Raw genomic sequence first — 103,559 nt, 5'->3', positions numbered from 1 at the left:
GAGTGACTAATTTAGTCTTAGTCAAGGCTGTGAGTGACTAAAGACTAATTTAGTCACTCATTTAGTCACTTTAGTCTGACTAATTACTAACCCTGCTTACTTAAAAATATAATTAGTTAGATAAAATTTATAAAACGGCTTTATTTATCCTATTTATCGTTTAAATAAAAAACTATAATTCCTACGCTTTATTTTTTAAATAAGTCCAATTTAATAAAGATAAAGTATAAATAATTCTAATATATTAAATAGGCTATTTATATTAATTAATCCTATAGGATTAAAAAGCTTCGTTTTTCCTTTTTAATTAATTTAAAAGCTACTTTTACTATTTAGCATTTTTATATTATAATTATACTTAAAATAGCTTTATTTATATATCCTTTTATTAATAAAGCAGTTTTTTTATTTTATAATAGCTATAATTTCTATTAATATTAAGGTATAAATTTCTTTTAAAAACTAATAAGCTTAATATATGTTTTAAATATTAATAATATTTAAGGTTACTTTAATTCAGGGTTGGTAATTTAGTTACTTAGTCTTAGTCTTAGTTATGAGTGATTAAATTAGTCTTAGTTTTAGTTATAGGTTTAAGTGACTAATTTAGTTAAAAATCACTAAAGTAAGTGATTAAATTAGTCTTAGTTAAGGCTATGAGTGACTAATTTAGTTTGACTAAAACTTTAGTCTAATTAAAGTGACTAAAGTGATTAATTTAATCTAACTAAGAGTTACTAAAAGGTTAATTTTAGTTTTTTAAAATATATATTTTATTGAATATTATATTATATTGTATATAATATAATATATTATTAATATTAAAATAATAAATATCATTTATAGTTTATTATTATATATATATATTTAATATAATACTTTTATTTATTAATATATATTATATTTTTAAAGTTATTAATTTTAAAAGTTCTAATAATATATTTAAAATAATTATATTACTTTACCTTTATATTTCCTTTATTTTAATATATATTATAATAACCTTTATATTATAATAATAATAAATATTTATAGTTTATTATTATATAAAAGCTATTATTATAATATATTTCTTTATTAATATATAATATATTTTTAAAGTTATTATTTTTAAAAGCTTTAATAATACATTTAAAATAAACATATTACTTTAATTTATTTTCTTTATATTTTAATATATATTATAATAACCTTTATATTAAAATAAAAATAAATATTTATAATTTAATATTATATAAAAACTATTATTATAATACCTTTATTTATTAATATATTTTATTCTTTTTAATTTATTTATATATTTATACTTTAAAGCTTTATTTTAAATTAAATAATAAAAAGAAAAATTAAATATTAAATAATTAAATACTTTAACCTTTAGTTTTTAATTTGATTAAAGATAAATTTAGTTTTAGTTATGACTAATTTAGTTATAACTAAATTAGTCTTAGTTACTTGAGTGAGTGACTAAATTAGTCTTAGTTACCTAAGTGAGTGACTAATTTAGTCTTAGTTACGGCTATAAGTGACTAAAGACTAATTTAGTTATTTATTTAATTACTTTAGTCTGACTAATTATTAACCCTGCTTTAATTTAATAATTACTTTAACCTTATCCTAGATTATAGTAATATTAAAAGTATTTATTTAAAACCCTAATAGGTAAATATATAAATATATAATAAAGGACTTTTTTAGGTTAAGGCTTAAATTAAAATTGTTAAATAGGTTAAAGATAATATTTAAATTCTATAGGTATTCTTTTATAATATTAAAAAATATTATAACATTATTAATATAAACTATAATATCTTTAATACAGGGTTGGTAATTAGTCACTCACAGCTGTGACTAAGACTAATTTAGTCACTCAAACTGGTGACTAAGACTAATTTAGTCTGACTAATTTAGTCATGACTAAGACTAAATTAGTCTTTAATCAGACTAAAGACTAAAGATTAAAATATTTAATTATTTAATATTTAATATTCCTTTTTATTATTTAATTTAAAATCGAAATTTAAAGTATAAATATATAATAATAAATAAATATATTATAAAAATAATTATTATATAAAAATAAACTATAAATATTTATTATTATTATAATATAAAGGTTATTATTATATATATTAAAATAAAAGGAAAATAATAATAAAGTAATATAATTATTCTAAATGTATTATTAAAACTTTTAAAATAAATAAATATAAAAAGGTAATAAATATTAATAAATAAAGGTATTATAATAATAGTTTTTATATAATAATAAACTATAAATATTTATTATTATTATAATATAAAGGTTATTATAATATATATTAAAATAAAGGGAATATAACGGTAAAGTAATATAATTATTTTAAATGTATTATTAAAGCTTTTAAAATTAATAACTTTAAAAATATAATATATTTTAATAAATAAAGGTATTATATTAATAGTTTTTATATAATAATAAATTATAAATACTTATTATTATTATAATATATATTAAAATAAAAGGAATATAAAGGTAAAGTAATATAATTATTTTTAATATATTATTAAAACTTTTAAAATTAATAATGTTAAAAATATATTATATAATAATAAATAAAAGTATTATAAAAATAGTTTTTATATAATAAAAAACTATAAATATTTATTATTATTTAATAATAAAGGTTATTATAATATATATTAAAATAAAGGGAAAATAAAGTAAAGTAATATAATTATTTTAAATCCTTATATTAAAACTTTTAAAATAAATAACTTAAAAAATGTATTATATAATTATAAATAAAGGTAATATAATAATAGTTTTTATATAATAATAAACTATAAATATTTATTATTATTAAAATATAAAGTTTAATATTAAATATATAAAAATAAAGGTATAATAATTTAATTTTTATAAAATATAATATAAGATTTAATAAAATATGTTTTTTGAAAAATTAGAATTAAACTTTTAGTCACTCTTAGTCAGACTAAATTAGTCACTTTAGTCACTTTAGTCAGACTAAAGTTTTAGTCAGACTAAATTAGTCACTCACAGCCTTAACTAAGACTAATTTAGTCACTCACTTTACTGATTTTTGACTAAATTAGTCACTCAAACCTGTGACTAAGACTAAGACTAATTTAGTCACTCATGACTAAGACTAAGACTAAGTGACTAAATTACCAACCCTGCTTTAATATAAGGGGTTAGTTTTCGGTTTATAAATCTTTATTTATATTTTAGCTTATTTTGGAAACCTATCAAAGCTATATTAAAAACTTTTAAACCTTTAAACGTTATAACTATTATTTTATTTTAATATAAAAGCTAAACTAATAATTAATAAAAGAAATTAATATAATTAACTATTATAATAAACGTTACCCCTTTTATTTTAACTATAATAGCTTCTAATAATAATAAAGGGTATATATTAAAAATAATAACTTTATTAAAAGCTTTTAAATTAATAAGAGCCCTTCCTTTTTGGACACTATTAATTAATCTTTAAATTATAAATATTAAGCATTTAAATAATATAAGCTATTATATCTATTCCATTTTTCCTTTATTATATATCTTATTAAAAGTATTATTAATAATTTTATAATCTTTAATATTTAAAATATAAAGTTTAACTATTAACGCTATTTAATTTTATTAACTATTAATAAGATCTATATATATTATTTTATCTTTATTTAATTTTATAATACCTTTTACTCTTTAAATTTTATATTTATTTAAAAGCCTTTATAAATGTTTAATATAAAATAGGGTTATATATATAAATATAAACATTATCCTTTATTTGGATATAAAGGATATCTTTAAAATATTAAATATTAAATAGGAATAGCTTCCATTCTTCTTTTTCTTTAAAATAGGCAGGGTTGGTAATTAGTCAGACTAAAGTGACTAAATGAGTGACTAAATTAGTCACTCACAGCCGTGACTAAGACTAATTTAGTCATTTAAACTGTTGACTAAGACTAATTTAGTCTGACTAATTTAGTCATAACTAAGACTAAATTAATCTTTAGTTAGACTAAAGACTAAAGATTAAAATATTTAATTATTTAATATTTAATTTTTTAATTTATTATTTAATTTAAAAGGGAAATTTGAAATATAAATATATAATAATAAATATTAACTATTATATATATATATAAATAAAGATGAAATAAAGGTAATAGAAAAGTAAAATAATATAATAATTAAATATTTATAATTTAATAAATATAAAACTTTAATATATATTAATAAATAAAGGTAATATAAAAATAACCTTTATATAATAAATATTAATAAATAAAAGTAATATATAAATAGCTTTTATATAATAAAAAACTATAAATAATTACTTTTATTATAATATATAGCTTATTATTATATATAAAGAAATAAAGGTAAAATAAAAGTATAATAATAAAATAAAGATTAATAAATAAAGGTAATATATAAATAGCTTTTATATAATTAAAAAATCTAAATAATTATTTTTATTATAATATAAAGTATATTATAATATATAAGGAAATAAAAGTAAAATAAAGGTATTATTTAAATTTTAAATTAAATAAATATAAAATACAATATATATAAATAAATAAAGGTATTATATTAATAATTTTTATATAATAATAAATTAAAGGTATTTACTATTATTATAATATAAAGGTTAATATTAAATATATAAAAATAAAGGTATAATAATTTAATTTTTATAAATGTATTATTGGAAAGTTTAAAATTAACATTTTTAAAAATGTAATATATATTAATAAATAAAAATGTTATATTAATACTTAATATATAATAATAAACTATAAATAATGATAAATATTTTAATATTTTAAATATATTATATTATATAAAATATAATATAATATTTAATAAAATATGTTTTTAAAAAACTAGAATTAAACTTTTAGTCACTCTTAGTCAGACTAAATTAATCACTTTAATCACTTTAATCAGACTAAAGTTTTAATCTAACTAAATTAGTCACTCACAGCCTTGACTAAGACTAATTTAATCACTCACTTTACTGATTTTTGACTAAATTAATCACTCAAACCTGTAACTAAGACTAAGACTAATTTAGTCACTCATAATTAAGACTATGACTACGTGACTAAATTACCAACCCTGAAAATAGGTAAGATTATATATAGCTATTTATATATTTTTAATTATAGTATTATTTAAGCTTAAAGCTGCCTATACTTCTTCTATAAGGTTAAATTTATACAATATATAAAAGTAAAAATTATTATTATCTAATATATTTATACTTATTATTGCTATAATAGCTATAAAGTTTACCTTAATATACATTATAATAAATAAGCTATTAGCTTTATAATTATAAATAATGCTTAATTTAATTTTATAGCAAATTTTAATTAATTTATTAATATTATTAATAAATAAAATAACTTTAATATTAATAAATAATAATATTATAACTATTAATCTATTTATATAAAGCTTAAAGATATAATTTTTATTAAATCCTTTTTAATTAATATTAAAAAGGTTTATATATTTTATAGGTATAAATATTATAATATATAGTAAAATAATTATTATAAATACTATTATTGCTTTATATTAAAATAGATTACTCTTTTAAATAACTTTTATAAGGATTATTATATTTTTATAGGATATAATTATAATATTATACTATATATAATTAATTTAAATATTATACTTATTTAAAAAGTTTATATTTAAAAGTATATTTAATTTTAAATTATTAAAAACTTATACTATTATTTTATATATACCTATTTTATTAACGCTATTAATTTATTTATAAAAGTATAAAGGTAGCTTAACTTATTTCTTTAATATAAAAAAACTAATAATATTACATAAGGATAATATTTAATCGAATAAAAATTCTATTATAAGGTTTATATATTTTACTTACGTTTTATTTATTATAACTATTAAATATCCTATATTAAAACAAACAATAATTTTTATTAAATTATCTTTAACTTAAACTTTTATAAAAAGATATATATAAAATATAAAACCATTTTTATTTATATTAAGTAAAGCTATAGATTTAATTAATATTATATTAAAAATATTATTAATTATAAAGGCTTCTTTTATAATAAAGCAGAATTAAAATAGGTTTATTTTATCTTTATTAAATAGTTTAACTATATATTTTAAAGGTATATATTTATTAATAATATAATATAAAAAGTATTTAGTTTTACTTTTTAATTAGGCGTTATAATAGTAATAATATAAAATAGTAAAGTTATTAATTATTAATAATATTATTAAAGCAGGGTTTAAAAAATAAAAAAATTACTTAATATTATTTTTAATATTTAATACTTTAATATAAAATTCTTTATTACCTTCCTTTTTAACTTCCTTTATTATAATATATCCTTATATAATAAGTTTATACTTTTTAAAGTTTAAATCTATTTAATTAATAGTTAAAAAAACTTTATCTTTAATTCCGGAATATTTATTATAATAAGGTCTAACCTAATAACGAAAAGTTTAATATTAAAAGCATTATATTTAACAGAAATATCTATAATTATTTTAATTACTTTAACTATTTTAACTATAATAGTTATATTTATAATATCCTTTATAATATTTTTTTTAGCTAACTTATATAGCTATATTATTAATATTGTAATTAATTATTATTAAATAAGCTTTAATAATTTATAAAATTATAGGAAATTATTTAAGTATTAAAGTTATTAACTATTTTTTATATTTAAAAAGTTTAGCTTAATATACTTTTTATTTATTTTTTAAATAAATTAAAAATATATTTAATAATATAATTATATTAAATTTAATATAAAATTTTTAAAAGTTAAAATATAATTAGTTTTAAATATAACCTTTAAATTAAGCCTTAATAATAAAGCTAAACTTATAATAATGTTTCATTATTTCTATTACTTAAATATAGATAAGGATATTAATTAATATTTTTTTAATATATAAGTTACCTATAGCTTCTTTAAAAGTATTTATAAAGTTATACTTAAACTTTTTTTTTAATCTTTTAAAAAATATAATTAAAATTAATACTTATTACTATTATAATAATATTATTTAATATTTTTATATATTAAATTTAAATATTTCCTTTAAATAATTAAAGAAGATTATTTTATAAAATAGTTCTTTTTTTTATATCTTAAATATATTATTAAACGGACATTATAAATAAATATATATTTTATTAATAAATATTATAAAAACGGGTTATATATTTATTAATGCTATAAATAAGGGGTAGGTTTAAATTACAATACCTTATTATTTAAATCTTTTATATAAAACTTATTATAATTACCATTTTAATAATTAAATTTAAAACTAATTTAATTATATTAATAATATCTTTTACTATTATTTTAACTATATTATTATTAAAGATTACTTTAATAGTTAAAGCTATTTTTATAACCTATTATATTATTATAAGATCTTTTAAGGTATTTCGTTTTATAAGGTTTACTATTTTATATATTTTTTTAAATAATAATTAAAAAGTTAAATTATAAATTTTAATATTAAAGTAATATATAAAAAATAAACGGGGAACTTATCGCTATATAAAGTAATAAAAATAGAATTTTATTTAATTTATAAAGTTTAATTAAATTAATTAACTTATTTATATTAATTGGAATTAGGAATAAAGTTATAAATCTAATAAATAATAGGTTTAAAATAATTAGAATAAATATCAATATATCCTTTAATTAATATAAATTAAAAATCTATATAATTAAATAATTAAGGTATTTAATATTTATTAATTATTAAATATATTTTCCTAATATTAGGTTAATAATATAAATATAGTTAATTATTTATTAATAAAAAGTAAGGATTTATTAAACGTTATTTTAATTAAGTGTTTATACCTATAATAATTAAGCATTTTTTTAAAAAAATAATATAATATAATAATATAAATAATAATCCTTAAAATAATATAGCAAAAAGGCTATAAAAAATAATTAATAATTTATAAAATAATATTTATAGGAAAATATTTTAAGGATAATAAAATAAGGAAAGGAAACTTAAAAATTTAAAGGATTTAGGAAAATATTTAAATTTACTATTATTAATTAAAAAAGGAAAGTATATTAAATAATATAATGCAATATATAATATAGATTATAATAATAGTAATTATTAACGTTTTAGGTATAGGTTTTCTAATAGGAACCTTTTTTAAGTTATTTGTTAAAAGGTAATATATAGTAAAGTAAATAAAATAAATTAAAATATTAAGATTAATAATACTATCCAATCGGTAATTAATTAAATTTCGTTACCATTTATTAGTTATCGTTTTAAATAATAATTATTTAATACAGTAAATTAATATAGCCTTAAGGATAGTTGGAATTAGAACCGGTTAAAGGCCAGGGGGCCAGTCGGAAAAGGGAAAGACAGGGGAGGGAATATATCGGAATAACCTTAAAAGTACATTAAAGTTAGAGGGAACTTAATCTTTACAATCTTTTAGATTAACAGATTAAAAACTAAAAGAATTTAAATTCTACCATTGGGTTAACATTTGTAAAATAATAATTAGGTTCGTTAGCTACTAAATAGTAAACCTTTAATATAATAGAAAACGTTAATATATTCCCTAAGTTTATTTATCAGGGTTGGTAATTAGTCAGACTAAAGTGATTAAATGAGTGAGTAAATTAGTCTTTAGTCACTCACAGCCTTGACTAAGACTAAATTAATCACTCACTCAGGTGACTAAGACTAATTTAGTCACTCAAACTGGTGACTAAGACTAAAGATTAAAATATTTAATTATTTAATATTTAATTTTTCTTTTTATTTTTTAATTAAAAATAAAACTTTAAAGTATAAATATATAATAATAAATATATATTATAAAGAATATTATTATATATATTAAAATAGAGGGAAAATAAATATAAAATAATATAATTATTATAAATGTATTATTAAAACTTTTAAAATAAATAAGTTTAAAAAGAAAATATATATTAATAAATAAATATAATAATAAACTATAAATATTAATTATTATTATAATATAAAGGTTATTAATATATAAATTAAAAAAAAGGAATATAAAGGTAAAGTAATAGAATTATTTTAAATATATTATTAAAACTTTTAAAATAAATTAATTTCAAAATATAATATATATTAATAAATAAAAGTTTTATATTATTATTTTTTATATAATAATAAATTATAAATATTTATTATTATTATAATATTAAGGTTATTATAATATATATTAAAATAAAGGAAATATAAAGCTAAAATAATAAAATTATTTTAAATATATTATTAAAACTTTTAAAATTAATAACTTTAAAAATATAATATATATTATTAAATAAAGGTATTATATTAATAATTTATATATAATAATAATTTATAAATAATACTTATTATTTTAATATTAATAATATATTATATTATATAAAATATATTTTTAAAAAATTACAATTAAACTTTTAATCACTCTTAGTTAGATTAAATTAGTCACTTTAATCACTTTAGTTAGACTAAAGTTTTAGTCAGACTAAATTAGTCATTTACAGCCTTGATTAAGACTAAATTAGTCACTCACTTAAGTGATTAAGATTAATTTAATTACTCACTTTCCTGATTTTTGATTAATTTAGTCACTTAAACCTGTGACTAAGACTAAGACTAATTTAGTCACTCATGACTAAGATTAAGACTAAGTGACTAAATTACCAACCCTGCTATTTATAGGAAGCCTTTCTATAAAAGGGTTTCTATAAAACATTATCCAATAAATAACATTTATTAAACGTTATTTAACTAATTAATATATATAGGTACTTAAGTACTTAATGTTCCTTTTAAAATATTATAAATAATAATAATATATTAAATAAATAATTTTAAGTTTTATTTATTAATTTAAAATATAAGCTATAGGTTGCTTTTTTTATAAAGGGTTTTTATTATTATTAATAAAGAAATAAGGGATTTTTTATATATATATATAAAGATTAAAAACGTGGTTAAGTTAATTAAATAGCTAAGTTTAATAAAAGATATATTATTTATTATAAAAGTTTTAATAATATATTTAAAATAATTATATTACTTTACCTTTATATTCCCTTTATTTTAATATATATTATAATAACCTTTATATTATAATAATAATATTTATTTATTAATATATAACATTATATTTTTTATTTAATAAATATAATTATTTAATATATTTTACCAATATATAATCATTATTAATATATAGTTACAATTTTAAAACTTTTTACCTTTTATATTTTAACTTTCATTTTCTTTGCCTATAATAATAAATAATGCGTTAAAAGAAACCAAGCTATAAACCGCTATACGCATTTTTAAATAAGACCCTTATCTTTAAATTATAATACTTATAAAGATATATTACATTCCTAATATTATATTACGCCGTTAAATTATTAAAATTATACCTAAACGTAAGTAATAGCCTATTACTTAAAAATTTACCGAAATTAAAAAAATATTAATTGTTAAATTTATTATTAATTTAAATATATAAACGTTTCTTTCCCGGATATATTATATTTAAAATATAACTAATTAATTATTAATTAAACATAAAAATATATTTATTAAACCAAATTAAGTTATATATTTTATATAATATATACCTATTATAAAAGTACATTTAAACTATTAAATTAATTATAGCTAAATCCTTTATAAAAATCCTAACGAATATAACGTTTATTTTAAATATATAAAAGTAACTATTAAATAAAAAAGTATTATAAAGGAGGATATTTATAATTTTAATAAAATAAGATTTATAATATATATAATTATAATTAATATAATTATAATAAGTATTAAAAGGCAAAATAAGCTTAAGTAAACTTAGTTTAATAATTAGAATTAATTTATAGCTATTTATTTAATTAATTTTTATAATTAAATAATATTACCTTTCCTTATTTTATAAAAAAAAACCTATTTAATATTTTAATATTATAATAATTCTATATTACTTAATTAATATATTACAGTTTTAAAAAATAATTAAATTAATAATAAACTTAATTTAAAATAGATTAAACATTTTAATAAATATATTAAACTATATTTAATTAATATAAAATACCTTTTTATCCTTAATAGTTATAAAAGCTATTATTTAAAAGTTTTTAAAAAATATTATTAAAAAAATAATATTTATATTATAATAATACTTACCTATTCCTTTTATAAATTTTAGCTTTTAAATATAGCATATTTTAACCCGTTAAAAAAGGCTTATAATATTAAAATTAACAATTTTATATATATAAGTATAATATATATTTTTAAAAAGAACTTTTTTTTAACATTTTTTAAAGTATATATAAAGTTAATAATACTTAAAAATATTATTAATAGATTTAAAGCTATTAATATTATACTTTTTAATTTTTAAGTTATAATTTTTAAACTAAAAGTTATTCCAATTACTTTTATACTATTACTGCCCCTTAAATTACCTTTAATTATTTAAACTTTAAAAACCCCTATTAATATTAAAAAAGCTATTTTATAATTTATTTACCTTAAAGATTAAATTAAAAAGTATTAAAATAGCTTTTTAATTAAAATTATTAATATTATAGCTTTTTTATTAAAAATTATATATTAAATAATTTATAAGTAAATATTATTGTTAAATAAAGTTATTAAATTTAAAAAAGCTAATAATATCCTTAATAAATATTAAAAAATTAAAAATAAATATTTTAAGGTTAAAGGAATACTTATTTAAGCTAAAGGAATACTTATTTAAGTTAAAGGAATAGAACTTTAAGTTATTAAAAAAGGTAATAGTATTATAGGTTAAAAAAATAGTAAAGGTAATAGTTATTAAATAAGGGTAACTAAATATATATGTTATTATAATATATATAGCAATACTAGTTATAATATATATATATATATATAATAAATATAGAAATATTTAATAAATTAAATTTTAATTAATTTAAATTGATTTAATTATATTATGGTTGTTTTTTTAAAATACAACCAAAATAGGTTTTAAAATTGTAACCATATACTAATAATAACTATATACTAATAAAACACGTTAAAATATTTTAAATAATTATAACTATTTTAAATAAAGAAATTAATAATTTTATTTTAAATTATATTAATAATAAATTACTTTAACTAACGCATCGCCTACTTAACCTGGCCACCCCCCTAGCCCATATAAATAACGTCGGTGCACTAATCACGTAATAATTTAATAACTCTATAAATATTAGTCGTATAAAATAATAAAATATACTATTAAATTTATAAAAAAAAGAGCTATTTAACAGTGCCCCTTACTAACTTTTACAACTTATATTTGTAGAGCTATTAAGCTATACGCTAAAATAAGCGCTAAATTAATCCTTACTTAACGCCCCTTTAACGTATTACTTAATATCTCGCTTAATAAATTTTATAAAAAATAGTAAAAAATACCTTTGGATTCCCCTTTAATTAAAGGATTTAACAGTATTAATTGTTAAATTATACAATTAATATTTATAAAGTTATTAAAGATTAAAATAATAAGGTTTTATATAAGTTATTAAAGTAGTTAGGTTAAGTAGGAAATGCGTCAATTTCTTTAGCTTTATATTAATAACTATATTAAAATGTTTATATAATTTATTTTATAACTATAAATAAAATAGTTATAAAATTATAAAAAGTATTATTAAATTCCTTTTTAAATTAATATTTTAAAAATAATAATTATAAATTTATAAATTTACTTTTTATAAAGTTATTTAAGTTTAAAATATTAAATTTTATATAGGAAAATAAAATAGTTAAGTTAAATAAAAAATATATTAATTAATTTTTCTTTATTTAAAATTAATTAATTAAAATTTTAAAGGTAATATTTTATTTATTAATTTAAAACCTTTTATTTAAAGAATAAATATTATATAAAAAATATTATAAATAAAAGTAACGCATCTCCCACTTAACCTGGCCACCCAATTGACCTAGCCACCCCCCTAGCCCTTACAAAAAACGTCGGTGCGCTAATCACGTGATAATTTAATAACTTTACGAATATTAGTCGTATAAAACAATAAAATATACCATTAGATTCGTAATGAAAAGAGCTATTTAATGGTACCCTTTACTAACTTTTACGACTTGTATTCGCGGAGTTATTAAGCTATACGGTAAAGTAAGCGCTAAATTAATCCTTGCTTAGCGCCCCTTTAGCGTATTGCTTAATATCTCGCTTAATAAATTTTATAAAAAATAGTAAAAAATATCGTTGGATTCCCCTTTGAATAACGGATTTAAAGGTACTAATTATCAAATCGTACGATTAATATTCGTAAAGTTATTAAAGATTGAAATAATAGGGTTTTATATAGGTTATTGGGGTGGCCATATCAATTGGGTGGCCAGGTCAAGTGGGAGATGCGTTATTTCCCATTTAACCTAACTATTTAATTAAGCTAACTACCCTATTAACCTATATAAAAAACATTAATATAATAATTATATAATAATTTAATAATTTTATAAATATTAAATAATTATATAAAATAATAAAATATATTATTAAATTTATAATGAAAAAAGCTATTTAATAATACCCTTTATTAACTTTTATAACTTATATTTATAAAGTTATTAAGCAATATATTAAAGTAAGCGTTAAAATAATCCTTACTTAATATTACTTTAACGTATTACTTAATATCTCGCTTAATAAATTTTATAAAAAATAGTAAAGAATACCGTTAAATTTCCCTTTAAATCTATTATTTAAAGGTACCAATTATTAAATTGTACGATTAATATTCGTAAAGTTATTATAGATTGAAATAATGGGGTTTTATATAAATTATTGGGGTGGCCAGGTTAATTGGGTAGCTAGGTCAAGTGGGAGATGCATTATAATTAAATAATATTATAAAATCTTTATTATATATTAATAAAATATTATATATATAGTTAAAGCTTTTTAAATTATTATTAATAATTAAAAAAATATATTAAAGTTAAAGGTAAGGTTATTATTAAAGGAAAAGGTATTAAATATATAAAAATAAATTAATTAAATAAATTAAAAAGTGCTTACTTAATTTAACATTTAACTATATATAAGGTTTTTAATTAATATATAAAGTAGAATTAGTTTAAGTATAGCTCCTTATTTTTAATAGGAATTGTATATAAACGGAAGTACCTCCGTTTCATTAAGTCGACCGGTCGTTTTCAAGTTAAAGACCCCAACCCTTCTACTGGAAGGCAGAAGGTTAGCGACAGAAGTGGAGTCCCAACGGGTAACCGTTCATTCTTACCTTTATCCATACAGACCTATATTCCAGCTTCATCCTTTCCTTCCTTCCTTCCTTAGCGTAGAATCTTCGTCCATAGTATCAATCAAGCTATGATGCCCTGAAACCGCGATCGTGATACGACCGAGGTCGCGAAAAGGAAGAAATCACCTGAGGCTATCAATATGATGTGCTGTACTACTCCATTCCGTTTGCTGTCTGGCGGCGGTTTCACCCTCGCTTGATTATAGAAACAGTACCAAACCTGGCGGCCTCTGACCGACCGCCGCCGATACGCCGCCTGCATCCTGAAGCTTGACGATTTCAGCCTTATGTCAATGTTGCCGTTGTGATGAATCAGTTTAGCTCTAGCTCTCTCGTCAGACCTCATCTCAGCAGTGCCCTCTACTAGAAGAAACGTGCCATAGAGTCAACCATCACCGTTCCCTCAACTCATATACCTCGAGCACGAGGACGCGCACGACCTCCTCAGTCTGTGGGCTCATCGGGGTTATGGCGATAGAGGATATAAACAAGCCCGGCTTACTAGTACGTGTCTATCGCGTAATGCGGTCAGCTCTACGCAGGTGCAATGGGGTGGGTGCCTATATACAACCTCATTATCCTACCTGAGCCGCATATGCTGAATTCTACTTTTAGTAGATTAGGTGGCAAAGTAAGCGGTGTCACTTAACGAAATTCATTCTTACTGCAGGTGTTGCCAAGATCCGAATTAGCGAGCAGGATCCGAGTAAGCGAAGATCCGAGCTAGCGAATATCCGTCTGGCGCTGTACAACTGTAAAGTATCATGCTAATATCTATAGTTCTTTTACCAAGCCCGTTCAACATACCAACTACTTGGGTATAATCAAGTTGGTTCTACCAATTATCGCTTTGATATTTGTCTCGCTCTTAAAAATGCCGTTCTGCTTTATTTGTCATGTCTCTCACTATAAACCCAGCTTTCCTCAGGTGAGCTGTTTTAAAAGTATGTCATGTCAAAGAGCTACTACTCAATGCTTTCTACAGACTCAGAGGCACGGACTTTCGTTCGTGTGTATAAGTAACGTATTCCCAATTTTCAATCAAGTAGTCGAGCTAAGTGTACGCTCATATACAGACCATCTAACAAAGCCGGGCGGGCCACCCTCATTTTGTCTGCATACTCAAGAAACCCATTCGTTTCACTCATTTGTACCTCCTTTCTAAAAACGAAGGCACTTAGACACATGCCTTCATACGGCCATTATAGCATCAGGTAACGATATAATGGCGACTTCAACATCCTTTGTGCCTGGCGATGGCCGGGGAGTTCAGTTTTCTAATAGCACCGGAATAGCAAAGAAATCCCAATCTATGAGAACTGAGGAAGCAAATATATTTTGGCGGCGACACTTTGAGGAACTGAATGCTTCCGAGTTTCCGGCTCGGCCGTCCCAACTTGCTGGATACCGTCTCGATACACAACTAAAGCATCGTGTTTCTTACTCAGCCCCAACGCAGCAGACGTGGTCCAGTACGACCATATGCCGGGGAGCCCTCGCAGTGGTCTCGGCTCGGTCGACACTTGCCTCGGAGGCACTCTTCGGTGTTGTCACTGAGCGAACTCAAATGGGTGAGGAACAAGTGCACTCACTCGATGGTCCAGCACGAACACTGACGCCCATGCGTGTCCTATGCGCGTCCCATCACTCCGTGTCGGACATCATGGGAGCGATAACTGCCTACGAGAATGCCGTAAATAATTTTGGACGGATAGGTCTGTGCGACGTTGGTCACGCGGGAGACAACGAGTCTGCCGCTTGGGGATTCCAGACCATTTTGCTGGTCACTGCTGATAGCGCGCCACATGCACCTAGTCATCGAACTGCTGATGAGATGGATAGATTTGCGCCCTTTAGCGACCGCGCTCTCCTACTTCATTGTCACATGTTGGATGATTCTGCGTTACTGACGGCGAATTATGATCAGAGGGTGATGGACGCTCTTCAGGTGGCCCGACTTCTGAGACAGCTGGGATGTTTGATCGAGCAATTCCAGAGTCACGTTGTCGATCCGCTGTTGGTGGGACAATTAGACTTTATGACACAAGAGGACAGAGCGGAGATCGCGCATTGGAACTTAGAAAGGCCTCGAACCAAAGACGGCTTCATTCACGAGATGATTGCAGCGAAAACGGCTGCTGTTCCAAGAAAAACCGCAGTATCCGCTTGGGACGGGGACTGGACTTACAATGAGCTAGAAATTGTGTCTTCACGTCTCGCCGCGCATCTCCAAAGCCACAATTTTATCCAGGGGCAGACGGTGGTGCCAATTTGCTTCGAAAAGTCGAAATGGGTCGTCGCTGGAATGCTCGCCGTGCTCAAAGCAGGACTGGCATTTACGCTTATCGACCCATCCATCCCCCGAGCTAGGATCGCACAAATATGTTCGCAGACTTCCGCCACATTTGCTCTCACCTCTGAATTCTACCGTGACACCATGGGCAGTGTTGTGGGCCATTGCATAGTGGTCAATGACGACGCTTGCCGGTCGTTTCCTTGCGATAAAGAGTGGGTTAAGCCCACGGTAAAGTCGCGAGACCTGGCCTACGTTCTCTTTACCTCCGGTAGCACTGGGGAACCGAAAGGGGCGATGATTGAACACCAGGGATTCGTGTCGCGCGCGCTCGAATGCGGCCGCGCGCTGGGTATTGACAGCAATACCCGGTCTCTTCAGTTTGCGTCGTATTCTTTCGGTTCGTTTATGGTGGAGATTGTGGTGACTCTGATTCACGGAGGCTGCGTCTGTATTCCTTCTGAGGACGATCGCATGAACAATGTTCCAGATTTCATCAGAAGATGGAATGTTAATTGGGCGCTGCTGACTCCTTCTTTCATCGGCACTATTGATCCCGGCAGTGTCCCGGGACTCCAGACCTTAGTGTCGGCTGGGGAGTTGATGTCAGCATCTCTCATTGACTCCTGGGCTCCACGAGTTAAGCTCTTGAATGCATACGGACTGAGCGAAATCTCAATCATTTGCAGTGCCACCCAGGTAATCTCGCTGTCTCAGGGGCCGAGCAATGTTTGCCGGGCAGTAGGCGCCCGCTTCTGGGTCGTCGATCCCAATGAGTTCAATCGGCTCGCTCCGATCGGCTGCATTGGCGAGTTGGTTGTTGAAAGCGCAGGTGTTGCGCGCGGATACATTGTCACTCCGCCGCAGGGCAGCTCTCGCTTTGTTTCAACGATTCCGGCTTGGTATCCTTCCCAGACACTCCCCGATGGCATCAAATTCTACAGAACCGGAGATCTCGTATGTTACAGATCTGATGGAAGCGTTCTATACCTTGGACGCGCAGATTCACAGGTCAAGATCCGGGGGCAGCGCGTGGAAACCGGCGAGGTAGAAACTCGTCTACGAGAACAATCATCTAACTACATACCCGTGGTCGAGGGTATTAAACGCTCGGGCGCGTTAGGCAACACGCACTTGATTGCCTTCCTAATAGAATCTTCAAGGGCCACTGAGGACATAGATGCACGCATCTTGGACACCAGTGGTGCCACAAGTATAAGCTCGAAGCTGCAGCAGGTTCTTCCCCAGCATTCAATTCCAGCCTACTATATTCTCGTTAGCCATCTTCCCCAAACTGTGACCGGGAAAACGGACAGACGAAAGCTTCGATCAATTGCCAATAAGCTTTTAGATGAATTAGTTGAGATCGTGACAAACCAGCAAGATGTGAGGTTTAGTTCGTCGGTTGCTAATAATGAAGCCCAAATTACGGAGCTTTGGTTTCGAAGCTTGGATCTCGATCCCAATTCTGATAGCGAAAACGCGAGCTTCTTTGAGCTGGGTGGAAATTCAATCGCAGCGATGAGAATGGTGAATATGGCGAGGCTAGCCGGCATAGCTCTAAGGGTGACTGATATATTCGAGAATCCTACGCTTACTGGTCTGATTGGTGCAATTTATCGAGACTCCTCTGCGCACAAGCCCATCCCGACAATTATTTACGAAGGTCCTGTTGAACAGTCATTTGCGCAGGGCCGTCTATGGTTCTTAGAACAGTTAAAATCTGAAGCGTCATCATACCTCATCCCGTACGCCGTCCGTATGCGTGGAACGCTACGTATCGACGCGCTTACTACAGCACTGCTAGGCCTGGAGCAAAGGCATGAAACCTTGCGGACGACGTTTGAGGAGCAGGATGGCACGGGCATGCAAGTTGTTCACGCGAGTTGCATGGAAAAGTTAAGAGTGATTGATGTCAAGAACGGCGGCTACCACCAATTGCTACGGCAAGAACAGACCACTCCATTCAATCTGGCTTCTGAGGCAGGTTGGAGGATACTATTAATACGTCTGGGAGAAGACGATCACATCTTATCTATCGTTATGCATCATATCATCTCTGACGGATGGTCTGTTAGCATCTTATGCCGGGAACTCGGGCAGTTCTACGCTGCTGCTCTCAGAGGCCATAACCCTCTTTCAGCTGTAAAGCCACTCCCAATCAACTACCGCGACTTTTCCGTATGGCAAAGGCAGGAGGAGCAAGTGTCCGAACATCAGCGTCAGCTTGAGTACTGGACCCATCAACTTATGGACAACTCTCCAGCCGAACTCCTCACTGACTTCCCCCGGCCGAACACACTGTCCGGCCAGGCAGGCTCCGTACCGGTCACTATAGAGGGCGAACTATACGAGACGCTCTTAAAATTCTGCCACGCACACAAGGCTACATCTTTCGCCGTGCTGCTGGCGGCCTTCCGTGCTGCTCATTATCGTCTCACCGGCGCCGAAGACGCTACCATCGGCGCACCTAATGCCAATCGTAACCGGCCGGAACTAGAGGATATGATTGGCTTCTTCGTCAATACCCAGTGCATGCGAATCAGTGTTGAAGATAACGATACATTCGAAAGCCTTGTGCGACAAGTTCGATCAACAGTCGCAGCTGCCTTGGAGCATCAGGATGTCCCTTTTGACCGTGTCGTATCAGCAGTTCTACCCGGCTCGAGAGACACGTCCCGAAACCCGCTGGTGCAACTCGTCTTTGCTCTGCATTCTCAACATGACCTGGGCAAGTTCGAGTTAGAGGCTCTTAAAGGAGAGCCCCTTGCTAATCCGGTAATGACTAGATTCGACGTAGAGTTCCACCTTTTCCAAGGTATCGGAAAGCTCAGCGGTCATATGACATTCGCGACAGATCTATTCAAAATTGAAAACATTCAAAATGTGATCAACGTCTTTAACATGGTCCTACGCCAAGGCCTTGGTCAGCGCCATTCCCCGATTGCGATTCTACCACTTACTGATGGGCTGGCTGGCCTCCGAAATATAAGCCATCCCGATATCACAACGACTGAATACTCTCGTGAGTCAAGCGTGGTCGACCTCTTCCGCGAACAAGTAGCTATTAATTCGCAAGCTCTGGCCGTCACGGACTCGTCCTCGCGACTCACATATGCTGAATTGGATCACCAATCTGACCTGCTCTCAAGCTGGCTGGGCCGACGGCATATGGCGGCTGAGACATTAGTCGGGGTGTTGGCACCACGGTCATGTCAAACTATTACTGCCTTACTCGGTATCCTGAAGGCAAACCTCGCGTATCTACCGCTTGACGTGAAAGCTCCTACCGCCCGCTTGGAATCGATCATATCTGCGTTACCAGGGCGCCATTTTCTCTTGCTCTGCTCTGATGAGATGACGTCTATGAAGATTCAGCTGCCTGGTGTGGAGGTAGTGCGAATCAGCTACATTCTGGAGCATCATGATATAAATGGTCTGAATGGCCAAGTATATACCCCTGCGAGCCCTTCGGCATCAAGTCTTGCCCATGTAATTTTCACATCCGGGTCGACTGGAAAGCCTAAGGGCGTCATGATCGAGCATCGCAACATTGTACGACTTGTGAAGGGTACTGTTGTACCCAGGCTCCAATTGGCGGCAAATATCGCCCATCTATCCAATATCGCCTTTGATGCCGCTACCTGGGAGATTTATACCCCGCTTCTTAACGGCGGGACTCTAGTCTGTATTGACTATATGACCGTTCTAGACAGCAAAGCCCTTGACGCTGTGTTTGCGAGAGAGCAAGTCCACGCGGCATTGCTTACACCTGCTTTGCTTAAACAGTGTCTGAGTGACAGCCCTACTATGCTGAGAAGGCTCGACGTCTTGATCAGTGGTGGCGATAGGCTCGATAGTCAGGATGCAATTGCGGCACAAGCACTCGTCGGGACGGGTTTATATAACGCATACGGCCCTACTGAGAATGGAGTCATCAGTACAATTTATAATGTTACGAAAAAGGACTCTTTTGTCAACGCAGTCCCAATTGGCCGGGCCATCAGCGGCTCTGGGGCCTATATCATGGATCTATGCCAGCAGCTTGTCCCTGTTGGTGTTATGGGAGAACTTGTTGTTACTGGGGACGGACTGGCTCGGGGATATACCGACACGTCATTCGATACAGAACGCTTCATTCAAGTGATGATCGATGGTCAACTCGTGAGGGCATATCGGACGGGTGACCGGGCGCGTTACCGGACGGGGGACGGTCAAATAGAGTTCTTTGGACGTATGGACCAGCAGATCAAGATTCGTGGCCACCGTGTCGAGCCAGCAGAGGTGGAGCGGGGCATGCTTGAACACGAATCAGTCCGCGATGCTGTCGTCGTCATACGGAACCAAGAGGGTCGGGGGCCAGAAATGGTGGGTTTTGTCTTGAACAAGCGAGACCCTTCGATCGAGCAGGATGAGGCCAGCAGTCATGGTGGCCGACTCGTATCACAGATCCGCGAGAGGTTGCAGGCCTCGCTACAACCCTACATGATCCCAGCTCATATCGTAGTGATTGACCAAATGCCTCTCAACGCCAACGGCAAAGCCGACCGAAAAGAGCTTACCCGGAGGGCCCAAGTAGCACTGGAGCCTGCGGCAGAATTGGCACCCGCACCTAGAGTTCCGCTCGACGAGACAGAAACTATGGTGTGTGAGGAGTTTTCAGATGTGTTAGGCTTTGATGTCGGCATCACCGACAATTTTTTCAAACTCGGTGGACACTCCCTCATGGCTACTAAACTCGCTATACGCATCGGGCGTCGGCTGAATGTTGGCGTGTCGGTAAAGGATATCTTCGATCACCCGGCTCCTGGCCAACTCGCAAACAAGCTGAAGCTTACTCGCTCCGAGGGCGACCATGTGGCTAACGGTCAACGAACGGCTAACAGCGCTTCATTCCAGCTCCTTGACCTTGAAGACCCGCAGTCGTTTGTACAGCGAGAAATACGTCCACAACTAGACCACTCCTGCGGCGAAATCTTAGATGTTTATCCTGCTACGCGGTTGCAAAAGCGATACCTCCATTATCCTTTAACAGGAAATCCCTGGCCCCTAGCGCCTTTCAGTATAGACTTCCCGCAGGAGTCGGACCTGGCCGGCCTCACCAGAGCCTGTAAATCGTTAGTCGAGTATTTCGACATTTTCAGGACTGTTTTCCTGCCCGTCGCAGGTGAGCTTTACCAGGTCGTCCTGAAGCATCTCGATGTGCCTGTTGAGATGATACAGACCTCAGAAAACATCGACGTCGCCACACATGCATTGCTCAAAAGGGCCTCACAGCATCCAGTCACTTTAGGGCAACCATTGCTCCGCATTGCCATTCTAAGGACACATGGGTCGCCATTACGCGTGATCCTTCGCATGAATCATGTCTGTTATGATGCCTTGAGTCTAGAGCACATCCTGCAAGCTCTTCACGCTCTGTACAACGGAAACGAACCCTTAGCGCCGCCCGCATTTCATCAGTACATGCAGCATGCGGCGGACAGTCGTGAAGATGGCTACGAGTTCTGGCGTTCCGTTTTACGGACTTCGTCGATGACCAAGATGGAAGATATCAGCGTCAGCGCTGGTCAAGAAATTCCAACTATTGGGACTTATCAGGCGTCGAAGACTATCCATATTCCTCGCCACGCAGGAGGGGGCAGTGGCATTACACAGGCAACGGTTTTCACTACCGCCTGCGCTTTCATGTTGTCGACGGAAACCGGATCGAGGGACATTCTTTTCGGCCGCCTTGTGTCTGGGCGGCAGGGCTTACCGGTGGCTTACCAAAACCTCGTCGGTCCATGCACGAATCAGATTCCCGTGCGTGTTCGGCTAGATGGAGCGGCCAACCTGAGAGAGCTACTCGCCCAAGTGCAAGACCAATACATCAACAGTATACCCTTTGAGACATTGGGATTCGACGAGATCAAGGAGCACTGCACAAATTGGCCAGATGAAGTAGATAACTACAGCTGTAATCTCGCATACCAGAGCTTTGACTCCCACCCACAAAGTCACATGGAAGGACAGGTGGTGCAGATGGGTGTGCTGCCGCAGCTCGAAAACCTGGTGGAACAAGGATTGATTCATGACGTGAATATCATAGGGGATGTCGACGTTGAAGGATCTTGCCTGCATATCACCATGTTTGTGAGCCGGCGAGTTTGCGATGAAGGAAAAAGGGCGACAAACATGCTCGAAGAGCTTTGCAACAGTATCCAAATATTAAACTCGGCGCTGCAAGATACGCACACCGCACGCTAGCTACTGGCCGGGGACTAGGGACTATCCTTTTCACCTGAAGCGCCTATCGAACTGCAGGACTACATACATACCTATTACATACATGTATGTAGGTATGTACGAGAATACCTAATGGATACTGTCCGAGGGCAATTGTCAGATTAGGCGAACCAATTAATTGAAAGTGTATCATAAGGTATATTGTTATTAAGCAGAGTCTGCTTGGCTACTAGGGCATTATTACTTTTATAATAATAATAATGGGCCTACACTTTACGTGGATGTAACTTCATAAGTATTCCAGTCTTGGTGTATTAAACCACGCACTCGCTACCGGCGGCAAAGCCGCTCCTAAACACATGCCCTCTCAAGGCTGTATATCACTACTATGCGTATCAATGCCAGCATCCCCTAAAAGGGAAATTGTTCAGCTAATGCTTCTTAGAACAAACACGGCTACGCTTATCCATCCGTTCCTAATTTTAATCCTACCACCTATAAAGTAGAGACATATATTAGGATATTGTAACTTGCTTGTATAATACATTATATTTATTTCATTATTTATTTTATCACTATTTAATTGTTAGTTAAATGATCATCATTTATATGAAATCACTGCTTTAGGTCATTTAAAAGAACAATAAGAAAGCCTTTTAACTTACTTATTATTCTCCAACGACTAAAACCTACTTCTCGAATTCCTGAATTAATTGCGTACTTGACTGCGCATTCAAGGCAGCTGTATATTTGCAGTACGTACGGCCCAGCTGTACCGATCTGCATGAGTTGTTCGAACTTGTTATCCTTGATAGTCATCAACATGGTAGAGTCAAAATCCTGTCTGATAACAGCGAAGGGGGAAACGACAAGGTCAACGCTCTCTAACACTTGGTAAGGTTTTCCTATGGGATGATGACATGCTCGAGGTACATGTACTATTGTCAGCAAATTGTGGACGGCCCTAGAGATGAGGGCTAGATATGTATGGGAGGCGTCCAAGGTAATTGAGGTATGAATGAATATGTCGTGTTCCGCGAGGAAGGCGTGCATAACTACATGATACCGACTCGGCGCATAGTGGGACTCGATGTAAGAGCCAGCTGCAAGGACGGAAAACTTGTCGTCACTGCGTTCCCGGACGTCACGGTCGTATGGCGCTGGCCACGCTGTTGGCTGATCACTGTCCCATTTGGGCACGCGCTCTGTTATGAGACCTCGCATGGTCCCATTCACACTCACGCGCCCAGGAGACAGCATCAAGATGCGTCCAGAATCGTCATAGCAGTCTTCTTGCAAGATGCAGGCATAAAAGATAGTGTAGGCACCTCCAGACAACCCAAGTATCTCGAATCGAGGAGTCAGCTGTAGAATGCTGTTCTCCTGGACCACGTCTGCGTCATCCCCACCCACGAGCTGCAATATATGCGACAAGAGCTGTCGGCTATTTATAGTTAGTATTTCGCCAATACAGCCCCGGCTCCAAGAGGTCGAGGCAGCCCCCCTGATAATATCAACTTGAACACGGATTTGGTCAGGCTCGTAGCGGCACTGCACAAGCGCTGCGATGCTCGAGGCGAAGCCGTGGATGAGAGCTCCGATGTGGCAGCAGGTGCATCTCCCGAGAGCAGCACCGAGCTTGTGGATGTGGCACATTTCTCGAAACTTCTTTGCGTCCGAGTACTCTAAGAATCTCAGCCCGTTCTGTTCGATTGCTGAGCCAGCCCATCCCTCCTGGTTCGGCTCTAGTCCTAACGTACGGGTGGGGGGCTGGATCTTGAACTGAGCGAATGTCTCCAAGACAATGTCATGTTTTTCAAACGGACCATTGATTTGATGAGTAGTTTCATAGGCTGAAGAGGACTTCATTCGCAAGGTCTTTAGAATCGCATGAGTCATGTGGCATATGGCTCTATGCACACCTGCAATCATATCTGGTGTGAGCTTTGGGTAGCGGCCCAACTCCGCTTCGAGGGCGTCTGACAGCGCGTAATCGATTGATAAGTGTTTAGTGGCATCGCCGGACGAGGGCGGGCTGATAATCTGAATGTGTGTGTCAGAACTACGCTGGATGGTCCCGCCGGTATATGTACTCGCGAGTTGGAGCACGACGTGACCACCATCTCCACCACTCGCCCAAAGAACATCTTCGTCATATATCAATTCAACTGACATGCCGAGTATATGGCTCGCGAAAGCGGCAAGCCAAGCTCCTCTTTGTTGCGCAACCATATATATGCTCTCCTTACGTTCCGAGGTGACGATCAGCTGCTTTATTGCACCCGCGAGAACGGGAGCATCTCCTATTGCTTGAAGGCCTTTCGGACTATGAGACCGTGAACGAATAGAGGCATGTTCGGCAGTAGTCGTGATATGTTGCAGCACTTTTGCAAATCCTATATCCGCCATAAAAGGACCAAGGTACGCAATCATGGGTTTCAGCACATCGACATTGGGTAGACGATCAGGCTCACACCCAGAGATAGCTAGCAGCTCCGACAGACAACGCGCAGCCTCGAAGTACGGCGTACCGACCGAGAGGGCGCCAATAAGGAGCAGCGCATTCGTGCCGGCCCGCGTTCGCGACATCTCAACTGCAACCTCGGAATGTCCCCAACCGATGTGCAAGGCTTTCGCAAGAAATCCATTGATGCCCTTACGTGACGCTAGGTGAGAATGAACAGTGCTTTCCAGTGCCCTTTTAACTTTGAACTGTTTCCCGAGCCATATCGAGGCTGCGACTGCATATATATCGACGCCACCATCGCTCAAGGCTTTCAATATCCTCCCTGTGATTAAGTGCGTTATGGAGGCGAGGTTCACTACATCCGCTTGTAAGGCGACGCTGTTGTTGTCAGGCATATTCGCGAGATATGAAGCTCCAGAGCCGCTTCAAGGCAAGATGTTTCACTTCGCCTCACGGTTGAGGGGTTGTTGAGCTGAAATGATGCGGGGGCTTGCTGCTCCAGCCACCGCCAAGGTCATGAGAGCTGCGATTGGATGGTGACTCCTATCTCTTTTCAGCTCGAACTACATTGCAAGTTAGGAAGCGCTAAGAATACGGGTACCCTAGATGCTTGCTTCCACCTCATAGCATTTGATGTGTTCGTGCTTTAGTAAATGAAGAGAAAACTATACTCACTTCCCAATACTGCCGTAGTATTACCCTGGATACAGAATCACAGGCCGCAGTTGGAGACCAAGAACTTGCTATATCAAGAAACTGTCTCTGGGTACAGGGTACAAACAGCCTGTATAGATGTCATCTATAGAGGTGCTTTAAGAGTGTTTCAGTACTATGTAGTTAAATTACGGCCATAGATACCTTTCTTCAACTAATTCAACTACCGAGCTGACAATACAAGGTTGCCAGAACCAATTATCTCATTCCCAGGTTCTGTGGCTCCAACTATATAGCTAATCAAGCAACAACACAGCACCATACCGCCCTTCGCAATTCAGTATACAACAGGTATAAGAACGAACACAATATACAATGCGCAAGGCTGGAAGTGTCTCTATAAACAGTTCTTTGCGCCGCGTCTCCGACACATGTATGTATGTTTGTGTTCGCAGATAACGCCGCAGCCAGCCAAGGAGATAACCACCACAACGAAAGATGAATGAGGGCGTCTAGCGTCTAGTTTTGCAATAAGTCTAACAGACCTTGTAACAAACTGGTTAGCTTGTCGAGGTTGGTTTTATCGTCATTCCCCGGTTTCTGATCTGCTCCGTTGCCAGCGCCATTGCCGGCGCCGTTGTCAGGGACGGTGCCGTTGCCCCGTTGATTTCCATTCCCGTTTCCAAATCGGCCACCACGGCCATTTCCGCGCCCATTACCGTTGCCCTTGCCATCACCAGCGCCATTCCCTTTGCCATCCCCGTTGCCGGTCGCAGGCTCGTCCGTTGCGCCTGGGCCAACTTGAATCGTCGTGGATGGCCCGAAGCTGTATGTGGGAATGGTCCCCGTTGCTGATGCAGTATTCGCCGCGGTGGTCGTTGTCGCATCCCCAGACTCCACCGCAGTACTAGTAGCGGTGGCAGTGGCAGTGGCACTACCAGCATCAGTACCAGTAGCTGTAGCAGTAGCAGTCACTGTTGCTTCTTGGGAGGTATTTGAGACGCCCGTAGAAGCCCCCCCGCCGCCTAGGTAGACAGTGCTGGAGGGGCCATAGCTGAATGTCGGAATTGTATTTGTGTTCTGCCTCTTCTCCAATCCGTGCTGCTGATGCTGAGGGATAGCACTCGCCGACACAGCTCCCGTGAAGACGGAGAGGGAGAAGAGAAGGATGGAAGCGAGCATGATTACGGATAACGGGTTTCACACGCTGTCGTCGTAAAGAGAATGTAGAATGAGGTGAGAAACTGGGTTGTCTAAGACACGGCAATTCGGCCAGCCGAGGAAGAAATGAATAAGAGGGCGAACGAAGAAGCAGACTAAGGATTCGAAGGAGCGGCTGAAGGTGAGCTGGGCACCTGGAAGATCGAAACACCTCGCTGGAAAGAATATATAGAGACAAGAAAGAAACGAAAGAAAGTTGCGTATGATCTACAGCTGCATGGTCATGCGTGGATGGGGCCTGGGTATACTTAAACATCTAGCTCAGAGGGCGCCAACCAGAAACGGAAGACATAGGGGCTGGACCGAATCTGGTAGCATATATCACGTCGTTCGCGAGTCTGGTCTCATTATGCTGTCGCGTTTTATCTAGCGCAGGGCCAAAATGGGCTGCATACGGTACTGCTACCTCCGTAGATACATGGTTACGAAACATGGTTACAAGAGAAGCGAGGCAGGCCAGCACTCGTGGACTCGTGGACTCGTGGAGAGCGAGGGCAAGACAGAGCAAGCCATGGCCGGGGAAGAAATACCATCCATAGCAAATGATATCGCGTATGTTTACAGGAGCGTACTCGGCCCCGTCGATCTCCAAGTGCGGTTGAGGGGGCGTTGTAGATGTGAAACTGGTCTTGTATCGGGAGCCTGGTAGAACCCCTGGCTAGACGCTTGGCGGACTGCACTTCTGGGTTTCGACTGGGGAGACGGCGCTTGGCGCTTCGCATGGGCCAGTAGTTAAGCCTTTCATCTTGGCCACGCAGTACTTAGATAGTAACTGACATACCTACCTACCTACTAGAGTACGGTACGTATACGTAGGTATATGTTCACGGACTCGGCTATGTGCCCCTTCCGAAGCGAAGCTGTGCAAACGACATACTGCCGTGTGTTACCAAAGAATGCATACAGTACGCAATATGTACGTGTATGATCGAAACCTGGCCTGGCCTGGCTTGACCTGGCATGGTGACAGTCGCCATACTGGGCCTAAACCAAGGCGCAGATACACATATGAGCAGTTGAATTGCGGCATCATGAATACTCGGCCCCAATTCACCATATTTGGCCGGTCGCTCTAACGTTTCACGTCTTGTTTGGAATGATGCTATATTGGATGAGTGATGGAAGACCAGCTAAGTAAGTAGCTGAAGAGTTCCCCACAATGCTATCCCGTCCATACAAGATTCCGCTCGATCATTATTGGGATCGCATACAGCAGGTAGTGTCTGTCAGCGTCTATCTCTAAACGCTAGTCGCCGTAAACCTACTCCTGTCTCGTAGTCTTTTTCCGAAATGAAAGAACACGTAAGGTAACGGCATGAGAGCCAACGTTATGAAAGCAAGCACGCTTGACGCCCACTGGTAGCCCGCCGCCTCATACAGCTGCCTCCCGAACAGAGGAAACGCAGCTAAAGAGCCATGTCAGCTATCATGCTCAATCACACGCGGGAAACGAGAAGAACTCTGGAGAGTTTTATACTAGTCCACTTACCCGCAAAAGTACAGCGAAGAAAACTGTTGGCCGCGAGAGCCGATGCGGCATACAACGGATACGTGCCCACTGTCATCGTAATTAGTCGTAAATTTGGTTGGATGAACCCCAAACGCCACGCCCGTATCAAGGTAACAACCTACCGAGAAAAGTGAAAATGCCGTTGAACACCAGGAGCGTTCCACAGCCAAAGATGCCAGACCCAATAATCGGCAAGATCCAATGTGATAACGAGGTCCACGCAAACCAGAAGAGCCCAATAGGCACGATCACGGCACCCAGAATAGAAGACGCCAGATGGAATTCAGGCTCAGGAACACCGTGGTTTTTACGCACAAGCCGACGATGGATGCTCCGCCAGATCGGGTTGGTCGCAGCACCTACTAGCATGCCCACGAAGATTCCCAGGAAACTGAGGCCAACCTGCCAGAGATTGAATCCATATGTATTGCCGAAAACCAACGGGAACGCCCCGAAGAAGAGGTAGATTACTCCTAACAAGACAGCCGAGAGCAATGATAGCAGGAGGCACATGGGCTCGAGCAATAGCAGCTGGAAGGGCCGCAGGAGTGAGAGGCCGACTGTGCGTGGAATCGACTTCGTAGATTTCTCCACTGTAACCGTCGCGAGCAATCAGTTAGCAATGATCTTTACCTGGAAGACTCGGAAACGCGAAGGAAGGAAAATATCAGGAGCTCCGGATTACATGAAGGCGCGTATTTACTTACTGGGTGCTTTCCACCTTTCATCTCCAGTCTCTTTCCTCATGAGACGAGCCTTCTCACGCAATTTAATCGGGTCTATCATCTTCATTAACATGCCTGCATTTGCGTACAAAATAACGATATTACTGACGATAAGTCTCTGGTGCACAAAAGACCATCAGCACCAGGAGGGCAGCGGCCCAGATGATGAGAACCTAGTAAAAATTTCACGTTAGTCCAAAAGCTTGGACATAGAGAAACGAGACTCGGCCAAATGTAGGTTACTTGAACTTACATAGTATGTCCACCGCCAGTTCGTGTAGTAGTTGACTATTATGTTCAGGTTAGTTACAGTGACTTGAAGATCTCTGGGAGTAGAATGATGATTTCTTACTGAATCCGCCTACTAGAGGTCCGAGACTTGGGCCTTGAACACAAAGATAGTTAGTTTCGCCGCGCTTCCAGATCCATACCACATTCAAGCCTTACCAATGAAGGGGCTAAGTGATATAATCGTCATTGGCCCCTGAATTTGATCCCTTCGAAATACATCGCTAACCGTGCCGCCGGCAACACTTAGGAATGCACTTCCAGTGAATCCGTCGATGAAGCGCGTCTACCGTCAGTCAGCTAATGAACATTACAGTACCGCTCACACGAGCATGTATAACTATAGTCTCATATAGAGACCACTCCCTCATTACATCACATCAAGGACACCCGAATAAGGTGGGAGACGTACCGTCACTATAGTAGCAGTGTTGTGCGCCACAGCAGACGGGATGAGCCAGATAACGAACATCGTCCACGACGCCAGATAAATCGGCCTCCGTCCGTAAAACTCGCTCAGGGGGCCTAAAAAAAGGGGCCCGAGGGCAACTGACAACGACTTTAGTCAGTGCAAAAGTCTTCAAAGTAACGTAGCATAACGAAATAGTTATAACTTACTGCCAAGAACAAATGTTGAAAGTCCCAAGGTAGCCACGATCTCGGATTGGTGGAACTCGGGATTCATCTGGGCATAGGTCGCCGTATATATCGAACTCGTAGCCGTTCTGAATCGAAATCAGCGCTTCAAGTTCTGCACGGGGGGATGAAAAAGGTTGAATGAAGACTCACACACAGAGGCTACCTAATCCTACTATGCAGACAAGCAACCACTTGCGAGCAATATTCACTAAGAGAGTGCGAATTAGAAAACGACATGTTGAAACGATATAGACTAGGAGCACCGTATGTTGTGACCTACTGCTACGCGGGCACAGGGGATCTTCATCACTATCGAATGAAACCTCGAAGGGATCCCCCTCATCATCCTTGTCTGAGATGTCTGCGCAGCCGTGACCGTTCTGGGAGCGAGTTGGGCCAAGCTCAATCGTTTCGTCCGAGTGAGATTCCACGTCCTCTCTACTAGCCGACATCGCCGCTTGATCACCCTCATGTTTGAGGTCTGATCTTGTGTCCTCCATATGCGTCATTGGCAGCTAGCATCCAGCTACCTCACGTCTGTAATTCGTGTGCTCAGGGTAGGAACGACCGAAGAGGTGTGAGGATGATATGGGCTCTTGTATCTTAGTTTCAAAAACTTGAAGTTGGAAGCAATAGCTATTAGTGTTGCGTTCAAAAAGCTACTCTCTATAGAATCTAGGAATGATTATTATACAAGCACGAAAAGACGCGGAGCGTTAGTAATTGTCGCCTCGGTTTCCGCATAGTTACAGCGAGCTATCACCGAATTAATCATAGTCCTTGCTCATACGTCCTAATTCCGACGACGGATTTGGGTTTCTAGGCGAGAGTTGGTTAGCCTAGTGTAGCATTATGACCAACACATCATACCCAACCTTTTTTTCTGGGCCACGGCAACTTATTAAGCGCAACCTTGAGCCCCTCAATTGACCCGATGCTTGACAGGGGTCCTTTCATGACAACTGGATCCATTAGCTAGTTCCAAACGACTTTTATCAGAAGGGTCTGACTGTAGCCGGAACTATTTCCTGAGCACATCGGTTTTGCCTCGCTTTGCCACAAGAAGGCGATGTCGACTACATCGCAAATTGAAAGCGCCGCTCGTACATACGACAAATGCGGAGACGCTCTTCTTAGTCTTTGACAGATTCGTTCATGGATAGCGCATAGAAATAGCGGGGAAGTTGATCCTGTTAGGTAGGGTTCTATCCTTCTGAACTTCTTAGAGCCAACAGATATGCATGGGTAGAACTTACAGTGTTGCATTGGGTGATCTCTAGTCTAGTTTCTCACAACTTCGATATCAATCATGAGCTCCGATATAATATTCATCGAGATAGTCGTAGAAGATATTAAAGTTGTTTTCGCTTCCTTGGTCTATGATGGCAAACCACTATCCGCATTGAATGTTAGTGAGGCCTCAATTCACCAACGCTAACAAGATTTCCGATATGAACGGTGGGAGTTAGGACAGGTGAATGGTGATAAGGATTTATGCTCGACAGTCGCCAACATCCTGTTGATATATCCTTATTGTTCCAGCGCAGAAACTTTGGACCAACTTACAATCTCTCTCCACCATCCTTGGAATTCTGGCTCGTCAAGTACTGAAATCCAGTATCGAACTATTAGATGAGGTGGATTCTGGCAGCCACCGCATCCTAGCGCACCTGGAACCAGTAGCTCGTGCTTATTATTAGCGGCGGTACGGAATGCCAGACGCATCTTGAATTGGGTCACCAAACAATGAAGGTTTTCCTTTGAAAACTGTTAAACCCGAATCATCTGTTACGAGATCGGGTTTATCGATTGCGACTATGCTAATGACGCTCACCACGGGTAATTGCCAAGGAGGCGTTGCAGGAACAAGAAGCTTGTGCCCGGTGCTCATTGAGGAGCGTATACAGACAACGTGCCGGGTGTAAAGCCAGTTATGTAATGACAAGGAGAGAGAGCTTCGATAACATATGACTTCCTCTTGGCTGAGAGGACCAACAGTATAGCCACTACCGGGTCTTTGATCGCTGGCAAAGCACAAAACAGCATCTCTCTGATTACAACTAACCGACAGCTCGGGTGGATAAGCGAGAGTTCGTCCCATCTCAATAGCAGCACCCAAGGTGTCCTGGTTCCGGACTTGTACGTTAGTGCCGCGGCGCCAGTCATCCTATGGCAGCGTGAACCCCGGGCAGGCCGATGGATCTAGCGGCGGCGTGCTGTTGTGATCTATCATTTCAGAGGCGCTCGGACGGAGATCAAGCAAATGGGATAGGTAGTATGATACGGAGCGCGTCTTGCGTCTCTAGGCGAACGTCAGCCAGCAAATCGTCGAGTAAGACGTATCAAGGCGATTAAGTAGATTGGGGTTCCCTTGTATATCAATAGTAGTAGTACATATAAGCTATGAGCGAGCTATGAGTTACTGAACAGAGTTGGAATTGTATCCAGCGTACGATGGCCCTGTCGATGGCCCTGTCGATGGCCCTGTCGATGGCCCTGTCGATGGCCCTGTCGATGGCCCTGTCGATGGCCCTGTCGATGGCCCTGTCGATGGCCCGTCGATGGGAGGTTAGGTACATATTATCTGTCTGGTTCAGCTGGAAGCAACTATCGGCATGCTGTGTAGGGGAAGGGGAAGGTACCACCAACCTAATTTTAGCAGCAACGACCTCATCTGCTGATTCTTCCCTACCTACCAAGGATCCTACCAAAGTATCCTACCAATTATCCTACCTAGGTACTAAGTATGTGTATACGAGGTAGTATGTATTCTTCATTCATTCATTCATTTCATTCACTGTTCAATTGATACTAAGTATGTAAGTACCTAATCTACATTCTGAAAGTATGAGGTAGTACCAGGACTGATCGGGGGCAGCTAAATAGGTACAATGCCTCACTGTAAAGCGCCAAGTGATTGGCCAATGGACCCAGCTCGCCAGGCTAGCTCACCACTCCGAAATCGCAACACCAGGCAAAATTCACACGGCGCAAAAGATGTTGAGTGACACATCCTCACATACCCCCATCGGCTCGTTCTGCTTGTAGGAATAGCGAGCAGCTCTAGCGAGGCATTGCACCGCTAAAACGAGTCGGGACTGTCGTGCTTCTTCCAGGATGCCACTATAGAACGAAACATCCACTACGCTAGTACCTGCACAACCATATACTCACTTTCACGTCGGTGGGTGACGTATCAACCTATACACGCCGTGGTGCCTCCAATTACGCGCCTACACACACGCGCCTATACGCCTCTGGTTGTCCATTCAAGAGTCGTTAGACACTCTAGGCATCATGGCACACGAGGTCAATGGCTCGTCCGGCCCCACCCGAGTGAGCATTCTCGGTAGCGACGACATTATCGTCGACCATGGCCTTTGGCGCACCTTCGTAACCGATGACCTTCTCGACAACCTCTCCTCCTCCACCTACGTTCTGATCACCGACTCGAATATCAACCCCCTCTATGTGCCGTCCTTCGAATCCCAGTTCCGCGACGCCGTCGCCCGGCGCAATGTCCAGTCCCGCCTGCTCACCTACACCATCCCGCCAGGCGAGACTTCCAAGGGCCGTGAGACCAAGGCCGAGATTGAGGACTGGATGCTTTCCCAGCAATGCACTCGCGATACCGTCATTATCGCCCTCGGTGGCGGTGTCATTGGCGACATGATCGGCTATGTCGCCGCTACCTTCATGCGCGGTGTGCGCTTCGTCCAAGTGCCCACAACCCTGTTGTCCATGGTCGACTCGTCCATCGGCGGCAAGACAGCCATCGATACACCCATGGGCAAGAATCTCATCGGCTCCTTCTGGCAACCCCGCCGCATCTACATTGACCTCGCCTTCCTCGAGTCTCTGCCCGTGCGCGAGTTCATCAACGGCATGGCCGAGGTCGTTAAGACGGCTGCCATATGGGATGAGCAAGAATTCGTTTTCCTAGAGGAAAATGCTGCTAATATCCTGGAATCCTTCCGAGCCCCCAGTACCCCCGACGACCCTGGCGCTCGTCTACGGCCTATCCGCTCTACTCTCAAACGCATCGTATTAGGCTCTGCTCGCGTTAAAGCTGAGGTTGTCTCTAAGGATGAGAAGGAGGGTGGCCTACGAAACTTGCTTAACTTCGGCCACTCCATCGGTCATGCCATTGAGGCCATCCTTACGCCACAAGTGCTTCACGGCGAGTGTGTGGCTATTGGTATGGTCAGGGAAGCTGAGCTGGCTCGTTTTCTCGGTGTTTTGAAGCCTGGTGCCGTTGCCCGCTTGACCAAATGCATCGCGAGCTTCGATTTGCCCACTTCGCTCCAAGACAAACGTATAGTTAAAATGACGGCGGGAAAACCCTGTCCCGTTGATGTCCTCCTGGATAAGATGGCCGTCGACAAGAAAAACGATGGAAGAAAAAAGAAAATTGTGCTTCTTTCTGCTATTGGCAAGACCTACGAGCCCAAAGCCAGCGTAGTTGAAGATAGTGCCATCCGCGTAGCGCTATCACCAGCTGTTCGTGTCACGCCTGGTATTCCCCGGGACCTGAACGTACAAGTAACGCCTCCTGGTTCCAAGAGTATCTCGAATCGTGCTCTCGTCATGGCTGCACTAGGAGAAGGTACTTGTCGAGTCAAAAACCTCCTCCATTCTGATGACACACAGTACATGCTGTCGGCCATTGCCCAATTAAACGGTGCCACGTACTCATGGGAGGATGCCGGAGAAGTTTTGGTTGTCACCGGAAAGGGTGGTAAGCTTCAGGCGAGCGGGGAGCCGCTCTATCTTGGAAATGCTGGTACAGCATCTCGATTTCTAACAAGTGTTGTGGCTCTCTGCAACCCCTCCAATACCAACTCAACTGTTTTAACCGGCAATGCGCGTATGAAGGTTAGACCTATCGGGCCTCTCGTAGATGCCCTCCGATCCAATGGTCTCAATGTCGAGTACTTGGAAAAGACTGGCAGTCTGCCTGTCCAGGTCGGCGCTTCTAGTGGTTTAGGTGGTGGTGTTATAGAGCTGGCTGCGACAATATCATCGCAGTATGTTTCGTCTTTGCTGATGTGTGCTCCTTACGCCAAAGAACCCGTGACGCTCCGCCTCGTTGGTGGGAAACCCATCTCTCAACTGTACATCGACATGACGATTGCCATGATGCAACAATTTGGCATTGCTGTGACCAAGTCCGAGAACGAACCGCATACATACCATATTCCGCAAGGTGTTTACAAAAACCCGGCTGAGTACGTTGTTGAAAGTGATGCTAGCTCAGCAACATACCCTCTAGCCATCGCTGCCATAACTGGAACTACGTGTACGGTCCCCAACATCGGCACCAGCTCTCTACAGGGTGATGCTCGTTTTGCAGTTGATGTTCTGCGGCCCATGGGATGCACCGTCGAGCAGACAGCCACCTCGACCACAGTAACTGGCCCTGCTCCGGGTTTACTGACGGGTATCGAGGTTGATATGGAGCCCATGACGGACGCCTTCCTCACAGCATCGGTGCTCGCTGCCGTGGCATCGGGCAAGACTACTATTACCGGCATTGCCAACCAGCGCGTCAAGGAATGCAACCGCATTGCTGCCATGAGAATACAGCTGGCAAAATTCGGCGTCCAATGTGAGGAGCTTGAAGATGGTATCATCGTCTCGGGGAGAAAGTATCAAGACTTGACTGAGCCCAAGGGAGGCATTTACTGTTACGATGATCACCGCGTTGCCATGAGCTTCAGTGTGCTATCTGTGCTGTCGCCACACCCTGTGGTTGTGCTTGAGCGTGAATGCACTGCCAAGACGTGGCCAGGTTGGTGGGACGTATTAGCGCAGTCATTCAAGGTAGAACTAGCTGGCGACGATACTGAGGCCCATGATACCAAAGCCTCCAAAGCCGATGATATAGGACCCTCCGTCTTTATCATCGGTATGCGTGGCGCAGGCAAGACTACTACGGGTGGTTGGATGGCAAAGATTCTAGGAAGACCGTTCATCGACCTTGACGGAGAGCTCGAGAGACGAGCCGGGATGACGATACCGCAAATGATCCGTGAGAGCGGACGAGGGTGGGAAGGCTTCCGGCAAGATGAAGTTGCGCTTCTAGCAGATGTCATGAAGAAGCAAGGCCGAGGGCACGTATTTTCGTGCGGTGGCGGTATTGTTGAAACTCCAGAGGCGAGGGAGTTGCTCATCTCTCATCATCGCAACGGTGGTATAGTCCTCCTCGTCCATCGTGATCTTGAACAGATGGTAGAATATCTCATGCGGGATAAAACTCGTCCGGCATACACGGAGGAGATTCGTGGCGTATACGAAAGGCGCAAACCATTTTTTCAGGCGTGTAGCAACTATGAGTACCATAGCCCCTATCTAGATCCATCCGGCGGTCTCCTTGAGCCACCCGCCGACTTGGTGCAATTTGCCTCGATCATCGGTGGGAAGAGTACTCACTTCGACGATGTCCAGAAGAAGAAGCCGTCCTTCTTCGTCTCGTTAACGATGCCTAATGTGTCTTCCGGGCTCGACATAATTCCAAGAGCTTGCGTTGGCTCTGATGCGGTTGAACTCCGTGTCGATCTACTCGATGATCTATCACTGGAATCGGTGGGCAACCAAATCTCACTTCTCCGCTCGGCAACAAAATTGCCCATCGTCTTCACTGTCAGATCTAAATCCCAGGGCGGCCGGTTCACTTATGATTCCGAGGAGGAGATACTTCCTCTGTACAGGACGGCTATGCGTATTGGCGTCGAGTACGTTGATCTGGAGATGGGTCTCTCTGATGCTACAATAAGGTCAATATTGGAGTTGCGCGGAGGGTCTACACGTGTTATTGCCTCCCATCACGATCCGGAGGGTAAGCTCTCCTGGAAGAATGGCGGCTGGCAAGCATGGTATAATAGAGCGCTCGAATACGGCGACGTAATCAAGCTCGTCGGCGTAGCAAAGAAGATGGACGACAACTTCGCCCTTGCCAACTTCAGGAACAGGATGTTCGCAGCACATGGGAAGCCCATCATCGCTCTCAACATGGGCACCGTGGGCCAACTGTCCCGCATACTGAACAGCTTCCTTACACCAGTTTCACATCCCGACCTCCCCTTTAAGGCAGCGCCTGGGCAGCTCTCAGCGGCCGAGATTCGCCGTGGTCTAACATTGGTCGGAGAACTAGAGAAGAAGAGATTCTACCTATTCGGTAAGCCAATCTCGTTATCACGGTCACCGGCCTTGCATAACGCTCTTTTCCAACAAGCGGGTTTGCCACATGAATACTCTCTCTTTGAGACCGATGTTGCAAACGATGTGCGGGATCTAATCCGGTCACCCGATTTTGGTGGCGCATCGGTCACGATACCACTCAAACTCGATATCATGCCTCTAGTAGATGAGATTTCGGATAGTGCCAAAACGATTGGCGCCGTCAACACCATTATACCGATACGGTCTGAAGAGGGCAACGTTCGCCTTGTTGGTGAAAATACCGACTGGACGGGCATGGCCTACTCCCTGCGTGCTGCCGGACTCATGTTGCCAGCTAACTCAGAAGACAAAACCTTTAGCGGTATGGTAGTAGGATCTGGTGGCACCACGCGAGCGGCTATTTACGCGCAACACTCGCTAGGCTTCAGCCCCATCTATCTCGTGGCGCGAAACAAGAGCACGGTTGAGGAGATCATCTCCTCGTTCCCGCAGGATTACAACCTCGTGCACGTAGAAGACGCCAGCCATGTCCGCCAACTGCCAAGCGTCATCATCAGCACAGTGCCGGCCGACCGACCCGTTGACACGTCAATGCGAGAGCTGTTGGTGTCAGTGTTGAGGCAACCACGGCAAACAGGGCGAAGTCGCATCTTCCTCGAGATGGCGTACAAGCCCCGACACACTCCGCTCATGGGACTTGCAGAGGATTCAGGCTGGATCACGATCCCAGGTCTCGAGGTGCTTACGTCTCAGGGATATTACCAGGTATGTGCTTATCTTTCTTTGAACCAGACTTTCAATCTTAAAACCTGTTTTACTGATAATTTGCTCTATAGTTCCAACTCTGGACAGGCATCACACCTCTCTTCTCAGATGCGCGAGCAGCAGTACTGGGCGAGTAAATACTCCTCTTCCCTCTCTCTCGGTACTCCCTTACCGGTATAAATCGATAATTCAACAATATCTAATTATGGCAACTTGGAATTACGCGTTGGAAGATCTAGAAAGGGAAAGAAAAAAGTTGAACAGGCCCCGTCGGAAGATAAAATAAATAAGTAAATAAAGAATCTAAAGAAACTTATCTATCATTTGTATGTTTGAAGTAGTCCATATTATGGTATGTGTCAACCCAAGTATTTCAAGCCCTTGACTATGTTCACCTTCCAAGTTGTATCTAATCGGCCAAGTGTTACAATAACGGACACTTATGAACGTGGCACTCGAAACATACGCATTTCGTGAAATCCTATATGCCGTCGCCTGGAAGCATCACGAGGACTATACTGAACCTGCCGTTCCATATTCCTGCTCGATCTCTCTATCCTTAGCCTTTGTATGTACGTATCCCAGGCCAATTCCTAGGTCCAGACTCTCTCACCTTACCCCCCACCGTAGATATGTAGATACGCACACCACGAAAGCGTACCTCGATTTGTACCAAACCCACACTGATTTATCTATGCACCGTACATCCATCTAGAGCCACTCTACGTACTCGCTCTTCCTACACAATCCAAGTTGACTTACCGGCCTTCCTCACCACATTACGTCCACGCCAAGACTACGTCATTCCATGGGATGCGCACACTGCGAGGGATCTACATCTCGTCGATATCACGAGGGCCTCTTACAGATACATGACTCTTCCATACATAAGTTATTCCTTACTTCGCGAGACTTCGTGGCCTTACCGGGTTAGTAAGATGATATCAGTTCGGCTTTTAAGTCGATTTCAATTGACACATATACCTAGTATTTGAACAAATGAAAACCGAACAATAAGACTATTTTGCAAAGGATTAGAAGTATCATGAATGAAAAAAACGCTAATTCTACACATTTGGGGATGGAGGGATGAGTAAGGTACTTACACTAGGCTAGGTATGACTGACACCCGGCGAGATGGGAGAGGCGGACAGGACAGGACAGGGTGGTATCAACGTCCCGTCCCACCGTGGCATCATACCACGCACATGACCTACCTACGTACTTACTTACCTTCCTACCTAATCGAATAGTTCACATACATCAATCCCAATCCCAGAAGCCAAACGTGTGCAATCTACATTTACTTGGTATGGTATAGTATAGTATAGTATAGTATATCAATAATGACTTAATTCACAGATCTAGTAGCTGCCCTAAGCAAGCAAGTAGATACTTCAAGTAACTAAATAAAGAAATAATTATCTCATTACCCCCGGAAAACCCCCTTCTGAAATCCCCACGGGAGCCTTTCTCCCTACTCCTTAGTCCCTTACGAAAAACGAAACATACTTGTATTAAAAATTTACACGACGTAATAGATCCAAGCCAATGATGCATACATGCCTGCATACCTACCCACCCACTCCATGTACCTGAGATACTTCCTTACTTCCTTACTTGTCCTAGCAATACAATACGGAGCCAATCGCTCAACATCCATTCATCTCCTGATTCGCCAATGCGCCGACCAGGAAAAAAAAAACAAAAAAAAACACGACATGACATTGCACCAAGAGTTAATCAAGGGAGATAGAATAGAGAAGAGATATTCAGCTAAATTCATGTAAATTTCGTATTTTTTATTTCTGACTGATTATGTCATATTGCATTCTTCTAATACTTCCACCTCCCACCTTCTCACCACATCCTTGCTCATCTAGCTAAGCTAAGATGGGCTCCCAAACAATCTTCCTCCCAACCAATCCAACAAAAATTCGTCTAAAGCGCAAAAAAGCCAATCGACTGTCGACTCGTTTCATGCCAAGTAATTTTATCGTACACCCATAAAGCAGTGAAATCCACAGCCCTTTTTTGATCTTGTTGCAATTGGGCCCTGCCCGTCTATGGTTGTTTGGTTGGGTATAGCCTTTTATCGTACAGAATTTTTCTTTCTTCACTCCGTTTGTCTTTCTCGCTTAAAAAAACAAAAGGATTAGATAAAAAAAGAAATTCGTCCCATCGTCTAATATTTTATATGGCATGTCGTAAAATTCGGATAAAAACGTTTCTGTCCAGGGATTGATGCGCCTCGTGATGATAATGTGTCAAACAAGAAAGTCAAAACAACACCGTTACATGGTCCCATCAGTGGAAATCTGGCGTGACAAGGTACAATTGGTAAGAAATACATGTAATGGTAAAATTACACTAAGATGGAGAAAGAAAATGTATGCCAATGCGAAAGAAGCGAAAGCGTCTATTCCCGAGTTGGGTTGGACACCAATACCACATCCACGAACAATGACGTAGACAATTAGATTAAAAAAGAAAAATAATAAGGAAACAAAAGGATATATGCAAGGAATCCTGATTTGCGAACGCCAAAATGGCATGATGCTGCAACGACACCCCTCCATCTCAGGGTAGATTGTCATGGAGGGACAAGAAGCGGGACATGGTTGCGACCAAGGGCGGCGCCATAGCAGTGACCAAGGCTCGTCTACTGAAAGACAATGGGAGATTAGCCAGCGAGAACTAGGGTGTTTCGCTGGCTTTCGCCCAGACGAAGGGGACCGAAGAGATCAAGAGGGTTCGGTTGTGACGAGACTGTGGGATGTCATGGACTCATGGACATACATCGTATGGCGTCAAGCTGGGCAGGCGAGGGAAGGGGGCATGCGCAGCATGACGTAGGTGGTGACTCGGGATGATGCACATGGGAGGGAGCGCCAACGTCATAGGCATGCCATCGATTGGCGGCTGGGCCAATGGGGAGGCCTGGCCGGGCGCAAAAACCGGAGAGCGAGCCTCGGCACTCGTCTGAGAGCGGCTTAGTGCTGTTCCTGGTTTTAGGGGTGCTGCGGGACCACGACGACGACAGCGACCCCTCGAGCCCCTCTCCAGAGCTCCCCTCCAAACAGACGCCAGACAGGGAACGCCCCCACAGGTCCCTGCATGAAGCTATCGATGCTGGACCCTGATTTTCCCATTGGGAATTCCCTCATCCAGTCGCTAGTCCGACTGTCCGTGCATCGCACGCCTTGGAATCTTCTACCACCATCGACGCAACACCACGAATGCCCGCCTGAGAATAGCAAGATGTGGAGTCGTCTTATACGGGCGTGGCATGGCGTGGCATGGCGTGGCGTAGTGAGGCCGCCGAAGCGCAACGTGATGTGACGACGATCGTAGTATCACAAGCCAACGCAGTGGTATCGCGACGGAGATCCCCGTTCGCGCGTAAAGCCGGTAGAATTGACACGTGGTGCACCAATGGATATCCCATCCCTCGGCAATCTACACCATCAATTGTCGTCGCCGGTGCTTACCCGGAGCTTCAACGTCCGGGTGACAAACGCGATAGTGCCTCGTAAGTGCATCTGCACGACTGAACAGCTTCTCTTCCGTGCAGATATCGCATCGCATTTTTTGTTTCTTTGCGTTATGTATCGTATCCTCGTGTCTTGTCAAATCGTAGGGCCTCGAAAAGATTGTATTGCAAGGCTTGCCCGTGCTCGGGTTGATTCTCTCGCACTTGTGAGGCCCTGCCTGGCTGTTGGTCACGCTGTTTGCCGCTTGTCCAATCATGCCCGGGTTTCGCAAGTGGTTTAGTGTGTTAGCTTGCCGATGCCCTTCTCGTTTGTGCTTTTGAAGAAGCGCTGGCGTTTCGAACCGGAGCGTGCAGCCATGGTAAGTGCAAGTATAAGTGCCGCCGTCTGCAGCTGTCCGATCCGGCCTCTGTACAGGGCCACTGGTGCTGCCACCATCTGTGTTGCTTGCCTCTGCTGAACTCATGCGTGAATATGTCGATGCAGATGGGGTCAGTGGTTGATGGCGTGGCTGTTGCTGAGGTACCTGATGCGTCTGTTGTCGAGCCATGAATGGATACTGATGTGGAAGCTGAATGTTAGACGGCATTGAGAAATCGAAGCTGTTTTGCACTGGCGTCGTAGACATTGACTGAAATGGTGACGCAGATTGCTGCTGTGATGGCGCCCTACTTATATCTCCGCTGCTAACGCTCTGTCCCATGCCGTACGTGCTGGTCTCCTGTGACGGGAAAAGTGGAAAGTTCGATTCTGCGCCTGGGTCGTTGAATTCCAAGACTGCATCTTTCGGAGAGATTGTAGCCGGCGTGCCTTGGTGCTGTTGCTGATCCTGCCCTTGCTGAGAGTGTCGCGCCATCTGCCGCTGCAGTTGTTTTGCGGCTTCTTCGGCTTGCTTCCTTTCTCGAATTTGCTGGGCTGAGTCCAAACGTACTCGATTAGGGCCCACTTTGGGAAACTCGTTCGCTGAGGAAGCATACGGTGAGCCTTGAGTGAATGGGGACTGACCGCCTGAGTCGTTCGAGACGGGAGACTGAGTTGCGAGGAAATGTTGGTTGTTCGCAGCCTGTATCCTCTGTGAAAACAAGTCGTTGGGCGGCGACATGACCATGTGAGTTTCCGGGGGTGGAGACGCTGAAGTGATGGTGAAGTTGGGGCTGTAGAGTTCGTCTCCATACACATCTGTCATCGTGCGATTCAGTTTGGGTGTGTTGATACCGTTGGCATAGGCTAAATGATCGAAAGGAAAATGTAAGCAATCATAGACGTAGTCTAAGTCTGAGTCGAGCGGGAATAGGACCGGAGAATCGGGATCCTCACCATTCTTGGGCCTCCTATGCTCGTCCTCGTGTTCATGAATGGGCGGTGTCGCGGGTGAGTCACCCCCTATCGAACTCGCCACCGACACAGGGCGGGATCTCGAGAGCAAACCAGATGCCGGCATATCAGAGCCGGGTGCCAAGCCCCCTTGCCTCTGCTGTTGTGCTCCAGTCAGGGCAGGCAGTCCGTCAGACGTGGTCATGTCCCCCATTACGTTATGGCCGTTCATCCCACCGCCACTGTGGCCATTATTGAATGGACCTATCGGGCCAGCGTAAAAGCTGTTGGGTATGGCCATGGGCTTTGTGAGACCGAAGGTGTAGTGGTTGTCTCCAGGACCAGTGATTTCGTGCAAGCCATCCCCAATGGTGTCGTTGACGGCGATCTGAGGATTCGCAGTATTGGCGTTAAACGGTGACGTGGGGGGGTTGGAGCCCACCGACGACAAAGAAGAGTCTCGCTGGTGGCCAAACTGCTGGGACTGTCTCGGTGTGTGCTGGCCTGGCAACATCCACGAGTTTGAGGACATGGAGTTTATACTCTGGTTGCTCGAGGTGGCGGGCCGGCCGTCGTGATAGCGCTGCGTGGCGGCGAAGGCGGCGGCGGCAGTCGGCAAGTTATCCAGAGTAGTGGAGAAAGCAGCTGGGTTCGGGTCGGCAAAAGGACCTTGTTGCTGTTGTCGTTGGAATTGTTGCGGTTGTTGTTGGTTGCCGAATCGTTGTAGATGATGAACTTGTTGTTGTTGTGGTTGTGGTTGTTGTTGGTGTCCTTGGTAGAATAGGTAATTATTATGCGCAAGCATCATAACAGGTGGTTAGATGATTACGAAGTTCGAGGTAGGGTGTAGATATTTGTCAGGGTCATGCGGGGGGGGAGGGAAGAGCAATGATGATGGGAGGTGGCGAACGAGTCTAGATATACTCAAGTAGTCCCAATCAGGGATGGTAGTAGTAGACTGGACGGCTATGCTGCTCCGTATCTGCTAGTACTGGTAGCAGTAGCTGGTAATAAAGAGTACTGGGTATATGGCTGTTGAGTAGTGTGTGTCTGTGTCTGTGTGTCACTACCTTGGGTAGGTGGGTGTGGATTGGATCGAGGTCTCTGCGAGGTGTATGTCAGAGGGAGCAACTTGACGTAGACGGCGGGTAGGGATCATATATGAAGTGACGCTACATGTACATGCGGGCTGCAGGCAGAGACGGTAGAGTGAGAGGTATACCCTGGCAAGGATGGGATCCCCACAGATACTTAAAGAGATATATATAGGTCTATCTCCCGAGTGGTGTGAGTGTAGCGAGAAGTGGGCCGATGGCTGTAAGATACTGGACGGCAGACGGAGAAGTGTGGAGGATGGATAACTTGGCCCTTTCTTTTAAAGCTGAGCGAGCGTTGGCTGGTCCCTCAATTTTGACCTACTTATCGAGAGCTGACTCTGCGAGGAACTCGACGAGGAATGATAAAGTAATTAGGTATGAAAAGACGCATGGACGGCCGCCGTTGTTGGTAATCAAGAACTTTGGGTGAAAGAAGCAATCCGGAGACAATGGAAAGGACCCAAGTCAGGTGAGAGTCATCTCGGGCTCGGGACGAGAGGCCCTACCTTTCTTTGATGCCCATACGTGACTACTGTAATCACCTCGTAACCAAAAGAAAGCATCGCTTGAGCCGCAGCACTGCTTTCATGATTGGGCAGCCGTGTACCTAGGTACCGGTACACTAGATACTGTAGGTACAGTAGATACATGGTGGTTGGCACGACGAACATTGAATGAAGGTTGGATGACAAACTGCTGTTGAACCTTGCTAAGGAGACTAAAGCCGATGACAGACGCAGAGACAGAGAGACAAACAGACAGACAGACAGACAGACAATAGGGCTGCGAAGAGAGGAGGAGGGGGGGGAGGGGTGTGGGAAGAAGAACCGATCTGCTGGGGTCTAGACGAGCTTCGAGAAGACTGGCTCGCTTTTTTGGGCGTCCAGAACCTGAGAACCTGAGAACCTGACGTGTGATGACGTAGCCTTGGCTCTCTTTTGGGATAAGTGCAACCGGGGTGTGTACTAGGTACCGCCAGATGTACGGGTCTTCCACTGTACGCTGAGTTGCGTGTACACCTAGGCCCTCTACTAAACCTACCGCGGACCAGCAGAGAGATACCTACATAGATACATATCCATCCATATATCTGGTAGTAGCTAGTGCTATGCCTATCTAGGTAAGAGCTCCAGGTACCTCGGCACACAGCACCAACACAGCACAAATCGAAGTATCTTCACGCAGGCAGTGCATCTATGCCAAGCAGGCTGGACTTATCGGCCACGGAGTCCTCGCTACGAATGCGAGACACTCCAGTCTGGGCACGGCGAGACCTTTTCTGACAACGCAATAACTCTCTCGGGCTCTCTCCTATTCCTATACTTACTGGACGGTTCTACACTCCTCTCTGGTGGTGGCTTTGGAAGGTACAGATTGCAGCCAAGGTGAGGGACCCTGCAGAACCTTGGTCGACATGGGTGCATACAGGTAATACTAGGTATATAAGTAGAGGTCAATCAAGTATATGCACTCCAGCCTATCAACTTGGGCGAAGCACGAAATAAAAATAATGTACATACATATGTAACCTTAGGATTATGAATCTAGAGGTAGAGGTACAGTAGAGTAGCAGCTTTAGATTCGTTTAGCGTTTAATTGCTCCTTTAACCTACAATCTTGCTTCCGCATCTGGGTGCATGCAACCATAACATTAATCTTACTTACTAAGGTTGGCCTTGGTGATTACCATATCTCTAACTGAACCACTTGTGAACGGTACCTAGTATACATTCAAAAACAAGCTGAAGGTTGACATGTAATTTGGAAAGGAAAGGATACTTCGGGCAGGACTCGGAAATGCTCGGCTTCGTAGCTACCACTATACATAGTACCTGATGTATGGCGGTAGCTTCGATGTTGGTCACACACCGGCTGGGGCACCGAGCCACGGCTTTGGCCATATCGCCGGTGTCCGACAGACGGCCTCAGGTGCATCGTACCGTGCTGAGCTACAAACTTACTTGTCAACATAGTAGGCCCTCCTTGGCAAGCCGCCTATCGTGCGCGATTGTGCGCGCTTGTGCGGAAAGGGAGAATGCGGGCCGCAATGGCATCGCATTTCTCCGGGCTTCTGGATCCATCGTGTCCGATCTCTGGCAATTAATCATAGATCATTGATCATTAATCATACAGCACTTCTCCGTTGTACTAACCCCAATATACCCAATTGGTTTAGATATTCACATAGGTATATGATAATATTGCATTGATTGATTGTGCCAATTGACTCAACAATTGACTCGGCGGGCTGACTATATTCCGCTACTTGACTGCCTCGCTACCGGCCTGACGCACGGCCACGTGCCAATGCCATCCATGCTGAAAGGGAAAAGGGAAAAACGGACGGAGTCAGCTTGTTTGGTCAGCTGCGTATGTCGCTACTCTGACCTGCTTCTTTATCGAGAAAGTTCAGCCGTTGGAGAATTGACTCGGATTACCTGAGTCTAGGCTTCCGTGGAAGAAACCAGAAATCAGCCGTTCATCTTAAAGCCGATGAAGCCCGACCAATATTCGTGAGTACCTACCTCATATTATTGATCAAACCACCCTCTTTCGTAGCAATAGTCATTATCCTCCTTCAGATCTGATTCTGAGGGTAGATCTAGTGGTGAGGTGGTATTGGTGGTGTTGGTCTACAGGTGTCGCACGGCCATCGGCTCATCCACTACATCACGATACTAACACGCCACTAAGACACCACTATAGTTTAGGTAGTCTGACTGACGTCCCTCGATGCGATGGGGAACCAACCCCACGCTACCTACCTATCGAGAGCACGTAGTACCTAGGTACTCTAGAGAAAGTAGGTATCTATCGAGATCGATCTTCACTTCTCCTCGGTGACTCGGCATGAGTGTTCAATTGACGAGCGGCACAGGGGCCGGCCAAAAGAGGTGTGTAAAGGAAAAAAGTAACGGCGAAGAGTGGGAAAAAATTTAATTGTCGCTTATCTAAGTTAACAGCGACGTTGCATCGAAGATTGCGTGCATCTTGCAGTGCAGCGGGATCCCCGATCGCCGTATCTAGACCTTCTAGCCGGGCTCTCGACCAAACAACGGCACCTTGGATATTATTAGCGCCCATAGTCTCGGGACGCCGAGTTTCGTGTGCCTCTTGGTCTCGGTCATGAATTTTTCAATTCCATGTATCCCTAGGTCAATCTCATCATTGTCCTCTTTTCTCTCCGATACATGTGTCGTCCGTACATCTATCTGTCTGTCTGTCTGCCTGCCTGCTGGCTGCACCCGAGCCCCAGCTTTTGGACAAGTATCCAGTAGTAGTAAATAAAACTCGCCTATTTCAACCGCCTTGATCCTAGCAAATTTGCATGGCACCTCGTGATCTGTGCTTGTGACTACAAAGCATTTCCTTGGCGGCTCTCGTGAGATGGTAGACACGACATTTAGTATAACAGCAGGGTATTGTCCCATCAATCAGTAGCACCTAGTTACACGAGGCGACAAAACAATTGACCAACGCTGACGCGAGCAGCAGTGGGTGAGAACGAACCATCAACCCGATATTGGGGGGGATTTCCCATACGAGCGGTCTGACCATGGGGAATGCATTGTCAATGGTAATTGAGTGCACATCATCTGTTCTAGTCCCATCTGTCTCACCTAGTGTGGTGGTGCATGGCACTTTCAGGTGCTGTAGGACTTGAATCTCGACTTTTTTTCATGAAATTCGGAGCCAGGTGCCGCGGGCGTGTAGGACTTAGGTGTAGGTAGAGTGCATAAGCAGAAAAAAGGAAGAGAGGGGGAAAAATTATCCAAACGCCGACGGAGTTGAGCTCCGGCCTTATCTCCAGCAAGAAGGAGAAAAGAACTCAACCTACTCTGACCTAGGTACCTATGCGTAGTTCCGGTCGGGGATTTTCCCGCATGCATGTGCGCTGTACATGTAAGCAGCTCTTTCGTCGGCCGGCCGGCATTTCCAGCAAAGACCGAACAGTCCGAACCCGCTGTTAAAAGATGACTCTGCTTGACCAATACTGACTGAGGCATTACTCACGCAACAACAATATAACCGAGTAATATACCTACATTGGGTACTAGTGATGGTGAATGAGACGATGGGTACAAGGACTCAAAGTACAGCACATACACTATAATTAAGGTTCATTGCCAGCTGGAAGCTGGAAAAAGATCCGCCAATGCTCGCCAGGCGGAGACATATGGTCCTCAGCTGATACACCTACAGGAAGTATTTACCACCATCAGCTATGCGCTACAATTTCACATGTGATACACGATACCTACTTATGGATGTAAGTAGCACGTGAGTACGGTGCATGCCGGATTGGAGTACGCAGCGCAGAGAGCTGTGCGAAGGGGCAGAGGAAGGGGTACAGGCCAGACCAAGTGCCACTACCGGTGCCTGCATGGGTTCTCGAGCCTAGACTTGCCGCTAGTTGTACACGAGCTGTCAGACGAGCCGCGTTCCCGCGGGCCCATGAGACCCGAGGATCTGGATCTCGCATCTAAAATTTTTCAGAAAAGCAAAAAGAGAAAAGAAAAACCGAACACTGTTGTGGAACTCGAAGGGCCGAGTACCTAGTGCACTGTAGGTAGGTATTGGCACTAGGTACTACCTACATAGTAAACCCTGTCGATGCCAATGCCGCTCGCTGCCGCGCGGTCGGTCAGACGCGGTGGTTGCCGCCCTCCAGCGCTTGTTTCTCTTGTCTCTCCTGTCTTTTGCCAAGATGTGGCTGTGCGCGAATTTTCCTTCCTCCGTACAGACTCCGTACTCCGTACAAGATGGCAGGTTACCCAATCCCTCCGCTGTCAAGCCATCTTTGAAACATGCAGTTTCAAAAGACTCGGCGCATCCCACTGGTCGGCCAGACCGGCTGTTGGTACTGACTAGTAGGTGGCTTCGGATTGCCCTTGTATGCAGTATCACTGTAGAATTGAGGTTTGTCCTTGTTTGTCTTTGTTTTTTCTTCGAGCTATTTCGAGACACTAGTGGAATTGTATGTTGTTGAAGACAGGACCACAACTGATACCGGCACGCTGGGTGTGGCGATAAAGACTTGTTGGGCCGAGGCACGATGTCAGGTAGAGGCCGCCCAAAGTTTAACGCGGATACCTAATAATGAGTCAACTGTGGTTAGTCATCACGAGGTCTCGTGACCCGTGCGTAGCCCTTTCTTACTTCATCTCTCAACTGTACATAGAATATTTCCCATCATGTGATTGAAAAATAAAGGGTAGCACTCGCGAATCCAATGGGCAAACGAGAAGTCAGAATTGATAGGTAGGCATTCGATCTAGGTTATCTCGTTAACCAGGTTGTCGTGCGTAGGGTAAGATGCGCAGCACTCCTCTAAGTAAGATCATTGGATATACACGCCCCTGTCATCCCGCGGTTCGTGCGCCCACCTACTTAGGGATCAAATCTTGCACCGAAACTAAACGAAAAGGCGATTCGCATTGAATGGAAAAGCATGGAAATACCATACGAATACGCATGCATGCTACTAGAGTTAGGTAGGTACACCAGAGTAGACGTTACATGGGCGCACAAATGCGCACAGCCACCACGATCTGTGCATTCAAGAGGGGTGTTGCGACAGCGACAGCGCCACGGATCGCTGATGCCCAATCAGCGCTGGCATCACCATGTACTAATCCAAGATTCGGTGGTGACGCCACCACGTGGAAGGGTAGTCTCCTGGGTTGTTCGCAGTACCGTCTCGTTGGTTACGGTTCTCACCCAGCCAGAGTCGACGTGAGATCGTTGCATACCTGTAGCCTAGCTGTGCCTAATAGCGGCCCGTCTCTCGTCGGGCTGAATCACGCCCCTACGGTATCCCCAGTTACCAGACCCTTGAGGTACATTACTACTAGGTATAAGTATGTATATGTAGTATACTCGCTACAGATTACCAGGACTAGCATATGACAATTGTGGCGCCCGGGCGGCGCGCCCGGCAGCCGAAAGGGACCACAGAACTGCAACGTCGATGCCGTTCAACCATGATATCTCCGAAACTTCCGATGCCGAAAACCACTGCCGGCATTGGCTCGCAGCAGGTTTAGACAACGCATTTTGTGACGTCGCGGCGTCGGCTCCCTCGCGCATGCGAACGCGACCTCTTGCATCCGCCTATACCCGCATTTGCTATGTCCGCATCACTGCCTACTTTGCCAAGCTGATTGTGGTGGCTAATTGATGTGTGGAAGGAATGTGAGGTGAAGAGAAGGGGAAGGAAGAAAAAGGAATAAAACCAGCTGCGCTGGTGACGACGTCTCGCTAGGAGAGTTGCATGGCAGACCCTTTCGACGAATGAATGCTCTGGCCTCACACGGACACCCCGAGACCGGGACTCTTGCTCGAACAACATCTAGTCTGAATGGATATGAACCCTGGTTGATCTGTCTATATCATACTAGCCATGGTCAGACGGTTAATGCTCGAGGTAAGCGATAGGTTGTCAATGTGTTTCGTTGAGCCAGCCACTTGTACCGTCGTCAATGATACCTTGCGTAAGGCTACGAATCATTTCGCTGCGCGGAGGTCCCCCTAGGGCGTCCTCGCTAGGCATCCCTATTTCTATACACGTTGCGTTTTTTGCTACACGCACAGGGCGTCGTGGATACTTTCTCCTGTCTCCCATTTGTCAGCAACTGGCTCATGGGACTATGTGTGACTAATGAACTACGCTGGTCAATTGCCGCCGTTCGCAAGAACAGACTGCGGGTTGTGATAAGCGTTGCAATCACGGCTTTTGCTCTACATAACCAGCTTATTGTGACAGGTCTCCTCTACAGTCTCGAGTGCGGCGTCTTGTGAGTATCCCTTGAGATTAACACCTAAGAGTTTCCTTTCTACACCACTACGCCGATATCTGAGTGCCATGCGAGTACACAGGGCGTTGCATTACCAGTAGTATAATATCACAGAAGTTCTCAAGGCCGTTTCAGTCTTTTTAATGGCGTACAGCCCTATAAACAGATAGGTGTATCTAACCTTGAGGATTTCTAAATGCTCACCGTATGAGCGGTCTTTGTAGATTGATAATCCGTAAGACTATTCACATGGCTGTAATTCGATGCTACCAGATTTGTCCGTCGTGACATACAAATATATTTCATTCCACCATGCTTCTCCCGCTCGGGGAACTCGCAAGTAGACCTGTGCTTCTTTTATTTCTGTGGCATAAATAATGAGCCTACGTCCCGCAGTTCGGGCCAGTCTTTCGCCTATGCTGCCACAGTAGCAGTGCGGTATAACGACGTGCTAATTATATAGTGCAATACCTCAATGTAATCGGCTCTCATGCCGTAAAGAAGAATTGCACAGAAATGTTACTTTCAATTTCTATTATGTGCTTTGAACCCGCTGGGAAGGAGATAATGCATGCAGGCAAGCATTAGGCGTTGCATCTAGTTGAATTACAGAACAAATTTCTCCTTTGTCAGAATAGACGAGATGAAGGAAAGGGTCAAGACTTTTCATTACTTCAGACCAATCTGACATTGTTGCACCAGTGAGCTGATCTTGACCTAAATGGTCGTCATGAACCAGAACCTCATTCATATCCTCAAAATCTGTAACATATGTGGAACATAATGTTGTGTGTCAAGTATTGATAAAGACCTCGCCCAAGAACTCCCGCATGGCGATAGAATATGATCCTTTCCATGGAAACCAACTTTTCCAACAATGTGCGAGTGCTCCAAGACTATCCTAACCTCGATGACACAACGTCGCAACGGCTATGCCCACAGATTCATAGTTGCTGTTTGGAGATCGCATTGCAACAAGGACGATAGCCTTCCGTATCTCATCCACTGCCCAAAATAATTCGAGCCCGTCTCCGTAACCTGTTCCACGCAAGAACGCTGTAAATGGTGTGTAGCCCAGCAGTGTGTATAAGGAATTGCATGTTTTCGGGTTCAATCAGCCCCTGGCAGGGCGGCAGAGCAGCAGAGCGGTAGAGTGTGTGATCCACCTGATCTGGATGATTTTTCTTCGAAGTATGACATGCTGGAACAGAGTTGACCTGGTGTGGAAGCAACACGGGCTCATGTCTTCCGGTAGTAAAGTGGAAGAGATCACCCGAATGTAAATTCAGAGGGTAATGTCCAGTGAGTGGTAGTGTCTACTGCAGGAAACACCAGAAGGCAGCAGAGCTTATTTGCAAGGAACAAGTTTGCGACCGTGGATCAGTAATCGTTGTGTACTCCAAATGCCGCAGAAAATGGACAGGAGTAGCGAAGAAAGCCAGTCAACCTTGGAAGGTTACAGTGATGGAGAAATCGCTCGTTAGGGCTACCACATCTTGCTTGTTCCCAGTGTCAGCAGGACTCCGCATACTATTATAGTTAAGCACTTACAGCACGATTACCGCCACGGCTCATTCCGTGATCAGAATTGCTAAAGAATTCGAAGTGATCGATCTGAGGCTTCTCTCAGAAACGGACCATGATAGGTCAGGTGGGACATTCGATGATTCATAATGGTAGTGTCGGAGCTATTCGAGGCGGCCAACTCAACGCCTCATCATACCACGCCGGCAAATTGTTTCTCGACTTGAGTGCTTCCGACGCAGGGATCATAATAGGCCAGGTGGAGTTATTAGTGCTCGGTCGTCCAATCCAAGCTCGATTATTTAGAGGAAGTAAAAGTCGTTACAGCATCGTTCTTTCCTCCATCTCCATCTTATGTCATACAACTATCACACGCTTGCGTCGTCTCTCTGTCTCCACCACGATTGATAAAGAGCTATAGAAGGCGTAACTACCCAAGGCCAAAGAAAGACGAAAAAGCATGCTCCTGGCTTAAGCCCCGATGTGAGAGAGTTGCCAGTGACGATAACTGTATAGAAGTAATTTACTAGTGAAAGTGGACTCTTCTCTACGCAACGAAGAAAAATGTCCTTCGGACGTTGCATCTGCATGCTCTCCTCGGGAGTCAATTTGTGGCTGCTGAAGGAAAGAATAAAGAGTAGAGCTATCGATGATTAGAATCTAGCAGAACAACTCAGGTAGAGGAAGAGAGAGACTCACTGAATATATCGTTATCTTCCTGATTTTGGGGAATACCTCCATTTATGTAGTATAACGTAGTACTTAGCACAAAGCTGAGCGTGCAAATGACTTGAGCCGTTTTTGGCGTCATAGGGAAAGAGTAGAAGGTAGTCATGGCGCATAGAAGAGCAATCGCCCTGAAGACCGGCGACTTGCTGAGGAAGGCGATGGGTAGACTCGCCGCCAGGCACATGACATGACGAATGAAAGACATGGTGTAGGAAAAGGTCGTGATACAGCTGATAATGGGGTGTATAGTACTGGGCATATTGGGCGTGTGTAGATGATCGGAGTTACGGCTCCTGGCTGTAAAGACCATATGGCCCATGTGTGTAGATTTAGGTAGGTAGTCAGTTAGACAGCCAGAAGGCCACATCGCCCTTCAAGGCTATTGAGGACCCTTCGGGCCACCCGCTTATATAGCCTTGCGACGAAGGTTAGGACTTGGAAGTCAAACTTTACTTCGTCACCATACGGAGGGTGCGGCCAAAAGTATTCATCATTGACTAGATTGCCTACCTACAGTGCAAGGATTTCAAGGCTTCGAGTCTGCCAGACGGCCATCGGCTCAAACTAAGTATCATACTAAGCTTACAGACCGTTAACAGGCCGCGACCAGCTTGTTACCAACTGTACTAAGCTGTCAAAAATCAACAGCTTTGGTTAGCTTACGGCTCAATCAGTGAAAGTGTCTTACTATTTACACACTGTTGCGTTGCCAAGGATGATGAATACTTTTGGCCGTAACTTCCGTACAATTAATGGTTATACATGAATGTATAACACTTACTACGCATTCATGAGTTTTTAATAGAGACGCTACCAGCTCACCAAAGAAAGAGACTTACTTTGAAACCCTTACCGTGAAGGATGGAAGATGTAAAAATTAAAAAATTAAAAAAAAATTAGGAAAAGGTACATACAACACCAGGGATTCGCTGGTCGTCACCGACCCAACTACTGATCTGGCGGTATCTGGCTTAGCTAAGGGGGAGCGGACGGGACCCCGCGTTCTCCAGATCCTATGGTCGTATGTGTTAACTCATCATCTTGTTTTAACATATATAGCTAACTTTTGATGCGATGTTCATGTGGGTACGTGCCTGAGAAACATGTCCTAGACACCATCAAACCACCAGCGCTCGATTCCGTGGCTCTCTTATACCCTGTCACGCGAATAAATTAGCGATTATTGGTTTTCCAACCGAATTAGGTCCAATTAGATACCCAGGTGGGTGAGACTTACTAGTAAGGTAGTTGTTGTGCTGACAAATATGGTCGCGTATATGTCTCGCCGTAGCTGTGATGGTTTATACGCATATGTGTGTGCGTATAGATTATTCTGCAAGTGTTCTTGGAGACTTTATCAGGCACTCTTGAATCCTAGGCGCAGCTTACAGGTTTCCTTACTACCAGAAATACATCAATGTGCGTGTTCAGATGAGCAAGGTGCCCCCCTCTTGGAGAGAATGGTGAGTTGTCTTTCTTAGTGTGTTAACATCTCAAAACGGCGTCATTCATCGAGCGCCCTCTAAGACGCACTGAAAATAACCTAGGTGCTTTGACAATCTACTATGTCTTTCTTACAGTCCTTGCCGATGCGCAGAGTAGCTCGGTGGCGTACAGCGGAGTTGGTGAATCATACCCCCGAGGTTGAGTCACTGCATATCTCACGAGGGTGTTCGACTATGTAGTAGACCTGACGCATTTAAACATTACATAGTTGTATCAACAAGAAGTTGGCAAGGTAGAAAATACTCCCACCTTAGTTCCAGATGTGACTATACTTGACTCTGTTTGTATCCATGTATATATATCACAAAAGGTGCCCGAGCCAGAACAGTGATCTTAGAGAGCCTTTTACTCAACAGTCACAACATGCCTGTTGCATACTCGTCATTACCAATGTGTACATGTCCACCCTGTGGCTCTCGGCTTCTTCGTGGCTCTTTCTCAGCGCAGTGTCACTAACTCAGTTGAGCTGTACCGTAATTACAGTATATACCAAAAAGCAAACCCTTGTATACAAACCACCGTGGAACTGTAATACATGTAGTATATACTATTCGAGTTAAGCCCCCCATCATCACAACGAGCTTCATACTCACCGCCTAACTCCTTCGCCTTCCTATCATGCTAGTTATAGTGATATTGGCCGGGCACATGGAGTTCGCGTAGATAAATGCCAATTCCACGCGATGCAATCATATTATCAACGCGTCCGTTTAGACTAGTCAGTTATGGACTGGCATCGTGGGCATTACGAAGTGTGCAATTTATGAAAGTGGTAGATGGGGTTCTATCTGTTGCCGGCTACATGTTGAAACTCACTTATTTATGTTAAACACCCCTGAGATTCAACACTGGTGCATTTGACTAAGTGAGATCAGAGTTATTAGGTATTGTGGAGCATGTGTATGTATATTCCGATGGATTTCAGTCCCGCCTAACCTTGGAGTTGGCGGGTTGCAGTGGTGATTATTTTTGTTGTGTAAGCCCACCCACCACCTAAAGACCCAGCCCCTCTACGAACCGGCTTTTCCCATACAAAATCATTAAAATTAGCTAATTATAATTAATTAAAGAAAATAGCTAGCTTAATCGGGTTAGTATTATAATTTTCTTTAATTTTTTTTATATTTATATAAAAAGTTTAAAAAGAAAATATTAACGTTATTATAGTTAATTTAATAGTTTAAGTTTAAAAATTATCCTTTAACATTTTTATATATAAAATGTATGGAAAAGTGTTAAGGGATAAATCATTAAATAATAAATTATATAAAATATATATATATATATTTTTAAAAGATATAAATAAAGAAAAATAACATATAATTTAATTTTTTAATTAAATATTTATATTTATTTTTTAATTTAATTATTAAGGAATTAATAAAAGTGGAGAATATTTTTATATATATAATATATATTTTTAACTATAATAAATTAAAGAAAATAGGTTTAAATATATAGTAATAAAAATAAATTACTTTAATATTTATTATATATAAAACTTTTAATAGCTTATTTTTATATATTTTATATAATTTATTATTTAATGATTTATCCCTTAACACTTTTCCATACATTTTATATATAAAAATGTTAAAGGATAATTTTTAAACTTAAACTATTAAATTAACTATAATAACGTTAATATTTTCTTTTTAAACTTTTTATATAAATATAAAAAAAATTAAAGAAAATTATAATACTAACCCGATTAAGCTAGCTATTTTCTTTAATTAATTATAATTAGCTAATTTTAATGATTTTGTATGGGAAAAGCCGGTTCGTAGAGGGGCTGGGTCTTTAGGTGGTGGGTGGGCTTAATTATCTTAAGCTGTCAACGAGTGCAACGCCCCGATTGCCGTCAGATCCTGATTTCAGTACAGAATTTTATCATCATGGTTTTCTACACGTCGTGATATAGCCTGTTTGGAATATGACTTGATGTATTGTGTATGTTGATAAATGGTATTTGGGACTCAGACTTGATTTTAATTCAATGAATATACCAATTTAAGGACCGACACCAGATCAACCACGACATCAGTGCACACCTAGCTAAAATAGAACCAAACAACGCAGAATATTATTCTTACTTAACATACGATGTGAAAATTCAATTGCCAATCCAAAAGAGCAAGTTATCGCCCGTCCTAATGGCAGAGCCTACCCTACAGTTCTCGGCCCCCACCGCCCGAGTTCCCACTTATCGGCAGACAACACTACCTAGCTTTAGTCATACGGATCAGAAACTCCACGCGTTCTATGCCGATTCGAAGATTTGCATTGCGGATCGGTGTACCAAGTTACGAAGAGTGCACATCTCTGATTCCATCGTATGACTCATGCGAATATGACAGACAGATGTCGAGACTTGGTGCCTAATTATGACTAAGTCTACATATCACGTATCTAGCATGAGCCTAGCTTGCCGCACGGCAAACGAGAACCAAGTACACAAGAGATACGAAAGGCAGAAGAAGTATTGGATAGCCCAGGCCTCAATGCACAATTCGTGTTCAATAGTGCTGACATTGAGGTACACTGAACGCGACATTCACATTCGTGATAAAGCGATGACCGCACACCAGACTTGCAACCCACGCGAAAATCTAGACGCGACAAGTTCAAAACACGACACAAGATAATCACGAGAAGGGGACTCATAGTTAAGTTGTTTCACAAATGTTCCTCGACGGATTCATTGATTATCCTCATCAAGGGGAATTCCGATAGTTTCCACCGTAGCCCTTATGGTACATGTAAACACCCCATTGTAAAAAGCAAGAACCCCAATTCCCAGATCGTCATGACTCAAAACCACCAGTGCGACGCATGCTCTGTGGCAAATGTACTATGTAGTGTGTATGCGCGTGTTGTGTTGCGAAGGAAGAAAAATGACATTTCGTAACAGACATGAACTCCCCAGGCCCCCCCGGCCATTCCCAACAACCAAAATAGAAAACGTGATCTCCGCTTAACCACCGAAACCGTACAGGGTGCGGCCTTGTCGCTTCAGGGCGTAGACGACGTCTAGTGATGTGACGGTCTTGCGCTTGGCGTGCTCGGTGTAGGTGACGGCGTCACGGATGACACCCTCGAGGAAGGACTTGAGGACACCACGGGTCTCTTCGTAGATCACTGTGACATCGTGTTAGGTATGCTTGTCGCGGGGTATTGCGAAGTAGATGAGATATTGGAGGAACTTACTGGCTGAGATACGCTTGACACCACCACGACGAGCGAGACGTCGGATAGCGGGCTTTGTGATACCCTGGATGTTGTCACGAAGAATCTTGCGGTGACGCTTGGCACCACCCTTTCCGAGGCCCTTGCCACCTTTGCCGCCTGTAGAGGGAAGACGCGTTAGCAACGGGTCGAGAGCATAGATGACGCGATTTGGAGGGAGGATGTAGCTACTTACGTCCAGTCATGTTGATAGAGGGTTAATGTAAAGAATGTAGTGGGGTGTAGTTGGTTGGAGATTGCACAAGGCAATGACGGATGAGGCTGAGTGTGGGTGGTGGTTGTTGATGGGATGGATGTATTGGTGGATGGAAATGGGATTCAAGAAAGACTGTGAAGAACGTGGGGAAGAGGAACGGGTTGTTAAATAGGAAACGAGTGGAGTGGGCAGCCGAAATCAGATCAGCCCGGACGAGACCGCGCCAGCAGCCAGTGCCAACCACAAAGAGGGAGGAGAGCTAACAGGTTAAACAACAGCCTTAGGAGGTATGTATGTACCTGACAGGGCTGGAATGGGTGACGAGGTACTTTGACAAAAGGGTGTCACACGCGAGAACGCGGGTGCGCGACATGTTGACGCTGTGGATCATACTTACTCACTGACTTACATGCGTGCCTTGGTGGGCCTCGCTAGGGGGACCGGGGGGTTTGGTGGTTGGGGGCTGGGGGGCTCGTCCGGCGGGAATTGGAATCCGAATCAGAGCAGCGATCAATTTCATCAATCAGCCCAAGAAATCAAAGGGCCAGCACAATTTGGGCCTTGCAGATTTCGGCAAAGTGGAGACGAGATAGGGCGGGAGGCAACGGAGGTACCTCCATCAAAGCTGGTAAACGCACCTACACTTCATGTACAATATCTACAATATCTATTTACTTACACTGGAGACTTGAGGAATGCAACACAACAACATTCTTCCAGTCAATCAATACAGATGTCTATCTATATATCTATCTTATCTACTACACATGCCGTTGCAATAGTATACAAGCTCCTGCAGTGCAGTATATGCCTAGGTATGTACACATCATCACGATAAGTACCTACATACTTAAGGTACCGTACTCTAAGTATCTCGGTACATGTATATCTGCAGCAGCAGCCCCCAGCAGCTGGGATCGGTAGCGCTATTCCATTCCGGGACAAACTGATCGCAACGTCGTCTTTCCGATCCAACCAATCATCAATTTGCATGCCTCTATTTCCCATCCCAAAATGGGGCTTGTCAAGAAACAGCACATGCATCCTTTCCATGCACACACTAGTGTCCAGCCTAAGTAAGGCTTATCTAAGTGGAATGAATCCTTGAGGTCATCGACGAGACCTCGCATCGCACTCAAGATGGCTGGCTGTCTGCCTGTCCTACAAACACCTGATGTCGATAACCTTAATTGATTATCAACCTTTTGGTCTGACACAACCCACTACTGCCGCTTGTAAGTCTAACCTAGAAAGGAACTATAGTTAATGTACTGTAGTGTATACCCATGAGTGCAGTCAGCCTCCTGCTACTGTAAGGTTATCCGCAATGGGCCAGGCCAGTCTTGATGGGGGTACATGCAATCAAATACCTAAACATGCTGCCTCATCATATTTGGACCTCATTAGCTAAGGTATCTATCTAGTATGTAAGCAGTCATCTTGATTTTGGACATATGGTAATGGCTAGAAATCAACGTCGAAAAAAAGAGAGAAATCTAGACATTCTTGATATTCGCCACTTATATTCACTACAGTAAGCCACCTATCCGGCCAATGAACACACTGGAACAGTTGGATTTCCAGAGTCTCTAGGTATCGGACAAGCACAGAGTCCCATAATACCTGTACTATGTATTCAGAGATTCTTTCCATTTAGCTTAGGAAATTAGTTTGTAATCGATGGCATGGGCTGGATCGTGTACCGATACTCTCCTCATGATCACGTGTCACTCCGTACTTTGGGCCTTGCGAGGGCTTGCGTTAGGTGACGCAGAGACGGCAGCCCACTTACCTTTCCACATCCGTCTAAGACCAAGGAATACAATGTACGCACGATGCTGGAATATCTGGCAGGAATTATTAAGATGGTTACACTACCCATCGATGAACTGTGGCAGAGACTGGCTAGAATAGGAATAGAAAGAAGGCTTCTGTCAAGGTCTGACAAAGTCTGATGATTGGGGTGGGGCTGGACTGGGCGGGCCCCACATGAGGCATTCCTGACGCACCTTGCCAGATGCAGCAGCCAATCAAAAATTAGCAGCGGTGTTGATGGTGAAAAACTGCCACCGAAAATCAAAGAACTCCAACGCGGGAAACCGCACCCCTGTCTGCCCCCGAAAAAAATCACAATAATCAACACAACACAGCAGAACTGGCAATTGCCCGCCCCACCCGCAACAACTACCTAAGCCCGAAACAGCACAGTGCCCCTGCACTCCCGCCACACTACACTACCTACCTACAGTACTGTAAGTACCTAAGTAGACACCTGGGCAGTCATTACCTTGTGAGCAGCTAAGCACTTGCCTACCCCGGTTGCAACAGCGCACACACACAATCAGCCAGCCTGAGACTCGCCCGCTCTCTTTCACTTATTTAAACCCGTCACCCCACCCGCCTCAACTCTTCCACTTACAACTCCCATCTCCATCCACTCATCCACACTGCTCTCTGCTGTTTTCCATCAACCAGCCACTACCACCATCATCAATCATCACATAATCCATCATACACAACAACCACATACATCACAATGGCTCGCACCAAGCAGACCGCCCGTAAGTCCACCGGTGGCAAGGCTCCCCGTAAGCAGCTCGCCTCCAAGGCTGCTCGCAAGTCGGCTCCCTCCACCGGAGGTGTCAAGAAGCCTCACCGCTACAAGCCTGGTACCGTCGCTCTCCGTGAGATTCGTCGTTACCAGAAGTCCACCGAGCTCCTGATCCGCAAGCTCCCCTTCCAGCGTCTGGTAAGTTGTTACACCTCATTGTCTTTCATTTCATATTCACTATACCTCGCTGTTGCCTGAGTGTCACGGGCTGCATCGTGCGATCGCTGAGATCGTCACATTACCGACCGTGGCGGGATACGCGACGCGTCTTCCCTCCACCCAACCCCGCGCCCAATCCTTAATCAACACGCGTGCTAACAATGATGAACAGGTTCGTGAGATCGCCCAAGACTTCAAGTCCGACCTCCGCTTCCAGTCCTCAGCCATCGGTGCTCTTCAGGAGTCCGTTGAGTCTTACCTCGTCTCTCTCTTCGAGGACACCAACCTGTGCGCCATCCACGCCAAGCGTGTCACCATCCAGTCGGTTAGTATTCCCATACACATTCATCTACCTTATCCTTTCAACACAGATGCACTAACAACCACTACAGAAGGACATCCAGCTCGCTCGTCGTCTCCGTGGTGAGCGTAACTAGAGCGCTTGACGCTTTCCTTCTAGCAACACATAGACTCGACAGAAAGTGGAGGATATGATACCTGTGATTGATGATACTTCTGGGATGGCATGACGATTCGGTTTTTACAAGGGCAAAGGGTAATCGTGGCGTTAGTGTTTGCATTGCTTTAAAGGCATGGGTTGTACATCAGTGATTAAGGCAGTAGGCCACAGAGCGCTGCGATACTGAACACATGAATCTGAACATGAAATGAACTAAACACATCGTCCTCATCATCTTGCCTTCGTGATAGGTTGTGACATTCGTCTACTGGTGCTCACAAGGAGTCAGCTGCCCTTGATCAGCACGGGTATTTCATTCCAAGTCCCTGTCGCGCTCGAGGCGGGCTTCTGCCTGGGATGTTGCCTGCCACTATCCCGGGGTGTGGTTGAGCAGTAATCTTGGCTCAACAGAGACTTTACCTAGTACTACACACCATGATAGCATCTTCTTGTCACTCTATCTTCACATGATATTCTACCGCTACATCCCCAAAGCGCACGCAAGACGATACCCTCGCCATACCTACTACCATGCTTCCAAGTCCTATGATACCATTCAGCAAATCACATATGTACTATACTCTCCGACTTTCCGAACTAAACACTGCTCTGGTTTTCTTCCAATAGCGAGGCCTCACTTACTACTCCTTTACTTACTTACTTACCTTCGCACGCGTCGTGCGCCGGGATTTATCGACCTTTTGAGGAGCCTGTGCTATTTATGTATACATCGAAGTGTGATTCAGGATATGAGATGACTGACGTGTTTCCGAGGATTTCGTATTTCGCTTGTGGAGTTTGCTTTGGGGGTATAGAAAGAGGGAACCGGTGGGAGAGGAATTGATGTAGTGGTTGATGCTAAGTAAATGTTAGTCTGCGATGTGTGTTGGCGTTTTAGGGTGTTACTTGTTTTATATTGAGATTGTGGTGAGGAGCGGAAGGGTGATCAAGAGAGATAATGGGAGAGAGGAAGAGAGAAATATAGGGGATGGGAAATGGAATGTCTTGTATTTTCTACTTCTCACTCACTCTCCTGCTTACTTACACATATTCACCTCTTTCGCCTCGTCTGGCTTATTTCTTACGACTCGATATATATACCATCCTTTTCTACGCTATGGTTTGTCTTTCTTTCATTATCTCCCCTCTTCTCTTACCTTTTCCGACTGGGAATTATTTCTATTCTTTAATTCTCTGGTTTTAGCTGTAGTCAGGCTGAAAAATAGATATACCGCATGCCACGTCGCGATTAGATTCATTACTTAGGTATGTATGTAGCTCGTCAGCTCCAGGAGATGAGAGCGCAGATATCAATGTACATTGCGGAGTAAGTAATCGAACTTTATCTCCTATATATAGAATACAATAAATATATTAATACCAATGCCAATACCGACTGACTAATGTTGGCTAGGCATATATATATCTTGTTTTCTTGATTTCCCTCAAAACTCTAAGCGTACTCATTGTATATACTCCGCCATGCCAAGCTTTACTCTACCTAGATAGAAAATGGACCTAGGTCCCTCATGTAGTAGGTAGTGTGTTCTTACGGCCAGAGCATATAACCCGTGCTAGGGGTACCCATACTTCTATCGTGGCTAAGTAGCCAACATGGGAAGGATACTTAAATAAGGAGTGGGTGTATGTATGACTCACAGCGAGCGTGTTGTTGCGAAATACGGTCGGGGTGAACAGCTGATGTTGAGGAAAGCTAGGTAGCAGGTGCCTGTGTACTTATCTAAGCCTCACACATAACTCAGAGATACTCTACCATCATACCATACAATGTCCTTATACACGCCCTTGTCTATTCCCTACTGAGTTCGCCTTGTGCCCATTTAGTTCTCTCAAGCATATACATTTCCATTCCCCTCTTGTTTGGGAGCTGTTGTTGTTGATGATGATGATAGTAGTATTGGATTCGGCGGGATCTAATGTAACCTAGGTATGTAGCCACTTCCTAGATTCGATATAATTGAATATAATAACGAATCGTGGTGTTCTAAGCTTCAACTTACCCTACCGCGCGCACACCTAATACCCATGTCCCAATGATCATTGACATGCTTACACTCTTTCACTATCTACACGCATCTCAATCGAGCAGCCGATGCCTCAGAAACGAGAAAGGTACCTCTCTGCCTCGAGAGATAGATCCTCAATATCCTGCCCTGCTCTATACTCCGTAATATTCCACTTGTCTGTCTCTGCATCCCTTCACCTCAGTTTAGTATCTCATACGCTGCCATCATACACTCACTCATCGCATCAACAGCAGTTACTTCCTTGCTTCCTTGCTCGCATGCTCTCATATCCTCATCCCTTTTGTTCCATAGCTCCTTGCGCAATGTACAACTAAACACAAGACAGGGCAAGACATGATGCATTTTCCTATATACGAAAGAACCGACAAAATCTCCGTAGCAGCTGTTCGGATAAAACCTACCTACCACACATCATGCATACGTTTTCAAGATCTAAACACTCATTTCGCTCATCATTGCTGCTAAGGACCTATTTCAAGTTCATTCAATTCAATAAATACATGGTCTCGCGGTGCTTAGACACACCCTTCTCGACAGAATTCGAAACGCGACTATTCATGAGATTATGTGTGCTATGCCGACGTATTTCACGTTTATCGATCAAGATAGTCTATATTAACACTATATTCACACAACAGTAGCGAGAGTACGAATCGATCAGGAGAAATTACATTGCATCTCGTGCCATCTCATAAAATCCGTAAGGATCACAAACCAAACAAATTAGATAGATAGGCTAGACAGGCCAATTTTACAATACTCGCACTGTCCTTTGATGAAATAGAACTTTATTTCCATGCGATTCTACACGGGATGGCGATTAACTCTCTCCTATGAAACAACACAATACAAAACAGTACAAAGACGCCATTACATGTTCCCACAGATACGTAATTCCGAAAACGCCTAATCATGGTAAACTTTCTTGTCGCGACGCGAAACCGTCATGATTAACCAACGTGGTTCTTCCCGTTCTTCACATGGAGCTTGGTCAAGACGTCGAACGCGCCCGTTCCAATCTTACCAAGCCGGCCCATGACGATACGACTGCTGGGTGTGGTGAGGTCGTCCCAGTCCCCGTCGAGGAGCGCGTCCTTGAGGAAGGACAAGGTCGTCTCGAAACTCATCTTCGTGAACGGACTGACATTGCCCTTGAGACCGTTACGGTTGAATGGAGTGAACGTGCCATTCCGTGTCATGTAGTCGCCGATGAGGTTCAGATGACGCTTGTCGACACTGATACCGTGACCACCGAATACACCTCCAAGCTCGAGGATGATACTCTGTCGCGCCGCTTCCACCCCGTAAACCCGCAGAACAGCTGCAATGTCGTTGGTCTTGATGTCGTTGGGGTTAATGAAGTCGCCGTATTTCTGCATCGCTTCCAGGTTCACACCATCAGTGTGTATAACCGCCCTCCGTACTTCTTCGCCAGTGTAAATGTCTTCTATCTTTTCATCTGGCACATAGACGCAGCTACGTATTCCCGGAATTTGCTGGATGAGGGATTTGCGGACTGCATCTTGGACAATACTGAGCATGAGAACCTTGGGTATATCAGCGTGGTATTCCAGCGTGAAGTCACACCACTCTCCTCGAGCCTCGTCACATTCGAATCGAGAGACGACGGGTGTCCTTTCTTTGACACGCTCCTCTCGGCTTCGGTTGACCTTCTTCGTTGTCTCCTCGTCCTCATCCCCTGAAGGAGGTGGGCTGCCGCCGAAACCTTCGTCTTCATGCTCCTCGTCTTCCTCTTCGGGCGACGCTTCACGCTCTAACCGCTTCTGGATCTCGTCGTCCTCGTCGTCATTCGCACCATATGAGACAGCTTGGGCGCGATTGGCACGCTGTTTATCATTGGTTGCATCGTCGTCTCCATCGTCGTCATCATCATCATCATCCTCGTCTCGCGGCCCAGCCCCAGGGGCTGCTGCGGCCATTTCCACAACGCCGGTGGTTACGCCAACCTCGGGTACTGCTGCGCTCTCCTTGTCCTGCTTAGCCTTGATTTCCTTTCTCACGAATTTCTCCAACATGGGCAACAGCTTCATTTCCACTGTCTTTAATACATCGGATGTGGTGATAGCGTACGTCTGAGTGTATTCCTTCGAGCTGAAGAATTTCAGACGGATATCGAACATTTTGGCCAACCGGTGACCGACGCCCCTACCGACTCGCTCTTTGACTGTTACTTCATCGAGGACATGGGCAACGGGTAGGACGCTGATAGCTTTCGCGAAGGTCTCGCCTTCCGCTTCAGACAGCTCTGGATGCAGCAATAACGTCATGGACGGTGTTGAGATATGATCACTAGCTGTCATTAAAATTTCTCTCAAACGAGGAATACCCAGCGTGACGTTCTTGGCAGAGTGGCCTGCCAAATGGAAGGTGTTCAGCGTCATTTGTGTGGATGGCTCACCAACCGACTGTCCTGCGACAATACCCACAGCTTCGCCTGGCTCTACAAGAGAGTTCAGATATTTCGAGTGGAAAATCTTCTCGGCATACTTGCGAGGCACCACAGCCTTCGAGACGGTCTTGTTACTTTTGTCACCCTTTTCCTTGATCAATCCATGCTCATTCTTCTTGATGTAGTCTGTGACCTTCTGATAAAACTTTTCTGAAGTGGCAAACGCATGCCTATTAGGGTTGAGCTCTGTCAGAATAGGATCAAGACTCTTCGGGTCATTCGCGGCGGACTGTTTGATGGCTTTCTTTTGGTATTTTTGGGCATAGTCCTTGGATTCATAAACATCCTGGTCCCATCCTCGCTCTGCAATTCCAAGGCGATTAACCTCTGAAGTTTGGTTGCGAAGTACGAACTCGAAATCAACAAGGTATTTCTGTTTCGTTATGTCCAAACCATCTTCACCGTACAAGAACTGTACCATGGAGCCATCTGAATCTCGTACTGATGTGTCATAGGATACCTTTAGACCTTCCATGCCTTTGATGAGACATCTCTGCAAATATCCTGATCGCGAAGTTTTGACGGCCGTATCGATAAGACCTTCACGCCCAGCCATGTGATGGAAATAATACTCTTGCGGTCTTATACCAGTCAAGAAACGGTTTACGATATATCCACCGGCTCGGATGTGAGTTTCGAATGGGCGGAAACAAGGGAGTGTCTTGCCGCTAACCATGATGGGTACTCTTCTTCCTTCTAGAGTCTGTTGCCCAAGGTTGCAAGAAATGAGATTTGCGTTGACGGGACTACCCTTGGCACCAGAAATTGTCATAGACTGCATGTGATTTTTGGGAAACTGCTTTACCAGGCCAGTGGGCAGACATGATTGGGTTACTTTGGAAGATAATTGCTGACATCCGGCGTTGACCATATGCTCCAAGTCTTCCTGCTTACTGCCATCACGGAAAACCTCCTCGAGGCGTTCAAGAAGAATTGGGGTTGTTCTATTGATATCAGAACGGTCCCCGAGACTTACGTGCTTAGCAGAAACCTCGAGACCAATGCTACCAGCATCTTGTAAAACTTCCTTTCTCTTTTTCTCTCCTTCGGGAGTGAGTAGCAAATCATCCATACCACAAGTGAAGGCACGCATGTTTAGGAACCTAGTTAGAAGTCGACCCATACAACTAAGCAGTCGAGCCGCTGATTCAGGTCCCCAAATCTCGTGTATCGAGTGAATGAAGCCACCCGCGCTCGGACCCAATTGAGACTTGTCGAGGATGCCAGTAATGAACTCGCCATCGTTGAAGAGCACGTCACCTTCTTCTTTGAATTTACCCCATGGGTCTTGCTTGATTGACGTCCTTCCGGTCATCCATAAATCTCCACACCCAGCGGGCTTGATGTTTTTAAGAATCGTCGTGATGACTTGTTTACCAGTCCAACGCTTAAATGGCTTGAATACAGCTGGAGGGACTAATTCAAGCCTCTCTGAGACGATATGGCCACTTTCGGGGCGCAGCGCGCTATAAATGAGCTCATTGTAGGCGCTTTTGTCAAAAAAAGTATCCTTGTTACACAGAGCCACCGAAACCGAAAGATGATCCTGGATCAAACCACGCAGGGGCTTTCCTGCTGTCGCTGAAAGATATTGATGATCTGTGTCTGCTATTTGCAATGCCTCAACTCGTGCAAGCTCATTCTGGGGGAAGTGCATGTTCATTTCATCGCCGTCGAAGTCCGCGTTGTATGTATTACAATTTGCGTAGTGCATGCGAATAGTCTTTTCGCCGGGCAGTACTCTCGCTCTGTGTCCCATGATAGAAGGCTTGTGAAGAGTAGGCTGACGGTTCATGAGCACCACATCTCCGTTACCCAGATGCCGGTGGACCTTCTTACCCCCTATGCGACTGTAATGATGACTGCTAGGAGCTAATAGCTGATTTGCCAATGCGACACGATCTTCAACCGATTTGTTCTTTAGATTAATGACCTGCCCGTTTTCATTTTCAATAGCAGCAGCGCCTGGCCACTTGTCAATACCGTTAATGACAGCCTGCTGCATTTCCCTGAAGTTGTGACTTGTTACAGGTTCAGGATACGTCAGTTTCTTGGCGAAAACTGGCGGCACACCAATTTCGCTCGTTTCGATGTTAGGGTCAGGGGAGATAACGCTTCGGGCTGCGAAGTTGACTCGCTTTCCCATCATGTTTTTTCTGAAAAGGCCTTCCTTTTTCTCGAGCTTTTGTTTGATGCCATCCTCATTCCTCATACCTGCTCTGCCACCAATGGGATTCCTATCCTTGTCGATCAAGGAATTGACGGCGTCTTGTAGTTTACAGCAGGCTTCGTACATTTCAGTCATCTCTCGCTTTCTAGCGGGGGCGGAGGCGTTGGAATCGGCTGCCTGGGAAATCTCTTTATGAACCAAAGCAATCTGCGCGCATGTATTGAGAATAAGTTTGTACAAGGAGTTTTGTTGGGCTTCGGCGATAGCACCATCCCCCTGTCTCGCCTCTGGACGGAACTTGTTTGGCGGTACGAGGATAGTTTGAAGGAAGAAATTGTCAGCTGGCAGCTTTTTGCCATTGGGCATGGAGTTATAGACCAATGCCAGTATCTCCTGCTCCTTTTCGAACAGGAGTTGTAACCGAGCATGTACTTCTGTTGAGCTGACATATCGAGCATTTGTTTTGCTATTGTCCTGCTTCTTTTTGGCTGTTTTCGTGCTCACATCGGTCATGACAACGTCGCCATTTTCGTCGAGTTCTTCTCCGGAGCCCTCTTCCTCATCCTCCTGGCTATCATGTTCTTCCCCTTCACTTGAAGGTAAGTCTACGTCGGCTATCCCCTCGTCGGAATCGTAGTCGGGTTTCCTCTTAGACGCATCTGCCTTGGCCCTTTGCCGTACAAGAATAGCATCCTTCCGTTTATGCCTTCCCTGTGCCATCTTGGCTAAGTCCTTGTTGCTTAGGGGCTTCTCGAAAATCTTGACGAAACGGTCTTTTCGGAAGCTAGGGGAGATGGCGTTGCAAGTGTGACAGGCTCTTCCCTTAGTCATGTCGCGCATGAAATCCTTCAACGCCTGCCTCCGAGCTTCAGATGCGCCCTCATGTTTTCCCTTTTTTATGTCGACAGCTGCTATCCGGCACTTCTTCAGTTCTTGCCTCGTGTAGGCCTCTCTCATGCGGACAACCTTGTCGATGACGGAGTTCTTTTCATCCGAAGACATATCTTCATCGTCCACTTCGATATCGGTCGTTTCTGAGCTAATATCATCAATGTGATTGGCCGCATCAATGAGACCAAACTGAAGCAGACGTAGTTTACAGACGACTAGGTTGAGATCGGCTCTTCGCATGCGAAACCGGAAGCAGTACTGGCATTGAGCGCGCAAGAGGCGGAGGATCTGATCCATGAAAACAGGATGGTATACAGGAATGGGAAGCTCGATATGACCAGGATGGCCTGGACAATTCGGCTGAGGAAGGTTGCATGTTGTGCATCTATTTGAAGCTCTTGATTAGCCTGGATTGATTGGAGCCACTTGGTGACAGGACGTACGTAGAGTCGCCCCATGATCCCAGAGCTGGATCGTATAAACCACCTGGTATGGGATTCAATAGACTATCAAATGTGGTTGGGTTTTCGATCTTCTTGACCGAGATAGCTCGGATCTCAGCAGGGGTCAGAAAATCGAAGTCGACGCTGTCGATAGCGGACGAGATGGGTTGCGAGATATTCATGATGCCAACTGAGTTAGCAATCCTCCAGCGAGGACTGCAATGAAAATGAAAGTGATCAGCTTGAACTATGACAGAACCAAAAAAGAGAGGAACGCGACTAGCAAGACTCCAAGTATATCGCCAGTGGATAGGTGGTGGGGGTCGCAATAGATGGATAGAAAATTGAAGCTCGACTTTTTGGCGGCGTAGAATGGCAGAATCGCAGCTTGCCGCGGCCAAGATAAGGCTAGATACATCTACCTGGTAGCCAAGTACCGTCTCTGTGATAAGGACCTGGATCCATTCCCGCGCCCACCTCCAACAGCCACTAACCATAGGTAGCCCAGCTCATGTATGTGCTAATGGTGCTAATGATGTACTTACCCGCAAAGTACCTCTTACCTACATGTTCTTCCAATTAACAATTAACTTGCCCTTCTGCATTCTTGACGTGATTGTTTGCAGCTGACACGAGATCAAACCTGTTATGCCGGCATTCTGAGATGGGACTACAGCTGTGTCCCGGAAATCTCTAAAGCTACATAAAGTCTTAGTACAACCTACGCGACCTCCCCTTCTATCACACTCTCGAGGTGGGTTTCCGGGGCGCGACCCAACCATCCAGCTAGCGACCGGCTCGTCTTCCATCCCTCAAATCATCTCTCCACCACCCACATCAACGAGCCTTTCGCTATGGAGCGACGCGGCTCACCGGGCCTCGGCCCTCGTAACGATGGCGCATCTCGAATTCAGAAACCCGAGACCGCGGTAGACAAAGCCGCCAAACTAGCAGCCCTCAAGGCACGTGTTTCAGCCGCCATAGGCTCTAGTAAGGCCAAGGGAGGTTTGAATGTTGGCCTTCACCCAGCTCTTGAGGATCTCGGCCAGTGGAAACCTGGCGGCAAGTCAGGCGATAGCGATTCGAAACCCTCCTTCAAGCCATCTTCCAACCAGACCAAGCAAAAGAAAGCTCTCGACCTATCCGGTCCCTCAGCCGAGGAGATCAAGAGCAATCCATACTACGACGCGAATCTCGGAGCCCCTACCGTGAAACCCCGGCAGTCCCGCCAACTCATCTTCAACCAGAAGGGGAAATACATCCAGCAGGCCAATGCCTTGCGTCGCCAGGCTGCTCTCGAGGCGCTGAAGAAGAAGATCGCAGCCCAGACTCGCAAGGCCGGCATAGACGAGGACATTGATGTCGAGAAGAACTTTGTAGTCGAAGCCCCTCCCGAAATCGAGTGGTGGGATGAGGGTCTTGTCGTTGGGGGCGATTATGATCATATCGATGACCCCGGCGCTGTGAAGATCGATACTGAGGACACCATCATCACGAGCTACATTCAACATCCCGTTGCCATAGAGCCGCCTCAGGACCAACATCTACCTGCACCAAAACCAATGTACCTGACCTCGCAGGAACAGGCCAAACTACGTCGCCAACGCCGTATGGCTGACCTGAAGGAAGAGCAGGCCAAGATACGACGTAAGTCTCCCCCAGCATTACCTTTTCTGCGCATTTATAGATACCTCCGCTACAAATTTGGTCGTGTACCTAGCCTTCGAGTATTCGCATATACTAACATGGTTTTCCGTAGTGGGATTGGTTCCCGCACCGCCGCCCAAGATTAAAAAGGGAAATCTTATGCGCGTTCTGGGAGAAGAGGCCGTGAAAGACCCTACGGCTGTGGAGGCCCGAGTCAACAAGGAAATCGCCGACCGACACACGAAGCACGTAGAGACTAACGAAGAACGAAAGCTCACGAAGGAGCAAAAACACGAGAAACTAGCGAGAAACCAGGAGAAGGATGTAGCCAAGGGCGTACATATGCTGGCATTCAAGGTGAACAGCCTGGCCAACGGCCAGCACCGGTTCAAGATCAGCAAGAACGCTGAGCAGCATAACCTCAAGGGCCTGGTCATCATGCACCCGAAGCAGAACCTGATCATTGTCGAGGGCGGCGAGCACAGCATCAGACAATACAAGAAGCTGATGCTCAACCGTATCGACTGGACGGAGAATGCGCCGCCTAGGGACAGGACCGCCCAGAATGACGGCACAAGGGACTGGCTGAGGGCTGAGGATGAGAAGGGAGAGTTGAAAGATTTAGCTCTCAACAAGTGCCAGCTGTTATTCGAGGGTGAGGTCAAGTCGCAAGCCTTCCACGCCTTTAAGTCGCGCGTGTGCGAGACGGATGCCGAGGCCCGGCAGGCTTTATCGAGGGCAAAGCTGGAGAGTTTCTGGAACATGGCTAAATCTACTACATAAGAATCAATAGCGCACAGTGACCAGACGTTACACGGGTCTGCTTATCTTCAGAATAAAACACTTTGTAAAGAAGAATAAATTAATCTGCTGTCTACGTATTCGATTACATGTTGACAGCATTCATCCAATCTTGACAGTAGAATCCCGTTCCCCTCTGATTGACCTATGGATTAGAAATCTAGCTATATGCACCCTTCATAAACACCCACAGGTAAGTTTTGCATTTTCTTCAAATTCCCCGATGCAGGCATAAGATACGATACCAAGAGCGGAGTTTAGGTTTACGAATTACCCAAACCGCGTTCAAGCACCATCAAGCTGCATCATTTCCTCATCGAGGTCGTCGTCGTCCATATCGTAGTCGTCATCGAACGCCTTCTGCGCCTGGGCCTTGCGCAGCGCCGCGATGACGGCGTCGTCGTCCCGGCTCTGCAGCTCCTTGATCCTCTCCTCGTCGACCTTCTGCTGATGGGCCTTCAGGTCCTGCAGACTCCACATGCTGATGCCCTCCTGGTCCTTGGCCTTGAAGGGCCGCGCCATGTCCCGCAGGAACCGCTGCGCCGTGATGATGGACATGTCCGTGCTCAGGTTGCTGTCGACGTCGTGCATGGCCTGGTTGATCCACTTGGGCAGCTGCGGGCGCTTCTTCTGGAACCGGCGGTCCGCTAGCACCATGATGCCGTAGTCGTCTTTGCCTCGGAGCACGCGACCTAGACACTGCGCCGCGTGGCGCATAGCGTCGAAGGAGAGGAAGTCGTTTTCGCGGATGCGGTATGTTTCCCGCAGGAATTCGAGGCGTGCCTTGAGGATGCGCGATTCCGTGTATTGGAACGGGACGCCGATGCACAACACCGTTCGCCCGTATTGATGGTCGAAATCGATTCCCTCGGAGACCTTGCCGCGGGCGACGCACAGCAAGACCGCGCCTCTCCCGTTGCAACACGCTGTGCGGTACGTTTCAAGGGCGAGAGAAGTTTCTTGCGCGTCGGGCGTTTCGACTAGGATGAGCTTGTACTTCCATACTTCATCTAGAATACCCATGCCCTGCCACATGCTGATAATGGATTCCATGTAAAGATAGGATGGGAAGAAGACCACCATGCCATCAGGCGTAATCCTGGCGAACTCCGTTAGGAGATTGCCATAGTTGCGGACCACACTCGGCTCATTTCGGACTTGAAAACTGGTGGAAACTGGCGCCTGGTCACTACCACGAGTGACGATCATCGGTAGAAACGATCGCCTTGCTAGCGTCATAGTATATGACTCCTGCACAACTGTCGGGAAGTCAAGCATCTTCGGGTACATTTCTAGGGGCGACATTGTCCCCGACGTGATGATGACGGAGCTGAATCTGTCAAATACAGGCTTGATAGCGATAGCGGCATCGAGACAAGTGAAATGAAGAACGGGATTAGGGACCTCAGCTGTATCTGATTCAAACGGCTCCAGAATGAGAACAAAGCCTTTCTCATAGGTAGCTACCAGTGTGGCAAATGTTGCGACTTCTTGAAGAGGTTGGTAGTCTTCGATGTTGGTAAGCTCTAATGTTCTTACCAGCGACGTTAACCTCTCGGCACAGAATCTCAGTGGCTTTTTCTCGATGAATGTATGTTCCTTCAAGTGAGACAGGAATGATGGCGGCGTCTCTGATATAACCTGCCGAACCTTCATGCGAGTCTTCAGGTATTCTATGAATCTTTTTAGGAAGGCCGTGAAATGTTCGGCCCTTCGAATGTTGCCAGGGACGGCCTCCTTGAGCAAGTCATCGGGCAAGGCTGGATTTGCCATGAATGAATCTTCCTGGCGAGCCTCATCAGCATCGCGAAGGCCTTCAACGAGCTTCTGATACTCGTTTTCGAGCTGCTCCCTGTCCGTCTCTTTCATCTCAGTGATTTTCTGTTCAAGATTAACGGCACCCCGGGTAGCCTTGCGTAGAGAATCCTCCGTTATATCAGTGCTTAAGGATTCGATGCACACATTGTCAATGTTATGGGCCTCATCGAACACGACGATACAATCTTTAGAGAATTCCTTGGAGACGCGCTCGGCTATCTTGGGGTCTAGAAGGTAATGGTAGGAGTAAATGATGACGTTACAATATTGCATCTAGTCATGTTTCAACGTGTCAACTGAGCATGTCGTGTAGGTGTGTCTAGGCCAAGCGAGAACTTACCATGCGCCTCGCAGTGAAGTAGGGACATTGCTTGTGCTGCTCTCCATACCTCAACAAGCCGTCGAAGGTCCAGACTCCGTTGGGGATGAGATTGTGTGGCTCGAGAAGGTCAAGGTTGTCGTGGTATATGCAGGTATCAACACTCTCGCCCTTATCCTTCTTTTCCTTAATAAAGCCGGCAGTCAAACTCCTGCAACGTGCATCGACGATAGCACCACTCTTTTCCCTCTTGACGGAAGGGTGCAGGCAGAGGTTCTTGCGGCTGGTCAGGCCAAGGCCGCGAAACTCTTCGACATGACCCAGCTCATCAGCGCGAAACTTCATGAGAGCTTTCAGCTCAGCCAGGGCCTTTTCAATCTCGGACATGGTACGGGAACAATATATGAGTTTTCGATGCTCGGGGTAATGCTGCTGGTAGGCGACGATGAGAGACAGCAGTGAAACGGTCTTGCCGGTGCCTGAGGGCATCTCCAGGACACAGTGGCCGCCGGCGTCGAGAGTCCTCTTGAGATCGCACATGTAGGCATATTGCTCGGGGTATATCCGAGGGTACGGAAAGAGCACCGGAAGGTCGTCTATGAAGAACTTCATCTTGTCACGGCTTTATCTTGGATGCTGTTACGTACAGAGTCTGCTCTACGCGCAGGGCTCCAGACGTGAAGCCCCGAGCTGCTAAGGTGATGATGACGAACGAGATTGATGAGAGCTCATCTGCTTCGTTAGGGTACAATAGATTGATAGGTAGACCAGCCCGCCAGCCCGTTGCGTTGGATGTGTATGATTATAGGTAGGTAGGTAGGTAGGTAGGTAGGTAGGTAGGTAGGTAGGTGATGATGATAGACTTAAGTATAGCACTTCTGCATTAATGCCGTCTCAAAAACGTTACCCATCAAGTTTGCATGCAAGAGGCTTGAGAGGATACCACGATCTGGTACAAGTTCTTAATCGCGATTATACTTGGCTACGTGTGTTAACCTTTTGATTTTTATGAAATGTTGGGCCTACAAGCAGCGAACGAACTGTATGGTGCACATTGTAAGTGATGCTGGAGAGGCACGCAGATTGATAGATATTTGATGTTGAATTGGCAGATGAGGTAAGAAAGAAAGCTACCTAAGGCCTCTAAAAGCACTATTGGCCCAGCTAAATGATGCCTAGAGCTAGGTACCTAGGTAGGAGGCAGAAGTGGCGGTGTCAGGGCGCTGTGCAGCACCAGCCACAGCTAGACCATTTGTACTACGAGTCTACGAAGTAGGTAGAACTTCCAATGAGATACCTACCGTAGATGTATCTCATCAGTCATCCAGACGCAGTAAATTTGATCGCTACCGCTTTTGACTTCATCTAAAAGGTTGCTGTCAAGTAGAGGGCATGGGCGTTCTCGCAATACCTCCCAGAACACAAGTCTACACTTGCAGCTATTGCTGCTGGACGGGTGAGCCGGCCTCTACCAACCGCTTTAGATTAGATTAAATCTATCTCACCCTTCGCTCATAATCTTCTTCTTGTCTCTTCTTTTGTCCCTATTGCTGACTCATTCCTCATTTTGGAATTATCGCTATGACGGCCCCCGCGCTACCTGGGTTCGACTTTGCTCATTCCAGCCAGCTTTCACGGCGCTCGAGTTGTCGGCTAGCGAGAATCCTTGCTACATAGCATCATGCCATACTACCAGCTATGTGATTTCTTAGTCTTTTATAAACGAGACGACATCTGACACTTATATGATATATTTCTCTGTTCATTGCTTCTGTATGTATACCTTGTCCATGTCCCTTCCTTGAGTACATAGATGAGTACTCAGACCCCAGAAGAAAAAACCCTGTTAATGTAAACCAGCAGCAGCCAAGTATATCTCCCCCTAAGATCACAATCCCAAATAAAAATGTTAGATACATGCATCCATATGCAGATAAATAAGATGGATAGATAAGTAAGTAAATCCGTAAAGGAGTCGGATATCCCAAAAAAAAGCCCGAACACCACCTGGTTTCCGGTCCCGGCATAGTTTTGCCCTATCTGGTGTACGAGCAGAGGCTTGCAGGATAAGATAAGTAAGGTATGAAAGCCAAGGCCAGAATGAACGAGACAAATTAAAAACATGGTGTGAAGTCAAGGGTGCTGCTCCTTAAGTTCAGTTGCTGGTTGATTTTTGGGGGGTGGGTATCTCTTCGAGCAAATTCGTCAGCATGTAGGTAATGAATGAATGTGTAGCAATAGCAGCCGAAGTCTTCATCGTCATCGTCATCGTTATTCCCGTATCCCTCGTATATGTTCCTATTCATTCGTGTTCTTTTTTCTTGTTTCATCGTTCGCATCTTACTGTCTGATACATCGTGGTATTATACCTCTCCGCCGCTTTCGTCCGGTGAGAGGGAGATAAAGCGTATAAAGCTACACCTTAACTCATATTTTCGCAGCTCGCTTGATCCATTTTTCTTCATCTTGTCACAGACGAAGGAGACAACGTCGTTGTATAGTGAGCTGCGATCTCCTTCGTGCGGATGAAGACCTCCAACCTCAACTAGGAATATCTAGGTTGGGGATGGGTGCAAGGTGCTAAGTAATTAGGGTGCACTACGCGTGGCCCGTTCACTTTACGCACGCATGCCTGATCACCACGACACTAACCTGTATAGCCAGCTCGTGACTAGTAGCACTATAATAATCCTCGCATGCTAGTAGCAAAGGGCTTATCTAGCGTAAGGTCGGTTCATAAGCGCGATCTCTCTGGTAATTTCGCCCCATTCAAGCTCGCGGCCAGCTCTTTCGAGTTCGGAAGTGGAATTGTCCTGTTGACGCGTCGATTGGAGAAGCTCTTCCCACTTGAGCAATTCGTAAGCAAAGCGCAAGTGAGGCTGAATAATGACGTTCAATCGTCGCGCTCGCACGAAACAGTAAGCTCGTGGGAAGGATAGTTTAAGTGAGCGCATGACTTCGGCGATGCAGATGGTCGCGCTGCGGGAAACGCCCACCCTGCAGTGAACCAAGGTCGCTGTACCGTTCCGGCGCCCACGGTCTAATTTAGTCGTCCTCACGTCAGCACCTTTCCATTCGCGCCGAGCCCATAAGAGTGGATTATGTGCACTTACCGATAAAATCTAAGCATTTTTCAAACTCATCGGTCAATGGATCAATACCGTTATCTTGGACACCTTGAATCACTAGCACATTGTCTGCACCCCATTCTTCTAGCTCGCCGTCCCTCCACATCGCTGTCTCACCGACGCTGAGGATTTGGGTAATGCCTAAAGCCTTCAACAAGTCAGGGTTGTTTGCGTGGCCGAGGTTACCCAGATACATGTAGTCCAAAATCCGGCTCGGTAAAGACCCATCCAGCGATGCAAACCATTTAGGCTCATTCCGAACCATATCCGCAATTTCGGAAAGGTCTTTGTCTGCGCCAACTGGTGATTCCCGAAGCAAGCGAGGCGCGAGCGATGAGAGCAGAGACACGTCGGTAGGGTATGCAAAGAAGTTGCGCTTCATGACGGTGTGCAGGTCCAGCCAGGCGTCTGCTACGGGTCGACCTGTACTATAACTGAAATAAGCGATAGCCAACATTGTCGACTCTGTATAGCCATCAGCGCAGTGGATGAGAATTTTGCAAGGTCGCCGGTCCTCCTTTTCTGGTGTTTGAGGTGTATCTGACATGCTGATGTCACCATCGATGTCCGCGTCGGAGTCTGTTGGCAGTGTGCCGTGAGCAAGGTGCCATATCCACCGACAGGTGTCCAGTATACCGTCAGCCTGGGCGTGCGACCACGTCGGGGCAGGAATGCTTCCGGAGGAGGGGAAATCTAAGTCAAGACATTTGACCCTGTCGTAGGATCCCTTAGCGATAGCTTCCAACGCCGCCGGGTTTAGCCGTCCAAGGTCACTACACTCAATCATAACGTCGTAAAACTTTTCGTCGTCGTTGCCTGGCTCAGGCGTGGGACCCAGCCACACATTCTTAGAGATCTCAGACGCCCTTGTCATGGTATACATCTCTCTCCTTTCTTGATAAAAGAAGTCCAGGACAGCACCAGTCAGCACCCCGCACGAATCAACCGAAACAATTTCACTGTACCTCTTTTCGAAATCTCTGAAGGGAGCTACACAGATGAAGGTATTGTACTCGGGAAGCTTGGCGCCTTGGATCTTGGCGCCTTGAACACGGTGCTTCTCACGCCATTTAGCTTGTGCAGAAGCAATTTTCCAGCCCATCATACGAACGGCTTGGGCATCGTCACCATAGACAATTATATCAGAGGTAACAGCAGTTTTCGCAGCTTGTATGTGAAAATTTCTCACGGAAAACCCCTCCTTTGGGTCCATCTCGATGAAGTCTCCCTCTACACCTGGCCGGAGAAATTCTTGGGGTGAGATAGCCCCTTTGAGGCGGGATTCGCAGAGATTACCGTCAGCCTTGACGACGGTAAGACCACGCAAGCAACATGGCGTCTTCCGTAATGCCTTCTTCTTCCTCGCTATGAAGAAGGCTTGCTGCATGTGGTTGCCAGGATGGAGTCCATGAAACCACGGAAAGACCTCGGAAGGATCTGGTAAAGGCTGCTTGGCCGTGTGACGAATGGCAGCGGCGACATCATCAGCGTCAATCTCGAAGACTGAAAGTGGGCCCAGCTTCAATCGAGTAAATTTGTCAGGGGGGTGCAAGAACGAGGACAAACGACGCTTCTCACGGCGGGGAGGGCTACTGATGATGGCGTTTTCGTCTTCGTCTTCGTCACGACCAGGAGAGGGTGGAGGGGTATTAGGTGTTTGGACGAGAGCCGGCCCAGTAGGACAAGCGGGAATGTGCTTGTTAGGGACGGGCGCAGGACAAGTTGTAGCCTGCTGGGCGTCAATGGTACTCTCGAGAGAAATGGGAGACCTGAGGTCAACTATGTCGGCTGAAGAGCGGTGGGTGGCGATTGGCCGAGGCAGGGCAATTGTCGCCATTATCGAAACATGCAGCGGGACGAGATAAAGATGATATCAGACAGTAGCAGCAGCTTTATCTCACTTAGTACAGATGCAAGAATAATAAGCGGATGCTTGTAGTAATACAGCGCGGAAACAGATTTGGTATCATGGAAAGCACATGTAGACGACCAGAATAGACGAAAAGCAGGCGTGCCGAAGACGTCCAGCAGCTCATCCAGCTTCCTCAATAACCTGATGCTCATGTACTAGATAAATACTACTACTTTTACAATAGTAGGATGAACGTATGCAGAAGAGGCCAAGCAGAAGGACTCCTGACCGATGTCCTGCGAATTGTCTTGTCAAATGTGCTTGGAGGTATTAACGTTAAGTCAGTCCGTCTGTCTGTATGCACGCCCGTGATGGAAGTCTAGGTAGGTTTGAGACTAAAGAAGACCAAGGGCGGCTAAAGACGCGAGGGAGAGAGCTTGGGTGGGTTGCTCTGGAGGGCCTGGCTGCCAAACTGCGGGGAAGATGGACCAGCGCGGGAGCATGGGTGAGCGAGGGTCGGGTGGAGTTCGCGCGACAGGGCGCAGGGCACGACGTTGCGAAGGTTGCCAATGATGTGATGCGATGCAGTGCGTGCCTATACTATGTATACTAGGATGCTTGTATGCTTGTATGCCGATGCGTTGTTCGATGATGACAGAGGAGAGAACGGGAGAGTCTGTCTCGTTTGTCCACCCACCCAGTTAGCAATAGGTTACGTACAGTTCCGAGCTCGACAACATGGACAGACACAGACGGCTGTTGAACAAGTACCGTAAGCAACAGTAGCGTTCAATGATGCGCTAATGTACGAAGTACGAAGCAGGTAGAGGGAAGCTCGTGACAAGACGGGAATGTGGGATCCTGGCAGGGGGTGGCATGGATGACAAGACCGTAGTGGCGACACTAGGTAGTCGATATGGGCTGTCTGTTGGTTGTCTGCTCTGCAGCTCAAGGGGGAAAAGCAACGACTACTCACCTCTGTACTCTGTCTCGCGGTCTCACCCCGGGATTTACCTGAGATCTACCGGTATTGTAGATTAGGTAGATAGTATTGCGCAATAGCAAGTGTGTCTGTCGTTGATGATGGTGTGGGCAGTTGAGGTGGCCTGCGAGCCTGAAGAGCTAAGTATGCCCATACACCGAGGTGTTGGTTGTCCTCCAAGATGGAGTGTGGAGAGCTAGCTCCCTTTGCACAAAGCAGTAAGATCGGCTTGGTCCTTGGTTTAGGGGAGATCGGCAGAGACCAAGACGTCGTAGTGGAGGGGATAAGAGAAGAGAACAAGACAAGCAGCAGCAGCAGCAGCAGCAGCAGCAAGATAGGAAAAGGAAAAGAAAAGTGAAAGGAATATGAGAGGAGGGAGAAGAACGGGGAGAGAAGGTAGGTAGAGAGAACGAGGAGGATATACATATGGATTCAGAGATATTTACCGGTACTACATGTACCTACCTACCTACACTACATATACTACGGTAACTTCCTTGATAGTCTGATGCACACCTCCATAGCGACAGCAAAACCAGGTAAATCGCGACGACTTGGATACAGCAGATACACCATTATTATTCAACAGCAGGTAGGTACTGTTGGTCACAGCGACCGCTGACTGTATTGCAATTGTGTAGATTACCTATACTGCTATACTACCTAGATGTAGCCGAGTAATGGCAAGTCATATTGGTAACGAGGGGCAAAACAGAGGGTCGACAACGACAAGAAACGACAAGAAACGACGACGTGGAGTTGCAGCCTTATCACAAAACCTCCCCCCTGCCTCTTGAACCCCTTGTCACCCTGCTAGGACGCTATGATGTGCCCATGGTGGCCGCAGATAAGAACAACAAGCCGGCGCTGGATTGGACAGTCGGCTAGGCGCTACCAATGCCACCAATGCCACGGCATGTGTGCCGTCTTCAAAAGTGTTTCGTCGGGCCAGTCAAGACGGGTCTGAGACCCAGGCAACGTCAACACAGCCAATGGGCTAGCTCATTGTGCACTGTAACGTCCATATCCTTGTCTGGTCCTTGTCCGGCACCAGTGTCGAGTGTACCGGCAGCAGCTCTTCTCATTGGTGTGGCGTGTTGGTGGTATGGGTTCTGCTATACACAAACAGACACAAAGAGACATAAAGAGACACAAAAAGTATGGGTTGGTGGTGATATGGTAGTATCCGTGGTGGAATTGTTGGCGGAGTTGTAGGTATGGTTTCCCATGCCCATACTACATGTATACTGCACATACCTGCATCACACTTCAAGTAGGTAGTGTGTATAGCATGGTAACAGTGTAGTGTCGTATGCAGCCGTGCCAGGTGCTACGTGGAACATCGAAAGCGAGGAGTTGGCAAGGGGGGGAAGTGTTCGATCGCTTGTTCGTTCGCTCGCCTGTCTTGCTTTTGTTTCGTTTGTCCGAGTCGAGTTGACCCTTCATCTGAACTGATCTGCCACCACTCGGAAGATAGCATTCTATATGAAGTACACTAAGCAGCTGTACTACTATCATACCTATACCTAGCCTCTACTATACATATTCAGGGATGGGGAATTCCAAGTCCTGATTCTGAATCGACAAGTTACTGGTTAGAGATAATCACATACATTCACATGGTCCAGGATTCGTGATGGTCCGGGTAGACCCCATCCAGCTTGTGTCTGTGTAATGTGAGTGGGCGAAGTACCGGTATGTAGGTACAACCTACCTACTGTGTAGCTCAAGCATATTTTTAAATGTCTGCTAAATTAGTCAAGCGTCAACCCTTATTCTAACGGGAGCATGCGTGCTTGTTGTAGTTTACATAGTAAAGTAGAATACTAGGAGAAGGGATATCCACGTTCGGCCAGCATAGATAGGTACATGTAGGTAGCACAAATCAACTCAAGAGGTACCTTACTTCGTAGTGGTTCATACCAACGTGCTTTGACTTCAGCTCATGCAATATAAAGCTGAGTCATCTCATGGTGCCTGGCAGATCTGAGCTGAAATCAACAGGATTAGATTCCCATGGTAGATTGCCAATGGGTGCATTGTGCGTTGGTCTGTGGGATGGTCTGTGGGCGAGAGTCTGTGGCAGCAACTTTGGATGCCTTAGGTAAGCAATCACAGGCCAAAAACGCCACAATGGTAGGTGAGGTAGGTACCTTGGGGTAGGTATTGCCTGGGGGGCGGCGTAGGGGATTTACTTACAGTAGAGGTAGGTAGGGTCGCTGGCGAGGCTGGTACCTGGCACTGGGGGTAACAGCGCGGTGAGGGCCCCTAGAAACCCGCCTACCTAGGACAGCCTACAGGAACCACGTCATCAGCCGAAACTGCATCGCTGCGTCACTTGAAGCTCTCACAGGTCATCGGTAGACAGGCAACCACAATTTGCCAGACGTGTGCTGTCCTGCAGAAGCCTAGTGTACATGTAATACACATGTAATACATGGACCCGGGCCCAGTCATGTCCCCTCGTCAGTAATTATGTGCATGCTTCACCCCGACAACAACGTGTAGCTACGACAGAAGCGGAACGAGGAAAAAGAAGAAAAAGAAAGAAGACACGAAACGAACATACAGACAGACGTTCGGGTCAAATCATGTCCAGCATCATCGCTAGCATCGCCGCCGCCGCCCTTGTCTTCCTACCTTTTCGTCTTCTTCCACCTTGACCGATTGAGTCACCTGCTTAAGCAGGCACCACTCCGCTATCCTCCGCCATGCCTCCGTCCACCGTCGCCGGCTTCCCGTGCCCGGAGCCTCCATCACCACACAACTTCGGCCGCCACTGTCGCCTCGCTCCTGTTAGAAATCCTTTCGCGAATGACACCGTTCCTCCCATAGGGGCACAATTCTTCTACTCTTCGCCCATTCCCATTGATGATCCTCTCGCCGCCATCGCTGCCACCAACGATCCCAGGTCTCTGCGAGCCACCCTGCAGCCATTCTCACCTGGAGACAACAATGCCCTGGAATCTGCATGGCTCGGTCTCGCTGCCGACCAGTATTCCCGAAACCATGACCACGCTCGTCGTCAGCGAAGTCCGAGCCCTTCTTTGGCAAGAGAAAACGCCGCCAAGCTAGCCGCCATCACACACGACCTCGCCGCGAGGCACACCGAGAAGCATGCTCGGGAAGGCATTAAACGAGACTCTATGATAGCTTTGGATGGGACTGCACACGCATTGGATGATAACATTCCCCTTTGTTGCCCGGATCTTTTAGTCGATGTTCATCTTGCTCTGCGCAACTCTTTCTGTGTTGTGGCGAGACGGAGACAGCGCATGCTACATCCTGAGAAGATTGCTCAAAACATTCTCTCAGAAATGCAATCAATGCGAGTTGAGTCGTCTGGTACCATCACGGAACAACGTGGGAGGTCTAATACTGCTCCATCGGCATCCCTGGTCAGTGAACAGATTGGGTTAATGCATGAGTTGCCGGGATCGACTCACAGTTTTTCTAAGCCCTCGAGTTTTGAAGAGGGCAGTAGCTCAAGAATACAGCCGCGCAACACAGGCTCTCGCCCTAACGAGCGTAAACCCATTGCAATCATACCCGCCAAGTCATCGCTTGTAGACGACGGAATTACAGGGAAGCCCTTCATCCGAGTTGGCACGCCGGAAACTGCCACTTTCTCTCAGCCATCTTCTGTTTCAAAAACAAATCCACTATCCCCGACACCTACACAGCCCAAGCCGAAGGTTGTAAACATATTACCATCCGAGAGAATACAGTCCTCCCAAGCTACAGATCTGCAGCTCGGAAAAGGTTCTACTAGTGTGTTAGTCGGTGTGTCTAGACTACGTATGTAAGAATCAAAGCTCTTGGCCTCGCTCGCCCCATGTCAGGCTCGATACCAATTTTTTTTTTTCCCTGCGAATCTTAGCTTTGCTACATCGAGTTACTGACATAAAATCATAGATGAGGTGACCCTCCCAGCTTTGCAGATGAAACCCATCTACTGGTCTCCAGTCAATGATATTGCGACTGTGCTTCGGGCTACCTGGTTCTACCGGTAAGTAGTTATATATCGCGCTTTACTAGACATATTACTAACCCTCTTTAGAGATGATATGAGGCCTATTGATCCTAGTGTTGCTAACCAGCTCGAGGCGGGATATCGAGAGTTGAAGCCACATACTGAAACGTGGAATGATGAACTGAGATGCGCTGTTGAAGTTGGCCCCTTGGGGGAAGAAAAGGTCTCACACCCTCTCTGGCCGAAGACGCCAGAATCATCCAATAAAAGGGGTGATGACATGGTAGACCCTATATTATCTAGTGACCCGTTCTGTGCTGCTCGATGCTTTCATGGCGAGGCAGCAGCCGAAGGCACTCTCATTCCGAGTGCAAACGAGGACAACTCTTCACCACTTCAGACTCATAAGAAATTTGAGCAATACCACGTCATATATAAAGATGAAAGGAACGCGTTTCTCTTGAAACCGAGTTTAAAGCCCTCAGCATACTATGGCCGTCGACCCGTGGCGAAGATAGTGCGAGGCATGACCATAGGCATTCCAGTTGTCCGAGGATTCGATTATAAAATGTGGAAGGCTAAACATCAAAAGACAAAATCACAGCAGCAGAATGCCTCCCGGGCACCCTCTTTTCCCTCTCATTCAAATGGCAGAGATCGCAACGAACAATGTCTAGCCTGCAAAGCTGAAAAGGATCGCAGCCAAGTTACTGAGTAAGTTCTGATCTCTCGGTTTCTCAACCATATGTATCATAGCTAACCTTTAATTCTGCCTAGTCTCGTCCTGGTTGTCCACGGAATTGGCCAGAAGCTGGCAGAACGTGTGGAGAACTATCACTTCACGCATGCTATCAATGCATTTCGGCGGGCCATCAATGTAGAGTTGAACAACGACGCAGTTAGGGCTGTTCTACGCGAGGGACAAAATGGCATCATGGTTCTTCCCATCAACTGGCGACAGGATTTATCCTTTGAGGATGGAGGCCCCATGAGAGAAGAAGACAAGGCCCATTATGCCGTGGAAGCTTTCGGCCTGAAAGATATAGAACCCAAGACCATTCCAGCCGTGCGTAGTATGATATCAGACGTCATGTTTGATATTCCCTTTTACATGTCGCAACATAAGCCTAAGATGGTAGCTGCTATGGTCAAGGAAGCCAATCGCGTATACAGATTGTGGTGTCGAAACAACCCAGGGTTTTCAGAGAAAGGACGCGTCCACATTATTGGTCACTCGCTGGGAACCGTAATGTCGGTAGAGGTTTTGTCGAGACAGCCAACCTCTATTCCCAATCTGCAACTCAACAAGCCGCTTCAGACACAACACTTTGAATTCGACACGAAAAACCTGTTCCTTCTCGGCAGCCCAGTTGCCTTTTTCCTATTGCTGGAAAGGGGCGCGTTGTTGCCTAGACGGGGCCGGCTGAAGCCCGGCGCTGATCCAACTGACGTCAAGTCGAGTGACGTTGTTGGCGATGTAGAGACATTCGGATGCCTCGCTGTGGATAACATCTATAACATTCTAGCTCGTGAAGATCCGGTCGGATATCTACTCAACGGTACAGTTGACCCCATGTTCGCAGCTAGCTTGAAAACTGCATACGTGCCGAGTGCATCACCGTCGTTTCTACAATCCATGGGAAGCGCAATGCGAGGCTTCGTGCCAGGGGTTTCGACTATATCGACAAGCACCACGGACCCAGCCCTGACGAAACCGCCGACTATGCGTCTCCCATCACAGCTTGAGCTCGAAGTCCACGACTTCACGCGCGAGGAAATCGCCGAGAGGAAGGCACTTCTTCTGAACGACAACGGACAGATAGATTACTTTCTGAGATCAGGTGGTGGGCCCTTGGAACTACAATACCTCAATATGCTCAGCGCTCACACGAGTTATTGGGTCAATCACGATCTCATGCGCATGCTGTGTCAGGAAATTGGACGCAAGCCAGGCCGGGAGAATACATTGCCTGCGCTTAGGGCCGTGAAAGCGGCCAAGCGAGCCATTGCGTCCACGGTCTGACTTGGATGATGGGTTAAAACTGGCTTGCTTCTATTTCACAGGCGTTGTTTAAAGTGTGGGTTTGAATGGGCTTTATTAGGTATATAGACAGCGAATACCCCATAGTGCAAACATATTTCCTTTTAAATAGATACCGGATTCTTCGTGCTTGAAGTTATCTCGACACCGCTTTCTGAGCCTACGTTGATAATATTGATGCGAGTGATTATGTCTCAATTAAGACATAACCCATACCCCTTGCTAATGGAATCGCAGTTCAGTCCAAGCTGTGTGCTATTTTACCTGCTCTTGATTTCAATCGCGAGCACAAACCTCGGCATAGGGCGATGAGTGTAAGTCTCGGGAGAAGTGGCAAGTACTCTTGAGCTCTCTCTCCCTTTGATTCAGAGAGTCATATATCAACGTACAGAAACACAGTTTCTTTATTGTACATACAATTCATACGTGCGAAACAACAGCCCTTAGTGAACAGTTAAACACAAGCTCAAAGTAATTAAGCTGCGGCTATTCAGTCATGGCATTGAGGCTTAGAAATGCCAGTATGAGTGTCTACGTGTGTTTGGGGCTACTGGAAATTATCCGATCAGCAATTATTTGACTCTTACCCGTGCCATCTGACTCGATGTGTGAGATATGAGTTTCTTATTACTGGAGTATTTCTATCTTAGATTGAGAGAGAGATAATTTAGAGGAACCTCGTACGCCGTTACCCCTGGGACGGTATAGAGACTAAGGTCGCCTCTCAAGCTTGAAGATATCATCAATTCAAGCCATGACGAAGGGCAGGAGAATTCGCACCAGTTTTCTTTATGCAATAACAGATCGTTAATTCTAAGCCCTTGCTTCGTCAAGTGCCTGGCATATTCTCTTCGTTCTTTCACAGTGATAGAATACTTTCAAGCCGGAGGGGTCCGGCCGAGTGAACTGACTACTTGGCTACCTTACACATTCAAAGAGAAACCTGGCGAGAAAGTCTGAGTACATACCTTCTCATGATTGCTACTGTGATGGTACTGTCTGTACCTATGACATCTCGCTGCGCAAGCTTATGGTATGGCCTTTGTATCTATGCTATAGCTGTCTATAGAAAACTAACCCCTGTGCTTCACCCTCTAGTGGCCTCGACGGCTTCCCACACAGTCCAAACAAGATGGGCTAGTGACCATCTGATCAGCAATGCTGGATCTATTCACGCAACGAGTTGCTAGATGGGCAGTCATCCCTTATTGCACTCCTGCCGTACGAATACGTTTAACTCCGAAGCGAACTTCGCACCAACGGAAACTTGCTCGTCTTGCCGGTTTCAAAAGCTGTAGAACCTGTGATTTTTGTCCCATTGAAGCCAAGTTCACCTCCTCACTTAGCAGGCCTAGATCCTTGTTATCCGTACGGATGATTTGCAAAGGTAGCTCTGATTTCCTCGCCAAGAGTCTCGGTATTTGCGCCGTGCATTCCCGTACCTTGAGGATATCTTTCTCAAATACCCCTTTGGCATCTCGGGATTTGTTCGAGGGCCGGTGAGGGTCATAGGGGTGTCGATAGCGAGAACATCGCGCAGCCGCGAGCATCTTTCGCAGGTCCAGCCGCTCTATCCGTTGGATCTACGCACGTAACGGCGGGGAACGGGCTTGGTTATTCTCGGACCGCATGCAGGTCGATTCTTCATTGTTGGTTTCGAAATGGCAGAGGCGCATGATAATTTCCCAGCGGGTTAGAGTTGTTGGTCTGGGCCTCCTTCCCTTTATAATCGCCCACGTGTTGACAGACACGTCGTCTCCACCCAACGCTGACAAAAACACCATGTATACATATATATTGTATTTATTTCTCAAGGAGCAATGCCGCAATGATAGCGCTTATTCAGTGCTAGAGAACGGATCCGAACTGGCTTCTCTGCCGTCCCCGTTGTCTGGTTGGGTATTCTTTGGCTGTGCCGCCCTTGTGCACCCTTTAGGGCGGTTCGTGGGCCCCCTCTGCCTTGGGTCGGTGAGGCACAGCTCACGCTTGAGTGAGCGTGAGTTTTCCCTTGCTATTCTTACGTATTGGCCTAGGAACCTCGTACCCTCTGTTGTGCAATTTGTAAGCTTTTCGTGGCCGTACCAGCTTATCATTCACCGAGTGTGTTACTGGTATGATCTTCTACGTTGACAGCCTGCTATCTCGTATCACAGCTGATGGTGATGATTCAGATATACAGCTAAGAAAGAATAGGGGGTTGAGTAGTGAATTGGATTTACACTCGGCCGAATGAGTACTGCCTTGCAAGCTAGGAGACCAGCCGCAACGGTGCGGTTTCTAGTCAACTTCAGAAGTACCAGACATGTTCTCCTTTTGTACCTCTCAAGTATACACAGAAAGGCTGGAGGCTATTTATGGTGGCGACCCTAACCAATGCGCGCGTTGTATGTACAGTACAATCCTACTAGGAGGATAGTATTGGCAAGACACCATCTAGCCAACCACTTCCCGCCCTAGGAGCGACCAAGAATCCATCTAACCCTGGCCAGATTCACATTTCGTCATATCCTATTCGACCGGGACTCGGAACACCCTGCTCGACAGCGACGATGTTGGTTAGTGGTTGGTGGTTGCAGGATTCAGCCAAGTAGATTGACTTGCTGCCTTTTCACGCACCCACCCTGTTTCCCACCTCTCGATCCCACCAGACTTGACAGGTTGGTGGCGAGATATGTCACCCGTTTCATGTATGAAGCCATATGAATGGTCACTTCTTGCTCCTCTACTGTTCACACACCTAGGGGTGATGATCTGCCCAGAAGAAAACAGGTGGTCGCATGGGCGCTTGGTAGCGTCCTCGGCTATTGGATTTCTGGTGAACAAACAAAGTCCCCCTCGATGACTGACTTAGCAGGGACTACATTCCTTACCGGTAACCAGGATCCATGTGGGAACGGGCTCATGCTGTCTCGTCTTCGGCTCTAGGCCACCCCCCTTCACTCATCCTCCGCGTAGCGTGGCAAACGGAGCATATCGTCATGCTGGTTCCCGTATATCCCGCACATCATCCGACGGGTAAAAGTTGCGTGCAGCTACCGGTGATCATTTTGTCAGATGTGAAACAAAATCGGGGAGTGAATATATGAAGAGACCAGCTTCTAGACTATCAGGGACTCAACTTCGATACGTAATTGTCTACATCCCTAGACCTAGTAATGTAAAAGTCTACCTCACGAGAATCCATAGCCCAATATTCTGATATTTCAGTAGTCGCACCGGCCGGTGATAGGCCAAGTTTCATTCGTCTGTAAGCGCTGGTGTACAGCTCTCAAGGTCAAGAGATCTCCTCGAGTCTCTTCCCACGCAAGAGAGAGGAGGGTGACAGTTACATCTAATGCATACATATTCATAAGGACGCATAAGACTGGTAGATCATGTATGTACGATAGGCATCATTCATGTGCGTCATGCGGACCGGCGCAAAGCCCTTTCTTCTGGCTCTGTGCCGCGAAGACGCGTCAGTTGGTAATTTTATGCAGGAATAGTCCGCTGCCAACGAAGCTTATTTCTGCTGTGCCATCCCTTTTGGCAATTAGGTACCTAGTTTAAAGTCCGAATTACCTGCAAGGGTTATGTACTGGAACGAGACTACATCGTACTTCTGTGCTTACCATGATGGTCGACGCTATAACTTCTATGTGCCCTTGCATGTATGGCTTGTTTGTTTGGGGGTAATGCCTATCTTCCATCGCTCCATGGCCCCGGAACCGACCAGTTGGATTAGATGGCGCTTTTGGCTGAGACGCCCGCCTCAGCAGGGCGTGGAAGGTGGCGTAGAATTCGACTGCCGTGTAATGGTGTTTCAGCCGTGTGATTCGAACGTGTAATTATGAACCTCTGTTGGTTCTGCTAGCCAAGGGAAGAGACGAGTGACACTCTGTATCATTTACACGACATTTGTATAACCGGGACAAAAGTGGCGGCGTCGACGCGAGCATACTGACCAGACTTGTTGGTGTAACTCGATCTGTATTGATATAAAGCTGAAACTACACTAAAGACAATAATATGTAACACTTCAAAGATGATCGAACCATGAAGCGATGTATTTGTCGTAGATATCTGGTATCTTCTCATTCTCATGAGACACAATGCAGACACTAGAGGGAAAATATTGCTCGCCACCGGTAAGGAACTAAACTACCCGGGTATGCCTAGTCGTCACTTCTACGCGTTGTCAGCATGAGGCAACACTAGCCTAGCCTCTAAACCTGACGATGACTTCTATTCTCGTACGTGCGTAGATGTTGCAGGTAAGGCAGAACGCGTCTATTTCCCCTCTACTCACCTAGCGCCTCACACAGCCTGCCTAGTTCATGACGGAGTGTTTTACGTCACTTGCTTCCGCACGAAGCCATATGTAGCTAACTCGACCATGATAATGCATAGCCTGGAGATACCCAAATGACCCGTAAGTTGGCGGAGGGGCGGAGGTAAGATGTGTGTGACAATCAGCGAATGGAATGATAGAGTAGCCGCTAGTTCAGATACTCAATCATCCAAAGCCACGCGCTCAAAGCTACTACTCTCGTACTGATCTTGCGAGTGTAGTAAGAGCTACCTAGTGTGCCGGTAAGAAGATGCAATATCGTGATCCAAGCATCAACTAGGGTAAATTACTGATTGAAAGTTTAATTACTGTATTGAGCAATCTCTCCCATGTACTGGTCATTATACGGGAGGAATGCCACCGCCTCAGAAAGAGAGCACGCGTGGCAGTGCTTTTTTTAGGCCCTGCCTTCGAACGATTCAGATTGTCTGGGTCTTGCAGGATAACCGAGGAAAGGGGACGTAATTGGCCCAGAGAAACTTGATAGGCACCCTATATTCTATCAACCGCTCACGACAATGGAGTGCTTGAGGGCAATCTGAGAACCTATGATTTCGTCGCTAGCCTGAGAAGGTATATAGAGAGTAGATGGTATGAACCAACTCACCTGCGTAGAAGCCGCCCAATTCGAGGCTGCGTGATCATTTCTGCGGCTAATACGGCAGTCATGTAAAAGGAGGGGCTATCACACTCCATAGTCGCGAGAAGTGGAATTGAGCGGCAAAATCGATGATTGATTTCTTGAGGTCAAGGCCATTCACGGGTCTTTTGTCAAGACAGTCTGGGATGACGACAGGGCGGCTCGTCTAGGACCCATTGTATTGCATGTCGACCTGCCTGAGTCAAATCAAAAAAAGATCACTCTTACCTAAATTGAAAATTTGCAAAGTTAGTGTGTGAGACATTGCGCCAGTTCTGGGTGGACGTGACGAGACTGGCACCATGAAAAGTCGGGAAGCTGGATGGATATGAGCAAGAGGATCCTGTCAATGGAAGAGGCAGTGTGCATAGAGCGGACGTGGAGCGGACATGGCTTCTCCTCCCTATTATTTATTCATTGGCATAAGTGTGGGACGACACGGTACTCTGAGATCTTTGGTAGCGACCGTCTACTTATCCTTTTATCTTTGTGGTCAATGTTGCTTCGTACTTCGTAGCTCGCAATGTCTTGCCGTTGACACAAGACTTCGCATTCTATGCCTGTGGCTGCTAGCACTAGCAGCATTAGGCTGGGCTGGGTCGGGTGGAATTGCGCCGTGACTTTTCAACTGCCAAGTTCACCGTAACGAGTCTCTGGGGATGATGGTTTCCAAGAGTCTGGTGTCACATTGATCAACGCGAGATGGGCCAAGAGCTGATGGGGAGTGATGTGGTTGGCCGTCAAGCCTGGAATGCGGAGAATGTGTAACTGAGCGTCGAATCAGCGATAATGGACCAGCGTTTATCGACACAAGAACGTAAATCTTAAGCTGACCGCTCTTCTTGGCCGAAAAAGCCAGCTAAAGGGTAGTTCTGCTACGGCTTTGCGACAGCAAAAGAGCGGCTTTCCGCCCAAAAATTGTATGTACCCTGGCCAGCGTGCCCCAGGGAAATTGGGTCCCCTTGAAGATACCCGGTATTAAGTATGCACCTTTGCTCTCCAACCTGGGTTAGAAGACTGTATGGCCCTGCGAGCCTCCAGTCCACAGCTGGGGGTCTAGAAAACTGAATTAGAAGGGTGTCGGTTTAAGAGCCAGGGTGGATAGTCCAGGGTGTATGCAGCTATCAAATGTGGGCTGGCCGAGGCGTCGACAGAGGTATCAATGATCAAGTTTCTGTACCGAAATACGTGTTGACTACCGAACACATACTTACTCGCCTTCATATCAGTAGAAACAGAAATATAAGCAGTGTAGGTACCGAGGGTTTATAGGTAGTGTTCATGTTTCTCATTGTCTGAGTACATCTCTGTTGTCGTTATGTTTCAAACCCTGGTTTTATAGACCAGAAGACTTGGCATCTATCTCCATACACTTTAAAATTGCACTGTGATATATATATATATTTATAACTGCGTTATGTTGCATAGTGTTATAGTTGAACACGCAGTATCAGTTCTACAATAATTGCTGTCGCTCGAATGGTAGCGAATATGTAGGCAGTGCAGTGTAAGAGCTTAAAATCCTGCAGGCAAGCTGAAAGTAGCCGGTGTAGATCTGCTGTAGATCTGAGCCCTATGAGCACCTTCTTTTTCCCCAAGCAAATATTTTCCTGAAGCATGGTCTGGTGTTTCCAGTCATTGCTTGTAGTGTACTATTCTCCACGTATTCTTTCAAAGTAGGGCTGAATTGTCATGCGGATTGGCTCAAACGCTCGGCGCCAGTTGGGTTCACATCCTAACCCGCCTGTCCCGTTTTAGAACCCATGAGGAACCCAGCGGGAACCCAGGAGTTGGCTCCGAGGTATGGGCGGGTAGTGTAGATCTGGTGACCACCCGAAGAATGCAGTCAGAGAAGTGGGGTGTGTTTTAGTGGCCCTGCATTGTGAGTGAGTACCTACCTTTCGCAGGCCGACGATGGCGTTGGCTACATGTAGGGAGCATATTATTAGGGATGTATCTCGAGAGAGTGCATCGTAGTGTGTGGATAGACCTGCCGTGGCGTATCCTGTGTTTCACACGGTAGCCCACGACGAGATGTTTCAAGAGGCGATTATGTCCAAAAGTTCTTCGCCAGCATCAGCTGTGCTGCAGGGCAGTGGACGCCGAGTCTCTGGAACCAACAGACGACCGTGAGCGTTCCTGCATGGCAGGCCGAATGCCATGTGGCTCGAATGTGTGAGGGCGGCGGAGATGCCAGGGGGAAGTCTGACACGCCGTTACCAACAGGCAGACACATGGCGCAGGATGAAAAAGGTTGCTCCATCGTTGACGACCAACATACATACGTCGGTCATCTAATAATAAAATGTTGGGCGTTGGAGTTGAAGTTGTTATACCAAGTTGCTGCAGTTCATCTATATATTCAGAACCCTACTAGCCTCAGTAGCTCCCTCGGGAGCCTCATGATCTAATAATAGGTATGCAGAGTAGTACCCAAATTAGCTTAGCTGCCCGATTTATTCCTCATGGGATTTGAAGGAATCTATAGCAGGAACTGGCTGGAATGGAGACCGTGGCCTACTTCGTAAGTAGACACACGCGTGGAAACCTGGGGCATAATAGTAACCGACGATATCTGGGATAGATCCTTGCAGGAACATCGGATGACGTTGACGGCACTTGCAGATAGATGGTGTACGTCTCAATTTTTCGATTCGAGCACAACTCATGCCTGTCATTCATTGATTCATTTATCCATTCGCTCGTTGGCCTATGATGCAAATGCATGCTTTTGAATTCATATCCATAAATATATGCTGGGCCTATAGGTGATGTGACATAAAGGTCAGCCATATAGGTGCAATTTGATAGGCCCCCCTGAATCGCGACATGACATGCATGGCACATCGGTATACTGTATATACCTACCTACCTATACTAATAAGAGGTCTTCCACATCGGCAGAGAAGAAAGAACCTAGTTGCCAGACTACACGCTCGTTTGACCGGCGTCAATTGGGGCCCAGCGTCATCTTCCATCGATATCGCGTCGGGCCATTCACACCATATCGCTCGCTTAACGAGCTTCTCAATCTCTACAGTAATCTGAGCCATCTTCTTCACCCATAGATATACACTACACCACATTAAGCGTACACAGCACTATGCGTGACGGGGCTGTGCGGCCGCAGATGCTCTAATCGTGAGGAGCTACCCGTTGTTGGCTTAGTCTTCGTCAGACATGAGGCACCAATACCGTCTCTGTTCTGACACCTGCTGTTTGTGTCAATCTAAGGCAAGTCTCATGATGCTACGACCTCTATCTCGACCTACCTAGGTAAGCATATTCGCTCAGTTTCCTCCTACTCCGCCACCGCGTGGCTGACCTGCTCCTCACTCTTTGGTTCCTTTTCCCCTTTCCCCCTTTTTCCCATTCCTTTTTCTCGGGGGGTCGCGATGTTGTCGGCAACCCTCGGCACCGGGGGAGGTTGGGGGTTATGAAGTGACTGACTGACCTCTTACCAACATCTCTTAAATCTCACAATTGCCCAATCGGTAGCATGCCACGACGTCGGGCCCGTTGTCGGCTTCTACCTAGTCAATGTATGTACCTCCGCTGCAAGCGCCTGCAAGTGAGATGCCAAATCGGTGCTTTACCTAACATCAACGTGGCTAGTTGTGTTCATGTGCTGACGGGTGGGCGGGCGAGCTGAACGAGGGACACCGGGATTATGTCACTGTCACATGTAGCCGGGCCCGAGGAATTGCTCCTGGCTGGCTATGCAGACTCTTCACCACCAATACGGGTCCGAGAAACAAAGAAGAAGAAGCTTCTTCTAAGCACCATTGTATGGTAGTGTTGGTAGCTCGTTGGAAATCGACGTGCATAGCCAATCTCTCGTAGGTGCGCAACATAACTCCTAAAAGGTGTTAGTGACTTGGCGACCGAAGCTCTTAAAGGGAAAAATAAAAACCCTAGCAGAACAGTCAGACATTGTGAGACTCACGAAACTTGCTTGCAGAGATTGAGCATGTATGTACTTTCGCAAATCTCATGTTTGTTGAAAACCAACAACGAAATAGATGGCGGGGACACCTCCTTTTAGACACATTGTTCATTATTACTTGTAACACTAGTTACTCCCGGTCTGATTACCAACAGACCAACGTCGCCGCGTTGGTGTCAGTGTTGGCCGTGGGGTATGGCACATCCCTTGTTCAACTCGCAGACCACACTGCCTCATCTTGTCATACCATAGCCTCTATGTCCCAACGCGCCAAGGCAAACATAATCCACCGGCTATCTATCGATCTATCGTGAGCATCTCCCGGCCCGAATTGGGTCTTCTTCCAGTGGCGGGTTTGGTACCTCATATGCGTAAACTGTGATGGCATAGCTAAGTATGATGCGGCGCATTCAAGCCACATGGCCGCCTCCATCACGGCTATCTGTATGAGAAATGCACAACAGCAAGCAAACCTACTCTTAGCCACCTCACTAAGGCATAGTAGAGCGGGTACTGTATGTACTGTATAGTTGCCGTATGGAATTGGGATGCGAGCATCCGAACGATCCTGGCAATTTCTCGTCACGAAGTTCCCAGTCATCATCAAGGTAATATGGTGTGTGTCTAAATACAGCATCTCAGATCCAGTGGGTATATCGAGCATGCCATAACCCACGAAAGCCCACAAAGCCCACGAGAGTGGCCCGAAGCAGCTAGACAGCTAGGCAGCCAGGTAGCTAGGGATTAGATAAACCATCCGTCATCCTCATCCATTCCTCCCCCGGTTCTATCCACCCGGCTAGCCCGAGTCGATCTAGCCCCAGCCTGTGATGAGATATCTAGGTAGCTCGTTTGTTCTCGTTATTCGTCCATACGAGGCGTGTTGTTAATTATAGCGCTCGAGGATCTGTGAATGCACTATACCATAAGATGTCAAATCAACGTTTCGTTCCAACAGTCCAACATGGCAGAAGGTCATGGTAACTTTCTTGACACATGGCGGAGCTTCGTTGCCTGCTGGTGGGTTTTTTGTTTTCCCTTTTTCTTTTCTTTTGTTCCCCGCACTTTAGTTGCTCTTCAAGTTCGTTAGAGATGATTACTAGGCACTCTTCGTCGTGAATTCACTCTTGCACTTCACCCCATGTCCATCTGAATCCGTGTAACACCATTGGCTGGCTGGCTCGCAAGCAACCGTAAATAATCTTCGCCAAACCCTGAATCCTCCGCTAGCCTAATTTAACCCCACGAGAAGTCCCAACCCTGTTTTGCACAATACTAGACTACATGGAAAATACTTACTATGTAGGGCGTTATGTGAAATTGAAACAATGCCCTTGTCGTCTCATAATAGAACGACCCTGACGACTATTCCTGGCGTTGCTACGGAGCGGAGGCACGAGCGGAGGTGCTATAGAAATAGATGAATAATGTTGTTGTTGTTGTTGTTGTTGTAACGAGGTGCCCACGTCCCATGTCACCGCACCTACTATGTATGTATGCTTCGGTGCCGATGCCCAGGTGTTGCGTAGTTAAAATATATACCAAACCTTTAGCGTAGAATACATTTCCCATGATGCCCGTGACCGAATAGTAGCCGTGCCGGAAAAAAATAAAAATAAAAAAAAACATCTATGCATGATTCCTTTCCAATGAGGCTAAAACCAACCTGTCCCTGGGTATGCCTTCAAAATACACATAAGCCGTAAATAAACAAAGGTTTCATGCCTTGACGCTAAAATGCTGGGTTGCGGTTTTTTGAAAACACGGATGCTTTTCCCCCCCTCTGACACGCTGCTTAGGAAACTGTTATCTCCTCATAAACGAAGGCATGTCTGTCATGCCACTGTCATTGCCGCCTCGTGGGAGTGTCATTGGTGGCAGATGCGGTGTCGGTGCCACCATATGTCCAGAAGAGCTAGGCACGGATCTTATCGGCACGTTATAAGTATCGTAACTCTCGGCGCCGCGTATATCCACCGTGCCAATGTCGAACCGCTTTGAGCAGCCGTCCTCCATATGTCTGTCCAATCATGATCAGCTGAGTTCAAAACTGAATATCAGGAAAATGTAGACCCCACCAGAACTTACCTGCGAAGTGTGTCTTTTCTAGCAAAGTGGCGGCCACAGTAGTCGCACTTATGATTCTTTTCTTTCATGTGTACGCTCTGGTGATGCCTCTGTAGATCCGTCTTCCGTACAAACTTCTTATTGCAATCCTCGTATGTACAGACGAAAGGATATTCTCTCTTCTTATCGTGGGTCTCCATGTGCGCCTTGTAGTTATAACTGCGGCTAAAGAGCTTCCCGCACCCCTCAACTTCGCATTGGAAGTTGGCCTCGTCTTTTGACGTTAGCTTGCGAGCTTGCCGTTTTGGAGCCCGCGATGGCCTCGGCGGAGCTTGGTGTCGTCGGTCTGGGACAAGAGAGCTTGTGCTCCCGCTCGGTCCCACGTAATATGGGTCCCCTTCGATGGGAGGGTACTCAGACTTCGGCCACGAACTGGAAGGGCCGTCCGAGAGGTAGCCCGAACTGCAAGCCTGAGACCCGTAGCTGCTCGGCTCCGCCATTAGAGCGTGGGCAGACCTGGGCGAGGGATATTGGGATACCTCGCCGCCACTGGAGTAGTCGTGCCCGCCCTCTAACTTGATCCGCGGCATCGGTGGCGTGCTGTGGTAGGGGAGTGGATGTCTAGAAGAAGCCGGATCTGGCGAGCGAGAGGGCATGGAGGCGAGTGGGGACGGTGCGTAAGAGAGTGCTGGAGCGTGAGCCAGATGCGTCGAGTACAAATCGTGGCTGTACGGCGTATGCATTGAGGAGTCATAGCTGACATACGGGACGTAGTCCTGGGATACAATACCCTGTCCCACCATAGACGGGACGGAGTGTATTACGGTTGTCTCCGCCCATTCGGCCGAAGTGGTCGCATCAAGACGCTGATGATGCGGGCTATCAGAGTTCATGGTCGAGGATATGGCGGAGCAAGACTGTTCGTATACGGAACCAACCTTGTAGAAGTGGTCAACCAGGTCCGGCGGCGAATAATCAACACTTAAACTGGGACTCCTAGAGTAGTTTGAGTTCCGGGAGGATGATGGCGAGCGGATAAGAGATGGAGGTGAGAGATCCATGGCGAGAGACGGGCTTTGCGTGACGAGGCGACGTTGAATTATTATAACAAGAAGCCAACTTGGATAATGTGAGGCGCAGACAGGGGAGTGTAGACCGTCACTGGATACACATTATGTCACAGACGTGGCGTACCTATATAAGCAGTTCCCGGATCCAAACACAGGGCAAGGCAAGTTGGGAAGGGGTCCTGGACGGGTATGCAATAACACAGCAATACTTCAACTACACAGCACTGATCGATGGAGGGGTGGGTGACAGGGTAGATATACCACAAAAGTTCCCAACAGCCGATGTGCTCTAGGCGAGAAGAAGGGAAGAAGTAGTGTAGATGGGATTCATAGGAACAAAGGTACAGAGCGTGCCCATACCCACAGGAACATCCACCACGGGGGATCTTGGAGGGCCATGTATATGTATGGTTCTATAATAAGATGGCCGACCTCACAACGGGTACTTGTAGCAGCGAGGTCAAGACTGTACACCGTAGTATGTAAGGCAGATTGGACACCCTCACATGCGTCCGTCATAGTCCCCCCTAGCGGAGGAGGTCCCATGGACCACACTGCATGGTCTGCCGTGGTAGGACGAGCAGAGACGAGGAGGCAAGTATGCTAACCAGGCAATGTGTCTGCCCTTGATCGTTGGTGACTGTACTCTAGGAGGGTGAGATATCGTGCCCACAGTCCACAATCCACAGTCTACAGTCCACAGTCTACAGTCCACAGTCCACTGCCCGCTGCCTATGGCCACCGGGGGGTGTGTAGAGGAAAAAGACTGGGCACGGCTGAGAGAAGCAGGCGGCCCTGCATCGCAGGTACCTCGATGGGGATCGTGTACCCGGGCCAGTACACGCCGAGTACAAGCATGATGAAATTCCTTACTCTGGTAATGCTGCAGAGAGCACATTGGACGCCGGGGCCTGGGAAGGGGGATGCATCACACTCATCTTGGGGATAGCTTGGTCTTGCCTGTGGAGTCACACCCTTGCTGATGCGACCTGACCACACCACCCATCGCCCAACAGGGCAATCTGCAGGAAGCGCCCAACGGTACGGCAAGGAGGAACCGTTCCAAAGCTTCCCTATCTAGCCAGCCCATGGCGTTGTATGCCGTGCTACCTGTGCTGGCCGGTTATCCAGGTTATCCAGGGCCCTTTTACCATAGTGTAGGTATTGTAGTCCGCCCCAGTAGACTGTAGATACCGAAAACTGCATGTAGGGGTGAGTGGTCTACGGCTAGGACGAGAAGGAAAAAGGCATATGGTCTACTGCCTGCTCTCTCCCTAACTCTTCTTCTGCGCATCATCGAACACTCAATAACAACAGGTCTCAACGGGCCTCCCAACTGGGAAGGGATGACAACAGATTTCAGCCCACTTGACCGCCGCCGCTGCCGCTGTTGGTCTTTTAGCTGTGTAGTTTCAGAGAGTTGTCCGCCTCAACTTCTTATGAAAGCACCCACTATCATCGTGACCTCATTTCGTACCTTGAGGCAGGGGAACCTTGAGATGGAGATTTCCGTGACATTTCGTATCTAACTAAACATGGTCTCGGTACCCACGTCGCGCCCGTGGACTAGACAGTTAGTAGTTACTTATAAGTCCACTATCACTGTTATTATTAGATGTATACCTACTCTAACAACAACACAAATCATACCTAGATGCCTAGACAGCTAGTTATGTTATGATACCCTCTTTAGTTCTGTATGTTGCGATACGTTTACGCGCTGTTGTTATCAAAGATCGGCGATAGGGAGCATGCCCAACGTTTTGTATATACCAAAGGCCGACATCACTGTACTAGAAGGAAGCATGTGTTACGTTCAAAAACAACGCCAGAGAATACTCGTGATGTTTAACTAGGTATTTCCTATACATCAACTATGTGTTATTCGATGAGGAATAGCAATTTGGTTCTAGTTATCACGTACGTATAGTGCAAGAGGGATGGTCACCATAGACTTCGCCTGATGTTGTAACTCTTGGCTTAAACATTCTGCCGCTTTAGCCATTCTGGAGCGAAAGTGTATGCGCTACGTGAATAGGAGTGTTGACTAACAAATGGTAGAAATCGGTTCGGTTCGGACTGAGAGCACATAATGAGATAAATCCGAGATTTTGTTGCTACACATACATGGTAGTTTAAAGAAGGCAAGCCACCCGTTGACCAAGCGAAGCGGACGGTAAGCTAAGTCTCGCCGATGTTGCTTATATGTTTGCCTAGCCCGCGACCCTGGGTTTTCTTATCCACGCATTATCAAATACCGGTATCCAAGAGCACTATCTTTAGACTTCTTCTCTTGTTTTCTTTTCCACCCCGCAACCGTCGTCCAGCAATGATTCCCTTCACTTATCTTCTTTTTAACTTCTTACTTACCTAGGTAAGGTGGTAAGAAACCGGTCTAGGCCGGTGTGATCTTTTGCCCCGACGCTATGCGGGGGGCCGAACCGCTTGGCATATCATCCTTTCAAGCCACTATTGCTTAATACATAGTAGGTAGGCTATTGCTATACTACTGTACTCTAAGGTTAACCTGCTGGATTTTCCTTGACTCGGTTACACGGACCAGAGTTCTATTAAGTGGAGTGAGCCTGTGGTGTCTGGCAATCACAGAGCTCTGTTCGATCACGCTAGACTGGACTATTCGAGTTTCGAATGCTATATTTATTCAAGCAGCTATTGACCCTGCTGACCTTGAACACCCGACTTTTGAAATATCTCAAATACTTATCACTACTTAAATATGGCATCAAGTGCGGCCGATGTGGGCATTGGATGGTTAGTCATACGGTTTGGAAATCGCCAATTTGGCTTCTTACGCGTATCGCTAATGTGTAGGCATATGGGTTATCGCCCCGCCTCAACGAAATTATAGGACCGAAAAAATCGTGGCTATAGTTTTGTGTCATAGTCAGAGAGCTAGTCCAGCGAGGAGGTTGGATTCGCATGGGTTGAGACGAAGCGCACCGCTTCCAAAAAAAAAAAAAACCAAAAAAAACCAAGTATTATCGTCTCAAGGATGTGAGGAACATCCGCCGCATTAACGCTTAGGGAAGGTTCTGGCAACATGAAAAGCATGCCTCAATTATCCGGTAGATATCATTTGACGCGTACACGATATATAGCCTCATCTTCACCAGTTGCCCCAGCTATGCTCGAAAAGAGAAGACGCGATATTATATTGCGATTCATACACATTGGAGAACTGAATATACCAACATGCGAGTCTCGTATAACACAATGCACTGATTCCCGAACACAGTAACATAACCATGTAATTAAGACTAAGTTCCGTGCATGTCGGGAAAGGGACCATACATTTGGATCCGACAGTCTGGAGCCGGACCCCACGATGACGGGCTGACGGACGACAGGGAGGTCGCCGAGCGCCATCTTCAGCTGTGCCGCATCTACGAGATCGGCTGGTAGGGCTACTTGAAAGCGCTCAGGTGATAATGACTTCGAGCAAAGAAATTTGAAGTCTCTCTTTCTCTCCTGCTTTCGCAGATATTGCTCGATTGAGGTCGCTCTTGGGCCTAGGGGTTGCTGTACGGGACTTCAACAATGCCGACAGAATGTGGAAGATGGGCATACTGTGACTCAATGATATGATAGTTTCTAGAAGTGTAAATGTCAGGACTCACTAGAGATCTGCTTAGCTTTACGCCTGATGGTGCGCCAATGTGATGCGTTTCATACATTTATATGCTATCAGACATATTTCTGGGAATCAGACATTTAAGCTTCAAGAGACGATCACTTGGAGTTATCAGGTCGCCTAGGGTGACTTGTCGATTTTTGCAATCTGCGAAGCCGATAAATTTCATCGCGTTGTTTATTATAACTATGACATATATCTTGGACTGCTCTCCTCGTCACGAGGAATTATCCCACAGCCAAGATGTAGGGTACTCAATGGGGATGACTATAGACAGCGAAAGATTTGACGAAAACAAGCAGGCCTAGTTGCCATAAGCACAAAGAGCTTTCGGTCTTCTTAGCTCTACTCTAATCCCAATTATGTCTTTGAGCTTTAGATACATCTAGCGACAACACCAGAGCTAGCTAGGCCTGCTGCTGATGATAATGTTGAAGATAAGAATGGACCTGCCGCGTTCCTTGTCAATTACCTCGCAAGTGTAATATGTGCATGTGTATCGTAAACGAAACCATCACTGGGATGAGAAGAGGCTCGGCGTTTCTCGAGAGGCTGACAATGTAAACGAGTGAAGCCACCGGCGACTTTACGAAAACCTCACAGTCAACGTCAAAGTGAGCGCGGTGATTTGATGAACAACTTAGGATGCCATCTCGAGAAAAATCACCACTCACTTCTGAGCTCTTGGGAATGGGAGATGCTCTAATGGAGCCTTCTAGGATCTAGAGCTTGAAGAGCTTTATAAGAAACCGCTACATGCCCTGAACACGCCGGCAGCCGGGTCTTGGTGGCCAACAAGTGGTGTTTTCAGACTCATCGAAGTGAAGTTATTTAACTCTTGTTGATATGGGACCTATTGATAGATGTCTGAGTCTCGGGTACTGACATACTGTGTATACCGGCACATATATAGATCTCGGCTAGCTCTATAATCGAGAGTAGCCTGGATGGATCACATGGACTATGACACCCATAGCGTATCAATGATTACGAATAGTCTCAGATTCCACGCCGCGTTCCGAAAGCTTTTCAAGGGAATGCAATACTGCCAAAATACGTTAATGATCAACTCAGTCATTTTAGGTCCTCGGTAAGCAACAGTGATATATGCTCTCTCCTGGGAGTATCAGGGCTTGTGGCTCATGGCGGCAGTGTGCTTTTGAGAAAGAATGCCTGTCGCACAACAACAACTTGGTGGCAAGTCCAGTGAAAGAAGAGGAGGTCGAAGAGCAAAGAGTGAATAACTGAGTCCTGTTGATACCGCCCGAAAACCCCTGACTTTAAGGATTAATAGAAGCTACTTAGATCCACGATTGATCTCAACTCGGATGCTCGATAGACACCCGACTAGCTAAACACCATTCGATAAAAAGCGCCGGTCTGCTAATCTGGCTGAAGTGATCCCGTCCTATAACCAAGCATCTCATTTTCAAGCTTATGTCCATTCATACCTAGACTTTATACTCGCCAGTACGATGTACATACACCATTTCTCGCCGTTTGGTCCGATGGGGAGAATATCATACGGTAAGTAGTTCGGCACCCTATTGTGTTAGCCATCAAGTCTAAAGAAACTCCGCCTTCATTCTCGACACGATTTCATCATATAGGGGTGCATAGTTGGAGGCCAGTGTCTTTCTTAACTACGCAAACATCTCATATCTTCGTATGTCCGCCGATGATACATAGCCCCTTATTCAATGATTCACAAATTCGACAACGTAAACAAAAATAAAAAAAAGTCC

The 103,559-nt window shown here is 44.3% G+C and overlaps 19 protein-coding genes across 19 annotated transcripts; 7 read left to right on the top strand and 12 right to left on the bottom strand.

The window, feature by feature from the left end:
* Positions 1-19,505: 19,505 nt before the first annotated feature.
* Positions 19,506-23,633, top strand: F5B22DRAFT_599830 (uncharacterized protein). Its single transcript, XM_047974485.1, has one exon. It carries the CDS (start codon positions 19,559-19,561, stop codon positions 22,964-22,966), a length of 3,408 nt encoding a protein of 1,135 aa, XP_047832693.1. The 5' UTR covers positions 19,506-19,558; the 3' UTR covers positions 22,967-23,633.
* F5B22DRAFT_72521 (uncharacterized protein) lies at positions 23,238-26,252 on the bottom strand. The gene is made up of 3 exons (XM_047980516.1): positions 26,088-26,252; positions 23,611-25,975; positions 23,238-23,520 (listed from the first exon to the last, which is right to left on the bottom strand). The coding sequence occupies exons 2-3, from the start codon at positions 25,805-25,807 to the stop codon at positions 23,510-23,512; spliced, it is 2,208 nt and encodes a 735-aa protein (XP_047832692.1). The 5' UTR covers positions 25,808-25,975; positions 26,088-26,252; the 3' UTR covers positions 23,238-23,509.
* On the bottom strand, positions 26,253-27,368 carry F5B22DRAFT_72520 (uncharacterized protein). The gene has a single exon (XM_047980515.1). It carries the CDS (start codon positions 27,246-27,248, stop codon positions 26,586-26,588), a length of 663 nt encoding a protein of 220 aa, XP_047832691.1. The 5' UTR covers positions 27,249-27,368; the 3' UTR covers positions 26,253-26,585.
* Positions 27,369-28,526: 1,158 nt separating this feature from the next.
* On the bottom strand, positions 28,527-30,958 carry F5B22DRAFT_644892 (major facilitator superfamily domain-containing protein; the record flags this gene model as incomplete). Its single annotated transcript, XM_047978505.1, has 12 exons — positions 28,527-28,693; positions 28,777-28,845; positions 28,920-29,390; positions 29,505-29,576; positions 29,632-29,695; positions 29,776-29,810; positions 29,875-29,907; positions 29,970-30,096; positions 30,223-30,359; positions 30,429-30,535; positions 30,600-30,657; positions 30,730-30,958. 12 exons carry the CDS (start codon positions 30,956-30,958, stop codon positions 28,527-28,529), a joined length of 1,569 nt encoding a protein of 522 aa, XP_047832690.1.
* A 794-nt stretch (positions 30,959-31,752) lies between these two features.
* Positions 31,753-32,174, bottom strand: F5B22DRAFT_644891 (uncharacterized protein; the record flags this gene model as incomplete). Its single annotated transcript, XM_047978504.1, has 2 exons — positions 31,753-31,842; positions 32,016-32,174. The coding sequence occupies 2 exons, from the start codon at positions 32,172-32,174 to the stop codon at positions 31,753-31,755; spliced, it is 249 nt and encodes an 82-aa protein (XP_047832689.1).
* A 1,572-nt stretch (positions 32,175-33,746) lies between these two features.
* F5B22DRAFT_644890 (EPSP synthase-domain-containing protein) lies at positions 33,747-38,533 on the top strand (the record flags this gene model as incomplete). The annotated part of the gene is made up of 2 exons (XM_047978503.1): positions 33,747-38,396; positions 38,468-38,533. The coding sequence occupies 2 exons, from the start codon at positions 33,747-33,749 to the stop codon at positions 38,531-38,533; spliced, it is 4,716 nt and encodes a 1,571-aa protein (XP_047832688.1).
* Positions 38,534-41,253: 2,720 nt separating this feature from the next.
* F5B22DRAFT_654045 (uncharacterized protein) lies at positions 41,254-44,360 on the bottom strand (the record flags this gene model as incomplete). Its single annotated transcript, XM_047979771.1, has 3 exons — positions 41,254-43,114; positions 43,205-43,936; positions 44,339-44,360. 3 exons carry the CDS (start codon positions 44,358-44,360, stop codon positions 41,856-41,858), a joined length of 2,013 nt encoding a protein of 670 aa, XP_047832687.1. The 3' UTR covers positions 41,254-41,855.
* Positions 44,361-52,987: 8,627 nt separating this feature from the next.
* On the bottom strand, positions 52,988-53,553 carry F5B22DRAFT_644888 (uncharacterized protein; the record flags this gene model as incomplete). Its single annotated transcript, XM_047978502.1, has 2 exons — positions 52,988-53,262; positions 53,319-53,553. 2 exons carry the CDS (start codon positions 53,551-53,553, stop codon positions 52,988-52,990), a joined length of 510 nt encoding a protein of 169 aa, XP_047832686.1.
* Positions 53,554-57,519: 3,966 nt separating this feature from the next.
* On the bottom strand, positions 57,520-58,781 carry F5B22DRAFT_599806 (histone H4.1). Its single transcript, XM_047974484.1, has 3 exons — positions 58,276-58,781; positions 58,062-58,199; positions 57,520-57,992 (listed from the first exon to the last, which is right to left on the bottom strand). Exons 1-3 carry the CDS (start codon positions 58,283-58,285, stop codon positions 57,829-57,831), a joined length of 312 nt encoding a protein of 103 aa, XP_047832685.1. The 5' UTR covers positions 58,286-58,781; the 3' UTR covers positions 57,520-57,828.
* Positions 58,782-59,707: 926 nt separating this feature from the next.
* Positions 59,708-60,276, top strand: F5B22DRAFT_599805 (uncharacterized protein; the record flags this gene model as incomplete). Its single annotated transcript, XM_047974483.1, has 1 exon — positions 59,708-60,276. A coding segment is annotated over exon 1 (229 nt), but the record flags the coding sequence as incomplete, so codon positions are not given.
* Positions 60,277-60,409: 133 nt separating this feature from the next.
* F5B22DRAFT_72332 (histone H3) lies at positions 60,410-61,954 on the top strand. The gene is made up of 3 exons (XM_047980513.1): positions 60,410-61,045; positions 61,239-61,391; positions 61,459-61,954. Exons 1-3 carry the CDS (start codon positions 60,833-60,835, stop codon positions 61,501-61,503), a joined length of 411 nt encoding a protein of 136 aa, XP_047832683.1. The 5' UTR covers positions 60,410-60,832; the 3' UTR covers positions 61,504-61,954.
* A 2,570-nt stretch (positions 61,955-64,524) lies between these two features.
* F5B22DRAFT_644885 (uncharacterized protein) lies at positions 64,525-69,730 on the bottom strand (the record flags this gene model as incomplete). Its single annotated transcript, XM_047978501.1, has 2 exons — positions 64,525-69,490; positions 69,549-69,730. The coding sequence occupies 2 exons, from the start codon at positions 69,728-69,730 to the stop codon at positions 64,525-64,527; spliced, it is 5,148 nt and encodes a 1,715-aa protein (XP_047832682.1).
* A 376-nt stretch (positions 69,731-70,106) lies between these two features.
* F5B22DRAFT_599800 (pre-mRNA processing factor 3-domain-containing protein) lies at positions 70,107-72,073 on the top strand. The gene is made up of 2 exons (XM_047974482.1): positions 70,107-71,195; positions 71,308-72,073. The coding sequence occupies exons 1-2, from the start codon at positions 70,403-70,405 to the stop codon at positions 71,976-71,978; spliced, it is 1,464 nt and encodes a 487-aa protein (XP_047832681.1). The 5' UTR covers positions 70,107-70,402; the 3' UTR covers positions 71,979-72,073.
* Positions 72,074-75,274, bottom strand: F5B22DRAFT_599798 (putative excision repair protein rhp3). Its single transcript, XM_047974481.1, has 2 exons — positions 74,155-75,274; positions 72,074-74,087 (listed from the first exon to the last, which is right to left on the bottom strand). Exons 1-2 carry the CDS (start codon positions 74,743-74,745, stop codon positions 72,282-72,284), a joined length of 2,397 nt encoding a protein of 798 aa, XP_047832680.1. The 5' UTR covers positions 74,746-75,274; the 3' UTR covers positions 72,074-72,281.
* A 1,480-nt stretch (positions 75,275-76,754) lies between these two features.
* Positions 76,755-79,284, bottom strand: F5B22DRAFT_72214 (uncharacterized protein). The gene is made up of 2 exons (XM_047980510.1): positions 77,247-79,284; positions 76,755-77,173 (listed from the first exon to the last, which is right to left on the bottom strand). Exons 1-2 carry the CDS (start codon positions 79,096-79,098, stop codon positions 76,848-76,850), a joined length of 2,178 nt encoding a protein of 725 aa, XP_047832679.1. The 5' UTR covers positions 79,099-79,284; the 3' UTR covers positions 76,755-76,847.
* A 536-nt stretch (positions 79,285-79,820) lies between these two features.
* On the bottom strand, positions 79,821-80,756 carry F5B22DRAFT_72221 (uncharacterized protein). Its single transcript, XM_047980511.1, has 2 exons — positions 80,090-80,756; positions 79,821-79,869 (listed from the first exon to the last, which is right to left on the bottom strand). Exon 1 carries the CDS (start codon positions 80,519-80,521, stop codon positions 80,135-80,137), a length of 387 nt encoding a protein of 128 aa, XP_047832678.1. The 5' UTR covers positions 80,522-80,756; the 3' UTR covers positions 79,821-79,869; positions 80,090-80,134.
* A 1,559-nt stretch (positions 80,757-82,315) lies between these two features.
* On the top strand, positions 82,316-86,244 carry F5B22DRAFT_599782 (DDHD domain-containing protein). Its single transcript, XM_047974480.1, has 4 exons — positions 82,316-83,893; positions 84,011-84,104; positions 84,156-84,782; positions 84,846-86,244. The coding sequence occupies exons 1-4, from the start codon at positions 82,807-82,809 to the stop codon at positions 86,089-86,091; spliced, it is 3,054 nt and encodes a 1,017-aa protein (XP_047832677.1). The 5' UTR covers positions 82,316-82,806; the 3' UTR covers positions 86,092-86,244.
* A 1,275-nt stretch (positions 86,245-87,519) lies between these two features.
* F5B22DRAFT_72172 (uncharacterized protein) lies at positions 87,520-88,561 on the top strand. Its single transcript, XM_047980509.1, has 2 exons — positions 87,520-88,220; positions 88,303-88,561. Exons 1-2 carry the CDS (start codon positions 87,739-87,741, stop codon positions 88,340-88,342), a joined length of 522 nt encoding a protein of 173 aa, XP_047832676.1. The 5' UTR covers positions 87,520-87,738; the 3' UTR covers positions 88,343-88,561.
* Positions 88,562-96,742: 8,181 nt separating this feature from the next.
* F5B22DRAFT_71228 (uncharacterized protein) lies at positions 96,743-98,408 on the bottom strand. Its single transcript, XM_047980508.1, has 2 exons — positions 97,114-98,408; positions 96,743-97,045 (listed from the first exon to the last, which is right to left on the bottom strand). Exons 1-2 carry the CDS (start codon positions 98,151-98,153, stop codon positions 96,832-96,834), a joined length of 1,254 nt encoding a protein of 417 aa, XP_047832675.1. The 5' UTR covers positions 98,154-98,408; the 3' UTR covers positions 96,743-96,831.
* Between the last annotated feature and the right edge of the window lie 5,151 nt (positions 98,409-103,559).

This window comes from Xylaria bambusicola (genome assembly GCF_022495145.1).
Source record: "Xylaria bambusicola strain CBS 139988 unplaced genomic scaffold F5B22scaffold_12, whole genome shotgun sequence".
Taxonomy (NCBI): domain Eukaryota; kingdom Fungi; phylum Ascomycota; class Sordariomycetes; order Xylariales; family Xylariaceae; genus Xylaria; species Xylaria bambusicola.
This window is presented reverse-complemented; position numbering and strand designations above follow the sequence as displayed.

What these genes read in the sequence shown, in the direction of transcription:
- F5B22DRAFT_72172 (XM_047980509.1), top strand. Translation starts at nt 87,739, where the DNA reads ATGCAGGTCGATTCTTCATTGTTGGTTTCGAAATGGCAGAGGCGCATG. An exon ending in ATTCACCGAGTGTGTTACTG is followed by an intron (nt 88,221 to 88,302) that starts GTATGATCTTCT and finishes AAGAAAGAATAG; the next exon opens with GGGGTTGAGTAGTGAATTGG.
- F5B22DRAFT_599798 (XM_047974481.1), bottom strand. Translation starts at nt 74,745, where the DNA reads ATGAAGTTCTTCATAGACGACCTTCCGGTGCTCTTTCCGTACCCTCGG. An exon ending in ACTTCACTGCGAGGCGCATG is followed by an intron (nt 74,088 to 74,154) that starts GTAAGTTCTCGC and finishes AAACATGACTAG; the next exon opens with ATGCAATATTGTAACGTCAT.
- F5B22DRAFT_72521 (XM_047980516.1), bottom strand. Translation starts at nt 25,807, where the DNA reads ATGCCTGACAACAACAGCGTCGCCTTACAAGCGGATGTAGTGAACCTC.
- F5B22DRAFT_599782 (XM_047974480.1), top strand. Translation starts at nt 82,807, where the DNA reads ATGCCTCCGTCCACCGTCGCCGGCTTCCCGTGCCCGGAGCCTCCATCA. An exon ending in AGTCGGTGTGTCTAGACTAC is followed by an intron (nt 83,894 to 84,010) that starts GTATGTAAGAAT and finishes ATAAAATCATAG; the next exon opens with ATGAGGTGACCCTCCCAGCT. An exon ending in CGGGCTACCTGGTTCTACCG is followed by an intron (nt 84,105 to 84,155) that starts GTAAGTAGTTAT and finishes AACCCTCTTTAG; the next exon opens with AGATGATATGAGGCCTATTG.
- F5B22DRAFT_72332 (XM_047980513.1), top strand. Translation starts at nt 60,833, where the DNA reads ATGGCTCGCACCAAGCAGACCGCCCGTAAGTCCACCGGTGGCAAGGCT. An exon ending in AGCTCCCCTTCCAGCGTCTG is followed by an intron (nt 61,046 to 61,238) that starts GTAAGTTGTTAC and finishes AATGATGAACAG; the next exon opens with GTTCGTGAGATCGCCCAAGA. An exon ending in AGCGTGTCACCATCCAGTCG is followed by an intron (nt 61,392 to 61,458) that starts GTTAGTATTCCC and finishes CAACCACTACAG; the next exon opens with AAGGACATCCAGCTCGCTCG.
- F5B22DRAFT_599830 (XM_047974485.1), top strand. Translation starts at nt 19,559, where the DNA reads ATGACATTCGCGACAGATCTATTCAAAATTGAAAACATTCAAAATGTG.
- F5B22DRAFT_599806 (XM_047974484.1), bottom strand. An exon ending in TGTCAAGCGTATCTCAGCCA is followed by an intron (nt 57,993 to 58,061) that starts GTAAGTTCCTCC and finishes ACGATGTCACAG; the next exon opens with TGATCTACGAAGAGACCCGT.
- F5B22DRAFT_71228 (XM_047980508.1), bottom strand. Translation starts at nt 98,153, where the DNA reads ATGGATCTCTCACCTCCATCTCTTATCCGCTCGCCATCATCCTCCCGG. An exon ending in AGAAAAGACACACTTCGCAG is followed by an intron (nt 97,046 to 97,113) that starts GTAAGTTCTGGT and finishes ATGATTGGACAG; the next exon opens with ACATATGGAGGACGGCTGCT.
- F5B22DRAFT_72214 (XM_047980510.1), bottom strand. Translation starts at nt 79,098, where the DNA reads ATGGCGACAATTGCCCTGCCTCGGCCAATCGCCACCCACCGCTCTTCA. An exon ending in AAAATGCTTAGATTTTATCG is followed by an intron (nt 77,174 to 77,246) that starts GTAAGTGCACAT and finishes CGACTAAATTAG; the next exon opens with ACCGTGGGCGCCGGAACGGT.
- F5B22DRAFT_599800 (XM_047974482.1), top strand. Translation starts at nt 70,403, where the DNA reads ATGGAGCGACGCGGCTCACCGGGCCTCGGCCCTCGTAACGATGGCGCA. An exon ending in AGAGCAGGCCAAGATACGAC is followed by an intron (nt 71,196 to 71,307) that starts GTAAGTCTCCCC and finishes GGTTTTCCGTAG; the next exon opens with TGGGATTGGTTCCCGCACCG.
- F5B22DRAFT_72520 (XM_047980515.1), bottom strand. Translation starts at nt 27,248, where the DNA reads ATGCTCGCTTCCATCCTTCTCTTCTCCCTCTCCGTCTTCACGGGAGCT.
- F5B22DRAFT_72221 (XM_047980511.1), bottom strand. Translation starts at nt 80,521, where the DNA reads ATGTATATCCTCCTCGTTCTCTCTACCTACCTTCTCTCCCCGTTCTTC.